Source organism: Centroberyx affinis, unplaced genomic scaffold (genome assembly GCF_046629955.1).
Source record: "Centroberyx affinis isolate AG114_WGS23_722 - 3 ecotype Tasmania unplaced genomic scaffold, CSIRO-AGI_Caff_v1 ptg003839l_1, whole genome shotgun sequence".
Taxonomy (NCBI): Eukaryota; Metazoa; Chordata; class Actinopteri; order Beryciformes; family Berycidae; genus Centroberyx; species Centroberyx affinis.
This window is the reverse complement of record NW_027281689.1, coordinates 95,001-218,747: the sequence shown is the minus strand read 5'-3', so window position 1 is coordinate 218,747 and position 123,747 is coordinate 95,001. Positions and strand designations below refer to the sequence as shown.

The 123,747-nt window shown below is 40.9% G+C and overlaps 5 protein-coding genes and 1 non-coding gene across 12 annotated transcripts; 4 read left to right on the top strand and 2 right to left on the bottom strand.

Moving 5' to 3' along the window:
• Positions 1–11,035: 11,035 nt before the first annotated feature.
• Positions 11,036–11,107, bottom strand: trnah-gug (transfer RNA histidin (anticodon GUG)). The gene has a single exon. It is a non-coding gene; the product is annotated as a tRNA-His (tRNA).
• A 2,393-nt stretch (positions 11,108–13,500) lies between these two features.
• cry5 (cryptochrome circadian regulator 5) lies at positions 13,501–17,520 on the top strand. The gene is made up of 10 exons (XM_071541240.1): positions 13,501–13,712; positions 13,925–14,119; positions 14,367–14,485; positions 14,762–14,916; positions 15,334–15,480; positions 15,834–15,998; positions 16,129–16,269; positions 16,401–16,552; positions 16,708–16,928; positions 17,067–17,520. The coding sequence occupies exons 1-10, from the start codon at positions 13,501–13,503 to the stop codon at positions 17,117–17,119; spliced, it is 1,560 nt and encodes a 519-aa protein (XP_071397341.1). The 3' UTR covers positions 17,120–17,520.
• A 5,896-nt stretch (positions 17,521–23,416) lies between these two features.
• LOC139662551 (alpha-protein kinase 3-like) lies at positions 23,417–36,431 on the top strand. Its single transcript, XM_071541232.1, has 14 exons — positions 23,417–23,550; positions 26,070–26,191; positions 26,967–27,084; positions 27,496–28,810; positions 30,795–31,769; positions 32,466–32,946; positions 33,409–33,556; positions 33,900–34,027; positions 34,129–34,164; positions 34,278–34,552; positions 35,019–35,107; positions 35,207–35,424; positions 35,935–35,983; positions 36,110–36,431. Exons 1-14 carry the CDS (start codon positions 23,417–23,419, stop codon positions 36,429–36,431), a joined length of 4,410 nt encoding a protein of 1,469 aa, XP_071397333.1.
• A 9,046-nt stretch (positions 36,432–45,477) lies between these two features.
• sec11a (SEC11 homolog A, signal peptidase complex subunit) lies at positions 45,478–50,732 on the top strand. Of its 3 annotated transcripts, XM_071541226.1 has the most exons (6): positions 45,478–45,635; positions 46,182–46,291; positions 48,507–48,656; positions 48,918–49,037; positions 50,111–50,168; positions 50,300–50,732. In XM_071541226.1, exons 1-6 carry the CDS (start codon positions 45,585–45,587, stop codon positions 50,348–50,350), a joined length of 540 nt encoding a protein of 179 aa, XP_071397327.1. In that variant the 5' UTR covers positions 45,478–45,584; the 3' UTR covers positions 50,351–50,732. The 3 variants fall into 3 exon arrangements, with proteins under 3 accessions (XP_071397327.1, XP_071397329.1, XP_071397328.1); XM_071541228.1 differs by lacking the exon at positions 48,507–48,656; XM_071541227.1 differs by lacking the exon at positions 48,918–49,037.
• A 9,807-nt stretch (positions 50,733–60,539) lies between these two features.
• On the top strand, positions 60,540–69,599 carry LOC139662554 (tetraspanin-3-like). 3 transcript variants are annotated; one of them, XM_071541234.1, is made up of 7 exons: positions 60,540–60,656; positions 61,823–62,014; positions 62,170–62,244; positions 65,396–65,497; positions 66,456–66,608; positions 66,855–66,938; positions 68,280–69,599. In XM_071541234.1, the coding sequence occupies exons 1-7, from the start codon at positions 60,594–60,596 to the stop codon at positions 68,370–68,372; spliced, it is 762 nt and encodes a 253-aa protein (XP_071397335.1). In that variant the 5' UTR covers positions 60,540–60,593; the 3' UTR covers positions 68,373–69,599. The 3 variants fall into 3 exon arrangements, with proteins under 3 accessions (XP_071397335.1, XP_071397336.1, XP_071397337.1); XM_071541235.1 differs by lacking the exon at positions 62,170–62,244; XM_071541236.1 differs by lacking the exon at positions 61,823–62,014 and having other exon boundaries at positions 60,594–60,656.
• A 66-nt stretch (positions 69,600–69,665) lies between these two features.
• Positions 69,666–82,354, bottom strand: LOC139662550 (proline-serine-threonine phosphatase-interacting protein 1-like). Of its 3 annotated transcripts, XM_071541229.1 has the most exons (15): positions 82,220–82,354; positions 81,408–81,508; positions 80,679–80,753; positions 79,392–79,426; positions 79,173–79,279; positions 78,753–78,815; positions 77,783–77,881; positions 76,456–76,501; positions 75,978–76,057; positions 75,313–75,411; positions 73,607–73,703; positions 72,975–73,068; positions 71,940–72,037; positions 71,095–71,210; positions 69,666–70,706 (listed from the first exon to the last, which is right to left on the bottom strand). In XM_071541229.1, the coding sequence occupies exons 1-15, from the start codon at positions 82,250–82,252 to the stop codon at positions 70,575–70,577; spliced, it is 1,275 nt and encodes a 424-aa protein (XP_071397330.1). In that variant the 5' UTR covers positions 82,253–82,354; the 3' UTR covers positions 69,666–70,574. The 3 variants fall into 3 exon arrangements, with proteins under 3 accessions (XP_071397330.1, XP_071397331.1, XP_071397332.1); XM_071541230.1 differs by lacking the exon at positions 77,783–77,881; XM_071541231.1 differs by lacking the exon at positions 69,666–70,706 and having other exon boundaries at positions 71,107–71,210; positions 71,936–72,037.
• Between the last annotated feature and the right edge of the window lie 41,393 nt (positions 82,355–123,747).

Below are 123,747 nucleotides of genomic sequence, written 5' to 3'. Positions count from 1 at the left end.
CCATGTAGTACAATGGAGAAGAGTACAGTGGGAAAGTATAATGGAGCACTGCAATGACCGACTGATTCGCAACCTTTGTGTTTGTTTGTCAAAATTCTCATTTTCCCCACAAATGGGGTATTCATTCTTTTACTCCTACATACAATGAGCCAGACAGCTCAGGTGTATCCCTGCAACTATTTGAAGTCGTTGTATTTTGTATTGTTTATGAATCATTTACCTTTATGGAACATTCATGAGGTTAAATGAAAGACTAAAGTTGCAAAGCTGACTATTAAAGCACATTATTTCAAACACATTGTTTATGTTAAATGTATATAATACAAAACTAAATATGTAAGTAAATCCACTGTGTAATAAGCTTTGGAATAGTCATTTTGTCATCAAAAAAATACAATGTAATCAGCTGCACTAATTAATCACTAATTGGTATTGTGTCAGATGAAAATAATCCCCCAAAATAACTGATTGCTCATTACCATGAAGCAGCCAATATAATGTCTTGGTTTATATGGGCCTATAGCATTAAGGGAAAAGCATTTGAATTCAGATGCAGCTTGAAAGAACAAAAGAAACCTGAAGTTACTACCGAATAATGAAAGCTACTTTAATCAGTTGGTTATAATCTCAGACCACTGAGTGTGTGTGTGCAGAATAAAATGACAATCAACGGGGTGAGTGGAGTTGAGGCACTGACATCACTGGAATCGTAGATATTACTGTCATGGCCAACAGCCGAGTGTCCTAATCTGAGAGCACACCAAAGCCTTGAGGGCTTATCTCACCATTTCTCCACATTATGGATTAACATGTTATTTAGCAGGGCGCCTTCAAATCAGGAAGACATGTCTCTCTCACAGATTTCAGCAGGGCGGCACATAGCTGGCAGCGAGGCTGATAAGCAGGAGCCCTGTCTAAAGCACATCCTACTTTTATTCTATATTAAGCCTTGAGCGGTTAGAAATAAATCTACTTAGGGGACCAGCATTCCCAGTCTATGGATTATTATGGGCAAAAAGCTCTGCCTGAATCCCATGCTTCTGATCCACAGGCTAAACGTTTGGACGTCAGGTGAAATTCATATTCATGTTCCTATCCAACGTTATTTACATATATATTTTTAAACCTTTATTTATTTGGCGAAGGTTGACTGAGCAGGCACGATCTTTGTTTTAGCACCACCCTGCTTCACATTCATACAGTTAAAAGTGCTATGTGTAGCATTTTAACATCAACAAATCATGACCACATTGATTTTGAGACATTCGTATAATTACAGTAAACAAAAAAGACAAAAAAGCTGAGTAGATTGGCAGCCTCTGTCGGCCTCCACACTGCATTTTACATTGTGTGCCATCGGATCGGATCTCACAGTAAAGGTCAAGTCTCAACATCCTCTTTGTGACAGGAAACAATGGGGTCTTCATTTGAGAAACACCAGCACTAACAATATCACTGGTGTGAGATACAGGATACCAATCGTCTCGACCATGGTCTCATTTATTTTCAGCAATTACACTAACGTATTGCACTGTTTCTGACAATAATATATACAGTAGATGTTTAAAAATGCTAAACATAGCACCTTTAAAAATATTTCCCATTTAGCTCCATTAGCCTACACCTGGGAGCTTCCCAATACAACCAGTCTTGGGTTACTGGCCACCGAGCAGATCCACTGGGATTAGGTGCCTTGATCGAAGGCGTTTTGACACCAGTTGTCTAGCAAAGGAGAGCATTCATTCATTTCCCAGCTGGCTCAGGTTTCGAACCAGCTCCCTTATGGTCACAGGGCCGGGTCTCAAACTTTTAGGCTATCACTTCCCCACATTTGTCATAAAACACTGGTTATTTTGACTGAAGGTGAGCCACAAAGGCATAAAAGATCTAAGCATCTGTGAAAAACCATTCTTTAATTTTGCCTGTAACTGACAGATGATATATTGAAAACCCTGGGACCAAGTCAAACAACTGAAATGCATTGTAATATATCAAGGATAAATCAAGGATAGCTGCAGTTAACTGCATCAGGACAATTACAATAGATGCCAATCACAGACAAGCATACTAAATTGACTTTCAAACACTTTCCTGTGATTATGTAAATGTTCTGGCACTCATTGTGTTGTCCAGTGTAGCAAACCCCACCCTTCTGGATCAAAACAAACCATAAAAGGCATTTGCAAATTACTATTTGGCCCAGGTCTGGTTTGGGCAAACGTTCAATGAATTTGTTTATTGTCTGATTTAGGGATAAACTATTGCTATCTTTAGCTATTATTATTTTAGTCTGAAACCAGTGAGGCGAAGACAACACCAGCAAGACCAGACTTGCATGTCTCTATGAAAACAAAATATGTTACAACCTCTATTCCAATTTTAGCAGTGCACACCCAAGCAGAAAACAATGAGTGCAGAGAGACCACTTAGGAGACAAGAGCAACCTATTTCAATAATGCATTCACAATGCAAAACAAGAGGAGCTCCTTCCAAGTTCTGCATTTGGCTTCAAAGGAACAGCCCTAATTTCATTAGTGGGCTATAGAGGATCTTGGGCTGTGCCAGGTGACTAAACCACTTACTCTTAGTGATGAGGTATGTCTCTCTGGATCAGTGCTATTCTATCATTCATCTTGTTTTCATTCTCTGATACACAATATATCTTTTGGCTCACAGTAGGAATATTAATTTAGATCAAATGGCCTATATGCCTCCAACAAAACTGAACTATAGGTTTTATTTGTAATGTAAGTTTTACTCAATCAGCCATATTACATTTATTATGTGGCCTACATTTTATATCTCATGCTATGAAGGCTGATTTGAGTCCAATAGCCTACAGTCCTTTAACGAACCCATTAGAGTTCATTGGATGGAGTTTATTCTACTATTCTCCAGTGCCTGGCATGAGACACTGCTGATTAACTGCAATTTCTAGTTCTTGATGTTAAACCACAATCACAATTCATGATTACACAATTCAAACCCATCCAAACAAACTCTGGATCTAAATAATCCCTGGATTTTCCCTTTGTTTTTTAATCACACTGTATTGATTTTGATAGTGAGAGGCATTCTGCTCCTGTATATCACTCAATATAGCCAGGATTCTATGGTAAATGGCCTATGGCTAAACCCAAACTGCAGACAAAAATACTGTAAATGAAAGCCTGATCTCCTGACATATACAGCACAACTAGAAAGCATCAATGCAAAGGACACACAAGGAGTAAAGCCCCAAGCTAAAAAAGGTTCAAATCTCTCCGTCTGATTGGGCCTCTCTCCCGCTCATTAAATCTATAGTATCTTCTCTTCCAACTTCTCCCTCTTGCTCTCTCTTAAGCCCCTCTGTATTTCACTCCCATTTGAGAGCACTGCTGCCCAGCTACAATGCCCTAAGAAATGCTTGTCAGGCCTGTGAATGTCCTCCATCCTCATATATTGTTAAGTGTAGCTCTAGGGTGAAGATGAGCAGTCATTTTGGTATGCTGCTAAAAGGGCTATAATGGAGGTCCATTCTTTTATTCCTTTTGTGATACTCTACCGATCCCTGAAATTTCATCTTTTCATCCATTTTGTGAAAGAGAAATGGACAGCTGCAGTGATGCTGCATTCACGTCCTATGGGCACACTGCAACCACCTGACGGTTCAAACGATGAGTGCAAAGACAGTGCTCACATGTTCAAATTTGTCTGAGGCCGTCCACGAGGATTGAAGTTTTCTGTAGACTTTTATTTCTCATGAGCAGCCTTTTCACATGCACTTAGTGAATGATACATTTGAGATTATATTTTACAGCGAAATGAAACACTATATAACACAAAATAAAAAATTCCAGCAAATAGTTGTGTCCTGTCATGGTATATAAAAGATATGATCAATCATAAAATTACTTATGTGGTGAAAATCATTCATTTGAAATGTCTACAGTATACAGTATATATTTTTTCATACTTAAATATATTCAGTTTCAAAAAGTATGGATTCCAGCATTAAGAGGTTGTGCAAAATAACAGCAATAGACCTTATCAAGACAAAGAAAAAAAAGAAAAAAATGAATGCAGTATGAAATAAATACAGATATATATCAATATATTTAAGACATAAATTAAATCAAAATGAGAATATGAAGTAAAACAAAGTGAAATTTCAGCCTATACAGGATGTGCAAAAGTATTCACATTAACAGGTCTACAGAAGGTGCAGATCTGGATATGTGCATTACACACTATTCACCTTATCAAAAACTCTATAGATGAAGGTGTCATATGTACTGAAAACTGACAATGTGCACTGTTGTTTGTTCCCAGTATCGGAACATATTTATAGATGAAGGCAGCATATGTACAGACAAAAAATGTCCAGAAGACATGTACAGATTAGAAACAGTGCAAGCAGATGTTGTACAGATTAGTCCACAGTATATGAATGCAAAAAGCAGTCCTGGATCATTTGTATGGACAATGCAGGCACCCAGCCTCAGCACCCTCCTAGTTGGCTGAGGCTGGGACCGTTTGAACAAGACACATTGTAGAGTCTGATGGCTGTTGGCACAAAAGAGCACCTGAAGACTGCTCAAATCTTGCCCAACGAGGGCAGTTCAGACTAAACGACTGGTCCGCTTGCCGCCCACTCGAAAAACTGTTCACACAACGTGTCGGGAAAAGATGGACCATCTTTTCCCGATTTCACACATGAAGACGAGGAATCACACACTATCCGATTCTGTCATTCAAAAGCTTTTTCCCATTAGTTCAGAGCAGTTAACTGTTACAAAAGAAGTACAATTAAAATAGGTATAATTACAAAATATAGATACAATTACAAAGACTTATTTAACTTAATTTGCAACTGCATATTTATGTGGACTGATCCAGGCACGTTGCCATTTTATACATGATTTATTCCTCCAAATAACATTGTTTTGCAGCTTATCAAAAGTGGAGCAAGTGGAGTTGGGAATCTTGCTGATGTAAACTCCCATTGGCTGTTGCCAGTGTCACTCTCAGATTTAAGCATTGGTGAGCCTGACCAGACTTTGGCCTGACAAAATCAAACATGTTTTAAAAAAGCATGAAAAACCAGCCTCCACTCCCCCCGATGGTCAGGATGGTCCAGGTGGACTTAGAATCAGCGTAAAACTCATCTAGTGTGACCTAGGCTTAAGATACTGTGTGTTGCACCTTGGGGGGACGAGGTGGTGGCTGAAGGTGCTCTGTCACTGCATCAGCTCACCATGGAGAGGATGAGAGGTGCTGCCTAGGATAGAGTTCAGTTTAGTCCTCATCCCCCTCTCTGCTACTGCCTCCTGGGTGTTAAGCCTCACCCCAACAACAGAGCCAGCCTTTTTCATCAGTTTGTTTATCTTGCCTGCCTCCCACTTCTCCCCTACTCTGCCTGTTCTTGTACAGTGCCTCCATGTTGTCAGACCAGTCCAGTTTATTTTTGATATGCACCCCCATGTACTTATAGGACTGCACCACCTCCATCACCTCATCCTGGACGGTGGTATCAGTGGCTTCTTGCTCAGTTGGAAATCCACTACTAGCTCCTTTGTCTTACTGACATTGAGCTGCAGATGGTTCTCCTTGCACCGCCCAACAAAGCTCCCCGCCAGACTCCTATGCTTGTCCTTGCTCTCACTGATACATCCCACAATAGAGGACTCATCAGAGAAGGTCTGGAGGGGGCCTGACCCAGAGTGGAATCTGAAGTCAGAGGTGTAGGCTGTGAACAAGAAAGCTGTCCTCCTGCCACTCTGCAGCATGTCCGACACACTGCTGCAGAGGTGGACAAAACGTGGCCTATCTGTTAGATAGTCCGTAATCCAGGAAACCATGGTGTCGTCCATGTGAGTCATCACAGTCCACCTGCATCAATCCAAGCTTCTCTCTGAGCACTGGAGAAATCAAATCATGTTTCTCATCATGCTTCCAGGGCCATGGTGTACTCAGCCACATTTTTGTCAGTAAGGGAGGAGAAGAAGTGGACAGAGGGGAAGAAGCGGACAGCATGAGTGTGAGGTGGATGGGTCGTGGTAAGTGGGGTCCTATTAGGCCGTCCTGCCATGCTGAAAGGTGGAGAGGTGTCCAACCTTTTGAAAAACATGTTTAACATGTTGTCTTTGATCCCCTTCTGGCTGCCTATAGCCAGTGACCCTTCTCATCCCACTCCACACCGCCTTCACACTGCACTTTTTTCCCCCAAGTAGGGCGGTCGTATCTATCTCCCTTCCCCTATGATGTGAATTCAGTACAACATGCAGCAGCGGTGGTTCCAGGTGTAGGCTAATCGAGCTAAATGGGAGGTGTGACCCTTGCCGAGCCCCATGAGGGCCCTTTATTCTGGGCCACATCTCCAAGGTGAGCCAGGAAATGAGAACAGCCATCCGCTCTCATCTGCTGTGAGCCAACAATGTTGTCACGCTCCAGTACCAGTCATTACCATGTCCTTTTGGCAGATGTGTAAGACATTCTTATTAACATCTCTCTCTAAAAGTTGTTACACATTTTAATGCCAGCAAATATGTGACTATTGTTGTTGCAAACAATAGCCCCGATGATCTGATTTCTGCTTCCATTGAGACCAGTTTTGGAGTTGTGCTTCATCAAAAGCCCGTGGGAGTGGAAATGATGAAAGATGCCAAAAGACAAAAAACAGCGGCTACTGAACATAGCGCCGATGTTCACAACCACAATTCATTTGACAGTGTAATCCTACACAAATTACGTTTAAAAGCATCATCATTACCTGTGTGATATCTGATGAACAATTATGGGCCTCCCACTTGTTGGGGTTTTTTTTTTTAGTTACTGACAGGATGAGGAGAAATAATGAAAGGCTGATGTAAAATCACCATTTCATCTGTCCCCAGAGCACTGCCACTTTAAGTTGTTAGTCAGACGTTGAAAGGCTTGCCTCGGCTTTGCCGTCAGATCCAAGAAACGAGCAGGTGGTGATGGTCTTTGTGTGTTGTCATCCCTAATTCAGCAGCGAAAGAATCCCTCAGAGTAACAAGCATCAAAAAGCAACTCCAGCAACTCAAACGACCAGGTTAGCTGATGCACACAACCAGACTTCTTACTGACGCACCCACACAAAAGACCGCACATGCACACACACACACTTGATCTACAAAGGAGGTAATACACACTAATCCCCATCGCTTGCTCTCACCCTCTTCTGCTCTCTCCCTCATAAACACACGGTCTGTTTATTGACTCTAGTCATGTCTCTCCCTCCCTCACTGTCAATATAACAATTGATTTTTGAGACAACTCAAAGAACAAGAAATAAAGACAAATACTTTTAAGAAGTCTGACCTGGGAGAAATTGGGAGTGAGTGAGCAAGTGAGTGAGTGAGTGACAAATTAATTGTTAGTACCAGGGTAATGAATGCATGGAACGCCTTTCAAGAAACACTGGTCTACATGAATATAGTAATGTAATACTCAAATATATCCATATACCTTTGTCCTTTGCTGTGTATTGTTCCCTGGCGAGGACCAGACTAGTTGCAATGTTTTAATCTATTCTTGCCAGACAGACAGAGTGCCTTGGAGGTTTTTCTACAGGAAACTACACGGTTTTTACTAGATCTTCATGTAGAATTTCACAGACTTCCTACACATTGGCTCAATCGACTAAGCTGTTAGCTATATCCAAAGAGCATCTGTCCAGTCTACAATAAAGACCCTATGCAGTGCTCCTTCCCATATCTTTACTTTTGACTTTGTTTTAAAGCCTACTATTTTCATTTCTCAGTTTTAATGAATGTATTCCGAAGGTTATCCTCAATTTGTTTCCTCTTACTTCGCTAATGACTTCAGTTATTTTTGGCAAGGCCATGCAAGAGTGGTGCTGTTATGTATTAAGTCATGTGCTTTATACTGCACAGCAGAAAAACAGTATTTTGCTTTTTTTAAGCTTTGCACACTGTGGTTCAGCACGATTGGTAAAACAAATTTTGGCTGGCTACTCATCAGTCAAGATGCCAAAGAGAAAGCAAGCTATATTAGGCAGAGGGACCCCTCCCACCCCCATGGAGCTTTTCAGGAATTGAGAAAAACAGCCTTATTTTAAGACTGACAACCACAAAACCTTATCAACAGTTGTAAATTAATTTAATAGGCCCTAGTATCACGGAAATTGATCTAAGGAACATGTAAACCTTTGGTTCAAATAAAAACATGAAAATCACAAAAATTGGAGTTACAAGGTTTTTCCACGACAGCACACTGACACTCCTTGGTCACACCCATGGTCAAACTGAAGGGCAAGGAGAGGACATCTACTGTACCTTGTTAACACAAACATGTTCCCCCTATTTAGCCTAACTGTAGACTCTGGGTAAACAACATTTTCCCCTGGTTAAATATGAACTAAATTAGCTCTGGTGCTTCTGCTGTGCCTCTGTCTCACCTAGCCAGAGGATCCGGAAATCCTAGCTGAGCCCTTGACTGGAATGCATCATTCAAGATCAGATTATCAAGATTAGTTTTCTAAGGCATTCGTATGCATGTAAAGCCTGTGAAGCTGCAGAATGGCAACAGTTTATACAGATTAAAAACTGTCAGTATAGAGTGTTTTTTTCCACACTGCACACCTTCCAATGGAATATGGAAAATTGCTTTTGGGTAACCACTGAATTTGATACGCAATGCAGGTGCGTGCCTCACACCAAATGCAGTCATGGGATGTCCACACAGGTAATGTCTGTGACGAAAGCAACATCAGGTCTGCAGCCTCATGATGACAGAGGCCTTATATCATAAACACACAGCAACAACATGCACATAGGTGGTAGACCATTAGAGGGGGGAGTTTAGGGAGATGACACCTCTCATATTAATTAGGACACTCTCTATGCGTTGGTAATAAATTGGGGGGGGGGGGGGGGTAAATGTGTAGGGAAGCGCAATTTTACCTGCTCGTCACCCGCTTGTTACATGGCAATAAAACATCCTGCGCAAATATAGGTTACCAGGTTAATTTCATAAATAGGAAATGTTTGTCCCCACTGACCTGAATCGTGCAGGTGTACTCCGAATCGTCCAGCAATCTCACAGTACAGTCGCATTCCCTGTCTAGACTCCTGATGCTGCCACTCATCAATCGGCTCAGCATCTTCTCGTTCGTCTGCGTACGGGACCAGGAAGAACGGCGCACAGCACATACAGACAAGTTTAGATGTTGTCACGTTAACGGCGTCCTTGGTCTTTGGTCCAACACCTGACTAGCAGCAACGACAGTGTGGAGAGGTGGTGGCGGTGGTGGTGCATCGTTTTACCAGTGTGGCTGTGCAAGTGTGTGTGCTCGCACAGACAGCTCGCTGGCTGGAATACCACGCTGCGTTTCTTCAGTCAGCGAGGAGTGAGAAGAGCGCTACTGCCGCTGCTCTGCTCTGCTCCAGCTACTCTGTTCCCCTCATCACCATACCTTTACCCCCCTCCTCGTCGTTGCCGCTCTCAATGCTGCTGGGCGGAGCAGGGGTTGAATGGCGGGGCTGTCAGCCAATGGCGAGCCATGAAGGAGATGCTGCCTTCAGAGACTTCGAAATAAGCTCCGACATTCAGTAAATAGCCATGAAGTAGAGAAAATGTACAATGGTCATGTAATTTATTTTTTCTTTTTGTTAGCTGTTAACCAATGATGTGTATTTTGGTGTACATTTTATTATTTGACAACAAGTTAAACAAGTCGTAAAATTAGAAATATACAGCCATTATATTATCACATTAACCTTACCATTGTTACTACTTTGTTGGGTCGTTCATGCGCTCGTCAGGTAATCGCGATATTTCCCACAGCCCCTGAAGGCAGCAAGAGATACCATCATTCCATCATCCACAGGTTGATCTCTCTCTCTCTCTCTCAGTCAGCACGACTACAGCAAATACTCCTTGTAGATTAATGGTATTGTGTAGGCTACGCAAAGCGGTAAAGAGAAACATTGTTTCCATCCTATATAGGCTACAGGATTCCCCTCACGCGCCTCACGTAAATTAATGCACCAAGGCAAGGCACATCCGCGAGTAGTAGGTGTGTATCTTTGCCAGATTTGTATGTTTTTAACCTTTATTTGTCAGAGCACCATGCTGTTTTCCAGCACTACATCCAAGTTGTTACATTCACACCTGACATCCTGCACAGTCTTCTACTGTTGGCCACTGAGCAGCTTCACTGGACCAGCTGAGAGATAAATGCCTTGCTCGTGGGTTCAGGGAGAGGAGAGCGGTACTCATGCACTTTCTCCACCCACATTTCCCAGCCGGCATTCATGTTGGCAACCTTCCAGCCACAAGCAAACGCCAGCTTGTGGCGCTGCCCATCTTAATCAAATTGCGCCTGTTCATCTTTTCTGAGAACATTTTGTCACGAATAGGTTTCAACTTCCGATGACGTCTGAGGACGATAGAGAAATAGAGAAAAACTCCCGCCATGCCCCGGTGAGTTTGAAGTATCATGTTTCTTTATAATATGTCTCCTTCTGGTGGCGCTTTACGGGAAGCGCATTGAAGTAGGGAAAATATCCGTATAAGAGTTCATTATTCTAGATATAGAATATTTAGCTTCATCTTGCCTTTGACACATTGAATCTCTCTGAAACTCCGGATCCCCCTTTCCCATCATCTACGAGTCTGCAGGTTTCCATTCCAACCAAACACTACACCAACTGATCCCGTCTCTGGTTGAGGGTGTGCTGATCATTAAACTCAGTTGGTGTAGTGTTTGGTTGGAATGAAAACCTGCATACACCTTTGCTTTCGATGGTATGATGATCGGAGACTACTGGCATGAGTCTGAATCTTTAAAAGCCTTTTCAAATGTTTATGCAGAAGATAAGCACCGCCTGGCCTGCAGGCAATAGAGATAATAGCCGATTCAACCATGCGGTAAGGGTGCTGCACGTTCGCCTAAAGTAAATCCCGAGTCGGGTTCTGTTACAAGATCAGGAACAGCCAAATAGTACCCCCTGTAGCTGTCTGTAGTTTATTCAAAACACAGCTCATCTGCCGTGACATTGTTCCACAATGCCGTGACTCGGATTCGAACCGAGGTTGCTGCGGCCACAACGCAGAGTACTAACCACTATACGATCACGGCGAGCTACGATGAGCTGTCGTGCCGCATGAGGCTCAGACATGCTGTTTTGAATGCTGTACAACGGGGAGGGACAGGTTTACTGGAGAGAATTCAGCCGGTTTGTGTCATTTCTTCTCCCTACTAGAACAAACCCTACATTTAATGGCTGAAATAAAAACCAGAACCTGTCTTGTTCGATCTTAAAAAAAATACTTTAAAATAGGCTACTATGAAATGTAACTCTCCATATCCAGATAGTCAATACGTTTTTGGCTTTGAGGGGGATATACCCATACCTGACAGTTTATCTCAAAGGCAGGGCTTCTCAAACCTTTTCATGTCACATTCCCCCAAATAGACACACTTTAAGTCCATAGCCCCCATCTGAGGGATTTATCCCAGCGACCCTCATAAGAGAAGATTTTTGTTACTGATTCATTTTTTAATTGTGTAAATGTCTACACACTAGTCCCACGTGTGGAGAAAACAACAGGGGATTTTACCAAACCTTCATGGAAAACATTCTCACCTTTGGATTCCTCGTCTGGTTCAGTTCCTTAACACTCGTCAATAAAAACAAGATAACACAAATCATTAATATCTCAAGCAAACTCTGCAGAATCAAATGCCGGGACATTACATCACTGTTCAAATCACGTGCGATACACAAGGCAACCCGGATCATAGAAGACACTACTCATCCACTCAACAGCCAATATGAACTACTCCCATCAGGACGTAGGTTTCGGACCCCACTCCACAGGACAACACGAACAAATAAAACATTCATCCCCACATCCATAGGTCTAATCAACAACGGACTCTGATCACTGTTCCCCACTGTTCCCCATTTCCCCCCCATTTCCAATCATGTATGTTTTGTGTCCTGTTATGACATTAATGTGATGTCCTGTTTGTCTTGTGATGATGTTTCTTTTCTTTTTGTTTGTCGTTTGCCACCGATGATTGTACAGAACAAATTTCCTAACGGACAAATACATATTCATTCATTCATTCATCTTTGCAATATCAGATCAAAAACATGTTACATTGCCACTGCAATTCCAAAATCTGACCCTAGATCTGAGTCCTCTGCACAATGACAAAAGACCTGACCCAGATTATGACAGTCCCCCCTTTTGTATATTCATCATCTTTGAAGAATCTGTCTTATTAGGATGGAGTGACCACAGTGGGAAAGGCACCAAATGATAAGTTACTGATCTCCCACAAGGGTCCAAACACTGGACTCAAACACACCTGCGCTCAAGAGACTAAATGGAAGGCATGCTGACCTCAGACCTCACGCTCAACTACTCCATTTGTTTGATCTATCTGTTACCAGATAAGCACAGCTTCAACCAGAGAGGAAGAACTAATCAGTGGAATCAGCTGCTGTAGTGTTTGGTTAGTATGAAAACCTACTTTCTCTGTTCATGGTTGAGAACTACTGCTGTAGGTCATGTACGGGTCAGTACTAGAGGTTGGCAGCGCTTTGACCGTCTACTCCAAATTTTGTTTGCAGTAGCGACACCTGGTGGACAAATGACAAACTGGTGGGACTGGAATGTCTCTCAGGGTTTCGCCGTCTTTCCTCTGGTTGGCTGGTCGCTGCTGCATACGTAACAGGGAACCTCCTACGTTTTGTAACGCACAACGTGGAGGTTATCAAACAAAATTCTCCAGTAAACACAACATCTTGAAACTCGAGGGGAATTTGGTTAACAAACTCGAAGGTAAGCTCTAAACTGAAATGTTACAATCGTGCATCGTCCTCATGTAACTGCAGGATGTGACTCCTCGTCGCTGCACTGCATGTATCTGGTAGAAAGTAACGTTATGTCGCTATCTAGTTGGTTAATTGTATGAAGGTCCAACTTCACAATTCACATTGTCTCCAAAAATGTTCCATCTTGTATGTCTAAGAAATATGACAGGAATTCGAGTCAATGCCATTGCTCATATCGTGCACACATGTCCATTTCAAGCAGTTTTATGAATGGACCTAACCAAACAACATGAACACCAGGAGGACGTATTAGCTTTGCAACAAAGGTACCGACAGATGTGACAACCATCTTATCAAGAGTTAAAGGAAATTGTTCACTGGAAAATAAGTATTTTTCTAAGTGACTTCAAACAGTTTGAATTGTTTAAGGTCCGAGAATGGCCTATTCATCATTTTGAATTTGTGGTTTAGCCAGCCTATTGTATATGCACAGTTCGATATGTTGTAAAAGAAAGACCATATCATCACCTTTGCCGCTGTCTTTGAACATGCAGATGATGTACTTTGTGTTTTACAGTGGGACGCACTGGCATTGGGCTATAGGACCTCACTGAAAGTGCACCTTCTTCCACTATGTCTATTAAATTTATAATGTTTGTGTTTGATGTGTTCCCACCACACAGGCATGGCCCATACATGTATCCACTGGTTCCGCAAGGGACTCAGGCTGCATGACAACCCAGCACTGATGGCTGCTCTAAGGGAGTGTAAGGAGATCTACCCTGTGTTCATCCTGGACCCTTACATCCATAACACCCATGTTGGTGTCAACCGCTGGAGGTTCCTCATCGGAGCCCTCAAAGACCTGGACTGCAGCCTCAGGGAGCTCAACTCCAGGTACAACAGGAAAGACTACCCTCAGAAATATTGAGTACTAAGGACCAAAGGCTCATAGATTATCAACAAAACATTATAACATGTGCCATTGCTTCTAGTGATTTCAGTAAGGCTAAGTCTCAATTTCATTATAATGTTTCTGTAACAGAACATATAGCCTGTTGCATCATGAACAGATGAAGCAATAGGCCCTTTGTGTTTGCCTCCTTCAGGCTGTTTGTGGTGAGAGGGAAACCGGAGGATGTGTTCCCCAAGCTGTTCACTAAGTGGAAAGTAACAAAGTTGACCTATGAGTACGACACGGAGCCCTACAGCCTGAGCAGGGATAAGAGGGTCACCCTGTTGGCCAAAGAACATGGAGTTGAAGTCATCTATAAAATCTCCCACACTCTCTATGACATTGACAGGTACGCAGCACTCATGCTAAACTTGTATACACAGTGGGGGATTCACAAAGTGGGACCCCCCGTACTCAAGTTGGGCTGAATGTAACGTTGTTCACGCCCTAAGCTTGAACTCTGAGCCTTGTTTTTTTTGTTCTCATTAACCTCAACCATTTACTCAACTGTTACTGGAGAAGTATTTGGTCAAGTTTATGTACCAGTGCTGCATCATACGATTTGAGAAGACTGATTATCAGTCTTGTCTTCACAGGATAATTGAAGAAAACAATGGGAAGGCTCCCCTGACTTACAACCGTCTGCAGGCGATAGTGAAGAGCCTTGGTCCCCCTAAAAGACCAATTCCTGCTCCAACCATAGAAGACATGCAAGGTAATAACAACAAAACAGGATAATGACAATAATTTCACTGGATAATGACTGTGAATTATCATATTGTCTTTATAATAATGGTATACTATTTGCGTTTCAAAACATAGCCATAATGTGCTTTACAAAAAAGTAAAGTAAAAAATGAAGTACACTAAAACCAATCAGTTCAAAGTAAGTTTATCAAATCAGACTTTTTTAAGCAGCGACTACCGGTCTCTGCATACTCTTTCAAGGTTTTTAGTCTAAATTGGTTTAAATGTATCTCTTGTACCACAGGTGTAAAGACGCCTTATTCAGAGAAGCATGAGAACAAATATGGGATCCCCACACTGGAGGAGCTGGGACAGGACACTGCATCTGTGGGAGAGGAGCTGTTCCCAGGCGGAGAACAGGAGGCACTGAGGAGACTGGATGAACATATGAAAAGAACGGTACTTTGGTTTCATGCACATATTTTTTCACGGCATGGTGGAAGGGTTTGTAACACCACCAAGGCCTTGTGACACTGAAACTCTCCATTGAGACCAGTACAAATGAAGTGAGTTCAGGTCAGGTGGCGGCTCCTCTTCACACAGTGCCTGTTCAGTTACAGGGGAGATACGGTTATACAATACAGTTTACTAAAAAATGAGACATGCAAAAACATTGAAATGGCATGGACCAGCTGTATAGACATTGATGTCTATTCAAGGGAGAATCTACTTTGAAGAAACCAAAATCCAGGAGTAGCACTGAAGCATGTTAGATTGAACCCTGTTGTTGTTAGAACAAAGGTAATATTTACGTTCTTTCTGATTTACTTGTTGTTGATGCTGTCCCACTATGTTGTATCTGTTTCCATCATCCAGGGATGGGTGTGCAATTTTGAGAAGCCCCAGACATCCCCAAACTCTTTGAGCCCCAGCACCACCGTCCTCAGTCCGTATGTCCGCTTTGGCTGCCTGTCTGCACGCACCTTCTGGTGGAGACTGACAGACGTCTACCATGGGGTGAGGGTTAAAGTTCGCCATTACAGTCCAACTGTTCCCATCTGCGAGTAGTATGCTATACTGTGAAAAGGGCTACACATGTAATGGTGTACAAATGTATATCACAGTTTTAATTTCCACAATTAATAATTGTTGAATATTGGCATATCAACAATATTGAAACATTTAATTTAATTTAGAAAGCAGTTTAAAATAGTCAATATGTCAATTTAAATGGCAGAAAGGAACAGCAAAATTACATCATCAAGCCTAATGGTGATTTAATAATTGTGATTGCAATATCTAGGACAATAATGAGTGTTATCATTGTAGCCATAATCATGCAGCCCTAACTGTGAAATCTGTGTTATTTGCAGAAGAAGCACTCGGATCCCCCAGTTTCCCTGCACGGCCAGTTACTGTGGAGAGAGTTCTTCTACACGGCTGGTGTGGGCATCCCCAACTTTAACAAGATGGAGGGCAATCCTGTGTGTACACAGGTGGACTGGGACACGAACCCAGACTATCTGGCTGCATGGAGAGAGGTACTGAGATTGAGACCAAGAAGGAGAAATTTTAATGGGAAAGGTGAAAGGAATCTCATTAAGAGAAACCAGTAATGCATATAATTTCGAGTATCATAAATAACTTCTGTCATCATATATTTCCTTCAAGGCTCGGACCGGTTTCCCCTTCATTGATGCCATCATGACTCAGTTGCGGCAGGAGGGCTGGATCCACCACCTGGCCAGACATGCTGTCGCCTGTTTCCTCACCAGAGGAGACCTGTGGATCAGCTGGGAAGAGGGGCAGAAGGTGTGTAGATCAGCTCTCTACTGCAATCTTAGTTAAGCATGAGATCCTCCTCACAGAGCAAATCATATGGTCTTATTGTCACCAAGGGGTTTGTAATGTCTGTTTCAACATGTTGTTTGCTGCTCCCACAGGTGTTTGAGGAGCTTTTATTGGATGGTGACTGGTCTCTGAATGCTGGGAACTGGCAGTGGCTCTCAGCCAGTGCCTTTTTCCACCAGTACTTTAGGGTCTACTCTCCTATCGCCTTCGGGAAGAAGACAGACAAAAATGGAGACTATATCAAGTAAGATCGTAATTCTCATAAGCTCAATTTATCATGAATGATACATGTATTACATGTTTTGCCTCTTTTTAAAGAGCTATAATGAAACAAAAAATGAAAGAAACTAAAAATTCACAACTTGTGACTCACAACCAAACTCTAAACTTTTGTTGTAGGAAGTACCTTCCTCTCCTGAAGAAGTTCCCAGCCCAGTATATCTATGAGCCTTGGAAGGCTCCCCACAGCATCCAGCAGGCAGCAGGATGTATTGTGGGTAAAGACTACCCGCATCCCATTGTACAGCATGAGGTGATCAGCAAAAAGAACATCCAGAGGATGAAGATAGCGTATGCCAAGAGATCGTCAGACGCCACTGAATCACCCAGCAAAAAGAAAGGTACTGCAAAAGGTGTTGAAAGAAATTGTTGTACCGATATCAAAAATGTATCTTCTTTGATGTTTGTGTTCTCTTTTGTTGTAAAATTTATGTTGAAAAACCATCCTTATTCTTAGCCTTTTTTTTTCTTTCTTCAAGGTGAAAAGCGCAAGGCTCCGTCTGTTGTGGACATGCTGAAGAAGAAAAAGTAATGTGATTTGAATGAGTAATATAGCAGTTATTTAAGGCATAACTTACTACAAATTTAGATGGGTGTTGGTATCCATCTAATAGTGTAGCTCTGTCTGGACTGGAGCCTAAAGTGGACGGCCAGAGACTTACTGTATGGGTGGGCAGGCGATCCACTATATCTACCTCTATACTGGTTACTGTAGGGACTATGGTAACTTTGAAATTGCTTTTATAATTCCATTTACATCTTATATTGTATTACTATTTCAGTGTTTACTAGTACTGTTTAGTGTTTAGTTTGTACTAAACATGTACAATGATTAGTAATGTATATTGCATGGGGATTAAAAATAGCCTACTGGAGAGGCTATTTGCCTCAGTGGGCCTCAGTGGGTTGTTTGCTGTGACTAAAATGGTAAATTGCATTATTGTAACACTCTGGATACAGTCATTGGTTGACTGTTACTTTTTATATTGTATGAGTACTTCAGTGTTAAGTTGCCAATTTAAATAAAATGTATCCAAAATATGTACCAAATATTTACATGTAGCATACACACAGAAATGGGATGATCCTTGTCATTTCTGCTAATTTTAGCAACAGAAATGACTGGACATGACTAGGCACCATGATCTTAAAATAATGACTAGTTTACAATGGTTGAGCAGTTCATTCTGCTACATAGCAAAAGGTCAGAAAATAATTGCATCAGTCAGTCTGCAAGTCAATCTTAAAAGCATTTAAAGGCTGTGGGCTACACACTCAAAGTGAGTGCTGTGAGATTTCCAAATTTCTCATCAGTACCACTAGAGGGCGATCTAGTTCTACTTGCAGAATGAGTTTTTCTGGATATTGTTTTAGTATTTAATTATACATGATTTAGTTATTTATTTAGTGAATTAATCAAATTAATAAACAAAGGATACACCTCACTGGAATAACCTTTAGGGGCTTTCACTTAATCAACTTAGCCTTTTTTTTTTGTCTTGGAAGAGTTATTTAAACGTATTGGTACTGTTGTCAGCAGAAGGCGGCCAGTAAATCATGTTGGGTCCTGCGAGGCTATAGCGAGGCTATACAAATTAGACCATAGGACTGGAGAGTTGAGTTGAAAGATTTAGCATTGCACACTTAGCAGTTGTGGTCGATGTTGAGAGCAGCAGACATTTTACAGACTGTTAACTCATGTACAACAAGGGAGTGCCAAATGGACATTGCCAGCCTGTAGAATTCAATGAAACCAGTCTTTAGCAATATTGTTAAATTACATATTCAATATTTTTATTCCAATATCCTATCATTAAAATTACAGTTTCATATTCCACCTCCAGTGAGTAGGAATCTCAACCAGTGTGCCATTACTCTACCTGCTCTTTGTTTAGAAATTAATTTAGTTATTGCAATTGTTCTATGTCTTTTAAATTTGTGAAAAATTAAGTTTTGAGGATTTCAGGACACTGGCAGAATAAAAGGCTAAATTTATCTAGTGACTGCCATCAAGTTCTGTCTAATTAGGATATTGATGCTTCTCATGCAATGCTTCTCTGGCCCATTAGTCATTACAGAACAACACATTTATGTTTACTACGCATGTGACTGGCTTAGGGCAGCATGGGTATGTAGTGCTGTGCGTGAGCAAGATGTGTGTGCGTGTGTGTGTGATGGGGGTGGCATACAGCTGTCCTTGGAGGTCAAGTCTTCTCCTGTTTCTGCTTCCTTGGAGCCGACACTGGTGTGAATATCCAGAAGATGATGTCACAGCCTCAACAGCGGGCCAGACGGACTTACAAAGCCAAGTTCAGTTTCCACAGAGACCTGTCAAACATCAAAACAACCTGCTGTCCGACTCTGCATGACAGTGTGTGTGTGTGGGGGTACACTTGGCATCAGGCTACCCCAGCCATAAATCCTCACAGCACATCTACGGCACTGACGGCTTGATTTCCACAACAGAGCCAAACAGGTCTAGCTAGAGCTCCCTCAGTGTTCATATCACTCAATTTCTCCCACAAATCCGATTCATTTGATTATTTTTTTCTATTTTGTGAGCAGAGAAGATGATCTGTCAGGTGGTATATATTTTATGTGCTTTTGATCTTGTCTTGTAAACACGTTGAGTTGGCCCTGGCCCTGGAAAGACCCACTATAGTCTGTGGTCGGAACCAGGATTATAACTGCCTGCTCCCCTGTCTGCTGCTGTGCCCCTTTATCTGTCAGTCCATGGCGCACAGGCCATGTCGACACGTCACCACTCAAACCATCTTGGATCTCGAGGCTGTACTATCCCAGCTGGATTAGTACAGCCTGTTCCAGTGCAGCCGGTGTTCCATGCCACTTTAATAGTAGTGATTTATCGCAGGAGTTCATTTGCGGCTCAGGCAGCAATATCAAACGGTTAATTCCCACTCAACATGACAATTTTACCAGTTGGAAAAACAAGAGTAGATCCAGCCAACAAGTTGTTGAGCAATGAGCCTTTAGTTTCTCAAATCTCTAGCCATAATGAAATAAGGGCTAGGCCACTTTGAGTCCATTAGATTAGACCCATTATTTGCAAGACATGTTTTATCGACTGATGTTACAAAATGATACGAACGCACCAGAACATTCTTTCACCCTTCTCATCAGATAAAAGGACTTTACAGTCGGCAGTACACACCCATGTAAGGTGGGAGCTGGTATGTTGGCCCATTTAGATCAACAGGTACAACATTTACTGAAGGAGACCCATGACACACCAGGACGTGTCCATTTTGCCCACTCTAATTCTCTGCCTCAGCCTCAGCAGTGGACAATAGAGCTTTCAGTGACTCTGTCTCATTCAGCACACAAGCACCTGTTGTGTAGTTACAGCGACCACCTGTTCAAAACAAAAATGGTGAAATTGTTTAATTGTACAGAAAAATGAACATTCACTAACATTTAATTTGGCTGACAATGTGCATGTAAATCTGTCTCAGATAAGGGCAACATGGTTTGCTGAAGGCTTTCAACACAGATGGCAAGCTGCTCTGTTGTCCCATGGCCAGTAACACTAAAACTCACAAAAACAGGAAGACTGGGAGGTTGTTTGCTGCAAAAAGCTGCACATCTAGTGTCGGTGCTGTTGACTGAACAGAGTTCTCTCTTCTGTACAAACAACCTTAGAAAAGAGAAGCTGAGAGCGAAACGCTCATGGCCTCGTGCTGAAAGGTCACGACTTCTTGGATGTCCATGGAGATGGTGAATATTTTCCACAGTGGAAGTGGAGATTACAGTTGTCCAACCTGTGTCATGCCCTGTGGCTGATCTCTGTCTCCACACACACACACACCTGGTGATGCATGATGGCATGTAAAGCCCTTTGAGACATGCTTGTGATAAAGGGCTATATAAATACACATGACTCGACTAGACTAGAGACTGAACACAGTCCCCTAGACCTGGGCTGGGCCATTACCACCCTGGTTCTAATGACAGGTTATATCAATTTAAATTTAGAAACCTCCTTTTATTTCTGATTGAGAGCGCACAATTATGTTGGTAAAAGTTACATAATTGTAAAATAATAAAATAATAAAAGTTATTATGTTGGTAAACACAAAGCTGGCAATGATGTCAGTGCCCCTCTATCAATCTGCCAGACTAAGCCACAACAGGACTTTGTCAAGTGCTATACATAGCAAAGCATGAGGCAATGGGGATGCAATGTGGGAATCATGTGTATACCCATCTGAACTGAGATTTGAAGTGAGATTGTTATCAGAAAAAGAAACAGCAACAGGACTTTGTTTTATGGAAGGCCGTAATATGATGTGGCGGAAATAGTTGAAAACAAAACCTCATGGAAGAGCTCCATCTAAAGAATCAGCTGTTATGTCCTCATAGGCACACCATTAGGAAATCCCTTTCAAACCATCAACAGTTTAGTCACATGCTGTACGGGAGGCACTGTCCAACAGAGTCACATGACATGTCTGCAGGCCACTGCAGTGTTTTCACACCCTGTTGTGCTTTGATCCCTCGGTACACGCCTACAAGAATATCAGACCGTGCCGAGGCCGCCATGCTTCAGCTGCTTCACACAAGGCTCTCCAGCACGTACATGTCTATCACCACGACCACAATGTGTGTGTGTGTGTGTGTGTGTGTGTGTATGTGTGTGTCCAAAATGGTATATATTATGTGACCATTTTGAAAGAGAAAGTTCCCCCATTGTTGCTACTGATGAATCAGCATTTAAAAAAACCAACTAATTATACCCTTTAAAATGTATTTTGTCATCAAAGGTCTTTAGTCAGTTAATAAGCTACTATATTCTATATAGTACTATATTCTGTAGTAATTTTCCATAGTCAAATTTACCATTATGCCTGCAAACATTTTGTAAGAATCTGTGTCAATTTTTTCTAATAGCGGACATAGTATTTTGAGATGAAACTCTTCAATTAATGTTGATAATAAGTTGAGTCACTGTATGAGTTCTCTGGCAGGAAAAATGGAAAGAGTGGGAGTTACTGAGAAACATGATGGATCGATGGAACTAATAAAAAAAAAACTTAATTTAAAATAGCTGCACAGCAGGCACATAGGCATGTGTAATTTGACGAGTCTATGTAGTAACGAGAGAAAACTCTGATTGACATCTTTGAACTTGATTTACGCAGGACACACTCAGGAGGCTGGAACTCATAGTAGTGTCAGTTACTATCAGTTCACGGAAAAGTTTGTAAGTTTGCAATGTGTTTGGCATGCGAGAGAGATTTAAGTTAAAGGTGATGACATGTCGTTCCCACGGGTTAATTTTTCCCCAAACATGATCTGTTTAAATGATAAGCAATAAAAATGTCAATATGGTGCCCATAGTAAAGTTGAGTCAAATTTATTTGTGAAGCACTTTTAACAAAAACACTTCATCACAAATTACTTTACCGAGCAGCAAATCCAACTGCTGATCATTGGTGTGTGTGTGTGTGTGTGTGTGTGTGTGTGTGTGTGTGTGTGTGTGTGTGTGTGTGTATGTGTGTGTGTGTGTGCATGCTTGTGTAAGGATATGAGAGCCCCTAGCTCTCTAGCAGTCAGTAGGATCAGCCTATATAAGGCTGTTCTATTCCTACCGCTTTTCCTCTGGGGGTCCAATGCAATTGTCAGCAACAGGACAATGCATGCCACAGAGCTTGGTGGGCTTCACCATCTTATGATGCGAACTGTTGACAAAATATGTATTTTTATTTTAACAAACAAAGAGAGAATTCTGGAGGACAACTGTGAAATAAATGTGCCAATTTATACCAATGTTTTTTAAATGTTTTGCATATATTTCGTATAAACAAGTCCCTTGGTAATGGAACGTTAATGTAACTTAACACTTGTTTGGAAAGGAACCGAGTGTGACTGGATGCCTGCATGACTGAATGAATTTACTGCTCATATTGATGTACTTTTAAGGGTGATGTGATCCTTCTGACTGACAGGCTCATGTGATTCTTTACTACAGTTCATATCCACAGCCAAGCGAGCAGTTAGGGGAAAAGAGGAGCCCACTACTGGCCAAACGAAAGATTGCTTTCTTCTCAGAGGGCCTGCAATCCACTGGTAACCAAATCAAAAAAAAAAACCTTCGCCCTGTCTTCTAAATCCTCTCCTCCCATTTGGAGGACTACCAAATGTGGGATGACCTTGTATTTGACATGGAGCTTAGTATGGATTCTTCAGAAGGATTTTGTTTTTGCTTCTGTGCAGACTCTTTACTGACTGGCTTTTCTTTTCTGGTGCTTTTTCTTTTTCTTTTTGATGAAATGGTCCAAAGGCAAGTTTTGGAAAGTGTGATGTGCTCTTGTGCCTATTTGTAGTGTAACTATAAATAGTCCAGCAGCCTACGCATGCTCATGTTTGATTGGAAATTGCAGTGCCTTAAGTCGGTGCTGTGGGATATCTGTCAAAGGAGAAAAAGAAACTTGTGAATGGTGAGTTAACTGCTTGGAAATAGTTTGTTTGCTGAATGTTTTTTGTGGGAATCATAGGTATATCAGCATGTAAAATAAATTATTTTACAGAGCATCTGTTGTGCTGCTATTTAATTCTGTCTTACATAGCATTTTGTTTCAATCTATGGAACGACACAAAGAAAGTTTGACTTCATGAGACACTTTCCTACACTTTCTGCTGTCTTGTGACATTTCTTTTTCAAATATCACAGGACATTAGAGCTCATGTCTTCACTCTCTTCTCTCTTTCAGCTCCTATCGGTCTTTCAGGACAAAAAACAGAAGTGACAAGGGAAACCTTTTTTTCTCCTGGAAAACTTTGATCTGTGCGTAACTTTATCTGGTGGAAAATGAGTTCCAGGAGGATGATGACACGCTCCTATTCTGCCGATGGCAGATCCAGCCAGTACAATGGGGATGATGTCAATGGGAGTAGCCGGGCTGGTGGCCGCAGCTACCTCTCCAACGTGAGGCCAGAGAACAGGTAGAGATTCCTGACAAATGCAAAGTGTCATTGACCGTCCTATACCACTGTAGGACCGTCCTGCCCAACATGCATGTATATGCATTAACATGACAGGATTTCCAAACAGTTCCTCTTGAGAGTGAGGCAAAAGTGCATGAGATGTTTTTTCTTTGTTTGTAGCTACCATGGTAACCCAAGCTTAAGTAAATTGCTGATTGAGAGAACCATCTCAGTTATGCACACCAGGCCTTGGTTCACAATAAGCAAAACACTAACAACAGCATCTGCATGGAAAGCATTTATATTTTGACAGTGAAAAACAAACATAAATATGGCATTCAGGTTTTGTTTTGACCCAATAATTCAGAATCTGTCAGTATTTTACACATGTAGATATTCTGAGGAATGAGGGGTGTTGGCCCCAGTATATATGCAGTCTTTTGAGATAATTAAATCTTATCGGTAGAAATACACAGGGCAACATATGGGGCAACTTTCCCCAAGGAGCTGCCTCAGCATTGTTGCCTTAATCTTATGGGAACATCTTGTTTCTAGGAACCTAGATTTGTTTACCCTGTGTGTGTCTCACTTTGTTGCATTTTCCTGAGAAAATGTTTGGGGGACCTACGTCACCCAAAATTTGTCTAGAGTGTTCCTACTGTAAAATGATACATCAACAACATTTTGAGGCAATGGAGATGGTAACATTGCTTTCAGCGGGATGAGAGCTGGTAAATGGGACAAAAACTATAAGGCTAAAATGATGGACTATAAGAAACAAATATATTATGAGTCATAATTTCCTGCAAAATTCCCTATCTATTTTGCCTCAAAAGTTGCCTTTGTAACATTACCATGGCTTAATTAGTACACTATTTTTTTGTGTTATTCACAAGTGAGCAAAATTGCATTCCAACAAGCTCAAGGAAATGCATGACTGTTTGCATTATTATTACAAGCCATATATCATTATATTGTTTAAAACAGTGACTGTCTTTAGTATTAGTGTCTTCTTTTGTTTGTTTAATCATGGGTAATATGCAGTGAAGTGTAACAGTATCCTTTAAATGTGAACTGACCCAAGACTGAAATGGATGTCCACACCAGACATAGATCAACCGCACGTAATACACAAGCACCCGGATAATGTTTCTGTGCTTATCATATGCATGCAAGCATTAATCAGTTAATATTATTTCATCTCTGCAATGTTTTGGCCGCATTTCCACATGCTACAACGATTCAATACATAGCCTACATTCTGTATTGAATACATTATGTTTATGGCCGTGTGTCTCATTTCTGTAAATGAATTTCATATGGACTAAAGAGGCTTCTATCAGCAAATGTTGGGTTTTATGTGGGTGTAGTATTTGACTCCAGTCATAAAAGTCTTGGTTTTATTTTTCTTTCTGAAACTAATTGTTTTGGTCCTGCTCTTGTCTCTGAGAATTGTGGGTTTCCTAGCCTGGCTTAATACCAATTCATATTGAATTGCAGTATTTAAAAATCACAAGATACACTCTCCTTTGAACCCTCTTTATTGTGTGCTCTGTGAAAAGCATTTATTATTATTTTTAAAACAAATGAAAGGTTTGCTTACTGTTTGGTAGACTCACCTGTCTCTGGTGTTGGTCTTAACTCGATCTCTTGATTATCCTAGTTAATATCATGAATTCAAACCTTAAAGAACAAATCAGTTTAGCTTTGAACGATTACTATGTAAGTAAGCACAATTTCAGAGAGACAAAATTGGACATGGCATGGTGGTAAATGTCCTCACAGTATAATGAGAGCTCATAGTCCATATGAATGTTTTCAGTCATGTTCAAACATGGCCAACATGCATTTTGCCTGATGAGCTGCTTCTATTTGCTTCCTTTCTGCATAGCTGCTCAAGTCACAGGTATTCTCAGTACAGGCCAGCAAGGTACTGTAATGCGTTTGTTGACAAATCCATATCAACTAATACCTTGACTGTAAGTGTGGGTGCAAAGTAAGTAAATGTGTCGCTGATATTTTGCTGAATGTGATCCACTTCAGCTGGTGTACTAATATTGAATAGCCCCTGTATTTACTTTGGAAATCATATTCAGCAAAGTGGTCTGAAATATATCACATAATGCATATTTTAGTGAGGACTATGGTAAGAATGGATATACGTCAGTGGTTGTCAGACTTTTGGTCTGTGGCCCAATTTTTCACAAGATTTTTTTACTTGTGATACAAACTGGATTTGTGTTGTCTAATACAATAGAATTTACTTATTATTTTTTCAGCCTACCTTACATTTAGGGGCATGTGAAGCCTATGGCTATATAGTATACTGGTGGCTAAGGGCTTCATTTAAAATTAGAATTGGCCTTTCACAAACTTAAGCCGCTGAAGGCAACAATTTCTAATTCAGACCCCCATTAAAATCTTTCCAATTGACCCAGACTTTGAAAACTACTGATCTATACTAAAGAATAATCCTATACATATAAAATGACCTAAAAAACTGCAGAGAAACAACTTTATACGCCCCTTTTTTACAGGAGCACACTCTGCAGTGTAATGGCACAATTAACTGAGGAAACACAGCCCTCCTTTGAGACAACGCTGAAGTCAAAAGCTGTGTCCGAGAATTGCAATGTGAAGTTCGCTTGTATGGTTACAGGTAAACTCTGCTCTAAGCATCTGTAGGACACATTTTGTGGTAACACTTGATTTACAGTGGCCTTATTCCAGTGTATTCACCTGTATATTAAGCTATAGAATAGTATTGTAAGGACATAATAATACCCCAGAAGTACTTGATGGGAACCTCTCTAATGCATAATGTGCTTACAAGTACGCAATAACATAATGGAAGTGAAAAATGTACAAACATAATGTACTAAAATAAGTACTTCCAAAACAAGACTTCCAACACCTGACATAAGTACTGGCAAGAAATGTTCCAATCTTTCCTGCTGTCTCCATACTAAAATTATTCAATATTGTGTCTCATTTAGTGCTGAGGTGATAGGTTATAATGTATATTCTGATCTGTTATATTGTCAGCAGAAAATAAATAGGACCAAGTGCTGGCACACCATTTTGTTTTGTTATTCTGATATGTTAAAGTTATGATTAAATTGTGGCCAGTAACCAACTGGTTGACCAAAAGTATTTATTATTCAAGAGTTCTGGAACTGTAAGTACTTATGTTCACTTTGGGCTTTCATTGTTCTGAACAAACTTTCATGTACATTATATTTCAGGTACATTTTCATGAAATACTGGACAAAATATTGTTCTTTATTTACAATTTGCATTTACATTTGCATATAGGAATACACTGCAATGAAGCCATTGTAAAGTAAATGGCTAGCCATTTTGTAGATGATCTACAAATTGTTATATCACTGCTATCACTTCCAGTTTTGTTAGTTTGCTTCTTTGTTTTTTAGGACACCCTACTCCTGAAGTTACTTGGTATAAAGATGACATGCAGTTAGACAGATACTGTGGACTGCCTAAATATGAAATATTCCGTAATGGACAAAACCATTCCCTGCACATTTACAAGTATGTATGCTTCAAAGCATTGATATGCCATTTGATTGTATTCCTAATGTATTTGTTGCTATGGAGAAATATAGATCCAAAGAATTCCACGTCACTCTTCTTCTTTGAAAATTAAAAAGCCTTTATTAGTTTGGCTAATGCATAGCAAAAAGCACTCCCTGATGAATGCAGACAATCCGCAACACATCGGTATGTTATTTTAATTTTTTCGAATTAGCCAAATTAATAGAGGCTTATTAATTTTCGAAAAAGGGTCAGTGCCTTGGAATTCTTTGGATCTACATGCACCTCTTGCTTCTACATAGTGTTCAAGCCAAAGCAGCATTCCTCATTGTCTACCTTTGTTTATGTCAAGATTCAACTGGCCTGAGATAATGTTAACAGTCATTTAAAAGTGTCTTTTCTTCTCAGTTGCACTGTGGAAGATGCAGCTATATACCAGGCATCGGCCAGCAACAACAAAGGCATTGTATCCTGCTCTGGGGTTCTGGAGGTGGGCGACATGAACGAGTTCAAGATCCACCAGCAGTACTTTGCCAAGCTCAAACAAAAGGCTGAGCATAAACGCAGGGAACTGGAGGGTAAGGAAAACCAGGGGCCTGAGCTTCAGGACCAACTAAGACCTATCAGTCCGGACCGCTCACAGAGGAAACGTCGGTCCCCAATGGAAGCCTTTCTCAGCACCCCTAGCTCCATGGAAGACGAGGGGACGGAGGAGAGCCAACAGGCCGCAGCTGCTGAGACTGAGGCCAGGCTACAGGAGACCACTATGGAGGAGGCGGAGGAGAAGCCAGTGCCCATCACTAATGGAGCAGTGTCTCCCATTACCAATGGAAACGGCGTCAATGAAAATGGCTCGACATACATATATGACTCTGCGCAGAAGATTTTCACTGCACACCAACCCAAAACACCCTTTATCAAAAAGAAGATTAAGATCTCCAATGGTGCAAAGGGTGTGAAGGTAGAGGCTCCTGCAGAGAGGGTGTCTGAGGAGAAAAGGGCAAATGAAGAGGCCTCTGTAGCTCTGGCTCCCACACAGCCATTACAGTCTCACAGGACTTTAGAAGAGGTGATGGAAGTAGAGAGCACTGTTACTTCATCAGCTTTGGATTCAGACTCCAGAAAAGTGACAGAACAGCGTCAGAAATCAGCAACAGAGAAAGCATTGCCTGTCAATAGGATGCCTTCAGAGGAGGTAAAGGTATGTCTAGAGGGAAATGTAGGTGTCCCTTTGCAGAAAGAACCGCCCACTGTCCCAATATCCGCTGCTACTCTCCCATCTACAAATCGTACTGTGTCAGGAACTAAAGGTAAACAAGCTGCAGAGCTTGACAAGGAAGTTGGCCCTAAAGATACATTTGGAAATTTGAAAAAGCTGAACCCAAATCCTCCTGTTACCTCAACACAGCTGCATTCAAGTCTTGCAGTAACACCCCAACAACCCTTAAGCACAGTAAAGGAGGACATTACTAAAACACAACAAGAGGATGTTACAGTCATGGAAGTTGACAAGAAGTCTTCCGTAGCAGTAGCAGTTTGTCCACATCCCTCCACTACTTCCACTTTAACACACAGGGACCTCGAGTCAGTGGACATGCTGAGGGAAAGCGAGGATGCTTTGCCTCTGCGTCCATGTGAACAGTCTACAGATCAGCTGTCTGAGAAGGAAACAAGCCCCAGCCTAAAGAATGCGTCTGTGTCTCGGCCGCTGCTGCGGAGTGAGGTGAGTGACCCTGTTCGCATGAGCTCATGAGTGCTTTGCGTTGCCAACACAGGCCCGATCAGTAACACAAGCATCCTGTGGCTATTTATAGCTTTTACAAGTATGCCCCGCTGTGTGACAAGAATTAAATGACGCACACACTGGCAGATGCAACAGGTATGTTCCTGCAGCGAATTTAATATTAAACGTAAGTGCAAAGATCTGAGAGAAGACCAACGCTGCATTTCTTATGATAGCAATTTGGCATTATAAGTCTTATATAAGGTCTTATATGACGTGCTCCCTGTACTGAGAATTTGGCGCTCTGTATTCTTGACAGTGTCAGTACATGGTCTCACAAACAAGCAATTGGCCTCTAAATTAAAAGTGAAATTGAATACATGGTGTTGTGATGAAGACCTAATAGATGGAAAACTCAGAGCGCACTAAATGCGCCTGCTGTATCTTTCCCATAATAACTATGTTTTGAAGGATGACTGTGATAAGCTTTCAGGTACAACACGTAGGCTGCATATAACTAACTTAAAATATATTCTATCCTAATGATGTGAATGTAATGAAAATCAGAGAAAACATCAGAAATTCTCACCCTTGTATGGAAAGAGGAAAAAAAATCTGGGCTCTAAAGTTTGTGACCAGACATCCCAGATTAATACTCAGATATTTAGATGCTTTATAATTAGGAATCTTTGTTGTTCACTGCTTATGCAATCATGACTCCAGCTGTCTGAATATTGCAGGAATCAAGAGCTGAGACAAAACACTGCATGGCTGAAGCACCTCTTAAAATTATTTACATTCCACTCTGGCCACACTATAACTTAAAATAGCCCTCTTCCTTGTGAATAGGCCTGCCCATGTCAGACTTAGCTATAAGCACTGTGATAGACGGAAATTAGCAGTAGAGTTTGTTTCAGTTAGGCTGTCAAACATCATACTCTCTTTCCTGTATTGTCATTGTAGATTGCATGTGATTTTAAAGCCTAAGTAGTATTCCAAACTGAAGCATGCACTTACTTTTTGAGAGAACATTAAGGCGGAATATAGGCAGAGAGAATGACCCTTGAGCTATATTATGGCTTATCTAATCCATCGAGTGACACATGACACAGGGAGTCCATTAGAGCCTCTGGTGCTAATTTAAACAGGGTTCTCAACCATGGCCTTTATGGAGATTTGACACTAAAGGAAAATGTTTGTAGAGCACTGACATATGGTACAGAGTAGTGCACCATGCTAACATTTTACTCTATAGTACACCAGAAGTATTACAATACTGTGTAGTATCTCAGTGCAGTACTACTAGAGTGCTACTTGTCATTTGATGATTGGAGCATAAAACTAGCTAACTAGGAGGGTGAATTGGTTGATGTCTGCCACTTATTTTTTGGCCTTTTTCTTTGCATACTTGCTTATTTAAAGAAAAACTTAATTACAAAAAATAAATCCTATGACTTGACAGCTAAGTCAAGATTTGTTAACCGGTTTCCCACAAAGCTACAAACAAGAATGCAAAAAAAGAATGTGGGAGGTAATCAAGTTACACTTTCTGGACCTGCTCCACTGGAAATAAACAGGAGAGTGACTTTGAAAACACTTGAGTGATGTCCAGGGTAATTTTCCAGGGATCCTACATCAGACATGTTTGCAAAACAATGAAATAGTACTCATTTTAAAGTAAAGTAGGTTCTGAAAGTGCCTCTTGATTCCATCACAGAATATATCTCTTCTCTGGAATCTATCTTGGAAATGAGCTGTTCAAGTCCACAAAAATTAACTGAACCATCCATGTTTGTTAATTAAATAATGCATGGATTTCTGAATGCATCTTCCTTCTAATGTGTTCCCATTCCATTCCTTGTTTGTTGTGCCGGTTACGCTGTTGCTGTTTTTAAAATTACATGTTTATCCGTGTCCAGCATAGCCAGGGATAAGGGAATAAGTATTTACAGCATGGATACCTCTGCTTGTATTGTGCCTCAAGGTTACACAGGCCCATACACAGATGAACAGGAATGATGCACCTGTCAACCTCGAACCACGACCCACCCAATGTAAGATGGATGCACATTCACCACAAAAGAGTCCATCGGGAAGAGAGACCACGACAGATGACAACCAGGCCCCTTCTTTGCACAGTCCTGTCCAAGCAGCCTTTGACAAAATGACGCAGGACACATGGGATCATTCCAGGGGATCAAATGAAAGCCATACAGTCCTTTTTACAGACCTACAAAAGTCACCCCTCGAAAGCCCTGGTGATGGTGAGAACACCCCGGGGTGTAATGTTTCGCCCACCGTCCAGCAAAGCCAAGTTGAGACGGCTATAAAAACTGTTGAGGGGACAGAAATACAAGTTGATGAGAAAGTAAAAGGTAATGAGCTAGGTAAGTTATTAGTACAGGCTGACAATTTGGCCCCAAATGAATGTATAGTTCAGATGGAAACTGAAATTGTTGAACTAAAGACGCTTGAACAAGCTAAAACAGAAGAGACAACTGAGCAAAACAGTGACATTATCATTGTGGACATATCTGATAAAGAAACTGAGAAGAATGAACCTGTGTTAAAAAGGCCAGAGGAGAAACATTCAGAATCACAAAATCTGAAGCCAACTAACCTTGAGACTGTTATTCCACATATAACAAAAACTCCAGAAAATACAAGCGTCCATAAGACAAACTTAACTGAGCAACCAATAAAAGGCTTCAAGGAAATCCCAACACCTGTGCCAAAAGTCATATCTATTGCTGAACTTTTGAGATCACAGATAAAGGCTCTTGAATCCGCAGTAGTAAATTCAGTGACTACCATACCAATCCCTGCTGACCAACGTCCCACTACATCTGCTACAGAGAAATGTCAAGAATTAAGAGTTGACAACACAGAATGTAAACTGGAAGTGAAGAAGTCAAAGCTTGACAGGGAAATGGAGACCAGCACTGATGCTTCTCCTCCTGCAAACATAAAGTCTGCACATTTGGAAGTTTGCCATAGACTAACTAATGATCACAAACAAATACAATCCCTAAATGCAACTTCCCCAACTGTTGTGATCCCTCCTATCTCTGTCATAGACACAGGCAGCGCTTTAGAGACCACAAAACCTAGCAGTACCGAAAAATATAATGACAGTGTCATGGACACTGGCCAGGAATCTGGAGCATCAACTGCTGCTCCTCTGAAACATGATCCTGTTGTTTCCCTCTCTGGGACTGAGAATGTCCAAATAGATTTTTTGCCTATGACTCCAAAACAGGAATTGACTAATATATTTACCCCAAGTTCAAACCCATCAGTGATTACCGCACCAGGACCTGGGAAACCACTGACCGCAGTAATAGAGAAGGATTCTGTGCTCTCGCCGTCTACAAATGCCAACAGTCAAGATTCAATAATGTCAATTTTGGAGCATGACAATGAGGAACATTTTCATGGCAAAGACATAGAATTAATACAAAATACTTTAACCCCAGAAATTCAACTCATCAGTAAAACTAATTTGAGGAGCAGTGAAATAGATCCCGCCACACTTTTAGATCAACATAAAGAGCACAAACCAACCGTGGGTGGTTTACAGAATATACAAACATTTGCAACAAAAAGTGTACTTGGCGCTGAAACACAAGCGATTAATCTTCAACTTCAACATCAGGAGGGCTCTTTATCTATGGTTGAGGAATTTTCAAAAACTGACCCTTTAACCCCTCCAAATCCTGAAGCTAGTCCATTGTTAAGGAAAAGAAATGGTGTTTCCCCCATCCCTTCTGCGACCCCACAAGAACTGGCCTCTGGAGCCCGCCGCAAAATCTTACTACCCAAGGCCCAAACAGAGGACAGCGAGGTCACATCACCGGCTGATAACCAACCTCAGAAAGAGGAAGTGTCTACACAGAGCAGCAAGCTTTCCCCAGGCCCTGCGGCCCTCTCTGTGTCTCCTAGCCTTTCACGACGATCGCCTCTACTTCAGCCCAGTGGTGGGCGAACCTCTCCGGCAGAGAGGAGTTCTCCTCTCTTGAGCAGGAGGAAGACGCTGCTTGAGACTCCAGCACCGAGCCAACAGCCCGCTCAGCAGACCCACACCCCCAAGACTGAGGGAAAACCTGCAGAGAAGGACAAGCATGACCCATTCAAAGGTAAAATACCCATCATGCCTCATTAGTATTTAAAAATGGGGGTTTAATGGGGAGAAAGTATTCATGTGGTGCTACTGTAACTAACTCATACACTGTAGGGTGAAAACTAATCTGTAATTTTAGAGGACTCTTTGCTGTACTCTTTGCTAGTAGTCATTGCTAGCAGTGATTTGCTAGTAGCACCTGTTATATTGCCATGCTTTGAGGAAGTTATCTCATTTCCTCAAAGGAGCCATTAAAGTGTAGTTTTCTTTGGCCTAGCTTCTATGGGAAGTGCCACCCAGACCCTCTATGTGCATGAGCAGTGGTTGTTTCCTTTGGCACTGCCACAAAAGGCACATGCTACTTGCCAGGAAGGATTGGTTTAACTGATGAAGTAGACATATTAAAGAGGCAGGTGTAACATAGGAAAGTGTATATCTTAACCTATTTGTCTCTGTCGGGGTCCGTCTCTCCTTCCAGCTCCTCAGGTTATCCGTAAGATTAGGGGGGAGTCCTTCTCAGATGCTTCGGGACACTTGAAACTGTGGTGCCAGTTCTTCAACGTTCTTAGTGACTCCACTATCAAATGGTACAGAGATGAAGTGGAGATTGCTCAGATTAAAAGAAAGTAAGTCCTCAATTCCTGAAGTAAAAATGTGTTCAGTTTTATAAGAAATTTAATATTTGGGAAAAAAGCTACCATTGCTACCTCCAAATTTTCTTAAAATATAAATGATTGCTTCTTTTAGAATGTTATTGCATTTTTTACAAAGGTCTTAGGAAGACTTAATAACTTTAAAGGTATTCCATGAACATAATAGTGTCTACACATAATAGTGAGTTTTTTGCCAGCAAGGCTTGAAAAGGGTATATGAAAAATTATATTTTGGAATGAAACCCTTTATTGATCAAATACTAAAAATATTTTCTGAGATATTTTATGTTATGCTAATTTTTTGTTTGTTTCTCAGTGCAGGAGATGAGACGCAGATAAATCTAGCCATCGTTCAGGCGTCGAGCGGAGACTGTGGTGTTTATGGATGTACAATCACAAATGAACATGGGACAGACACGACAGACTTCCTACTTAGTGTCAATAGTATGTCCCCAGTTATCTTATATTTGTTGTAAAATAACACATTTTTTGTGGCACTAAATAGCTACAGCATGTCTCATTCTTTATTATCTCTTGTTTTGCAGTCCTGGCTGGAATATCCCTGCGTGAGGATCTTGGTGGTAAGATGAGATTTTATATATTTAGATCACTTTTAGATTTAGAACACAAATTTTCCTGTAAAACCATGAAATGCTTATCTGATTGGCTTGGCACTCTCATCTTGTGTATGCAGTTGGAGAGGAAATCGAAATGACACCCCTAATGTTGAACAAGGGTGTGGCTGATTTTGGTGTTTGGGGCAATAAATTCTTTGGCCGCATAATGATGCAGGAATCTCATATTGGTGATGGCTGTTCTCACAAAGTCTGGAGAGCGAAGGTTATCTACGGCCTGGAGCCTGTGTTCGAGTCTGGGAACACATGTGTCATTAAAGTATGCAACCCTATCACCTATGGGGGCAAGGGGGAAAGTTGCCTCATAGAGAGGAACTTGGACACCGCCAAGAAGGTAAGTAAATACAAAAAAACATAGAGTCGGGGATTCAGGGGAAGAGTGGGAATTTTTCTTTTTCAAATCGGCATGGCAAGAATTAAAAGAATCATATGACAAAATAAAAAAAAATGAAGGCATCTCAAGTAAAGTATCTAAGAAGCAGACAACAGCAGAAAAGCTATCCTTCAGTATGATCGACTAAGGTTATTGCAAAGCATAGTATATCAGCCAAAAAATACACCAATATCACATCAAGACAAGATCTTTCTTCTTCTTGTCTTCCTCTGAAATGAAAGATTTGTTTTTGTAATTTATTCATCCCTTCTTAATTTTGAAATCCTGTATTAAGGTGAATCAGTCAAGTGCCATTGCCTCCACCCCCATAAGATTACTGTGCCACTGATCAAAAGCAAATTTAAAAAATGTACTGGTGTAGGTTGTGTTTATCTAAACTGGCTATTTTCCAATGTTCTGCAAACAGGAATGTAGAATACAGAACTTGGCTCGTGAATACTGCAAAATCTTTTCCGCAGAGGCTAGAGTGATTGAAAACTTCGGCCCATGTCTGGAGTGAGTGGGATCAGTTTACTCTTCATAAGAACGTAAGATCCTCTTGAGTATATGGTCTCCCTAAAAGTCATTCACATCACAACAACCTTTGTTACACAGGGTGATTCCAGTCTACTTGATGTACCGACCGGCAAACACTGTCCCCCATGCCACAGTGGAGGCTGATCTGAAGGGAGTCTACCTGAAATACTCTCTACTGGATCACACAGGCAGACTAGTCATGAGGACTGGGTCTGAGGTGGAGCAGAAGTGCTGTGCCCTGCAGCACTGGATCCATCAGTGGACCAATGGCAATCTGCTACTCACTCAGCTGGAAGGTAGGAAGAAACCTTAACTCTGCACAAGAAATGAGGCTGGATGCACACCACAGGATTTCTTACACTGTTGGAATACTTTGTGTTTTTACACTACTGAGATCTCCTGGCCCATCAGATTTACCTTAAAATCATGTTGGAGCATGTATCGGAGAGGCAGTGAGGCCGTAAAAAGGAGTTTGTCTGGTCACACACCTTACAAAGGCCAACTGGGTTGAAATGTTGTTTGTAATAAAAAAATTGCCATACTCATCCAGCACCAGTGAAACAGGGAGATGTGCGTATCACTTTAATTTACAAAGGCAATAAGGCCATCATCTTTATGTACCTTCTGGTCCATTAGGCACTGAGTTTGTTATCCTAGATAAATTTTAAGACTGATGTGTTCAGGAAAATAAGATGTATTATTTTTCTTTTTTTCTGCCTCCTATATTTGTGATGCATGTCCATGACATCTGTATATTTTGCCTGAACAACAGAAAATGAACATTGTTGTATGTGATTATTTTGCAGGTGTTGACACTAAGATCACCAATGTTGGAATTTCAGTCAAATCAACAGGGTTAGTATATTTGTATTTAGTTGTTGTTATAATTGATACTGTGAAAATAGCACCTCAATTTACAGGCAATTTACATTTTTAGTGAAACAACTGTATCATTTTGGGTCTTGTTGTGTATTGCTGCAGGTATCAGGGTCTGTCTGCCACAGGGAATCCCAAGGTCTTTGAGCAGTTTGTCTCCCAGCACCAGTGTAATTACTACTGTGGTCTACTGGGCCTGAGGTCTCTGAAGGCCATGGACTCTCTAATGACGCCATCCAAGCCCAAGGGCTCCAGGAGTCCCTTACTTCAACGCAAGATGGCCGCTGGCTCCTCCAGCCCTCAGACCGGCAGGAAATCTGCTGGCAGTCCCAGACTGCCCAGGAAGGCTGAATCGGAGCAGGATAGCAGCAAGACACCCACTAAACAAAAAGCTGCTGATGCTCCCAAAGATGTTAAGATGACATAGAATAGCTATATGTCAACGTCAAATGTCACTGATTTTCGCAATCGAACAGTATCCTGATCAAATGTCATTGATTTTCTCATTGATGAAATCCTGAACCAGAATCACTGTTGGTTATGTGTCAGTGACCCCAAAACAGCCCAGGAGGAGCAGGAAGCAAGTCTAAGACACAAGGCTGCTGGGAGTTCCGCTGAGCTACGAAAAACACAGAGCTATGAAACCATCAGAGACCAGGAGACAGAAAAATTAAAGAAAATATGGAAGCTGATTTAAGGCTGATTCTAAACCCGATTCTAACCCGATAAATCTGGGCTAGTCTGGGTTGGGAGGGCCTGACAGTCAGCGTAGATTATCCTGTAGTGTGGATGGGCTCAACACTGCCAACTTTGTCAATGTCTGGCAGCGTCGAGTCCTGGCACTGTTTGGCCGGATGCAATTTTTTCAAATATGTTTGATCTTATCGGGCCGAGTCTGGTTAGGCCCCTGTAGAGTGAAGCAGCACAAGACTCATATAAGACTGAAAATTAACTGCAAGAGAACATCAAGAACTCCCACTTATAGGTAGTTTATATATATCAGGAAGATTCCCAACTCCACTTGCTCAACTATTGATAAGTTGCTATACAATTTTTGTATGAAGAATAAATCTCATATAACATTATATAAAATAGCAATGTGCCAGAATCAATCCACATAATGCAATCACAAATTAAGTCAAAGCAATTCTTCAGCAATATTATCCCTGTAATAATGTCAACTGTAGCTTCTATACCAAGAAATGACAGAATACCTATTTTGTAGTTGTATTTGCAGTTCTGGACGATTGGGTAAACATTTTTGAATGACAGAATCAGGTAGATTGTGTGATGCCCACTTTTGTCCCGTCACATAGTGTGAACAGCTTCCCGACCGGATGGCAAACGTTTAGCCTGAACTGCCCTAGTTGGGCAAGACTTGCACTTTGTAGAACTTGAAGACTTGAGTCTTGTAGTCCGATCTAGGCTTTAACTATTTAGCCATTAACAGCCACCATTCCTTGGCATTATCACTTATTGTGGATTGACTCCCTTATATGTTGTGGTAACCATTGTAGAAATCTCCGCACCCTGCATCTACTGTATCCTGCATTCAACGAATCTTAGGGTTAAAATAACAGTGTAGTAGTGGAAGTGAGATTTCTACAACGGCTACATGTATATTAAGCATTGTTGTAGCTTGCCTGGGTTTGTAATCTATCACTTCACATATTGTAGATCACAGATTGTTAATCCCAATGTCATCTCAGGTCAGTGTAATTGTCTGTACTAGATGAATGTCTAGGATAAACGAATGTTGGACCGGAGTAGAAATATATTCAGTATGTCTAAGTGTACAACAATAAATATATCTTGTCTTTTTTAGTCACCCTTGTAAGTATACAGGTGAATGATTATGTCAATTCCAGTCAAACCATAACATGGATACACAACAAGCCTAATGTAGGTTGCAGATTTTACAGATGGGTACATTGATACATGAGTCTGTTGAATGTATCAAGCCAAATGTAGCTCATTCATATGGCACTGTTGTACAGTGGCTAACGGTGCTGTGCTTTTATAGTGTAACAGTGTTTACCTGTCATGTTACAGTGTTCTGCATTTTTAGAAACTGCACCTTTGAATGCAAATGACTGTAAAATAAAACATATTATTGCGCATTGTTCATTTGGAGAAGCTGTTAAAGTAGGTGGAATGTTAAACGAATTTTTAATGCCATTCTTAATAGAAGCTATCATGCAAGATGGCAGCCACAAATAATAGGGAGTGGGCTGAATCATTGTAGTGAAAGACACCCCACCTCGTCTATCTGTCATGTACATTCACTCACTGTGATATACATTGTGTTGGAAGAAAAATGACCCAGTGTTATCTCAGTCACTCCTGTTATCTGAGAGGGTTCAGCCACATTGCAGTCTATCATCATGCTGACATACTGTCATGACATAAAGCATCACAGTGGCTATGAATAGGGTTGCTATATTGGAGATAGCCACTGATAATAACCTATTCATTACCATTATACAATTTCAGACAAGAAACATTTTACTACAAGTTTTATTTGCAGCTACATCACAGGTTTACAACAGATTTAGCTGTGAGATGTAATGGTAACATCTAGGTGGAGCATACATGCACAATACAGCCATCTTGGCTGGAGTCTGTCATCCAAAGAATGACATTCCAAAAGTACATGGATACCTGAAATGTATAGATACCACATTACAAACACACAGATTTGTGGTCAAAAAGGAGATTAAAGGATAACAAAAATAACTAAAATATTGTATATTCACACACTCATCCTGAATTGTTTGTTTTCAAACAACTTCACAACACTGTTATTCTGATTTCAATTGAAGATAGAATAGCACTTATAAGTTTGGAATGAATACACTGTCCAGGATCCAATCACTTATGTCAGACACAAAGAGTTTCTGGATCTCTAACTTGAGAAAAGACTGTGTTTGTACACTAGATGTCAGTGTTAAATAAAGCCTGTTTCCTTGAGCCATTACTTGCTCAATAGTACAACCACTCAGCGGCAATTCAGGTTCCTGTTGCTTGCAACCAGTGTGTTTACAGGGAGAAAGGCTAACTTCATCATGGTAATCATTTGTGATTTCCAGTCATTTGTGAGTCATCGTTTATGTAAGTGGTGGCCTCACACACAGGTGTGAACAGCGCCTCAATGCTAAATGCACACTTATCAAAAAGCTCACTTAATGTCATTTCTGATGTCATCCAGCAGCATGAGAGGGTCAGGAGCTGTCGCCAGCAGAAAGAGATGACAGACTGGTGTCTGATAGCTGACGGCTCAATTAGGCAGACCGCATTTTTGACATATTCTTGACATATATTTTACTAAAATCTGTGACACATCTACGGTGGATAGTCTTCTTGGAAGTAGGGCAGAAATAAATGAGGAGGCTGCTTCATTGAAGGTTTGATCTGATAGCTGCCCAGTAAATCACTTGATACTAAAGACGGAAAGCTTAAGTGGAAAGCATCAACAATGTCAACCATCTAATTTTAGTGTTATCTTATAGCCTTCTGTACAGTGTTAGCCTCCAATACATAACTGTTTGTGACTCTTTTCCTCTTTTCTGCATCTGCACAGTATACAAATGATGTCCACTTCAAAAAATATGGCCATTTTACAGCATTTTGTAGAATGACAGATAATGACATTCCACACTGTTTTTCCGATCTGTTCAATTCTGTTTCGGTGTAAATTTCTCTTTAATGTGGGGAAGAGAGAAGCTAAACCTCTGAGAACTTAACAGAACAGAGCCGTACTGCTGTGAATGGATCAAAACCGACTGACATCTCACTCGTGTCTGATTCACCATCCCTATCGAGCAGATTCCCCACTAAGTCTGTGTTGTCGTGTGTCTAGGTGCTGCTTCACCTCGGCTATTCTTGCAGCTCATTAGACGTGTGTGTATGTTTGGAATACCCACAGGCGAGGTATCCCAAATGATGACTCAAGTCCAGGCCTGCATAGGATTGCTGAGGTAGGGGACTGGATGGGCCTTTCATGTCCGGTTAGTGTGACTGAGGTGATGACAACTTGGGGAAAATCGGGCCTATCATGAAACATGACACTCCTGCCACCTACTGTTACTTCACTCACCACACCATTGGTGAAAAGTGAGAAAAGCAAAACTCTGTCCACGCAGACTATCAAATGATGCCTTGTTTTTAATTGACCAAACTTAGGATAAAGCTGGAGGTGAACATTTTGGTTTACCTGGGAAGCAACTGGCTAAATTGCGTGTTTCCCTGCTTCTATTGTGCTTCTGTCACTCCCTGCTGCTTAATGCTACTTTAGAGTTTTCCAATTAAAAATTAGGTGCATGGAAAATTTGATTAACTTTAGTCTTTAAATAATCAACCATAAATTGGCACAATAATGTACAAGGAGGGAATATGGTATTTCTTTTGAAAATCCTATATCCACCCTTTGAAAAAAGTGGCACCTACTCTTACAAAATGATTGATACCACAAAATGAAAACAAATTATGATACTGTTTAAAAGATACAGGACATTGTCTTTGGGTGACAAAAGATAACACATTTGTACAATGGATCCTCCTGTTAGATAGATTTTTAGATATATTGACTTATGAACTTCAGGTAATCAGAATGGATGAAGAGTGTTTTGGAAATGAATTCAAATAATCTTGAAGCTCATTATCTCCATTTTGTAGGATCTCTTCCACATTGTCACCATCATTGTCTGTTCGTATAAGTGACAGTAAATCACATTCCCCTGAAAGGGCCCCGTCAGAAAATGAGACACTCCTTAATCTGATCAGAATCCTGCAAGACATTACAGAAAAAATAATGAGTGAAGCAGGGAAATTACAGAGAAAAGCGTGCATTGGCATAGCTCCTCATGCTGCACTGAGTAGATCTGATGGAATGAAATAAAGAGCACTGGATCAACGCAATTAGAGTAATCTCAGAATAAAGACCCACGACAAGACATGGCAAATGAGAGAATCGGAAATGCCTAACTAGAGAAATTTTGCAAGTACATTTAGGCCTAAATAATTGCCATCTCATTTAATAGGACATAAATTTGAGTTCGTGTGAAGACCTGGCACTCACACAGCCTTGGGTCCTGAGCACATTAAGCAGCACTCATACAGTCAGGCTTAGGTTGTGACATCATATCGAACATGATATTGTTGTCATGTGACGTGTAACTCCAGTTTTGGTGGTTTCCATGTTTTCCAACTGCAATTGAAGGATTGCATGTTACTCTATGGGTTGAGTAAATTGTATGACACATGGGGTCTATGAAACCCTTTAAAAACCCCACTGGATAAACTCAAAAATGCATTGTGTTCAATCTAAAAACAAGCCTGTGTTCTTAATTCCGCAAAAGTTGACATTTTGGAGGTATGAGGTTTTCAACCGACAGCAGAGATTTGTTCTAGCTGATGGAAGTTGATTGCTAACATTTCATTTTGATAGATAACTAGCAGTAGGACTACAAAAGGGCACAATTATTCACTGGTCTACACATACTAGGTTATGCCAGGCAACACAACTATATCCTTAAATTCAGCCAAGTCCTATATTTGTACAACATCAAAGGCACAATGGAGGTGTACTGTTGGTGAGACCTCATTAAATCAAATGAACAAAAAAAAAAAAAAAAAAAAAACAGGAACAGAGACTGGCGAGTGTGGTATCTAAGGACCAATCCCTCACCAGGCTGCCTGTGATTCTGACCTCACATTGTTGTGCATGATCTCAATTACAATTGGCGGGCCAGCGTAGTTCTGACCATTTAGACAGATTATATGAAAAGCATCACACGTTCCTAAATGCCACAGACTAGTTGGCATTTGAAAAAAGTTTTATCTCCAATCCACCAAAAGTCGCAGGCAGCCACTGGTCTCAGTGCCACTGCTAAGTTGGCTGTCAGTGCTGAGTTAATCTACCTCAGCACAGCCAGCTTTTGCTGACTAGGAAATAATGGCATTCTGATCCATATCTTGCACCATGGTTCCCTCTCATGGGAGAAATGAAAGGCTAAATCTGCTAGAATAAAATCAAAACTGTTAATGCACTTTGGGGATGTAAAAATGACCTTCACTTGTTAGAATCTCTGAAATTATTTAAACAATATTTAAACAATATTTCTATATATAATATTTTGGAGTTTGGAGCTGGTTGGGTTGTATCTTATCAATTTATGCATGACATTTGAAGCAAATGATTGAACAAAGTAACCTCATTAGCAGTCCATAACAGTCCTCTCAAGTGTGACATCATTTTTCAGCCCAAATAAGGGATTCCGGATCCCTTTCAGTCGTGAAAATGAATAGAAGAGAAAAATGATTGCCTTTAACTACGTCTAACTCTAATGTTGACTATTTTGCTTTTCGGGGATTATGCTTTTTTTTATTTGTTGAGGTGGATTCTGATTGGTGGTTTTGAAGCTACAATGAAAACAAAAATCGCTAGTCATATTAGCCTAGCATTTCAACATTTCATGGCTTTATGAAGCGAGGATAAAGCAACTTCCGCGCCAGGGGCTCTATGGATGGTATTGTCAGTCGGTCGGTCGCTCTGTTCACCACTGTAGGGGTCATGTGGCCCGCAGGGAGTTAGACTGCAGACTCTCAAGCAGGAGACCCGAGTTTGATTCCCAGCAGAGACGCTTCCACAAATCGCGGGGCTGTTAGACTCTTGTTTTTAAATTCAGTCATGGGTTAAAATATGCAATCACTTCATCATATGTCATTTCAATTATGACAACACTTGAGAGGAGTATGTATGTATGTTTGCATGTAAATAAAAATAAATAAATAAATATATAGATAGATAGATAGGTAGGTAGGTAGGTAGGTAGGTAGGTAGGTAGGTAGGTAGGTAGATAGATAGATAGATTATTGTCCTCAGAGCAGACTCAAGCTAGAACACAAAACCAACAACAATGAATCATACTCCATAAAACACACTGACATCACAGAGAACATTAAGCTGTATAACACAACTCTATCATTTGTCTTTGCACTATTACCTTCGTAAATGTGTCCTTCTAAAAGAAAATGCTCCCATTAGGAAAGAAATGCATCAATGGATAAAAACTATTATTCAAATGCTAAGACTCGTTTAAGGTGAGAATTTGCCCAGCCGTTAAAGAGATGACTGGACCTTCATGATGTCAGGAAGCCGCCCCACACCAGGGCAGAGTGAGAGAACTGTGTGGGAACTTGATAGCTCCCTTTATCCCATTACATGTGCTTCATTCATTCATTCATTAAGCACTGACTGCAAGTGTAAATGAAGACTTGTGTTTCAAAAGGAGACATCCACCATTTGAAAAGGTGATATTTACTCTTGTGAAATGATTGATGACACCAAATAAAAATAAATTATGGTAAAGGATACGAGGTAACTTAACTCCATGGTTAACAAAATGATTTTCACTTCAACAGATTGAATGAATGAATGAGATTCGGGTAATGTTTATGTATTTATTTTTAACCCAAAAATGAATATAATGTTTTGGTAATACTATTCAATTGGTCTTCAAATGCTTTCTGTGCACATTCAGGTTAAGCTGTAAATATTGCTACAGTCCTTTTGAGTTGCTTTAAGAGTGCTTAAAGTATACAATAGATATTTTACTTGTTCTACTGATACAGGGAATAACAGCCAAGGCCAAGCCTCATGCCCACTCACCTCACGTTGTCTTCAGCAGAGTGTGGAGTGAGTCTTTTGATGCTCTGTGCTAGTGGTGTTGTCCAGTGCACTGATACTCGCTGATAGCATTGGTTTTACCTCAGCAACCTAGACAATTAGTGGACAACAATTATTGAGATATAATCCATTTTTCTTCAATGGAGAAATCTAATTGCTGAAAAAGGCAAACATATTGGTCAGATTTTTTTTTTGGTATTAGATTTTACTGTTGGGGAAATTCTCCAAAACACCTACCCTATCTTATTATGGTATAGGCACTATAGTTGATACCAGTAGTGATATCGGTGCGTCCCTGTTGTCTCTCAGGAGAGCCAAACATACTGTATCAGGTGGAAAACAAAACACAATTCAGAAAACCACACAGCCAACACAGTCTCATAAAATTTTGTCAAATGAGCATGAACTCTGAAACATCAGACAAAAACCAATACAAACACAATTAAGTATGAGTCATATGAACTCGCAGAAATGATATCCTACGTTTTAATAATGGCTAAAACAGGTGTGACAGATTGTTGCTAATAATCCCCACAGGCTGAGTCAACAACAAATACTTCTGCTGGGTTTCAGGGTGTGTGGTCACTAATTATCTTATCACCTACTCAGTCGAATGCACTTCCTACAGGAAATTAGATGTGGCACATGATAAAAGAAAAAAAGAAAACTGTTTATAATCACTATGGGTGTAAGCTACTCACCTGCCAACCTAGATTTCTCCTTTTTGTGAAGCAGGCTATCACAATATTGATTATGAGACACAGTCCAGTGTTAATCATAAACACTGATGTAGTGGAGAGTAAACCCACCTAAACTCAGTTTACACACCTTTTTATTTGTGGAGTAAAGTTTACCCAGCTTTAAAGGCTGACATTAATATGACATAAATGATTAATTCATAGTGATTTGTTTTTATATTGGTTGTTTGCCTTACTACTGCCTGGAAGTCACAGTTTACTCACCTTTGTAATTTAACACAGTATGACTGATCATACCCACTGAACACTAGACGTCATTTCAATGTTGCGTCTTTAGCTCTAATATGGCCCAGGATTTTTTTGGCCATGTATAGTCCAGTTTTAGACCAAACGGTAAATACATTATTACATATTTAAACAATGCACAGTTGTAACAGTTGTAAATATAAAAGATATGCACGAGGAGTCCATATGTACATGGTAATGCAGTAGATATCTACTAAACTTTAACTTAAACCCTATAGCCTCATTTTAGCCTTGACATCTACCATAATCGCTCAGTGGGTTTAAGCCTTGATTGTCAAAGCGTGACAATTTTTTCGCAGATTTTCATATGAAGACTTGCTGAGGCCAAAAAAAAACAGACTCTGTCCGTTCTGATTGGCTAGTCACTTTAAATATTAACGGACTAAACAAATGTCGCACTCACACCGCTACTTGTGTGTCGCTTAAGATCCACGTTGTTTAGCTACTGTTTAAGACCTAGATTACTTGGCGGAAGAATAAATGACGAAATGACTATAATTATGGACTACTTATTACCGATTAAAAATAACGGATTTAATCAAACATTTGCGTTCTTTTTTTTAATACACTGGAGTATAGACGCCACTTCGTGCATAACGACGCCTCTTAGCTGTAAAACACTAAAGTCACTGTAAAACACCGATTAGGCCTGCTGCATACACAAACTCCCCAAAACAGTGCAAGCAACATATTGGAAACCCCCTCCTCCGCGCGCCCGTATCCAGAAGTGACACCTCAACAAAGCGTTTGAAAGTGGGCGGGACTTCCGATCGAGCGCACCCGGAAGATTCGGATGCAAGTTTCACTGCCTGACGTGCATCCATATGTTCGCTACTTTAAACGTTTTCATGTGATTTAGGTGTTTTTCTATATAGTAGTGTTTGCAACAATGTTATCTTTAGATTTTCTTGACGATGTTCGTCGCATGAATAAGCGGCAGGTATGTACCCAACCGTTAGTTTATTCTGATGGTGCGATTGCTTCCTTCTATGGTTAGGGACCTGAGCTAACTAACTAGCCGACGACCGCTAGCTAACTCCAATAACACGTTGCAGTTTATCTGTCACTTGTTAGCTCCCTGCAATCTTCTCTTTTGTGTACACGTACCTTTCACAAGCCTCGCTTTATACTGCAACCTAAAAGAAAGCTGGCTATCTCGTTTAAAGAATGATCTGACTTCAACATAGCTAGCTACCTTCCTCAATTCTACTACTCTCGTTTATGCACTATTTGTTCCAGCTGGTGTGCTTGCTAATGAATGAACAATGAATTGAATTTAATCTCAAACATATGATTGAGGAAGCCTAATGAGCTAGACGATCTGGTTAGGCCAGTTTATGATTAAGATTACCTTTTCAATTAAGAAATGTTTTGCAGATAGTCTGATGCAAACCATAATGGACACTTAGCCTAGGTTTTGAAGGGGTGCAGACTGTTGGTGATTGAGTAAATATGACTTTTAAAACCTGTGCATTTTTGTATGCAGCTCTATTACCAGGTGCTGAACTTTGGTATGATTGTGTCCTCTGCGCTGATGATCTGGAAAGGACTAATGGTTGTCACTGGCAGTGAGAGTCCTATCGTTGTGGTTCTCAGGTAGGCATTTGATTATTGTTCTGTCTGACCTTTACAGTTGCCAGCCATGTTGGTGCATGACCATTGGTAACAAATTCACCAACCTGGTAGCAGGGGGCTAATACCTTTCATTCTGGACTGGACTAGTCAGAATTTGAATGTGTAAATTTTCCCATGGTTGTTAAGGGCTGGTGGTTGTTAATGTTGCCAGGATGGTAAGGTCCGCATGGGAATTTCTCTCAGAGCACAAAACAACATACTTCAAAGACAGTTGAGTATTGCAATGCAGTGTAATGCCGATATGATACGAGATGTCACTGTTTGACTTAATGCAAAAGATACAAGACAGCAAGAGTAGATACAAGAGTGTTTTTACAGTTTTTAGGTTCACATTTTTCCTCAGATGGTCATAAAACATATTCAGGGTGGCACTTAACAGGTTATTCTGATGTAGTTTTGGTCGGAGAGCTTCAAGAATTGGAATTACAATCTTCCCCACCACACACCTGATAGGACAAGCTGCCAAGTCACTCAATCTCATGCATTTTCTTATCCTCCAATTGCATTCAATGTCCAACCACGTTTAAACTATCATATACCTGTCTTCTAGATGTCACCTGTTTTTGCGCTATCCCTCCATAATCCCTCTATGTATTTTTGTGATCTATAAAAATGGGCATGGGCTGGGTGCATCACCCATGCCCTCAGTCTGACAATGCGTTCCTACATACAGGGTAAAGTAGCCTACAACGTTAAAATAACATATTATTCATATCCTAATACTGTTATTCTGTTATTCATGTCTTTGCTGTTTTCATATGGTCAGATGATTATGAGAAGCCAAACGTACAAATTTGATGTGAAACGATAACAATGGTGTGATTTCCAAATCACACCAAATTACACAGCTAATACAGAAAGTCTTTGGTGTTTGAAGAGTGGAGTTGTACCTCTGCTCAGTATGGATTCCTAACACTTACCCGTGTGCAGTGGGGAAGTTGAGTGAGCAACTAAACCACAACAACAAAGGTGATGATAATTGGGCCGTAATCCAACACTTGCACATGTCATGAGTCACAAACATTTCATCACTTCTTACTCACTGGACTCCACATGGAGCAGAGGTCCGCTGCACAACTCCAGTCACTGGAGACCAAAGTGTTTGCTAGTTTTGTCCTACATTAGCTGGATAGTTTACTTACTTACTATTGGCAAAATATCAGCAATTGACTCATAAATTATTATTATTTGATAGTATGATTACCAGTAAATTATTATTAATTGTCATGCTCATCAAAAAACAAGCCATAATATAAAAGTTGCACATGAATTGAAAGTCACAAAACAGCGTAGATAATCACATTAAGAACGGGGGGTGCAGGTTTTTCTTAACAAACATGTGACCGCTCTTTAATGTTTTATGGAAAACTGGTGTTCCAATTATTTTGGCCAGTGAGTGTATGTGTGATTACTGGAAGAGAAAGATCAATTTACAACCACTGGTTTCAATATTTCAGACAATATATCCACAGAAAAGCCAATATCCAATATTCAGTGTAGGGCTGGATGATATTGACAAAATCAAATATCACAATACTTTGACCCAATGCCTTGATATTGATAATGTGATGATATTTTGGGGATGCCTATTGGTGTTTTCAGATATTTACACAATTTGAGAAATAAGCATTAGTAGGCTAATGTGGATATGATGGTGAAGCAGGTAGAGGCGTTCATTGTTCATTTCAATGTTAGAACAGTCAAACGAGTTAAGTAAATTGTATAACTGTAAAAGTAACTGTAACGCCGCCTTTAAGACCAGGGAAAGACAACATTTAAGCTATATCACAATATTACGATAACCAAAATCCCAGAGGATCTCTAGTCTGATATCACTATATCGATATTATATCCATATATTGCCCAGCTCTAATTCCGTGTCAAGCTGACTTTGTTCTGTTCATGTAACCCACAGCTGAATGCGTCACGTTCTCGCCTGTTCTCTGGGGCTTGTCAAAAGACATTGTGGGAAACGTAGGAAATCACTAACTGAAGTAGAAGTAGATGAGGCAGGTTGAAGGAAAGTGGATACAACAAAAAAAAGAGTATCCAAGGGTGGACATTTCTTTTTATATGTAATAAGTGATGACAATAGAAGATTTTCTAATTTTGAAAATATGTATCTACCATTCTGTAAAAATGATACCTACTCTTACAAAATGATTTGTCATTTCAGTGGGAGTATGGAGCCGGCTTTCCACAGAGGAGACCTGCTATTTCTGACCAACCGGGTAGAGGATCCCATCAGAGTCGGAGAGATTGTCGTCTTCAGGATAGAGGGCAGAGAGATCCCAATAGTACACAGAGTACTAAAGATCCATGAAAAGTATGAATGCACACTTTGTTATGAAGTGTTGCTTGCGGTGTTGTAGTGCATCCTGTATCACCGGGGTCCATGCCTGTCTATGAAACCTGAGAATGTTGTTTGTATGATTGGCTTGTTTTGAAAAGGCATCTGGAATAATGTTCAGATACGCCTGTGTGATATTTCACACGCCTAAAGATTCCTCATTCAGTCATAGATGCAATGAAAAAGTAGCCTTGGTCCACAGTGTGGTCTGAAACTATCCTGATACTTTGTCCACAGGGAGAACGGAGACATTAAGTTCTTGACCAAAGGGGACAACAATGCAGTGGATGACAGAGGGCTGTACAAGCAGGGGCAGCACTGGCTGGAGAAAAAAGATGTGGTGGGAAGAGCCAGGGGGTAAGACCTTTGTTGACAAATATCCATGATGGCACAGATAACTTTGCCTGTCCTTCTGTAACCGTAAGTTACGGGGTTTCCAGTAGAGCTGAACAATTAATTGAAAAAGAAATTGAAATCACAATATCAACTTCTGCAATTTCCAAATTGCAGAGGCTGCAATTAATTGCTTATTAGAGGGGGGTCCAAAATGGACTAATAAACAAGGTGTTTTAGTGCTGCAGGTAATCTTTGGTCCATGAATCAAGTACAATATTGGTGAAAACCTTTCATCATGCACAAACTCAGCAAATCCTGCACAATTGACATATTTTCTTTAAACAGTTTTTGAAGTTGTAAAAAATGTATGACAACAAAAACTTGTGATGATATGAATCACAGTTTAATTCACAATGGCAATATTCTGTGAAATAATTGTAATTCAATTTTCTGTCAATATCTCTCAGCCCTAGTTTCCAGGGATTTAGAGGTTTCCCACTCAAAAGTGGAGCAGAATGGCAACCTTTTAAAGTTTATAAAGTCCAGCAGAGAAGGCAGCTATGATCTGACTTCCATTTGATCTCTGCTTGTCCAGTTGTATGGGAGGGAAATGGAGGGCATCGAACCTTCAATTTCATGTTGTAGCCCCCTCAGTTGTCGCCCCCTCAGTTTTTCACCCCCCTTTAGTGTACTGTAATGTAAATGTATATGGCATAAGGATGCGAGTCCTCTTTTTTTTTTTTCCAGGATTTCAATGTTTTATGACACATTTCATCCTAATTTCTAACAGGGAATTCTTGTTGTCCTGTTTATGCCTCATTGTTTTCTGCTTTTTGTGATGTCCTGATCACATCTCTGATAATAGAGTAAATGCCACATTGACATTTTCAGATGCCCCTTAAATCTCATGCTGCAACCAGCAGTGACGGGCCAGTTGGTCACAGAGATTATTTTTGTGGCTAAAAGGTTGCATTCTTTAAACCTTTTCAATAAATGAGCTTTGTGTCTTCTTTCTGATTTGTATTCAGTTACAGGCCAACCTGTGTTATGCATCAATGAAACTTTTTGACAGTGAATATTCTTTTCGTCTGCAGGTTTGTGCCATACATTGGAATCGTTACCATTCTCATGAACGACTACCCCAAATTCAAGGTAAGTCTGACGCCACTGATCAAATCCCAATTCGCAGGTTTTCCTTAATTCTCATACTTAATTTCATTTAACCTAATTTCCATGGGGTGATTTCAGAAATGATTTAATTCTCACCTGTTTTCCTTCCCCAGTATGCTGTTCTCTTCTTGCTGGGTCTCTTTGTATTGGTCCATCGGGAGTGAGATGCCCAAACTTCAGGACACAGGAAGGATCAACCACGTCCAGGAAACCTCGGTCATGCCTTTGAAAACAGAATTAAGTTAGACTTTGTCAAACCCAACTGGCTCTTTTGTATCATTTGTTTGAGCATTTTTGTAGAACTGTGGATAGGGTGTTTACATTTGAAAAATCCAAGCTTTAAAAGTATTTTGTGAGGGAACTAGGCTAGATTCAAGTTGAAGTCAATCTTTTATTTGTAATTTTCCTCAGAATGTGATTACGACATTCTTAATGGTTCATTAAGTCTTGTTTCTTTCCTGTTAATTCATTGTCTTTTGAAAAAGATGTGAAGTATTTTATGACAAGTGAATATGAGTGATATTAAATATGAAATCTGTTACCCTCCATTATGGATTATTTTAACTCTTTCAAATACTAGGCTCTACAGTGATAGCCATTGCAGAAGCCAGCTACCCTACAGTGCTGGAATTAAAAACATTTCCCCTTGGTGGTGGAGCAACAGTGACATGGAAATACAGAAAGTTAATGATGGCTACATCTGTATATGTTGTTCAAAGTCATTATTTTACATAATTGTTGACATTGAGTAGGTACGTCTTCTGTCCAACATCTGTTTTATTAAGGTTTAGCCAGTGATAAGCAATATGCATCTTCTGGAAATCTTTTTGAAAGACCTTTGAGAGGATGATGAGTTTTTGTATTGCTAGTGCTCTTTACGAAACAATTATCGAATTAAATGATGAACATTTCAAACATTGTTAGTAATCCTCTACTATATCATGAAATTTATTGTTTTCTAAAGATGAGCAAAAAAAATATCTCAAAAAATGAAGAATGTACAGTTCATACAGCATGTTTTTAAATGTTAAAGCTTTTGGAATACTTTAAAGGCCTGTTGCAGCGGCGGCACCATCATCACCTCATTCATATTTTTAAGCTTCTCTGAAAACTGTCTATCAAAAACTGATGATATCTCCCAACACTGTCAGTCCCAGTCAAAATAAGGTTCAGCTCTTCAGCAGGGGAATCAGGGTCGGGTTGCATAGCTGTAACTGCTCCAATGGCCAAGAATCAGTTGTTACTCACACTTTTCCTTTTAAATTAAATGATTTGCTTGCAAGGCTTGTTTGAAAATTTTCATTTTTTTGGAAGGTCACTGGAGGGGACCTTCAAGGTTGGATGTGTGCGGGTTCCCAGCAGCGCCCTTTTCATGAGTGCACACATGCTTAAACTCAAAGGAGTAGTTTATGTTGGTTGTGAGGCACCTCTTCATTTACATAATGTGGGCATAAAGTGTTTTTCCCAGCATGGTCCTTCATGATGAAAATTAGACATTGCAGGGGGAATTGCGACTGGCATATAATCACAGATGTATCAAGCATGGATCAACTTTAATCAAAATTAAAACACAAAAAGGAACCTCACACCCTGTTCAGGTACTTGACCTTGGACTGAAATTGATTACATTCGGTAGCAGTCTTAGACCTCAGAGGGCTTGACCCTGTACCCTGTCAAGTGTTGCTTTTTACTTGCCTGGGTCCAGAGCTTTGAATCCGCCCACTCCACTGAGTTGACTGATTCTGAAGGTAGAAGAAGATGGAGATGGAGATGGAAATGGAGTGTAATGAGTTGACAATTCTGTCTGATATCAGGCAAGCTTTTTACATATTGCCTATTTTCAGTGGTGAATTACTGATGTACTGTACAAAATGTATTATGGTATGAAAAAAAGCCACAATGCACGTCACAGAGGTAAAAATGGGTCCATAATAGTCGATTAGACATGACTAAGCAGCTGGATAAAGAAATTCATAAATCAGTATCAGAATTTTATGATGGATGCAATCTCCTCTGTTTAAACCTTAATGGGTTTTCAGTTCCACTTCAGTCCTGATATTGTGACAGTGGTAGGATGAGTTTGTACACTGTTGGCTGATTGCCATTTTGCCATGCCCCTGATGGATAAAATCAACAACAAAACTAGTAGCCCTAGGCAGTAGTCCCTGGGGTCAATCTGTCAAATCTGATAAAGCCCTGGGGGTTTGTCTAAGGTGTGTAGGCCCTAACATGTAAATGTGACGTCCTGGGTTCGAATTCGGCCCAGGACGTTTGTCACATCTCATCTCCCTCTCTCTAAAGCTTTCCTGTTTTTTTATACTTTGAATTAAAACATGCAAAAAATTATTTATAAATAAACTGTCTTGCGCCTGGGACATGATCATGAGTATCCTCCACACCTTTGAAGGAAAATTCAGCGCTATAAAATCATGTTGCATTTAACGTGGCTGCTTGTCTCAGTTCATCAAATCTCTGAGGAGTGGCTGAGAGTAGAGAGAGTAGCTCAGACAACAGTATTCTGATTAGCCTGACATTCAGCTACACAGAACGGCGGAAATCAGAAGTGTGTGTGTGTGTGAATGCCAAAGGTTGTGAAAAGAGCAAGATATTAGCTGCAGCTCCTCCACTGAACTTCCAACTTTAGCACCCTGAAGTGACAAAAAAGGCGCTCTGTCTCATCAGCTCTAAATTAGCAGTGGAAATCAGCAGGTCCTGCTGTCCTCAGAAGGCTGATGGTGATCACAGCAGCGTGCCACAACTGGCCAAATGTCATGTTGCTCATAGTAAGGGCCTCAGGGGCGTCTTGGCAGGAAATGATGTGTTGCTCTCAACTTCCTCCAGACTAGAGGGATGCATTAGGTATCAACTGTGGCATGTGCAGATCTGATAATAGACCACACAATTCACACTGGGAACCCTTTGAGAATATACACTCTACAAACCCCAAGAGAAGACATTATGTCAATGTTTGTTTGCTTTTATTGATGATTTCAGTAGCCTCTGTTGTGGCATATGATGGTTCAGTATGGTGAGAGTATATATATAGACCTGTCAAATGCAGTAACTGAAATCATGAAAATTTGTCCTGACCAACTTCCCCCATAATATGCATCTGATTTTCTTTTGGGAAATGTAATTCGTGTAGGATACCCAACCCCATGGCAGATATCCAACCTGAGAACTCATTTACACAATGGGGAAATTAAAATAAAAAAAAAATAACCAACCCAAGCCACTGTACTGTTGATTCTGTTTTTATACGTAGTGATATGGACACTTGAGCATATTGCTGCTGATACGTTGGTTGGCGATTGTTTACACAGCAAACACGCAGATCTGCCACGAGTGACAAAAGAACCATATCGTGCGTAAAAGACGCACGACCAAAACAACTGAAAGCTTGAAAATGAATGAAAACCATGGTTGAGTAACTACCTCACATTTGAATTGCTCTGCAGGCTGCATATAAAAACAGCCCACCCCGGCCAGGACAGCCTATAAAAGCAGGGTGCGCCTGAGCAATCCCCAACCAACTAGAGACACTTGGAAATTTGCGCCCTGGAGGACAGTTCGACACTACGTGTTGCGATGCGAGGGTTTACACTGAATAATGTTTGCCAGTCAGGTTTATTTACTTACCTTGTCTTATTTTCTGTCATATCTCTTACCACTGCAGTGAGTTTCGATTTGACTGAGCTTAGGAATAAAGTTGCAAAAATTAAAGTGAATCCAAGAGGCAACCTTTGGGCTACAGGTAAGAATCATCTTCTCATATGCACTATAGACCAATTGGTCATATCTGTATTGGATGCCTATACATTTGTCACATTTAATTGATGTTGGATTTCCTTTTACAGGATTACATGTTCCTTACTTGTTGTGATGCTTGTGCCACATGCTTGTCACTAAAAAGATTTTCATCCCCTCTCACACTTAATTGAAGTCAGAATTAATAAGCGTTTTCTTTGATTTGGAAGGACATTTTATGGGCAAGAAGAGTGTGATGGACAGCCCCATGCTGCCTTCTGCTGACGGGCAGGGCGTTGATGCATTGGAAGTTGCCTTGGCTCCGGAGCAGAACGGGCTCGGGGACCTTTTCCAAGAGGTTTTGCGAGTGGCATTGCAAGCCCAGGTGGATACGCAAGAGAGCCGCTCGAAAAATCAGGTGAGAACCAAACGTTTTGTGGAGGGGAAAAAATGTCTTTGAAATTGATGGTGTATTTCATTTTGCATTCTCTGTTTTAGGAGGCGGGGTTGTTGATGAAGATTTTAGAAAACTACATCCAAAACAGCAGAAAGTGATGCACAAGAAGAAAAAGTCTCTTACCATGAAAGCCTGCACGCATGAGCGCCCAGAAGTCATCTGGCCTCATTGGTCAAAATAAGAAATAAATTCGTCATTGTCTACAGTCTCCTGCTTTATCATGATTGTAATTTACAGTAACTGTCATGTTTACAGATCATCTGCAATACTTGTCACTTGGGTGGGGAGTTTGTTTTCCTGTTATTTCAATGATGATGTGTTAAATTGTCTTGTCGATGAAAATTATTTATATTGAATAAAACAATTATTTGCAAAGGTTGTGACCTCGATCTGCTGTAGCTAAATATATTCTCTTTTGGTATTTGTTTTGAGATAAACTGATATGAACTCTTATCCTAATTAATATTCACATATATATAGGAGGAAGGGATCACATGATACTCAACACTTAACTAAGGCTACACCACTGGACTTTTTTCTAGTTCCTGAAATATTCATGCGTGAGAATTGAGAATATAGCAAAATGACCAGACATGCCTGTAGTGAAATGAGTATGACTCATTCTTCGCTTGCATGTCATTAAGGCCTGGAAAGATGGTAATTGTACTTGTCTCTTGAGGCTGCAATTAACACGAGAAAACTTTCCTTATTGCCTATATTGGACAAAGGGCTGTAATATATGTACTAGAGGAGTGTTAATGCAAATCTACTTTGAGTTTACAATGCCTCCTTGAGTTTTATTCCATAAAGGCCTAGCACATTGACCTTCACAGCCTTTTTACCATATATAACCATTCGTGTAACAGACATCAAGAGATTTTTCTCGCAGCATGAGTAAGAAAGATTTTCTTTGCATGTTCTAAAATCATGTTCAAAATAACACTTATATAAATACAAATGTAGGCAGCTTATATAAATAATATTTCCATGTTTCATGAATATTTCCTTTGACATAAAATCAATACTAACTTTACTTTCATATTTTCTCTGTTGGGATCTACTACTTTTTTCTCCCCTTAGCTTTTGCATGAAAGGATGATCTCTTGTTTCCCTCGATCAATAACCGTGATGTGAGATGGCTCAGCTTTATTGCCTTGGGCTGATCCATTGTATTATAAGCGGACGCAGCTATTTCAATATCTCTCACACAATGCCTCGTCTGTTGCTGTAGGCTAAGTCATTTTCAAGGTGTGTATTCTGTGTCAGAGTGGTCAACCCACTGGTGTAGTCACAGTTGAAGAGACAGACTGTTCATGTATGTTCAATTTAAACTGAGTAGTGAGTTGTATTCTGTATAAAGCTGGCTATAGTCTGTACAGCCTACCTGCATGTGTAACTCCACAACTCTGCTGCTTTAACCCTTGGCTCAGCCGATGACTCAGAAAAAACAGAACACATGCTCTCAATAAATTTGCAATTCAACAAAATGAAAAAGTCATATCTAACAAAGTCCTTTAGGCCAGAGGTTTTCAAAACCACAGGGACCCAAAGGTGGGTCACTGGAGGACTAAAATGGGTTCATTCTGGAGAAATTGGTACTCTAAGCTGTTGCTTATGTTATTTTGCCAAAGCCTCTCTAGGTCACTGAAATTTAAGTTGCAGAGCATTGTAGCCAAGTAGGTTAGTAGGCCAGAAAATTGGTTAAATTGTTCTGCACAATAGCATGCAACAAAAATATTTAGAAAATTTGGGTCCTTGAAAAAAAGCACTGAAAATCATTGTGTTGGATGCTTGATTGTGCTAGGCTAACTTGCATTCAGTGCCTTCTGTGCTGTGCTCTTGATGAGGAGAGTCTTGAGGGGATGAGTGGATGAGGAGAAGCTTAAAAAATACCTCCTTGAGTGTTGTTTTGGTTGAAAGTGCAAATGGTCCCTTCACTGCAGTAAAATGATTTTAAGAACCAAAAATAAGGACATTATGCTTCAGCCTTAACTGATTATTTATGCTGGTAGTACAGATATACAACATATATGTGCCTGTCTGTATTTGAATGATGAGGGACAATTCACTTTCACACATGAATTTTGTGTGTCCTTAACAAATTAAATTGAAAGGTCAGGCAACTGCACATATCAATCTAATGTACAGTGCAGCTTAATGTGTTTCTACAGTAATTATCTCCCTCTGTGTGTGACTGTGTGTGTGTGCATCTGAATGAGTTGATTGGATAGATATATAATTGTCCCTCCGTGACTTGAAATGTACATCCAAACATGTTGCTGAGTATTAGCTGTTGGGATGAGTGATAACTCTACACAATGTGAGCATGCACAGATCTGCCATGACATATGCTGCTTCACTCCTGGGGGAGTGAGAGATTGAATTTATCATCTCAGTGGTCCCAGCTTACTTCCCACTCATTCCATTACACAAATCCCAGCTTTCCTTCTCTTGTATGCTAGGAATCATCCAATAATACAACTTTCTGTTGACGTACACACACGCACAGCTCTGTGTCACTTCCTGCTGCAAAAGACAAATGTCTCTCCTCTGTGTATCTCTCTGTTCACTCTTGCCAAACAGCAAATCTGTTTTTATTTTTCAAATGCAGGAACACAAATCACTATTCATGCACAGATATGCTTTTATCCAAATTACCATAGACTACCATGAGTGCGTACATTTTACAGTGTGTGGCCCCAGTGGAAATCAAAACCTTAACCATACCACGCCCAACTGATTGGACTACACAGAACCACAATATACACTGAATGTACCAAACATTAGACACTTAACTCTTTTCATGGAGTACACTGATGAGGTGAATCCAGGTAAAAACCATTATCCCTTATTGATTTCCCTTATTAAATCTATCACAAAGGAGGGGATGTAGCTAAATAGAAGCAGATGAGTTACAGAAGGATTTTGAAGCTCTGAGACAATTGAGATGTGGATTATGCAAAAGGGGCTGCCGCTCAATGTCAGTAAGATGTCTCTAATATTCTGTACATTCAGTGTACATTGAATTGCATCCAACTATCATCCTATAGCTGTAGAATGGCTAGTGGTGGATGGTCATCTACCACTAGCCATTATCAGTGCTAAATACAGTGCTAAATACAGCTCAGTGAAATGATGGAAATGAAAAGCTAATGTGGCCTAACGCCTCACAGAGGAGTGCTAGTGGAAAATATACAGTGAGTTGTTTTATGTAGCTAGTAGAGGGAATATGGCTATTAAGGAATTCAAATCAACTCAAGACTGTAGCTAACTAAAGACTGTAGCAAATATTTAACTCGGGTAATCAATTACACCAAAGGCTGCGGCTAAATGAATTCCAAATTTATTATGGGTGAAATGCCCCAATGCACTATTTTCACCCTGATGATGGTGTAAACAGTCAAACAGCACAAATTATAGACATTGGCCAGCTCATGAATTTTCTAATCTTGTAGAGGTTACATGGGCTTTTAACTCTGATGATTGTAATTTTGATATTGGATAGACTATGATTAGCCATCTGGCACTTTTTCATTGCTGGAATTTCATCCACATTATGGTCTGTCTAAACTACTGCTGTGTGACAACCTGTTTTCCCCTTGGAGATCAGTAAACTATCTTTCTGTTAACGCTTTGATGAACAGCAACAGGATTCATATCATTCAATATTCAATATTTGTTTCCACGGAAGCTTAGAGCTAGTTCAATCAGGGAGAATGAGTGAACAAAATTATTTATTGAATGAGATTTGGTAGAACCCTCCCAGCTGGACCAAGATAGACTTCTTGGGATAGGGAAGGCCAATATGGCATACCCCCCCCCCCCCTCTTTTCAGCAGGTAAAACATTGGCAGTAAATGGATGTGACATGTAATGTAGGGAGATTTAAACTGAAACCTTCAGTGACGGTCGGCAATTACTCAAATTACCATTCAAATGAATTCAGCTTGTGATACCTTACTCAGGCAACCATATCTACATTTATGTAAGAATGACTGGTGATCTTTTTGTGGTTTTAGCTACACTAGTAAACCGTAACTATGTCCCAAATGACCTTGCCTATCCTACCTGTACCTGCTGTTTACCTGTCTGTCTTTCTATTTGTCTGTTTCTTTGCTTATTTTCTTGTCCTTTTTGACTAACATATGAAATTGTGGCCAACAGTTCTAGGTTTTGAATAAGTGTGCTAAATAAACCAGAGTGTGGATGGGTGTTCTTATCAACAGCATTAACTTTATGGTTGTAAGTGCCATTCTTGTTTGGTTGTAACACCAAAAGCTGACGGAGACAAATGTGGCAGATTTTAACTCAATAAAGTTAACGCTTAGAGCAAGAGTCCAAGTCATTACTGATCGAGGGCCCCACAGGTACTAATTTTGGGTTTAGTTATCCATCTTCCCCTTAAAGGAGATATATAGCTCTAATTGGTTTATTTGAAGTAAAGAAAGTGGTGATGTTACATTCACTCACATGGGGAGCATGCTATTGCATATGTGTCTCAAGACATTTTTGCCAAGGGACAGTGTTGGTGCAACGTAATTGTTATTATTTATTTACGCCTCTCAGTGAATGACTGAACAATCTATCTAGCCAATGCATAGAGTTACCATATAGCTGTGAACTATTATTACCAGCTGCGTATAGCTTTCACATCTGCCTTTTCTCTTTCACAGATTTCAAGGCCAGTGTGAAGATAGCAATGATACACTGCCACCCTCTGGCATAAACACATTTACCACATTTTGAGGCCATCTTTATCAATGCTGACACTTTTTGTGAGACTGTGCTTACACATCCTGTTCAGTGCCGGGGGTGGGCCCAGTCTGTACAAAACTGAAACAAATTGGCACCAGAGTATCTGGAAAAATAACAGGGGAGCCATTAAGCATCAACATATGAGCAGTGCACCGTCAGCCTAAGTCACAAAAATCACAGAGATCACAGCCGAACCATTGTACTGCCGATCTTCAGAGTACATGCTCCCTCCACTGAGACGTCAGTACCAAAATGCCCAGCACAGGGACAAAAAGAGGCATCATCTCACTTATTCCAAGCAACACAGAGTTACCTGACTGGAACCAACCAATGGCAACAGCACTGCATGCATTTAATGACACACAGCCAAGGATGGTGGAATTTGGTTACAGTATGGCATTCAGCTTAGTTCTAGCATCAACACAAAAAGCCTACTGGACACAGCACACAATACACATCACATTATACACACAATGAGTAGGTTAACCCACACAGAACACATTAACAGACAAGGTGCGGTGAGTGCAGGACATAACTAGCTAGTATTACAGCGGGGAAAAAGCTGTTTTTGAGGTGGAATGTGTGAGTGGGCAGTGATCTGCAGCATCTTCCAGAGGACAGTAGCTGGAAAAGGTGGTGAGCAGGGTGAGTGGGAGGCATGGTGGACTTTGGTACAGAGATGATGGTGACGTCTTTAAAGCACAGTGGGACTGTACATTGGTGGAGGGAGGTGTTGGTGAACACAGGGGTCAATTCAGCAGCACAGTGATGACGCACAGCGAGGCCGATCCTGTCTGGGCTTACTGCTTTCCTTTAATTCAGTTACCTCCTTACTTCTTCCTCCTGCCCTTAAATTGCAGTTTTAAGTACATTCTGTGTTGTATTTAATATTCTCCCTCTTACAATGTATCGCATTCTTCTTATAACTTCTTACACGTACCATTCCACTGAATTCAATGCAATGTATTTTGCCATTCTCAACTAAAACTAAATGACATCTTACAGCCTGAAAAGCAACAATATTCATTTGTAATTTTATAGAAAATTGTGTAATCAGCTGTGTAATAAAATGTGTGATGTGGTTGCAATTATCATTGTGCATTAGCATATAATAATAGTGAATCACCAGGAACGTCAAGCATGTCCACACTGTAATCTAAACGTAGCCTATAATCTACACGTTTACAATGTTACAGAATGTAACAAATAATGTATAAATTACATTGTTACAGGTCCCAATGTTTCATTATCCATCATCAGACTGTTTTGAATGATGATATCATCGGAGCACGTGACTTTTGCCTTGTCTTTGCGGTGATATGATTGGTCGAACCCAAGAAGAATGGGGCAGTGGGGCAGGACCAACGAAGCCATTTTATTATCATAACAGGGAAGGTGCAGGTGCATCAATATTTTTTATACAGTTTTTATTTCAGTCCTTACGCGACCATGGGGCAGTGTGGGATTACTTCATCCAAAACCGTCTTGGTTTTTCTTAATCTCATATTCTGGGTAAGCAAATGAAGGTTGTTTGAACAATGCAGCCTATTGCATCCCAATGAGGCCATGGATGGATGACATTAGCAAGCTAGCAACTGCGCCACAGAGATGCTCTGCACTCTGCAGTTTAATGACAGACGAGCTGCTTTACAAACCATATCCGTGATGGCAATAGCGTCGCATTTGCAGTTAGAAAGATTGCTGTGCACAACTAAACGAATAGACCAGCGGAGAATAATGTGAACGGTAGCTAGCTAAGATGGGTCGGTAGCAGCCACCCACAAGTTGTATGACGTTATGCCAGCTTGTCCCACAGACGGCTGGTATTGTTGTCCAGTCAGCAGCAGCCAGGCGCTGTAACCAGCTAGTTTATCAATGGAAAAAGGGTACAAAGGGCAAACTGAGTTCAGACCACAGAGTGGTCCACTTTCAGCAAGACCTTGTGCAGAGGCGAGGTGACGGTAAAGTCCTTGTCGTCATCCCTATCATCTCCCAGAATTTCTGAACAAAGCAGTGATAACTGGCCCAGTTTACACTGGTTTAGTCTTTTCTCACTGTCAAGGTAGCTCCAAGTGCAGAGAAGGCTCTACTGTAAACTGACAGAATCTGACTTTGAATCTATTGAATCTGTGTTTGAGTCTATACATTTTTCCTGCAACCAGAGCTTTAGATATTTTTAAATATGATATGATAATCAATTATATATATATAGATATGAAGATATGATCGGCCATAGATTTTTTTATTTTAGTTTATGTGGCCATCACCATGTTTTCTCTAGCTCTTGCATTTTCATCATTCTCTCTGTCTTTCTCTGTATCGCTTCTCTGTCTCTGCCCCTGTCTGCCTCTCTCTCTCTCTCTCTCTCCCTCTCTCTCTCTCGCTCTCTCTCTTTCCCTGACTTCTGTCTCTCCCTCAAATTCCAATTCAAATGCTTGACAGGAAAGAGACCTATGTTGCCAGCAAGCAACACAGTGCTTCACTTGCAGTAGTACTATTGCAAACATTAGCCTAACAAATAGTTTTCAGTACATGAACAATAATATATGAATATCAACAGTTATAGCAACAACAGTATAATCATTTAGCCATTTAACAACTATTCAATTCAGTAATTAAACTGGTGGCAATTTAGGACAAGACAGTTGTCTGTGATATATCTCTCTCTGCCTCTGTAGGCTGCAGCAGGAATTTTATGCTACATCGGAGCCTATGTGTTTATCACATATGACGACTATGACCACTTCTTCGAAGATGTGTACACCTTGATCCCTGCTGTTATAATAATAGCTGTCGGGACGCTTCTCTTCATCATCGGCTTGATTGGCTGCTGTGCCACCATACGTGAAAGCTCCTGTGGTCTAGCAACTGTGAGTATGAGTTGCTTTCACTTGCACCCTTTAAATAACCTGAATGCTTAGGAGGGATGCAAGATGTCTGTTACAAAGAGACATTTCAATGAATCCTTTTTGCTTCTCACTAGCCTCACTAATGGGTTTCTGAACAATGTGTCTTATCATTTCAGTTTGCTGCCATTCTCCTGCTGGTATTTGTAACAGAGTGTGTGGTGGTGGTGCTTGGCTACATATACAGGGCAAAGGTAAATATTTTCTCAATGGCCTACAGTAGTGTTTCTTAAACTTTCAGATGGTCAGACCCCGGTGTGTCCTTGCCTAACAAGAATAGAGTGGGTCCAAGACTGCATTTCTAAAATTTCAGTAACGATATTTTCCGAGTGCGCAATTTACTAGTAATTTTCTAGAAAGGAACTGTTAATTTCTTAGGAAGTTTCCTAAACATGACATTATGTACTAATTATAGAGAAAATGGAGGAAGAGTTGGAGTGGTTATTTCTTTAGAAGTTTCCAAGAAAGAACCATGAAATTATGTTAGTTACATAGAAAATGGAAGTGGCCAGTTTGGTGACGTTGATAAGACACTATACATTTCTAAAAGAGTTTCCTGGAGAGAACTGAAAACCTATAATCTATTTATTGGAAAAACAAGAGGCAGAGGTTGATTTGGTAAGTCAAGTCATTATTCATAATTATATGGAGGCAAATAGAGGAAGAAGTTTTTTTTGGTATTCTGTGGTATATATGGTTCTTTTTTTGAAACTCCAAAAAAGAGTTTCAAGCACAATTGAGGAAGATCAAACATGCAGTCTAACACCGGCTTTTGTGCAAAATGACTCTCTCTGTAATGACTCATCAATGTTAAAAACATTTTATAAATCAAACAGTATGAAACTCATTGTAATGACATTTAATAGGCCTATAGTTGCTTACTATATGAGTAGTCTATTCATGAATTGATGATATGGATGGATGGACAGGTTGATCGATGTTAAGTAATTGGCCAAAATGTAAAATTATTTGTTAAAATTATTTGAATAGCAGTGATATAAAGGGTACTGTACTTCCTACATCACACAGTACTGACCTTCTGGCTTTTTCAGTGCCTTGGTTGTCCCTGGCTTCAAAGTTAGAGCTGAAGCCAGTGAGGGAATGACACTACTTTTGCGTTTCTCACAGTATGATTTTAAGAGAGCACGGTTTGAAAAGCCGATGCATTTTATAGATCTTTTTTTTGTCTAATATCCATTCTTGGATATTGCCACTGAATCTGCTTGAACAGAGGAAGCAATGAAAAAGGTTTACAATTAAATTGAACTCAATTTGTCAAAATGGTAACCTGCAATACTATTCTCTGCTAACTGATTTATAATTATCTACTGCAAACATAGGGCGAACTTACAAACAAGGAAAACTTTCCAAATCACAAGTTCGCTGCTGAAGAAACCATTAACCATTCATCTTCCCAGATGCCTTCAAAACAGCTGTTGTAAAACCCTGACTTCAGAAACCCAACCTAGATGGTAATGCACTGACCAACTATAGGCCAATATCCAACCTTCCATTCATTAGTAAGATACTTGAAAAGGTAGTTTCAGTGCAAATAAGTCTTTAGAACATACCACAGCACTGAAACTGCTCTTACTAAAATAATCAGCGACCTCAGACTAAATTCTGATGAAAATAAGGTCTCAATTCTTGTCCTCTTAGACCTAAGTGCAGCGTTTGATACGATTGACCATGATATCTTAATCAATCATCTTGAAAAGTTGGTTGGTCTTTCTGACTGTGTGTTAAACTGGTTCAAAACATACATCAAAGGGAGAAAGTTTTACGTCAGTCTTGGAGATCATGTGTCTGAGAAACATGACATCTGTTTTGGGGTTGCACAAGGGAGCTGCCTTGGTCCATTATTATTCTCACTATACATGCTGCCACTTGGTGACATCATTAGAGAGCACAATGTATGTTTCCATAGTTATGCGGATGACACGCAACTGTACATCTCTGCTGAACCAAATGATGCTGTAGCTATAAACTCCATTACTACCTGTCTTTTGGCAATAAATAAATGGATGAGCAAAAATTATTTAAAGTTAAACAAGGGCAAAACTGAAATCCTACTAGTTGGCCCTAAAACAAAAAGGGAAATGCTGTTTAATAATCTGGGAACATTGACTCCCTGGATTAAATCTGAGGTTACAAGTCTTGGTGTTATCCTAGATTCAGATCTAAGCTTCAAATCCCACATTAACAAGGTGACGAAAACATAATTTTTCCACTTTAGAAACATAGCTTAAGTACGACCATTTATAAATCAAAATGTTGCTGAAAAACTGATTCATGCCTTTATTTCAAGCCGACTCGATTACTGTAACGCACTTTTTACTGGTCTCCCGAAAAAAAACACTGAGAGACTTCAGCTTATTCAAAACTCCGCAGCTCGGCTGTTAACCAGAACCAAGAGGAGAGAGCACATTAGTCCAGTTTTAGCTGCTCTACACTGGCTTCCTGTAACATTTAGAATTGATTTTAAGGTCCCCCTCCTTATATACAAAGCCCTTAATGGGCTAGGACCAAGCTACATTGCTAACTCCCTTGTTCACTACTTGCCTTCAAGAACACTGCGATCATCTGCTGCTGGTTTATTGGAGGTTCCCAGCAACAGCCGAAAGAAAATCGGGGATGCAGCCTTTGTCAATTACACCCCAAAGCTATGGAACACACTACCTATAGATATCAGGGAAGCCAGCTCGCTAAATATTTTTAAAAGAAAGTTAAAAACTTATCTCTTCACTTTAGCCTTTAACTAGCTATGACTTTCTTGATACAGGCCTGAAACTCTTTTTTGCACTCTTAGTGGATTAAAAGGCTCCATGTAAACGCAGCTCCTGTCATGGTTCTTTCCAGGAAACGTCCTCAGAAAAAAGAGGAAAACAGTTCCTTTCTAGGAAAGCGTTACCAAAATTTCAGTCCCGGACTCAAAAAGTTGACATGGTAGCCAACATATCAATTTTGCAACTATTGTATGTTGATATTGTTTTGTGTACTGTTGTATTTTGTGTGTCTATATAATTGTTTCAGGTAGAGGATGAAGTCATCGCGAAGTCAAAAAATATGTTAGCAATGCGTTGTTTATTGTTGCATGCTATTATTGTTAGGCGACTTCCATCACTATGATTAATGAATGTTGATTTATTCAGCTGTTTGTGCTTATTGAAAGTCCCTCAGGATAAGAGTGTTGGCTAAGTGCCTACATTGTACATTATAATTGTAGCTATTTTATAAGGATGATAATACCTTTCTTCCTAAAATGAAAATGGGATAACCAAAGACATAACTGAAAATTGGAGTTATTGTACAGAGACAGTAAAGCCAACTGCATATTTCCTTCAGGTAGAAGATGAGGTGAATCACTCCATCCAGAAGGTTTACAATGAATACAGTGGAACCAACACCGATGCTCCTAGCCGTGCTATTGACTATGTGCAGAGGCAGGTGAGAACAAAACAAGTGCTTTGTGTCAGACCTTTTCCTTTTGTCAGCTGAAACTTAAATATAAATTATGATACATGCGTCACGTTCTATAGCACCCATGCAAGCATTTTTGAATCAGCCATTTTCATTATTTCTCCTCATTGCTACTTTTGATGCTTAACTTGTCCACTGGAAAATAAGTCAGGTATTTTTGTGTCAAATTTTGTCTGAAAACTTCCAAATGATCCCTAAAGCAGATTATAGGAGTTTGAAATAGAGAGATGCATCATCACCTCTGATTTGATCGCACTACAATAATGAGAAAGGCCTACAAATTCTACTTTTGATTCCAAAACCATAATAGCAATATGGCACCTCATGTTTAGGCACCATCCTGCCTCTTCAGGTTTTGTTTAAACACAATGTACTGGATTGAAGACATTTTATTTCCACTCTGGAATTTATTGTCTGAGCTTTTGATAGAAAGACTCACCATATTTGCCAGCCAATCTTGAGTTTTGCAATATATATATATGATTCCATATAATTCCATGTAATTATAATTTTTTTTTTAAATTATAGTTTTTTCTTTTTCTTTTTCTTTTTTTAATCAAAATTGAGTTATCCACATATTCATGATCTTTGAACGTTACTTCATCCTTGTGTGGTGTTATTTTAAAGAACATTTTGGGGTTAAATATTTTAAAAAGATGTAGAAGTAAGTAAGAAGTATAAAAAATCCAACAGATGAAACCTTATAATTCCAAGGTCACGATTTGTAAAATTTGTTAAAGGACTGGAATAAAACAGACTTATAGAGTTATATTGGATTATGAAAGTGTCTGAAAGTCAATCTTCGTAGGAACATGTGTGATTACAACCAAATTTTAGATGATCAAATACATTTCAGATTGCATTCTTAAACCCGGATTCTATTCTAAGGATTTTCAGTCACCATCTCTATCTGTTCTCATCTCAGCTTCACTGCTGCGGCATTCACAACTACTCTGACTGGAGGAACACCCGCTGGTTTAAAGAATCCAAGAACAACAGTGTCCCAGTCAGCTGTTGTCAGCCCAGCATCAGCAACTGTACCGGCACTCTCATCCGACCAGCAGATCTCTACCAAGAGGTACAGACACACCACACTTAAGTGTATGGAGATACCACCTACCAAACACCTAAATCATAGCAGTGAGTTTTATAGTGCACTTTGTAGTCAAGGATGAATGAATTAAATTCCTCTCTCTCGTCAAATCATTGAACTTTTGAAAGGATCTTTGATTGTTGTTGATGTTAGTGTATTTTTTTTACATATATAATTCCTTCATGCCAGTGAACGTCTTTAATGCTCTTAATTTTCTTTCTTCCACCATAGGGCTGTGAGGCTCTAGTTGTGAAGAAGCTGAAGGAGATCATGATGTATGTCATTTGGGCTGCACTAACCTTTGCATCCATACAGGTAATCTTAAATCACTAAATCTGAATACCTGCAAGATAATGTTACCTGAAAATGCAAAAGGCATATTATCTGGGGGGAGAATATGAAGAGTTCTATTCCAAAATGCTATATACCCCTTGAAAAAACAAAACAAAAACATGACAAAGAAACATAATTTCAGTAACTCAATATTCAGAAGATTCAGCCAGTAGTGTAACCATTTTGTCAACCAAGGATACAAGTTATCTTTTAAGATGAGATAAGATAGCACTTTATTAATCCCCTTGGGGAAATTCAGGATTTACAATGTATGCTTCAATTTTGTGCTATCAATCATTTTGTAAGCGTAGGTATTAGTTGTTCAAATGATGGATATCTTATTTTGGAACAAAACTCTACATATACAGTATGTGTGTGTGCTTGGTTCAGCTAAAGAGAAAAGTTGAAAGTGATAAATAACCATCGATTGGGAAAGCTAAAACCAGCATGAGTAGCCAAAACTGCAATGAATTAATTCACAACAAACAGATAGTGAATTGAAAGAGGAAGATAACCATGTGAAGCTCTTTGGAGTGTGGAACATTCTTGGTGTTTTCCTGCTGCCTCCTTATTGTAAGACTAGAAGTTTTAATCAAGTCCAAAGCATGTGGACTGTGAGCATGATAATTAGAGCTGCAGTAATCTCTGTCAGCAGAGAGACTGTCTCTGTTAGGCTTTGAGCTGAGAGCAGCACTGACCTGATTGTGTCAAAGGATTTCTGCTGTTTTAACAGCACAGCATGGTAGCTGCTGACCAGGAAATCCCCTGCTCTGAAAGTAGTGACAATCACAGCATGCCACATCATTATATATTTTAAAAAAAAAAGCTGCCCTGAAGCAGTTCTTCTACAATTCAATATTCAAACACTCACTACAGAATACTGTACATAGGCGTGAAAAGATGATGGCTTTGTGGAATTACATCATCTCCATCCAAACTAGTGGATGTTAGCATTCTTTACACTGTGGGACAGGTTTGACAAAAAAGTAATATCAAACCAGGAGACCAATATGAACCCCGTCCATTGCAGTATTCAATACAAATTTAAAATATGGAATATGTTATTTAATTCATTGAAACATTCCCGCTATTTATATGATCTCGAGATCTCGTTTTTACGCAGTATTATCGTTCACACAGTTCGCCTGTGCACCACGTGTGATCTATGAACTTGAATTAGAAAAGTGAGCCATGCGATGTGCTGTTTAGGATATTCTGATGATGTTCCATGTGTTCCTCACCCTTGTGTCATCAACCAAGATGGCTGTGGGGTAATGACACAAATAACAGCTTTGCTTTCATCCCTGTCCCGTCTACCTACAGATGTTGGGCATGCTCTGTGCCTGTGTGGTCCTGTGCAGGAGGAGTCATGACCCGGCTTACGAGCTGCTGGTCACAACCAACAGCTATGCATGAAGGATGCAGCCAGCCAACGAAGGACTCAGCCAATCAAAGGAGCCTCACCGGACTTGTCCACAGTAGATTTCAGCTGTAGTTATATAAGCTCAAGCACACCTTGCACAATTCATGATAAAAGTAGCGAACACTGATGATGGGGTTTGGGTGGGTGGAGGGGGGCTTCAAGGGGAAACCAGTAAGTTATTTATTGACATGCTTTGTAAGTTATTGTTATTTTAAATGTTTTTACAAACACTGAAATGCTTCTAAAGGCCAAAGTTGTACATGGCTAATTGACATTATTGATGTTGATGCGCAAGTATTTTTTTATTGTGGCTTCGTAAAAAAAACAGTCTGTTTTCTTCGTCCCTTTGAGGATCACAAGGAGTAATTTGGAGCTCATGTATGAAATTATTCAGCGCGTTGTACGGAATGTATTTCCTCGTGTGCCAGTTTGCACTATGGCTGGATCTCTGGAGATATTTCATGGTTATTTAGACGGAAAATCTATGCTCAACAGAACGTATACACTATTCCGAACTCAGTTTGACCATTCTTTGTGAACATGAAAAACTTTTACTCATACACAGAAAGAACAGAAGCTACACTCTAACCTTAGATGCAAAATAGAAAAACAAAACCTGGAGTTCCTCATTTGATTGTGAATTGAAGATTGACTGTGATACCCTGTGTTAGCATTATAATGAAGTAAAGCTTATTGGGATGTAAAAACTAACAAATTTTCTATTAGTCCACAAAGCCAGACTTTAATTTCTCTATTTCTCTATGTTTGTCCCTTGAAGCCATCACTGATAAGAGTTATTCATGTTCACAAATATTCAGATCATGTGAATAACATGTACATTCTGTGGATGTTCTCTTAATGAGGCTTCACTAGCGAGGCTTTGCCAATACATACTACAACTAAATTGTGAATCAGTCAACCTGTTGTTAGTCTCCATTCCTACATATAAGTGCTATTGGTAGGAGTATTATCAGTATTACCTAATGACCCTTGTGTGTAGATGCAGACATGTTTCCACTCAAAGAACCTTCTACTGTATGGTGAGTGGTTCAACCACTTGATTGTTAGTTGTAAACCTGCTATGAAGGATTATGACTCACTCTTATTTTGTACCTTTTTTGTGGCATTGTGTACTGTTTTAATATTTTTTAGATGTTAAGTTGACCCTTAGATATTCAGCTAGCGCAGCAAAAAGTGGGAAACAAAATTGTGTATATAGATTGGGGAACATACAAGAGACTGAAATAAACTTCTACATTTGAACTTGAGTGTTCAGCATTCAGCATTTAATCCCATGGTTTTATATTAAAGTAAGCACATTGTTTGCCCACGATAGGTTACTACTAACTGATACATATATTTTATTAATCACATAAAAAACTGCATGTGTTGTCTTGTTTTTTATTGCAGGGGTTTTGACTGTAACGAAAGTAACAGTTCCGCTATCAGTTGATACTTTGACATAGTTGTGAAAGCAGTTTCTTCCATTGTATCAGCTTGATATAGCCACTATATGAAGCACAGAGTAAATAGAAAGTACAGAAAGGGAACACCTATTCAGGCAACATTCTTGAGTTTTTGTGGTATATACATGATAATCACCATGGTAAAACCATTCTAATGTCTTTGAAGGCTGCGAGAATCTCACCCCTGCAGAAAGAGGTAGCAGGGTTACACTGTGATGCCATGCTCTGACTAATTTCCCATGGAAGATACCGTACAATCCCACAGATACAGAAATCTATTACTGGAAAGCCTTAAAATAAAATCTAGATACTCCTAAAAAGATGTGAAGTGAAGATGTTTTGCAACTTTAGCAAACTGTTCAAATGACCTAAACAATGTTCAACTCAATATGGCAGTAGTTAGGAAAACGTGTGGGTTCTGCCGTCCTGCTCACAATGAAGCAAAATTTCTTGCTGGTGCAGATCATTTCAAGTTTTAGACATCAACTGGGGTTGCAAAGAACATTTAATGAGGAAGCTTGACAAGCCTGTTTGTAAGTGTGAATCTGTAGGGGTGGTGATGTGTGTTTATGTACAGTACATGTCAGAGTCTTTGCAAAATTGAATGTATGCCTGCTTACATGTGTGGATGCATGCTTGCCTGCATCTGTGCATCCTTGAGGCATGTGCCTGTTTTTGTGTGTGAATATGCTGTATGTGTGTGTTGTCAGTGTGTGTGTGTGTGTGTGTTCAGACTCTAGCTAGGTAGGTTCCTGGCACCAGTCCAGCCTGCCCGTTCCTCTCTACGGTCCACCAGCCATCCTGTCCTTGTTCCAGCACCTGCACCACGTCCCCTCTGGTCACAGATAGCTCGTCCAGCTCCTGACCAGCCAGGGAACAAAGACGACAAACATCAGTCACAGAGCAATTCCACCACACCACCTTTTTAACTCATGAACTCTGCATATGCAGTCTTAAGATCTTCTGTTATAAAATTTTCTAGGACTGCATTATCATTGAACTTCCATGCAAAATTTACAAAATTACTTAACAAAAATCTTGGAAATTTTTTATTAAAATGTCTTGGGAAAATGCCATCGGGAGTGTAGAGTGGACTGGATTCACACAGGAATTAAATAATAAATATATCTGATTTTGGCCTTGTGTGACCAATATCTGATCTTCATCTTGTCCAGGTGAATGTAATGGTCAAATCTTAGTAACATGTGGTTAAATAGCTGTGACTGAATGAAGTACTTATAGTATTCACCTGTGCAAGGTAGTCGTAAAGCGCCATGTAGTTATCTTGATCAGCTGAAACAGCAGCCACTGAGACTGCTGGCTGGACACCAGGTATCGACGCATACACTCCATCTGCGTTCTCAGCTAGAGCCAGTGATCACAGTAAGACATTTAGAGTGTAATATGTACGCCTTATTGGATATCATAGAACTATAATCTGTAACTTTGTCAGGGATAAGAGGTAAGGCATTAGAGATAAAACATTACAGTGCACAACAGTATGTAGACACAATATTGAATATGGTTATAGTATGATATATTTAGATACTATGCAATGATACCAATATGATATTATGAATGCGATTACTTCATTCGTACAGTTACTGTATAGTGATTCCCAACCTGTGCCACACAAAATCTAAGGCACACAGAATCATGCAGAAAACATGCAGAAAAGGTTTTTTGCAAGCATGAGCATATTAGGTTGAATATGATCAAGGAAAAAATAATGTTTCACTTTATTTTTCTCTACATTTGAGCAAAATTTCAACCTGAACTCACTCCACACACCAATATGCCCATGCGTTCCTATACTCCATATGATTCATCTTGATATATGACTCATACAGCCTATATGAATCATAATATAATGATTAACTGATATGATAAAAAAAAATAGCAGTATAATATGTTCTGATTACTTCAACACATACGGAGCACTTGATTCATCTTGTATGGCGCATGTCTACTTTTGTGGCTGTTTACAATTCCAGTAAAATTAATCAAGCACATGTCAAGAAGTTCAAATATATGAAACCATATTCAAATATAGTGTGAGATGACGATAAAATAAATATAAAGGTAGGTACCTACATTGGCCACTAGATGTCACTGCTGATTGTGAGTGTGGAGGACTGTCATTGATGTTGACCTTTGAACCCCCATTGCTTCCTTGTAGGAGGGTGGAGAACCTGTGTGATCCATGGTCAGGTGAGATATTTAGGTTAGGTATTACAATAAAATGTCCTACTAGGAGTTTCTGATCAATAGACAGGCATACAGAACAGTTTTGCAGTTGGCTGACTTAACTGTTTTTTGAAAGCAGAGCAAGGAAAAAACACTCCTATCCAATTTGATTCTCGTGAATTTGGTTAATACATGTGATACAAGTGATGACACATTCGTGTTGGCCTGTCCTTAAGTTGTTATGTTACACTGTATGAACTGGTATGGATGGATGCTGAATGCTAGCTTCTGTTTTGTTGAGGTCTAGAGGGAAGAAAGGAGGACTGGTCAGTATAGTTACAGGGAGCAGGAAATTAAGGTACAATATTTGCCCAATATTTTGCCCACTTAGAATGAAAACGATGAACCAGATTGTTGAAAATTCACACTTGAGCAAGGAAAATTTACTAGCCCAAGCCAATGGCTGGTACTTATCAGCACAGGCTAAATGCCTTAAATGAGTGTTTAGAGTGTATTTAGAGTGTTGACTGATGATTATTTATGTAAGGAAATTTGTCACAATCATGGGTGTATTATAAAGATATAGAGGTGATGTCTGTGCAGGAATCTTTCACTCTAAACTGTGGGGTTAGACACTTTGCACCACAAAAGAGAACAGAGAAGTGTGTTGTCCTGACTCCTGAATTTAAATGGGTTCTAATAGAAGTGATGTGAAGACGGCAGCTAATAAACACGCTTGATGACCACTCAAAATCAAGTTCCACCCATCTGTGTTGTCCCTCACGCCCCCTGTGAGGATACTTTCCACTCCTCCATGTTGTGTTAGAAAAAGATGATGCAGGAGGAGACTGTATGTCCCTAACCCTGACAGGTTGTAGCAATGTTGTCTCCTCCTGATTCCTCCTTCCCAGGTGGTGGAGTGTGCAGTCTGTGGTCTCATACCTCTTCATGATGCCTCCTCCCCCTGAGAAGCGAGCGCTGCCATTGCTGTCCCCGGACGGCTCCGTCTGATAGAAGCTCTCAAACACCACGGCCTCTGTGAGAACGAGAGAGAAGTTGCTAATTTGAGAAGCGAGGAGAAGTTTCGCTTTCTGTGGGTCCACTGAAAGAGAAAGGTTTGATGATGTGCAAAATTCTAACCCAAGTCACCAAATATGCAGGACTGCGGAAGATGATTAGGGCCACGTGAAAAATGTATTTGAGTTCTGAGGTTAATCTCAGAATTCTGAGAAGTTTGAGTTCTCAAATTAAAGTCGGAATTCTGACTTCATTCTCAGAATTAATCTCAGAACTCAAATAAATTTTTCACATATGGCCCTAATCCTCTTCCATACAACACAATTTTTGTTGTTGATGTTGATATTTTTTCTGATGTTCAGATGAGTCCTTATTAGTCATTAGTAACAGCCTAATGAAGCAGGAAAGCAAAATATAGTTCTCTAATGCAGTTCTCTGATGTCAGTTTCTGCAGTTCGTAGGTTACTCTGAGGTCAAAGACCCATTTGAATATTAAGTAGGCAGGAATGTTATCACTATGAAAAATGGCTAGCCTTCCCCATAGAGTGATGGCTTACCTGGTGGACTCGAACCTGTGGTTTTCATCTCTATGAAACTGTTGTTGTCTGCGGTGATGTCACACTTTTCCAGAATCTTTCTCACCTCCTCAAACAGCTGATAAAAAATAGCAGGCAATCCATTTAAAACCAAAACTGGACAGTATTCCTGCGTAGCTCAATAGGTTGAGAAGGGTGCTAACATTGAATGAGCAAAAAATACTAAAACATGGATTCAGTTAACTACCAAATGGACGATTGTGTTGTACTGTCTGCTCTTTTTAACCCAGGCTGACCTCAGACCTGAAACCTAAACGATTCAGCCCAGGCTGAAACCAACCCAAACCGAGCCCAAGGCGCAGCTTTCGGTAAGTCCAAACCTAACCAAATCCCAAAGTTGCTAATACATTTTTGATGACAAATTGCTACTAACAGCACAGCAACAGCATTCTTGAACCCGAGCCTGTCGTATACCAGAGCATTCAAGTGAGAAATTCAGCCCAAGTCAAGTCCAATGGGTCCGTAAATCAGTTAGGTCTGTAGTACTGAATACCATGTAGTATTGATATGATGGCATGATAAATTGTTATTGTGGCTCAATAATTCAATTGTTAGTTGCTAGTTTTTTCGTGTGCTCAGTACAGATACAGTGACTTTCTTTAAGGGTCAGCAGTGGGAAGGTGGCTGCTGAGAGGAGTCATACTACTCAGATAATGGGGATGTGGTGTGTAGCTGTGTGGTTACAGGTTCTTGTTCTCGGTGGAGGCTACGTCAAAGAGAGAAGTGCTACGTGACATCAAGTTTAGGTTCACTGTACCTCGCACGTGCTTTGTGGGTGTCTCCCCAGTCCTGTATTATATTGGTGGGAACCTGAGCTCAGAGAAGAATGCCAAGCTTCCAACTAGGAATTACGAGTTGGAGGGCTGTTCAAATGGATTTTTTCTATTCGGGAATAGGAGTTTCCTATTTCCCACTTGTCTTGAACGTACCCTGAAAGAAGTCTGGTCGAGAATGAGCAAGTTGATAGGAAGTTGATATATTCCCGTTTCTTTATTACTAGTTGAATTAACAACTTTGTAAGTATGTAAATTATAATGTATAGCTTTGTTAGACCAGCCTTTCATCTTTGGAGAAGCTAAAAAGTGTATTTTCCTACTTTTGAGAGGAGCTGCTACTTGGTTCTGTACGTCCAGCAAATGAGCTCAGCTAACCATTCTCATTCTGTCAAACTGCACCCTGAGACATAAAAAATGAATCCAGAGTTTGTCTGACTCTGGGAAAGTAGGAAAAATAGCCAAATTCCCCCAAAACCGTACTGTAACAATTAAAGGCCTACATGTACAACACGACCATATGACCGGATAGGATGATGTAACATATTGGTGAGCACACGGTGCCTGGGAGGGACAACATCACTAGTTATTGCTAGTCTCTAGTGGCTCCACCACATATTGTGAGCTTTGCTTACATTAACTGGTGCAAAAAGGACTGCTAAATGTAAAATGTGTAAAAGGATAATCAAGGAAAAGACTGTTGGATTCGGACTCAAGTACAGAGCACTAGAGACTCAACTCAGACTTGACCTTGGTGACTCGGACTTAGACTCGGATTCAGACACTGAGGACTTGGGACTTGAGCTGGACTTTGGGTTTTGGTGACTCGACTACAACACTGGTCTATGCGTTAATGCTGAGGAATCCATTTATATCCAGGCAAGGTGAGCTCACCTCGTCGTCTCTGACACACTGCATGGAGAAGTGATTGCAGTGGTCCCACAGAGCGCACCTCAGGATGCTGATGCGGTCTCCCTCCATTTGTTGGAACACCTGAAAAACATGCGCACACACACACACACACACACACACACACACACACACACAAACACACACACCAGCGGTTGCTATTACACCATTTCCAAGTGGATGTCAGCCTCAGTAACTTGATGTTTGAAGAGAAAGGATTATTTTCTCTCTCTCTTTCTCTTTCTTCACCCTGCCACTTGTCATGCTGCAGTAGTACGCACTGACAGAATCAGCCGACATGTACTGGACATGGTTGACGTGCTCAATGTAACGTACTTCGATAGCTTATTGTAAACGTATGCTGCTGTTATTGCTTGCTCATTCTTTCGTATGAGTGCACTGTGCAGTATTGAATGTATATAGGCATGAGAAATTTTTCTATTTTTAGTTGCTAGTTTTTTCGTGTGCTCAGTACAGGATACGCAACGTTCTTTAAGGGTCAGCAGCGGGAAGATGGCTGCTGAAAGGAGTCATACTACTCAGATAAAGGGGATGTGGTGTGTAGCTGTGTGGTTACAGGTTCTTGTTCTGGGTGGAGGCTGCGTCAGAGAGAGAAGTGCTATGTGACATCAAGTTAAGGTCGACTTTACCTCACATGTGCTTTTGTGGGTGTCTTCCCAGTCCTGGCGAACACTTTCTAGCTGAACAGTGTTGGCAAAGTACAGTTTCTCTGTAAAAGAATATAATATGATTTTAGATAGTAGAGCTATACTTACAAATGCATTGCAGAATGGGACCTCATATACAGTATGTCTAATATTCTTAATGGGGTAAAGATAAGTACTTGTAATGAGATAAGCTCTGTGCCACCTCTTATGTTACGACATAAACTATCATAAAATAAACAAAATAATAATGTTTGTAACATAAAAACATAGAAATGTACATTGCAGCATACACTTTATGTATGTAAGTATTTAAGTATTTTCTTAACTCAGATCACAAATATCTGTTGACTAGTAGTTGTAATGAGAAATGCTCACAATACTGGAATACTGGAAATGACTCATTTATGAAGCTTAAATACAGAATTTTTATATATGTGTGTGTGGTGACACGTGCTCAGACCTGCTTCCTTGGCAGCCTGTCTGCATTGCTTGGCCCTGTGATGTACCTGGGAAATAAGAAGTAGTGGGGAAGTGACACACATGACCAATGAGACAGGCTCTGTTCAGGAAGAAGAGCAGTTCAGTTCTCAGGCCCTAAGCCACTAGCCAGACTCTTCTCTTCTGTGGTTCCCCGGTGGTGGAATGAGTTACCAAACTCCATTCGAGCTGCAGAGTCCCTCTCAATCTTTAAGAAAAGACTAAAGACCCAGCTCTTTAGCGAACACCTTCTCACCTAATGGACCATGTAACCGAACCAACCCAAAAAAATATATATATATTTATTTGCCTCTATGCACTCTATGCACTCTATGCATTGCCTCATAGCACTGCCTTGTAGCACCTATGTCCTGTTGGACCAGAACTTAGCTTTATGGCACTTACTCTCGTTGTTCTCTCCTGACTAGAACCTTGCTTGTGTTGTATGAAAATCTCATGTGTATGCGCTTTGGATAAAAGCGTCTGCCAAATGGGAAATTGTAATTGTAAATTGAGAGGCTTTGACCATGGACATTAAACACTAACAAATCTTGTTTCCTGTGCAACAGATCACACCCTAAACTAAACTGAAACTGGCAGTCCAAACTATTTTATCAAAATATCAATAAAAAAAAAAAGAATGTGACAATTGTCTGAACAAAACAATTGGTACTTAAAAAAAATTAAGGTGTCTCTGGCTGGGAAAAACATGGGTATATTCAAGAAAGTTACCCATGATGACTCTCCGTAATGAGGGCGTGTTAGCGGAAACAGGTTGGAGTGGAATAAAGGCTTTTTAATATCTCAAGTTGCTTTTGTACCTTTCTTGAATATACAAAGTTTCAAATATAATCATCTCCATTCTGGGAATTGCTGGGTTTGAATGTGCACTGAAAGTGATAATAACACATGAACAAAGTTCAGTTCTTCTTTGCTAGCTGTTAAAGCACAGAAGTGGAAAGTCCCACTACTAATGTTTCCATGCTATGCACTGGAATCTTGTATTTCATCAACAGACTGCACAGTTGCGGTATATTATAGACTAGTGTAGGCTACATCCCCGCCAAGTCTGAAGTCTTTACGCATAGAGAAATCTGTAGATGTCAGCTCCCAGTGTTGTGATTGTAAAATTTATGACAAACTAAAAAGTCTGCGTTTGAAACCATATAAAATGCCTCTGAGCTTGGTGGCAGTTACTCTAGTTCAGGTGACTGACTCCCAGTTAAATGGCAGGGGAAACCCTGGTCTGACACCCCTATTACAGTGTGGTAGTGCCCCTATTTATTATTTAATATTTATTTATTATGTACCTTGTCTGAGTGTTTGGGTGCAGGTGTAGTTGTGGTCTTCTCAGCCACCTGCTCTGCCTCGTCTGCCTCTCTGCATCTCTGTACATAGGTCTTCTTAGACTGGGTGAAAGACCAACGGAAAGTGAGAGCTACACAGCTTCACAAAAGGCAAGGAGAATTTACATTGGCACACCTTTGCAAAATCAGTTTTCTTTCTGTTGCACACATACAAATATATGTTACCATGTTAGATAATATAATAATATGTTAATGTTACTTCTGCAGAGAATACATCCCACAGAAAAAAAGAAATCATACAGTATGTTTTTTTGTGTGTTTTTAAATAAATTGTAGTGTTTTTGATGCGTTTATGTTTTCATCTAAATACCGCGTCACTTCACCACTCACATAATTCGTAAACCACATTCCTCTACACCAGTAATAATCATGGTGAACACATGCATGCATTCACATGTGAGTGTGTGTGTGTGTGTGTGTGTGCTTGCGGCTGCATGTTTGTCCACTGTTAAAAAAAGCAATGTTAAAATAACACAGGATGCATTGTCACTGTCAGTGAAGAAGAGACAGAGAGCCTCGGTGAGAGATAGCTAGATATAAAGCCAAAGAGGTTGAGAGGCATGTGAGTCCGATAGTGTGAGACAAATGTGTGACATGTCTTTGTGAGTATGCATATTTTCTGTCAAGTACTGTTTCCTCTTCTCTTCCTGTCTGCTACAGCATGTCTCTATTATGTGTGTGTGTGTGTGTGTGTGTGTGTGTGTTTGTGTGTGTGAGGGTGAGGTGAGGTGGTGTTTAGCACCTTTATCTATGTTAGGTTAAGGAGGAATAAAAGTCAGTTTCAATTGAAAAGAGAAAAAGGTAATCTCTCAAAACATTCTCCTCATTAGGAGACAATAGGTAGTATATTTTTTCTGGGATGAATGCAAAACACTGGTAATTTAAATTACAGCACATGTAGCTGTTTTCCTACCTCCATGGTCTTCTTGAACAAAGACACCTTTCCCCTCTGAACCTTCTCCATGATCCCCTCAAACTGTAGGAGAAACAGCATAGTTGAAATCGATAGAATCTAAGCTTGTTTATAATATCTAAATGTACAATATATTCTATTGATATCCATGGTGGGCTAATATGTCAGCAGCAACTTTTCCTAAGTGTTCCTAAGATATCGTAGAAACCTTTGAAAAAGAATGAGAATTAATTTTCCATTCTGATGAAATAAGTTCAATCTACTATTTTTTTTCACTGCGTCCTTTGTTCAAGCTGATTCCACAGTAACGGTGGCAAAATATTTTCTTGGACATGAACACCACCAGGGAGCCTCAAAATGTGGGTAGAATAAGTTATTGCTTAGTTAGTTATCAGTACAAATGTTTTCATTCACCAGTACCTTTTTCCTCTGCTCCTTCTGCCGTTCTCGGAACATCTCAATCTTTTTCACCTCGTCTTTCAACATACCAGACAGTTGAATGTGAAAGTTTCCAATGCTCTCGATTTCTGTGGCCAAAAACATACAGCAACGTTATTGATGTTGCACTTTAGACAGATAAGACCAACAGGTAGAGTCCAAAGCAAATTAGTCCAGCTCACAATTGACTATTGAACTTACGTGTTTTTAATTGATTGAAGGATGTTCTCAAGGTGCTGAGAAGATATTGCACAGTTAAGATCAGAGATAATTCAGAGTCCATCTCTATAGTTTGTGTGCGGGGCACAAACAATCCAAATTACTTTGCACACTAAAAACAAAACACACAGTATCAAAAAGCAGATATACAATTTTTTAACTTTTTGCTTAGCATGCATGCTCTTTTTCAGCACAGCCTTTCTTCATATTTCATACAAGAACACGTATTCACACCTGGCAGCAGCCCAGTACAACTGCAGTCTTCTACTGCTGCCCACTAAGCAGCTACACTATAGAGCAATTTATGGTTGACATAGTGCCGTACTCAAGGGCACCTCAGTGGAAGTTGTTGAGAGATGGGAGACTGATAGTCAAGTCAGACTTTGTTTATATAGCACATGCTATTTCATGCACAAGCAGCTTAATGTGCTTCACAGAAAAAGTAGCAATAAAAAACACACAACACAAGATAAATAAATAAAAAAATAATAAAACAATAAAACTCATTCCCTTTCCCCACTCAGATTTTCACAGACAGCACAGAGATTCAAACTCGCTTCCATCCAGGTGATGTTCCTGGGTCTCAATGAATCTATTGTTAACGCTATATAGGTAGAATCATGGGGGATTTTTTATTGCTGTCATATAGAACCTTTATAGTAATTTATTGATACTGCACCTTATCACCCTTAACAAAACCTCACTCAAAAGATCAAAAAAGCTTTAATATGGCATCACAAAGGGATTCCCCAATGGCAAAGAGCCTCTGTAGAACCATACTGTATGCTAGAGTGTAGTGAGCTTTCTAAATACACACAACTGGCATGGCGCAAAGACTGTGCGTGCCAACAGGAAACTGCATCAGATAATGACCTATCTTGAGGGGGTCATTGAAGTAGGTAGTGGACAGACACACACACACACACACACACATAGAAATGCGTGTTTCCTCTAAAAACTAATGTGACTCACTGGCACATTGGTACCAGTGACTCATTGCCTTAATATTACACATGGTCAGGTTCAAACAGTATCCAGAACATATCTTCACATATTCTTTTGACATTATGGATACATGTCTGTCCCGCAGCTGTTTTCACATGCCCTTTTTTCCCAAACTAGAATATAATTCTTGCGTTGTCGACCAATATTTCATTATATGTACTGTATGTATGACATTCAAATGAGGCACAAACATAATGCCATCATAGCCAGTGGACTAAACAACAGTCATTTTTCTTTGTATATGAAGCAAGTATATGTGTTTACCTGATCTCTGTGTGTCCCCCGGCTTTACGAGCGATGGTCACCAGTTCCTTCCCATACCTCTCCTCTGCCAGAGCCCTGTGCATCATGATGGACAGACAGATGACTCTTAAGCTCAGAATTTAGCATTTCAGTTATTTCCTCAAACTGTAGGACATTATGAATGATGGAGTCTGAATTTAAAAAGTGACAACATGTAAATTCCCTTCACATTTATTTCCTCAAATGTACATTTACTCAAGGATACATTATGCATTATAGGATTTTGTCGACAAGAGAGATGCCATCCTCAACATGCAGAGGACATTTATGCCAGTCCTGGTGGCCTTGCTCTGTTAAATGTAGAAAACCTACCTTGGTTTTTAAGCATAAACAGCATCATTTAACAAGAGAAAGCCACTTTGCAGCTGTCTTTTTCTGTAATCACAGTGTAACTAGGTGGTAATAAAATGTAACTAGTTTTGTTGCTGCTAAAACATCTGTCTTTGGCCTGGTCAACATTTTGTTGTATTTGGTTACATCTTGAGATTTACCTTGAAAGTAATTTGCTATATGTTTTGTTAGATTTATATTCACTATAATGCACTTTGTTACTATTAATTACACAATAATCACAGAAATTAGGTGTCTGTGATTTAAAGAGTCGCCAAAATCTCCTTTAGCTCAATGGTCAGTGTTGGTTTCACTTGTGGGAAATACAGATTCAAAACCAGTTTCACATCTGGCCACTACCTCATCTTTAAAAGCTCCTCCACATCTTTGCACATCCGCCTGCCATCACATAGCCTTTGTATCAGAGTATTGTACCCAGCATGACAAGTGAACTCGGTCCCCTGTAATGAGAGGACAAACATTGAGCATGGAGCATGGAGAAATATTGTAACCAACAACATTGCACAACAATTATTACAACATGGTGAAAATGCAGAACTTGCACTTCGCAAAACTGTTGGGAAGTGACATGGCAACATACCCAAATCCTTTTTAATCTGTTCTCTCTTATGTGTGCAGCTGACAGATTATCAGTTGGTGCCTTAAATGTAAATAACTGCCAGTCCAACATTAAAATGGCTTAGCATTGAGGGAGGGTGCGTATAGACTAAAGACAACTTGTATGGATTATGGCAACAGTACAACTCACCGATACTTTCCCAGTTAAATTATTTAAAATCACCCACACTAATGAAGAGAACATAGAGATATCTCATCTCTAAACATTTCAAATTGGATCTCTTCAGTGTAACCTATTCTAAAATGCTTTTTTTGAATCATGCTGGCACTATACTCTTTTGTGTCGTGTCATTATGTATCAGTCACAGACAATGACAGTCTAGAAACATGCAATTTGTATTTGTTTTGCAAGTACTTCAGATAATCTAGTATGATTAATAAAATACATTCTACTGTATATTTATTTTGCATACGATAATGTAAATCTAACATCAAAACTTCAGATAAATAATTAAATACTTGTGATATATCGACCTTTCAGTTTTTGACAAGGACAAATCGAACACAGCATGAGACCACAAAAACAGACTTACCCAAAAAGCATCTTTGAAAAACAAGGGTGTCATCTCATTTGTTACTTCCTCGAACTTAACACAGTTGGTTTCCTCGCACTGCCCACGCGACTTTGCCCAAAAATTATCACTTACTAACAACCCAAGTAAAGTTAGAGAAGGTCACAGGACCACTTGTCAAGTGAGCTGTGTTTAAAACAGTGAGTGGACCAAATGTTAACGTGACTCATTTTCAATGAGGAAGAACTTCTAACCCATGATGTCACCAGCCACAATCAGTGCAGCCCACGTGCGAGATAGCATACCTCTTTGATTATTATTTGAATGGTGGATAAGACTGAAAATCTTGTCTAAAAGTGGCCTGAAAGGATTCATTTGCTACATGAGGAGAAGATTTGTTTCCGTATGCTAAGGTAATGTACACAGTATGCCTGTGTGTCTGATATGATCTATGTACTGTAGGTCAATGCTGTATGTTACAGAGAGTGTATACATGATCAAGACACCTGTATACACTTGTCCAGAGCTATTAAATGTTTATATTTTAGTAACTTACAATGATGAACAGAACAACTTTTCCTACTGATATACTTGTCAGTCATAGCTGGCACGTTACTGAAAGGAAAACCACTGCAGCAAGTCTACCATCTTGTGGCAAAGGCTGTAAGAACAAGTACAGCCTCTGTAAAGTCCCATGCTGCAACTGTGTATGTAGACCTAATTAATTATCATTTATATGAATGTGACTCAGCTCCCTAGTTGATCAGCTGTCTTAATGTCATTCATGTAGAATGTAGAATGCATTTGGTTACTTGGCTCTTGGTAGCAACTGAACCACTAGCAAACATATCTGTAAATATATTACATACATAGACAATTCTCTGACTCTTGTGGTGTAGGCAATACATTCAGGGTCAATGTCTTCATTTCATTAGGAAAATATCAGTTGACAAATTGGATCAGCAGATTGGAGGTGGTGATTATTACAGACAGAATCAGTAGTGGGTTTTGCCCCCAATTTTTAAAATTGATGAGTGCAAAAATGGCTTAATTTTTTAAACGTAAAAATATTGATACAGGATATAATGATACTACTTTGATCTACCATGTGTTATAATCATGATTTTAGGTTGGGTTTTCAAAACATAAAATAAGTCAATATGGTGACTATGGGTCCCCAGAGCTGCCATTGTGAGTGACCTTTCATCAGCTTTATAGAGGTTGGCTAATATCTTCTACTAATGTGAAATATAACTTTAAACAGCCCCCAAAAGTGCAAGATCAGATAAATAGAGTTCCCCATTTTCAAAATGTATTCTACTGCATTGACCTGCAAGGTAGAGTTGGCCTACTAGCGCAGAATATCCGGGTCAATCAGGTCAGAAAACAAAAACAAAAAAAATGTAACGCAAGTTATCGTATTTACTCTTCTTTCTTTCTTTCTTTCTTTCTTTCTTTCATTATCTAGTTATTTATCCATTAATTAATCAATTCATTAATTCATCAATTTTTACTTGAAAGTTTTGTGCTGAGTAAGTTGCATAACTTGTATTTTTTTGCCCTAAATTCCTCCAAAAGCTTTACTCTTTTTTTTTTTTTTAAGATACAGAGGTTCTCATCTCTGTATTCAGACCAGAAGGGGGAGACACAGACCTTTCCAAAACATCCAGCATCAAACCCATCTCCCATGAAGTCAGTAGTTTTAAATCTCCATGGTGCGTCTGAAATGAAATCCAAATATCTCTCAATCCAATCAGGATTGTCTCCAAAATTGTGCCTTAGGCAACTCTCAGGGACGACATGGAGACACATGAATGAGCACACAGAAGCTTATTATTGATTTTCAGAGTGAGGAAGAGGAAAGACTGGGGTGTCTCTCACCAGTCGGTCAATAGGATGTGTGAAAATCTGTAGGCTCTCTCTCACAGAGCTGGGGGATCATTCTATCACACACCTAAAGACACGTTAAAGGGGCCGCACAGATCAATACGGCCTATGGAGAATGATGGGGCTTTGTCTGGAGAGAAAGGAAAAATCTTATTTGGGGGGAGAGATTTAAGGGTACCCCTCTTTAGGTTGAGGTTCATTAAGAAATATTCCAATAAATAAAGCATTTAAAATGTCAGCTTTGATTGTATAGCAGCTTTGATTGTAATTTCTACAAATGATCAAATCATATTTTAAAAACCTCCTAAATATTTATAGAAACGTTCTTTCATATAGCCCAACTGGAACAATTATTCGGCTTTTAACGTATACCTGTGTTGTTTTTAGATTAGCTGCTATACAGTGTGTCCTCTCTGCTCTCTATGTGAGGTCCTGTTATGTTTTGTCCTGCACCTAATCTGTCAATCCTATAATGTGTAACTATCTAGCACCATGTAACCAGCTCAAATTCCTTGTGCACACTTTGTACTGGGTAAATTAAAGTATCTAATTCTCATTCTGCTAACTCTCTCCTTGGTGGCATGGCTTGATCAAAAGCCATGGATTAGAAGTAACTGTCAGTGTGGAGTGGCTGTCCTTGTGTAAAAATTCAATTATCCCTCTTGGAAAACCGAACATCTACCAGTTAGCCAAAAGACAATCCTCCCAGGCCAAGGGAGAAGAAGGCGGTTGGCCTTTGCTGTGACCCTGTTTGAGGGCTCTAATGGAGGGACAAGCTCTGGGAATCAGCTGTGCTGCCAGGGCCTGAGCAGGCTCGCCACCAACCACGCACACACACACACACACACACACACACACACACACTTCAGTTCTCTGCCCCTCTCTCTCTCTCTCTCCCTCTCTCTCTCTCTCCCTCTTTCTTTGTCTCTCTCTCTCTTTCTCTCTCTCTCTCTCTCTCTCTCTCTCACACACACACACACACACACACACACACACACACACACACATACACTTCAGTTCTCTGCCCCTCTCTCTCTCTCTCTCCCTCTTTCTTTGTCTCTCTCTCTCTTTCTCTCTCTCCCTCTCTCTCTCACACACACACACACACACACACACACACACACACACTTCAGTTCTCTGCCCCTCTCTCTCTCTCTCTCTCTCTCTCTCTCTCCCCCTCTCTCTCTCTCTCTCTCTCTCTCTCTCTCTCTCTCTCTCTCTCTCTGTCTGTCTCACGCACACACACACACACACACACACACACACTCCCCGGAGTGGCAGTTATTGAACTGTGACAAACGAGCCGTGTCAGACCAGCCCCCCTACCTGGGGGATTGGCTAAATGACCTTTCCATTACCCAACCACTGCTGTATTCCCCCTCCACAGATAGAGTTACACACACAGCCACACAGCCCATTTGCCAGGACCAGTGTCACCATCGCTACCATAAGCCACTACATCTTTCTTTGCATTTTAATACAGATTTCTTTGTGAGAGAAGTTTTGTTTTATTTTATTTTATTTTATTTTATTTTATTTTATTTTATTTTATTTTATTTTATTTTATTTTATTTTATTTTATTTTATTTTATTTTATTTTATTTTATTTTATTTTATTTTATTTTAGCCAAGCAGGTCAATTAAGCTCCAACTCCAATTCAATTAAACTCCACAATCTTCCACTCACTAGTTGGTTTCTGGACTGTGTGTGTGTGTGTGTGTGTGTGTGTGTGTGTGTGTGTGTGTGTGTGTGTGTGTGTGTGTGTGTGTGTGTGTGTGTGTGTGTGTGTGTGTGTGTGTGTGTGTGTGTGTGTGTGTGTGTGTGTGTGTGTGTGTGTGTGGTATGAGAGAGGGATGTCTGCTGAGGTACAAATGTGTCATTCCAAAGACAGCTTTTGCCTGTTTCCATGGATTTGTGTGTGTGTGTGTGTGGCTCTGGCCTTCAGAGTGTGTGACTTAACTGGTTTTCACACATTCTCCATCCTTCATCCTCGCTAATCCCCTGTTGACCATTGGCACCAGCTCTGAGTCTCACTGGATACTTCAGGGAACCAGTCTGAGGAGAGGAGAGGAGAAGAGAGGAGAGGAGAGGAGAGGGGTGAAGTGGAGTGGGTAGGAATGAAGGGGAGAGGCGAGAGGAGTAAAAGAGAAGAGCAGAAGAAAAGAGAAGAAAAGAGAGGCACTGGATTGAGCAGAACAGAGTGCAGCCCTTAGTTGACTGCTGCTGCCTGTTGGATAGGAATGCAATGAAGTGAGTCCTTGGCCACATTAGTGGGAACCTGTTAGGAAGCTGACAGATGGAGAGCTAATGATGTGTAGCCAGAAGGGCAGGACCTGTAGTTGCTAGTGAGATGATCCGTAGTGGCTGTCATAATACAGTTGAAAACCAACAGCTGAGAGAGGCGGAGAAAAAGAAGGAGGAGGAGGAGAGGAAAGACCAGAATCACGCTAACCCCAGAGAGCAAGCCGGGGGCCTTTCTCACGTTTGATCTGAAGCTGGCTTCAAATGAAACATTTATTAGCTGTCTTAATCCACCGTATCACTGCTAAGAGCACCAGCCTTAATCAATTTGATCCTCTTGTGTCCATTATTCCCTGATGAGACTCTGGACACTGGGTTGCAGGCAGTATTTGTGCACACACACACACACACACACACACACACACACACACACACACTTGTATATATGTATGTTGATATGGATTTTCTGTTGTATAAATATTTGATCAGCACTGATGTCACATAATGCGAACATGGCCATGAAATATGGCTGGGACCTTTTGTAGCCGTTTATTTGATGATTTTAAAAAGGGCAGATATGGTTTTGTTGACAGAGGCTACAATGTTATGTGTGTGTGTGTGTATGTGTGTGTGTGTCAATGTGTGTGTGCTGCGCAAGCGTGTGCACTTACATGCATGTGTGTGCCTGCATTTTAGCGTGTATGTGGGTATAAATACATTCCTGTTTGTTGAAAGGGGAAAAGTGAATTGTGTGTGAGGGTGAGTGTGCGTGTGTGTGTGTGTGTGTGTGTGTGTCTGTCTGCATGTACATATGGGTTAGTGGGTACCAGGAGGTGACCCCTGTAAGAGGGGTGCGTGCCACAGGCTATTCCCTCTCCCTCCTCCTTCCCCCTCTCTGTCCCTTCAACAGACTGGATTTTGGTGTTAGACTAATTTGCCCAGCGGCCGTTCTCTCCTCAGGGACCCAGGCTGTCCTCTGCTCCTGCCCCCATGCCCTCCTCTCCTCTCCTCTCCTCTCCTCTCCTCTCCTCTCCTCCTTGTCACTCCATGCTGACAGACCAGACAGGCCTCTGTTTTTTCACCTCCACATTTCCCCTCTCCTCATGTCATTCGTCCCTCTCCTCTCACCTCCCTCTCCTCATGCTCTCCTCCACTTCCCCTCTCTTCCCTCTCTCTCTCTCTCTTTCTCTCTCTCTCTCTTTCTCCAGCCTCTGCATGTTTCAAGCCCTCCTGGCGAGTCTCACATGACCTGGCCTTTTACCACCCCTTGCTGCTTGTGTGTGTGTGTGTGTGTGTGTGTGTGTGTGTGTGTGTGTGTGCACATACCTGTATGCGTGTGTACTAGTGTGTTTGCATGCCTGCGTGTCCACATGCGTGTGTGTGTGTGTGTGTTGTAAACAGAGAGAGGAAAGACTGCTAATTTGCTAAGTGGTTTCATCCATTTGAGGGAGGACAGAGATTCTGCTTGGCTACACTCCTCTGATGCGGGCCACAGGAGAGCGCAGGCTGCCCAGATGTAGGCCAACACACTCGGCCACTCTGTTTGGAATGCCTCCTTTCTTTGCTTTGTTGCCTCTGTACAAATGGATTTTTTTAGTGTGTGTAAGTGTGCATGCATATATAGGTGAGGTGCAGGTTTAGTGTATGTGTGTGTTTTTGCTGAATGGGGGTAAATGGATTGTCTGGGTGAGTATGTGTTTTGTGGCTTAACATTCTGATAAAAGGTATCAGGTTTGTTTTCTCCTAATTTTCAGGTGTCAGGTATCAGGTGTTGTCTCACACCTTACACAGTTCCATCAATTTTTAGAACTTGCCCCACAACATAAGATAATGATTTGGGGTACTTCAAAGAAAACTACTTTCTCACTTTAATTAAAGTTTTACATTTGGCAGAATTGCCCATACCATTTTCTACAACTAAATCAAACCATGAATTAGATACTCCTTTCTTTCAACTGAAGAATGTTTCCAGAATTAAGCAGTATTTATCCCTTAGTAATCTGGAAGAAGTCATTTATGCTTTATCCATACTTACTTAAACGACTATAACTCTCTGTATTCAGAAGTGGGCAAAAGCCATACTGTTAAATTGACTCTGAACACAAATCAACTTGAAACCTGAGGATGCAGCACAGCAGCATGAAACAGCAGGTGGGGCTGTTGAGTTTCTAAATGTGTTGTATGAGATCCAAGCATCATGCGTCTCTCTGTCCACATTCCTTTTGTTTTCTGTTCAGTCTCACAGCAAACGGTGAGGCCTTCTGCTGAGAGAATTATCACCGGCCACTCCCCTGCTCATCCACCACACACAGGCAAGATAAATGACCGAGAGTAAACACTAGACAGAGAGAGAGAGAGAGAGAGAGAGAGAGAGAGAGAGAGAGAGAGAAAGAGAGAGTTAGTGTATGTCAAAGTCAAAGTTGTCAAATCACACAAAGGATACATGCACTCAAATTATTAAATTTCAATTCATGCAACCTTTTTTTAACCTTTATTTTAGTGAGCATGCATGCTGTTTTTCAGCTACGCCCTGTTTCACACATTCACACCTGGGAGCTGCCCATTCAACCACAGTCTGCTCTACTGGAGCAGCCTTGCTCAAGGGCACCTCAGCAATTTGTATTGAGTGAGGTTAAAAATATTTCTCATTCACTTTACCCACCCAGATTTACTAAGGTAGTTTAAGATTTAAACTGTCAAGCTTCTGTCAAGCTTCTCTAGGCTACCTCCAGCTCTTGAAACAGTATGGAGCGTTGCCATGAAACTTGCACTAGAATCAAATCAACAAAGCACACTAGATTCCCATCCAAAACAAACATTTTTATACTGTTGTAAAAAATATCTAAACTTGTCTTGTGTAGTTTTGTGACCTTAATAATTTTATCCATGTGGACTTTTACAAATTTGACTGCCTCCGGTATCAGTGTCAGTACTATGAAATGGTATGGGCATTAAGAAATACTGACAACACACACACACACACACACACAAATATATGTGTGTTAGTGTGTTTGCCTCAGTCTGTGTGAATTTGAAGGTCAGCCTCAGAATGTGGATTGATTATTATTTTGTAATGATCGTACTAATACAATGTAATACTTCAGGTAGAGGCTGTAGTACTTGAGGATGGTAAATAAAGTGGACTAGAAGAAATGTATTTTGTGTCATGATTGTAGCCTTTTGCTGACATTGTCACCTGAAAGTGATGGCATGCCTTTGCTTTTGCAGATATTGTGCATATGAGCCACTGTTTTTGTTTCAGCAACTGTTCTATTAGATGATTAGAAAGTAACTACATTGTGCAGTGATCACAAGTAGCTATTGTTTTTGGTCATATTTCTATCAAGCAAACAGTGAAGTACTTTCCCAACTGAAAGGGCCTTTTTTACAACCATACATCCCAAACCATCACTGATGAAACTATGGATTGCATCTTTCCAGCACCTATCCTTAGTGGTGACTGCAGTTCATACCCTTTCTCACTTGTTTTAAAGTAAAATTTAATGGACATATTGTAGGCTCAAAACTCAAGCAAACAACTGGTTGCCAGATTATTTTTTGCATCATCTGATGGCTGAAAAAGAGAAGTAAGTTAAAGGTTAGGTCAAAAGCTTCCTGCTGTGGATGGAGTAATAGTGCAATATTAATCCACTGTTACATGCAGAAGAGAGTAGGACTTATGTGAGGGCTGCATCAGTAACTTTATACGACAGTTTGCGTTTGATGTTGCGTTGCTGTGAGCAGTGCAGGGTTCCTCATGTCGTGGTTGATGGTGATCCATCAGAACTTTTACTGCCATGCTAAAACTTAGTAAGACGATTCATGTCTTTGGCACAGGTCATCTGTGTTTGACTGAGAGCATCTATCTAAGTACAGCAGAGAAGCATGGAGGCAGACGCTTCACTGTTATTTAGCTTTGCTCTTCTTCACCTCGACTGTGGGGTTTGCCTTGTCACTACAGTGTTTTCATATGGGAGACTCATCTCAGGTGTATTGCTGTCATTTTTCCATTTTGTTTTAAATGGTAGAATATATGTCTTAACATGGCTTCTGAATACTGAACGCTGTGTGTATCAGTGTAGTGATATAGTCTACTGTCTATCCTATGTCTTGAACTGTTATTAGGAATTAAAACAATTGAGTCTCAATCAATTTCTACATGCAGAAAGTCACTCTATTAGTAGTAATAATAATAATAATGATAATAATAACCTTTATTTATATAGCACCTTTCATACACAACATGCAGCTCAAAGTGCTTTACATCAATAGAAGGCAGATAAAAGACAGATAAAAAGATAAAATTCATACAAAAGAACAAGCAAAATGCACTGCATTAAAAGAATTAAATCAAGTAAAATAGAAAGATAAAAGAACACAACAAATACTCCCACTTTTAGATGCTAGTAGTACAGATAAATCTATAAATCTATCTATCTACTATTTAACAGTAATACAAAAGTTTTATTTTCTCCTATTTTTATATCAAAATCCCATTACTCTTACTTCCCAGAAGTAAGTCTATTTTTAGTGTTTATTTCATGACGTACCAGAAGGCGTACATACAAATTCCAACCAATAATACTATTAAGAATATGGAATGTGTGACAGCTCAAGATTATGTGCAAAGCAATGAGTCGTTTTTCATGTTTCTTGTGGTCCAACCTGCACACTTTTGAACAGTCCCTCCCCCGCCCTAGCATCCTGTTCCAACCAGAAATATGTTAAATTATGGAAGCAACACACCATCGAAATGCCATTTCCTTGTGACCTTAAGGGCAGATGAGGAGCGGGGGGCAGATCCTGGGTTAGCACAAATTTCTATATGAATCTCCTGGTACTGTAGAATCTGCCTGGTCACCATCACCTTGTTCAGTTAAATCTGAACAAATCAGTCACTGCTCACAGATAGCACTTCTGCTTTTAACTCTGCAGAGTTGCCCATACATGGGAAATTAACAGACTGGTTTGGGCCTCTGTCTTTCTTTTTTTCCCCACAAACATGTATTTTATTGGCACAGTGAGGGTCAAACTACCTTGATCTCACATGTTAAAAAAATAGCAGTCATATAGATGCTCTTAGAACAAGTAAGAAGAAACCAAATATCCAACATGTTTTTAAAAAAATCTTTATTCTACCACCAGATGAATTACTGTTAGTGTGAGTGCGGCTCCATCCAGGCGTGTTTGTTTATGAAGGCAGGCAGGCAGGCAGGCAGGCCCAGGTATCGCAGTTACAGTGGTGTTGTGCTATGCGGTGGTGTGCATGATTATCGACCAGCGTGTCATGCAGGATAAGGCCCAGTGTGCCTCTGTTGACTGCTTTGCGGTCAGCACTGCAGGGAGCAGGCTTGTGGTTAGCCTACAGACAGCCAAGGCTGTGTAAGAAGATCAGCTGTGTGTGTGTGCATGTGTGTGTGTGTGTGTGTGTGTGTGCGCGTGCTTATGCTACCCCTGTGCCCTTTCTCTGTTTCCTTCACCCTTTGTATTTGTCCATGCTCAACCCCCTTTGTCCCCATATTCCTTCCCCTTTTTCTCATCGCTTCTCTATATCCTTTCTTTATTTCTCTCTCTTTTTTCTGCTGTTATTCTCTTCCTTTTTCTCTTTTTTGTGTAATCTACAGTAAAACTCTCTGTTACCCCTATAATGCCCCCTCTGAACCCGAACACACACACACACACACACACACACACACACACACACACACGCATGCACACACACACTTTTTCCCTCTAGCATTTGGGCAGTGCCTGAGGCTTCAAACAAGCCACCCGTACTAATGGCCCCTACTGCGTGAGAGTCTATACCCCTGCCACACAATATTATTTCTTCACACTCACCTTCTCTCTCTCCTCACACACACACACACACACACACATATACAAATATCATAGTGACCACAAATGCGTGCAAGACCGAGCCCGGTGGCTGGAGCTAATGGACGGCTCTCGTAAATGGTGGAGTTTTACACGGGGGAGGCAGAGGCGCAGCTCCGCCATGCTCTGATTCTCCTCTGTTCTGATGATAGCACTGTACCAGGGAGCTTCATCAATTCTTCATGGGGCCCGACGCTAAACACAAACAATATCTGACGGAGGTTTGCCACAGGCGTGCTCCGAGCACCCTATACCTCCTCTCTCTCTGTCCCCTCTCAGTATGTTTTGCAAGGTTGAGCGGTTTTGATACGATCGTGGTGGATTCGGGACATCTCTTTCAACATAAAATCGATTGTTTGATGTGATGTATTTAACCTTGACCGTGTTTGATTCTTGTCGTGACACACTGTAACTATTGATTGTGGCTCAGGTAGTGTTGTTATACTTTTGCAGGGCTTTTTTCGAAAAAATCCTTTGCACTAGGATGCACAACGAAAGCACATCCTGAACTTGTACAATATACAGAGAAAAGCATAAGAATTTATAAGATCATTTTGTCCGTTGACACATCCAAATTCTAATATGGATTTATAGTCATTAAATAGATGATGCAAAATAACAGACTATGAACCTTTCATGCTGGCTTTATTGGCCTCTAAGTTGTAATGACATTAGCAAAAAATAGCATCTTAAGCTCAGTGTCCCAATGCTAATGCCTCTGGCTGTATATCTTCCACTGAGATTGAAGCAGATGATTCATGAGTTTATTTGAATAACACCAAGACCTCTTTAACCCGCAGCTTAAATGGCTAATTAGTTTTTATCAAGCATTGTCTCCTACCTCACCTTGATTTATGTCACTTCATGCATTACAGGACAGAAGGCACCCCTCGCTGTCTGCAGATGCATGCCATTTACGTAATTTGTGGCAAAACACAACAGGGACTGAATGGAACAAAATTCATCAATATTCTGCTTTAGGTGAGGATGCCTCTTGCCTACTGTCTGATGAGGGTGAATTAGTTTGTGTAGGGCACAGTTTTGACCTATACTATTAACAAACAGCATTGTGCCAGCAGTTGTCTCAATGTGAAACATAGTAACCATATTGATTTTAATTCTCCTGCGGTGATTTCACTCATCTGTCTCTGTGGTTGATGGCTGATGAGAAGTGCAGTGAGATCAGAAGTGTTGCTCATTCATATCCTCAGATGAAGTGGCCATTTCTTTGCTCGGTTGTCTTGAGAGCTCTTAGTCACACAGACAGCTCTCTGTTTTATAGCAAATTCTCTTACCGTCACTACAGCAAATATTTTTATGGCTCAGCTATAGAATTCTATTAACAGTGTTATTGAAATGTGTGTTGTTTTCCCTGTGGACAATGTAAGAACTTAACTGGAATATTAAGGGAAATCATGTGAACACATTAATTGTTTTATGTTCCGTTCCAATGCTCTTTTATCAGACAACATTATCCGACAATCTTTGGTAGCTTTCTTGAATAAGCCAAATGACCATTCAGGGATGTTTCCTGAATAGCAATGCACATGCTGTCCTGTCTAATTCTGTTTTGTGGCTGCCACGGCCCCCATCCTTTCAGAGCATGGCTGTTCATTCATTACCTGATGAGTGCTCACCGGCACGGGCCTCTTCCCACCGTTAACCAGCAGCATGCATAATAAGGAGCAGCGGTGCTGGAGACATCTTTCACTAGTTGACTTGTCATTAACTAAAAGCACCGTGGAGCTTTACTCCCAATTACCACTCCTCTCTCCACTCACATAAATCACACATTGTCGTCTTTCATGAGCCCCACTCTTGTCTGAGACCTGATTTTCTCTCCCTCTCCTCTCTCTCTCGCTCCTTGTCTCTCTCTCTCTCTCTCTCTCTCTCTCTCTCTCTCTCTCTGTCTATTTCCCCCAGCCCCCCCACCCCATCCCAACCAGCCCACCACCACCTATTCCCCCATCGCAATCTCTCTCTGCCCTCCGGGAGACTTTTGACGCTCCTGCTCTGTGGATGTCGGTGTAGCGCCATTATGAGAAGGGGTAACTTTACCTCCCAACATGTCCCCCTTTATATCGAGTGCAAACGGTGGTTTGATTGCAAGAGGTTTAGGCCGGAGCAACAATGGAGACCTCATCGTTTAAGCTGTTATGATCTTTTAATGGTCTTCCATTACTGTATCGTTATCCTAAAAGCCAGCAGTCATTGCTGCGGGCTCTCGCTTTGATATCACTTTCATTAAAAGGAGGCCAGGATCATTTGTAGTGGCATTTAAGTCATTTGTTGTGGGTGTGTGAATATGTTTGTGCATGTGTGTGTCTGTGTGTGTGTGTGTTTATAAAGGAGACCAGCTGAGGTGCAGTGTATTTTTATCTGCATCATCGATCTGTTTCAACCTCTCCTTCCCTGCTCCTGTGTGTGGCAGCCTTGACCTTCAGTGTGGGAGGTATCAGTGAGCCATGTGACCTCCGCTCTGGGCCACTGTTGCCACACCACTCTCTCACACTCACATAGACACACACACACACACACGCATACAAACATGCACACACACTCACTTATACAAACATCAATGCCCATTCATACACACACCTGTTTGTGCCTGCAAAAATCCACTCATACAGTATTGGAAACTGTACATCAAGAGATGCTGTATATACACACATAGATATATAGTCACACCTATGACATGTATAGGTATGTAACACGTAACATTCATGCACTTCCAAATATATATATATCTACAGTATATATATATATATATGTATAGGCTACATATACAGTATATACACACACACACACACACACACTCACACTCACACAGGAGCCAGGAGGGGGGTCAGGGTCTCGAGAAACACAAGATTCCTGTTGTCTTTGTTTGTCGTCAGCACCTTCTCAGGCGGTTGAGGTTTCGCCTTCTCCGGAATCAGCCGAGCGCTGCAAGGGGGTCCGTCTGTGTGTGTTTGTGTATGAGAGTGTGAGTGTGTGTAAGGTATTGTGTGTCTTAGTGTGTGAGGGAGCAGGGTGTGTGTGGGTATGTGTGTGTGTGTGGGAGGGTGAATTCTGTGTGCGTGCATGTGAGTGTGAGCAAGCTGTTTCTGTGTGTTGTGTGTATCTGTGTGAGAGACTGAGTTATGTCTGTGTGTTTTGTGTGTGTGAGAGCTGTGTGTGTGTGTGTGTGTGTGTGTGTGTGTGTGTTGAGGAGGAGGTGGAGGGCTCAGTAGCTGCAGGGGCCTGTATTGATGTCCGCTGCCTCCCCCCCGAGGCCCGGCTCTGTGGGATAGTGTGTCAGTAGGACAAAGGCATGGCGCCATCCGTCCTGCTCTACGGGCCAGTAACTAGAATTAATTACAAACCAATCGAATCCGTTGCAGCCAATTGGTAAACTAATTGGTAATTTCAGCTGGACATCTAGTCATGGATGGGCATCTAGCTGTGGCCGCTGGTCCTGGGGTTCTAGGTGGGGGCCTCTCAGAAGGACTTTTGTTCTCTTTGGCTGCGCCCGAACTAAATCCCAAACAAAGTAGGCCTTTTAGCTTTAGGTTATCAGGGTGAGCCTGGCCTGGAGCGGTGGAGGTGCAGAGCTGCTGCTGGAATAACCGAGGACCCCGGTGGCTCCTGGTGCTTCATGATCAAGGGTTTAATTTACTGATGTTGGCTGGCAACAAAACAAATTCAACCAGTAATGGCTTAATATTTTTGCAGAATATTTGGTTTAAATTTATGGCCAGGAAGTAAGAGTTAACTCACTGGGGCCTAAAAAAGACCGCTCGGTGTCACAACTTGTTTAGGCAGAAGGCTCTGGGCAGGACATGCCCCTGTGCCCCCGGTCCGCCCCAGCTGCTTGTCCTGCTTGTGTTGTGGAAGTAGTGGACGCGGGGTTCGGGTTACGCCCTGCTCCGGCGCAGCCTGGTGATGGGGGACACGATAGAGCCGCTGCCCCCACCGGTCCCCTTCCAGACATTCCCCACAAATAGACCCATTAGCCGGGAGCGAAGCCCCTATTCTTCCAGCCCATTCAAGGATACTCTCTTCCATTCAGCTTTTCTATAGCCTTGGTAATAGCTAAGACCGGTGGGGTGGTTGGAGGGGAATCACGGGAGATAAGGAAGGTTAACACTGGATAACAAGCACCAATCATTTCTTGAGAACCCTACTGACTGCTTGTGATTCGCCCCCTCCCAATAAAGTTGTTTATCACTACAGTCTCACTCATGTGCCTTTTTGACTGGCTGAGAAAAGTCCTTAAAAAGGACAGCTGTCTGTGTTTCAGTGAGCCGTCAACATGTCTGGCTCCCTCGCCGTTTGGGAGGAAGTGGATGAGAAAGGATGAAAGGCATGTCAAGGTGCCAGGTTTCTGAGAAGCATCAATCTCCCAATTAGGCCTGAAATAACCTGGCCTGACCTGACTCTTCCTGCCTGCCTGAGGATGTGAGAGAGAGTGGGTGGGAGGAAGAGAGGACAGGAGGGCAAAGGGAAAGTGTGAGAGAAGGAAAGAGAAGAAAAAGAAGAAGAGAGAGAGAGAGAGAGAGAGAGAGAGAGACCTGTCAGTGGAATGGGAGAAGCCGAGTGTGTGTATGAGTGTGCATGTGTGTGCATGTGCATGTTGTGTATGAAAAAGAGAGAGGTAGAGAGAGACAGTGAGAGAGGGAGTGTATACACGTGTATATGTGCGTGCTCAGTACGTAATCGTGCATGCCTGTGTGTGAAGAAGTGAACTGAGTTGTGTCTCTCTCTCTCTCTCTCTCTGACAGTTCAATCTCTGAGTGAGACTGCAGCCATTAGTGTCAAATGTACAGCCGGTTCCCATGCAGAATGTCTCAGGTTTGGCAAATTCCTGTCCTTTGTTGCTTACACAGTGAAATTGTTGCCCCTAGTTCTGAGATCTGACTGTCATTTCAGTAGTTCAGTTTTTCCCCTACTGTCTTGTTATTAAAGATTTAATGTACGCTGCACTGGGATTTTCTCATTAATGTGTTGATGTGAAATTAGCTGGGATGACAAATAGTCATGCTAGCTAAAAAATGTGAGTGACACCATTTTCAACGCCAAGATCTGTTTATTTCCTTCATACGGTTCAATCCCGATTCCATGCAAAATGTAAGAAAACTATTTCACAATAGAAAATAATTATACTAATGAATTACACTTCTTTATGATTTGCTTGTGAACTGCATATACTAGCCTCCTCCTCAACAAGGGCCTCAGTTATTTCACCAAAGTACAAATCTACCTTCAAATTTTCAACTGCATACTTTCCACGGCTCTTGTGATACATCAGTGTATCTGGTCCAGAGGTCAGGGGGGTTTTCAAGACTCTTGGCGTGTTTCAGTGTAACTCTCTGGCTATTATGGGTACCAGTCACCATGTTAAGCTTGATAAAACGGAGGGGGGGAAAAAAACAAGTGGTGCTCCCTCGTCATCACCACACACACACACACACATACACACAAGCGTGCACACACCGTCCCACCTCTGAAACTTGCATCATAAACATAGCTGGTCAATGGGCTAAGCAGTATTTCAAGGTAATCCACCAGTTTATTGGCTTAAACAGAATGACCAGTACACCCATAAATTGATTAAGGCATAAAAGCGCAGGCTTTTAAGTAGGCACCCCCCCAATTTGTGCTTTTAGCACAGACTGTACATTGATTGGCTTACTAGTGCTTTGCATGGACACTGGCCTTTTTGTTTCCCATAAGGGTAATAACTCAGTTTACTGGATGTAGAAATGTATTTTACATGAGCTGGTTTGTAGTATTACAAAGATTCCCAGTGGGGCGAGGTAGTAACGGGGAACTCCAATCACCACCAGCATGACCAGTGTCGTCTCTAATGCTAACTTTTACCTTTTGAGTTTACTTTTCCTTCTACTGTACAGCTGAAACCTAATCCTAAACTGCCCTTCAAAGGGAAAATCCACCCTTAAACAAAATTTATGTGTATTGTTTCTTTGATCTTGGGATGTTCAGTCTGGAGCAGTGGAGAATAGCAAGTCTTTCCCAAAGTTAGAAACAAGACAGCCAAACTTTCTTGGTTATGCCAAGTTTGTTTTGGGTTTTTGGTTCAAGACAAATCTTGAACCGAAAACAAATTTGTTCTCGATGTACAGTGATGAGGAGACCAAGGTGACCTGACCCAGGTTCCACAAAATGAGTCTCCATGGCATTATCAGAAGGTGAGCTGAGTTTTGACTTTTTGAGATCACAGGCTAAAGCCTTCGTTTCTGGTTTCTAGCTTTTACAGAAAGTTGTGTTCACACATCAAGATTGAGCCATCCATTCTTGGAATAACGTGTGGATTCTGTTTTAGGGTGGATTTTCTCAAGTTTAGAGTAGCAGTGAGAGCAAGAGTTTCCACCTATTAAGTTAACACTGCTGATCTGTGCAGGATAAACAGGAATCGCAAACTAGATTAGAGGCACATTGCCTTCTCAGATGCCCAGTCTGCACTGTTAGGATCTCCCAGTTAGCCCAGTGGAGCAAGATGGACGATCAATGAGTTGCCTGAAAATCATTTGTTTAATCTGATTTGTAGGGATTTTCTCTCCTTCGGCAACGGAAACGGTGGGCGGCTGGGAGAGAAAAACTGTGGCGGGAGTCTGCTGAAACATTGGTTCAATATGGACATTATTCTGCAACCTGACACCACAGGAAATAGATATTGATCATGATGACCATTTACTCACTCTGTGGCTGTATGGGGGGGCAAAGCAAGGCCTACCGAGAAGACTCTTGGTCCAGTAGAAATGGCATTAGGACCTTTAAGGTTTGTCCCAGACTGTGTTTTTCTTTGAAATACTTTATATGCCATTTATGATTTATGAGAGTAGTATACAGTAGAGAATGACAAGAGAGAGTGGAGAGAAAGTGGGAACGACGTGCAACAAATACCATGAGCCAGTTTCAACCTCATAATGGGTTTGTGCCATAGTCCATCTGGCAGGACAACACATATGCTATATTTTTCTGCTATATGCCATCGCAGTGGTGTGTGTATGAATCCAGAATGCTGCTGGAGATGTAGCCATGTTCTGCCTCTCTGAGCTATTTACGTATCCCCTCTCTTCTGGTTTTTGCATTATTCAGATCCCAGAAATCTCTTTGCCCAGACACTAAGGCCGGGGCTTTCAGCTTCCGTTAGTGTCTGCATTTTTTTTTTTTTTTATCAGGCTGCTGAACTTACCTGCAATGTTGAAAAATTCATTGGGGGAGGCCAAATGCACCGACTAGTCATGCATGTGAAAGGACAGGCTAATGCCCTTTCAGAATAGCCCAGTTAGCCAGGATAACAGCCAAACAGGCTTCTTGGCTAATGTTTCATGGGGGCTCTCCCCTTCGACTGCCATCATACTTCCGCCTCCATGAATCTCAACGCATTCCCGCTCCATATCGCTAGCCGCTTCCTCCTCTCTGTGTGATTTGCCAACAATAACTGCGGTTTCTGTAGGTGGATAATCATTTTTTGGAGTGATTTTGAAATACTCCCTTTTCTGAGTATCCCTATCCACTGAGTTCAAGATATCCACATAATAGTGCTTTAAAAATCAACAAAAATTCTGATTGCCAAAGAACGGAAACACAACACAAACACATAATCTAATCAGACTATAATATTGATGTAGTATTATAATATTGATGTAGTATTAATGATATTACAATATGACACAATTTTCTTACAGCAGTGTTGAATCATAGCCATCGCCAAAGCAGGGCAAAACAATGAGGGTTCGGTTCATCCCCCTACCACAACTCACACAGACATACACACACAGTCATCCACGCTGATGTCATTCTGCAGTCACTAGTCAATGTATTATTCATGGGAAAACGTATATTTTTTTTTCCACCCATCTCATCCAGGGAATTCCATCAACATTGATCTGGCCAGCAGACGAACAGGATGTACAGGATGAGGATGAGAGGAAGAAGGCAGGGAATTCAAGAGGATTTGTCTCGGCTAATACTGTTTAACTTTGTCATTTAGATACAGTAGATGGGGGTGATGTGCGAGGTGTGTGTGTGTGTGTGTGTGTGTGTGTGGAGGGTGGGGAGGGCAGAGAAGATAAGAAGATAAGAGAGAGTGTATGTGTGTGTGTGTGTGTGTGTGAGGGAGAGAGGGGGGGAGTATGATATCAATGGAATAAATCAATATGAGAGAGGGAAAGGAGAAAAATGTGTTTGTTCTGTTTGGGCTGTTCATTAGGCTCATGTCTCCTCATGAAAACTGAGTGTGTCACACAGTGTGTATTGTCCAGAATGTGTGGTCTATAAAGAAGGCCTTGGATTGAAGACAAAATCTGGATGGGGTTTTCCCAGAGCAATTTAACGTAGAAATCATGTGTAGTTCCATTATAATCTATTGGGGAAAAAAAAAGAAACGGGTTGGTAAGTCTTGAAAATTGAAAATTATGAAACATTAGTTCTAGAATGATTTGCTACGGCATTGGATATGAAAGCTTTTCATAGCAGAAGTGTTTCTATATTTGAATTATGAAGTACATTCCATGCAAACTGAATTTATTGAATTGATTGAACTGTCCCTAATTCTGATAGACACAGCAGGTCTCATTTATCAAGCAAGATACCAACAAATTTGTTTTCACAAAAACAGATTCACCTGTATAATACAATACATACATGTCACATTTTAATACATTTTAACACAAAATGCTATGTTTTAATGTTTTTTTGCACCTCTTACATTGATTTTGCTGTTGTAAATTTATTTTCTCTTGCAACTTGACTTGAGCTTTCGTGGGTAAACTGCTCCACCCACACTCTCCACCCTGCCTTTGTTTTCATCGCAACAGTAATGGTTGCAGAACAGCTTATTCAGAATTAACTTATTTATTAGAATATAGAACTACTGCAATTGGACAACTTGAAGAACTATTGTACCTGACAACCTTCAACAATGGCTCATGTGCTGAAAAGGTTGGATGCAACATTTCCTAACCTGAACCATAAAACCAGTGCCAAAGCAGTCCCTGATGCCAGACTAATTGGTGAAACTTAAGAGTCTTCGTAAGTCCTTAAGTGTTTTGCTGTGGCTAATTACCAACAGTAAATGATAACATCTCCTAACCTGTATGGCAAATGGAGTCTGTAGGTTACAGTGGCATGGAACATATATAAGCAAACACCCTAGCTAAGACACAACAGACCCCTTAACACTGGGCTGCTGAGATATTTTAGACTGAGGGGGAGGGAGATGAGGGTCAGTGTAGGCAGCTTGGGGGGTTAAGGGGATCGGGCTGAGTTGACTCCCACAGGAGACTGTGACGCCTAAACAAATTCGATAACCTAACCTTGTTACCCCCCAGTCGCATGGCACTGGCCCCGATAAAACAGCCCCCCCACCCCCCTCATTCAAAACAATAGCTTGAGCAGACAGGCAAGACAGGCTGTGCATATACACACGTACGTGCACGCACACTCACACACTCATGCACATGCAGGGCCTATAATGAATGAGTGGTTGTGAATGGATGGCTGTGTGCACTTAGCACCGGGTGCGGCCAGCCCCAGCCATAGATGATGAATTGACAGCAGCTTGGTGTAGTGGCTGACAGGCTCTGGATCACGGCAGCCGCCTGGAGAGAGTGCTGCTCACATTCTGGTGGGGCCGCATGCATGGTGAGGAGAGAGGAGAGGAATGAGGAGACAGTAAAGTCTGGAAGAAGAAAATAGCGGAGAGGGGAGTACTGTGTGGCACAGGAATGGAGAGCTAAGGAGAGAAGACGCTGGTGGGGAACAATTTAGAGGAGAGGAGAGAGGGAGGATTCCGTGGGGAAGGTGATGAAGCATGCAGCTCAGGTTTCCTGTCTCTGATGTAAGGCCAGCCTGGATCGATGGCTCCGCTGGGGCCAGGCCAGCACACTCCAGCCTGCCTGCTCTCTACAACTCTCTCTCTCACCCTCCCTTTGTCTCCCGATCTCTTCTCTTCTCTTCTCTTTCTCTCTGTGTCTCTCGCTGTTGCTGCCTGTCGTTCTCTCCCCTTTACTCTCCATCTTTCTGTCTCTCACTTGTCCGTGTCTCAGTCACAACAAAATCCCACACACAGCCCACTGGCTCCCACTTTGTCACATGAGCAGCCCACCTACCAGCTCCCCTCGTCTTATTCAATCAGCTAAAGTAAAAGATCACGCTGCAACGTGTGGTCACTCATGCAATTCTGTCTTTAAATGGAATATCTGTGACAAAATAGGTCTCTTCATTAACATCAGTTGAAATTCTTTCCATGTTGCATGTCTCTGTTTAGTGTTTCAGTGCTTCCCTATGACCGCTTTTTTATTCATGTTGTGGAAAGGCCTCTGTACCAGCATTTTAATTGTCTTTGAAAAAATGCAAAATTCAGTATTTTTGGGTGGCTAGTAGTTCCTCTAGGATAAGTGATTTGAGATTGAGCCCACAGACAAGCAGCATTATGGCAGCCAGCAGAGAATCTACAGGGTTAAAATAAGACAAGCAACACTTGGGCTGCGTATGAAGGCCTGCCGTTTGTATTGAGACAAATGGCTTTTTAATGGCCTTCAGGGATTGCCACTATCTCCAGCTCAATCTAAAGGGGCTGGTCTGGCTGTTTGTCTCAGAGTGGGCTAAGACGCCACTTTGGGTGGCAACTGGGAAAGGCAGCCCAAAACTGTTTAAACTCACCAGTAGGTCCCATGGTAAAGCAAAAAGCCACCCTAAAACACAATTCACTTATCATGGCTGTAGGGGAAAATATGATGTACCTGCACAAAGGAGTAGGGAAAAGAATATGTATTTTCTAATTGACATCCATGCATTTTGGAAATCATACAATGGAGTTTTAAAATGCCCAAGGTTAATGAAACTCACCAACACACAAAAATGGTCATGTAAAAGAACAAATGTAAAATTTGTACTCAACAACAGTGACTGTTCCTATGATTGTAGACAGCATATTGTAGATTTTGGGAAAATGCGCAAGTCTTCCCCAGAGCCTCAAACCAATTTAAGTCCCTTATCTGTGAAACCTGAACTGACATTTTATCCACAAATTTCATTTCCCACTCACTCACAATCGAGCAGCTCCAACATTTGTTTCTTGATGACATCATCAAGAGAGTGTTGGCTCTGTTTTTCCCAGTTTTGTGAGACTGGGGACTATCGAAGATCACAGGACTAGCATTTAAATTCCGTTTTAGGGTAGATTTCCTCTTTATGGTGACAACAGTCTTGGTGTTGAAGGAGTCCTCTCTCTCCTTTTCCTGATTAAGCCTCATTGGAGCTTGTTAGTGGACCTGAGACTGGGAGAGCTATTGTTAGGCAGCCTACCTCCAGCCGTGGGTTTGGTGTTGTCATGGCAAAACTCCGGTCTCGTCTGTCAGCAGGAGGATAAGTGTTTCATACACCAAACACACCCCATTCAGGCAGCTAACCTCTGAAATCCCCTGTCTAAAAGTGTTTTATGTGCTTGTCTAAAATATTGCGTGATAATAGTTTTTAGTTTGAAATTTGAAGTTTGAACTTTGAAATCTAAAAATATTTTCTATCTTTTCTATTTCTGGCATTCATTAATAGTGTGCAGGTATTGCTTTCTCGTGCTTATTTTGATTTCATTTTGATTTGTGTTGGAAAATGGGTAACATATCAATTTACAGCCCTGCCTTCTGACAAAGTATCCGTTCATTATCGTCTCATTTAAGTTTCCTTACAAGTAAACAAATGAGCAACGTCTGGTAAACAATCAAGTTGTTTACTATAATATCTGTTTCCTTAGCTTTATTTATTGCACATTCCTGTGTCCTTACTGTGAGGTTAGTGATAAATTTCAGGTTAATGAGCTGTAACGATGGTAAATTAGCGGCCTGTAAATTGATACGATACTGGAAAATGCATTGCCAAGGAGACGGACTGGGGCTGCAGAGTAAACACAGTAGTTTTGTCTGTGAGCAAGATCTAAAAACGTGATATTATCATACAGATATGGGCAGATATGAACATTATAGTTTCCAATAATTGAGGTGTGCTTGATTAATTTTACTAAGCACTTATACAGCGCCGATGTGGACACATCACTTGCAAAATAAGACAAATCAATTAGCCATGTTCAATCACCATGTTTTTTTTTTCAAGTAGTCTATAGGCCTGAAAGATGAATACTTGAATAAATTAATTTTCTTCCAACAGATACGGACCCATGTGTACTTTTGAGAGAACACAAAACGTAACATTGACCTACCAAACTTCAGGAGCACAAGTTCAGTTGTCCTGTGGCACATGCCATGTGCCTGGGTGGGTGGGGGTTGGAATCCAGCCTTTGTCGAGGTGTCAGAAGTATTAGTGTCATCAATATAATATTGCAAAAAGTTCAAAATTGATTTAGAATCATATTATAGAAAGGATATGAGTACAATTTGAAATATGATTACATCAAATGTGTTCACAGTAGGCTATTGTAAAACCATTGGCATCACAAAGGAGCATTTAGTAGTGTGGTTAGGTAAGGAAGGTTCCTTTCAGCCAAATAAATGTGTCATACGAAGCAGATGATTCTGATGCTCTTTGATGTGTGGTTTATATGCGGCGGTACCTTCTGAAACTCTAGCCTTGTGGGCCCTCACACAACATTAATGTTAGCATCTGATATTTGTGATAGTCTGACAAGACTGATGCATCATCCCTGGACACCACTGTCTGATGCAGATGGTATATAATGCTGTGGCATTTCATTCTCCAATTTCATTCCAAAATAATTTTTTTCATGGATTGAAAATATACAGGGTCCCCTACATCTTGAGTATTTTAGGGCTCATGCAATAATTCAAAACACTTTCTTCAGTTTCAAAACTACATAGGAGTTTTGAAATTCTTTTCCTTTCTTTGAAACCTTACTTTTCGGAGATACGAGTTTTCATCCGGCAGCAGAGACGATATGAGCCATGGCAGTCTTCTGCACAATGAGACGGCCTATCTCTTACCATTTGTGTGCGTGCAGGGCTTCTTGTTGCGGCCTGATCTAAGTCCATCTGACATCTAACATAACCGTAGCAGACACGCCAGAGCTGATAGCACATGAGAGAGCAGTCAGGGCTGATCTGGTGGAGAGATCCGCTCCCTTGTGTTTGTGGTCTGCCTCCATTTCCACACAGATACACAACAACATAGCGAGGCGCCCTTCTGCACTGGCTGGCACCAGCCGCATAAATATTTCACCTCCAAAACCAAGATGTCAGGAAGCCTTGGATGAGACTCCGGCAAATAATTCATACCATCTGCTGTCAAACATGTCCTGGATCCCAGAGTATGCAGTGGTTTGGTATCTGCAAGGAGAGGTATTGGAAGGGAAGAAATAGAGGGTTATACTGTGTAGTGTGTGTGTGTGTGTGTGTGTGTGTCTCTGTGTGCTGCCTGATGCTCTTACATGCGGTTACGTTGTAGATACAAACCCAAGGCTGGAGGCGATTTACCACAGCCAAGGTGCTGTGTAAAGGGACTTAGAGAGACAAAAAGACAAGTGTGTGGACTTTTTCACCTTTCGTGACGGTTTCTCTTGCAATCTGTTGACAGAACCGTGGCAGTGCAAGCCTTAGAGGGAGAGCTTGCCACAAATTGAACAGAATAAGGGCCTATAGGCTGAATGAAGTTGTTGGGAGGGGAGGATAGAGTGACGCCTATATTGGCGTCAGCGGCAGGCCACGGTAAGAGGCGTGAAAACGGTTCAGGTGAGGGCCGTCCAGGAGCTGCTGACTGCCGTAAAATTGGCTGGAGAAGCGAACACAGCGCTCATTCACAGCCAGTTGGCTGAGGCGGCCACTGCGCCAGATAAAGACAGATAAAGACCCAGTCCTTACCTCTCTGTCACCTCTCCTTCCTCCCTCCCTGCCTCTGCCTTTCGCTCCCTCCCTCTCCTCTTCTCTCCCTCTGACTCTCTTTTTTTCTCTCTCCTCTCCCTCTATCTCTCACTCTCGCTTTGACTCTCTCTTTGCTCGCTTGCCCTCCTTTCTGGCTTTTCCTCTGGCTCTGGCTCCCTCCCTCTCTCTGTTTTCATGCCTGAGGAGCTGGAAGACAGAGCACGACCTGTGATAAGCTGCTGTATTAGCTGTGTCAATAAATACCTGACTAGCACAAAGTCAACATCGAGAATCTTCTGTCTTTTCCAGCAAAGCAAATGGAGAAGTGTGCACAAAAGGCAATACATCAGTGTCAGGAGTTGGATGGATGGTTGGATTCATTGATTGATTAGCTTTAGGACTAATGTCAGAGATGCACTGCAAAAAAATCCAATAGGATAACACTTGAAAGCATCACTGATTCACGTATTTGTTGCTGAAACAATTACTATACACATACTATAAGTGGGTATTTGTATTATGCCACACCACTGTGCCAATTTGGCCTGGTATTTTATTGCTGCTTTTTCAGATTTATTGCCTCTTTTTTTATTTCCCTCACATAACCCCTTCAGTGTCAGCTACAGTTTGGCAAGGAGACTATGACAGATAGAATATGACAAATATTTGAATATTTGGAAAAAAAACAAAACACGATGAATGCTTAATTTATGATATCTCAGAGGTAACATTTTTAAAAATGTGACCCATGAGCAAATGGCATGAAAATGCTGTTCCCTTTTGTACTTTATTGTACATTATATTAAGCACTGAACATTGACTGAGTGAGCATTGAGGATTCCCCCCCCAGAATAGATATGTAACATTTTGGAATGAAAACCTTGGGGGAAATCTCTTGATGTTCCCATTGCTTCCCATGCAGTGTTTGCATTGCAATGCACTGTCAAATCATTATATCAATTGCTTGGCTTGTCTCCAAGGTGATGAAACATCTGTAATGGCAGCTGTAACTTACAGAAAAAAAGGGGCAAGATCAGAGATACTGCCAAGAAAGACACATGGTGTGACACTGGTCCTTGCATCATGAATCAAACAAAATCATCCTCCACCTCCTCCAGACTCTTAAGGCCAGCCTTCATCATATTTTCAGTAGGGCATTCATGTTTAAGTAGCTTGGATCGAGCTATTCACACTTGTGGTGGCTTCTGTGAAGCATGCAGGTGTGTAAAAGGCTGTTTGTACAGGGCTGCAGTGTCTGGGAGGGAGCCTCTGGTGGGCGGGCGAGGAGCTCCTGCAGGTCTCGGCCCATTACGTCTGACTGATCACCCTCTCGTCTCACTGCGCCGCTGAGTGTGAGGATACTGGCAGCATTGCTCTGTCCACAGGAGGCCTTCTCACAGGCACGGCATGCATGCACGCACATAAACACACACACACACACACACACGCTTGCATTACTATACTTGTGAGGACCTTCCATTGACTACATTCTTTGACTACATGCCTAACCTTAACCCATAGCCTAAACTAAACCTAATACTCATTCTAACTTTAACTCTATAAACCCAAGTCCTAAACCTAAACTAAAATGACCTCACTCCGCAAAAATGTCCTCGCTTCAAAGGTCTAAAACTAAAACTGGTTCTCACAAGGATAGAAGTGCAAGAACACACACGCACACGCACACGCACACACACACAAATACTGTAGCCAGTGGCCCTCCAGTGTGCGGCTTGTCATCCCTCCACACAGCAGATTGAAGTGGTGTGCAGGCTTGGCCCTGCCAGGCAGAAATATCCTGGTTGCTAATGTGTTCCAGCCAGCCAGTGGAACCATTTACACACACACACGCACGTGCGCACGCACACACACACACACACACACGCACGTGCGCACACACACACACACACACACACACACACACACACACACACACACACACACAGGTCTCAGTGAATCTTGGAGTGGCGGGCTCTGCCAGGCAGAAACATCCAGGTTGCTAATGTGTTCCAGCCAGCCAACCAGCCGGTAGCCAGTGGCCAGTGGAGCAGATAATCGCATCATCTGACTGAGACCTGCACCGCCCTTCGATGCCTCTAATGCTGCTGCTGCTGATGATGAAGATAATAATGACGGAGCTTTCCCCTTCTAACCTACAAAAGGCTCTGTATGTGTATAGGAGGGATTGTGTGTGTGTGTGTGTGTACGTTATATATTTGGATGTGGATGAGTTATTTATTTGTGAGGCAAAGAGCTTTTATAACAGTGAATATTATTGTGTGTGGGTATGTGTGTGCATATAGGTGTGTGTGTGTGTGTGTATATGCCTGTCACTCAGCTTTACAGACATTATCCATGTTCATTTGTCTATCTGCCTCTCTGCCAGCAACACAGTTTACTGGCTTGTGTATATAATGCATTGTGTGTAAAAGCAAGTGCACATGCAGTACATGTGAGGGTGTATGTGAATGTGTGTGTCTGTGTTTTCCACATGTGTATGCCTGCCAGTCTGACAGATCATAGGTTTATTGGGAAATGCTTTAATTCAGGGTATGTTTCATCTAATTATAAAAATGTCTTTATTGAGCTGAGTAATCATTTTTACTGAGCATGAGTGATGATCTAAGCCATCACTCACCAGGGATGGATGTATGGTTGTTTGTATCATGATGTGTGATAAAAATCAATGGCTTTCATGATGGTGGACCGGTGAGTATAGCTACTGGAGCTCGTCGAAACACTCCAGCTCTCCCTGGAAAGTTTTATAGTCTCTTTTAGTCTCATATTCAGTCTTAAAATCTTATTTTTCTTTAGTGGAAAAATCTGCCAATGGGATCAGATAGTTCACCTAGTTTCCAATGCAATTTCACTTGTTTGAGGAATTTTCTCAGAGCAAGTATAAATAATAAGGCAGATCACTCCACTAGTATCGAGAAAATGACACTCGATTCAAGAAAATTATCTAAACAAGTTGATTAGCATCAGAATCAAGTGAAATTATCTTATCTCACTGGCAGATTTTTTCACTTATTTTAAGAAAATAAACTAAATGAAATGACTTGTTATGGTGGATATTTTATTGAGGTAAAAGAGGCCAACTTCAGATAATTTAGCCTGAAATTAACTTAAACCTGAACTAGCTGATAATTGCTTATAATTACATTGATGTTAAGAGTACTAAACAATACCCAACTTTGTCCTAAACACAAGCAATTAGCCCAGAGAAACTTCTCCCACTGAGTCAATCCCTGGACATAAATGTCAATTTATAATGGGTCAGTGGGCAGACTGTGAGACTGAAAGGTGTTTGCCACAGTTTTTAAAGGGTGTGAAATAGAAAGAAGTGGTTAGAAAAAGGGGAGATTTTTAGGCGTGTTATGTTTAAAATTGCAAAAAAAAAGTAACTTGCTGTCAAATTTTGTTTTGTTACAGCGATTGCCTGTGTGATGATTAGGATAGACTATGTTAAAAGGAGAAGTGGTCATACACTGTAGGAAATAAGGCACATTTAGAATTATATATTTCACATTTGCTAATAATGTAAACTGCTACCACATTTGTTTTGTTACACCAATTGCTTGTAAGATTTGCCGGCATGTAATCTGCTATCACAGCTGAGGGAGGGGACGTTATTTTTACATTGTTGATTGGCACATGAACTGACGTAAGGCTGGGTCCCAGTGCTCTTGTTATAGCAGAGAACATATTTAAATTAGTATTTAATTGCATTAATTGAACATGAACTGGGCCGGGTGATATATGAACTTTTATGTTCATACTTATTGAAGAGAGACAACGGGCTACAAATCAAAACACAGGGAACATTTATCTGCGATGGAACAAAATGGAGTGGGTGAGACAACGAATGTCACCGGGCATCTTGTTGATTAAAAACATCCTAGAGACAGAGGAGGGAGAGTAAGAGCGATAGAGAGAGATAGAGAGGGAGGAGGAGAGGGAGTGCATAGTAAAAACCAAGAGCAACAAAAAGTTGACAGTGAAATATCGCTGGGAGAGGCAGGACACACAGAGAGGATAAACAGAGAAAAGCGAGGAAAGGGCAACAGAGAGCTCAGAGGATCAAATCTTGTTAAGATGGTGGCATGACCTTGGCCAGCAGCTGACACCCGCGATCATCTTTAGGTCACAGTCACTAAGCCACTCTGTTTAATTGACATTAGCCATGGCAGCACAGCCGGGCCTCTGGAGACGAGTCACACTGCTCATGCTATTCTCATGACGATGCAGTTCTTTTCGACCAATATAGGGCATCTAAAAAAAAACGTTGCTGGATTGCCCAAATTACACACAGGCTGGTGAACAGTCTTTTCCCCTTACTTTGTTCTTAAAATCTATGAGTAATCATGGGAATGTGTTTCATCATTTGCGCAAACGAGAACAAATCATCCTGTGCTACAAACACTGATCATTGGCTGTGTCTGTGTCTTTGATTTTTGTTTGATTCTCTTTACTTTGGTTGCAATAGCCCATTTGACCTACAGACATGGCCAACTGGTGTGTAGTAGGATAGTGTTACTTGGTCAATGACATCTTGTTTCTTTGCAAAATTATTTTACCCCAATTCATTATTGTTTGTTTGGTAAAACCTGTGGTGTTAAGCAAAGCCTGCTGGAGACATGTCATATGTTTATTGTTTCTGTTTCTGTTCAGAGAAGCCACCCTAAAACAGGATGCACATGCCCTTCTTACAACCTCAGATGATTCAGGCTAAAACAATACACACAACATGAAAAACTTGCAATCTTTAATGTCAACAAGGAAACCAAAGCAGCTCCAGTGAATGGAGACTTATTCTGTGTGTTTGGAGAATGTTTGAGCTTTCATTGTAAGATACTATAAATACTCCTGTGTGCTGTATATCATTTCAGTAGATTTGTTGCGATGTCTTTGGAAAAGACAAGGGGAGGTTGAACAGCCATTCCACAGTAGTGACGATAGACACCCAGGTGTAAAAAAAAATGCATATTTGATCTCACAGTCATGGGACTCCATATAAAACATGCTAAATAACAGATAGGATAAAGACATATCAAATGATTAACAGTAAACACATATCGTCAATTATCGTCACGGCAGCAGGAAATTACGTCACAGTAAGCCCCTCTGACCTCTGAGGTTTACTCAGATTCCCACGTCTGCGGCCCGGTCGTCTTTTACGACTCCGTCAGAGGTCTTTACTCTGTGTAATGTTTCACTGTAGGAATAACAAAACAGTGTGTCAGAAGAACCCGATGCAAGGTGCTGGACGGCTGCGGACGAAGTTAGTTATTGACTGCCTCTGTGTGACTCAGGATGCTCTGTGCTCCTGACCCTCTGTCTCTCAGCTAGCACTAAGATCAGAGTCTGTGGTTATGGCGCCTGGAAGCAGAACTTCTTTGATGACTACAGATTTATAGGGCTGCTTTACTTACCGCACCTATGGGGCAGGCAGGCAGGCAGGGAGGGAGAATGAGGTCTTTCTCACGGGGTATTGCACAATTTATACCTCGTCAGGATCCTAGGAGGGTTTTTTTTTTTAAAGGAGGAAGATCAGATCTACAAAGCAATGTATCTTGCATTTAAATTGGAGACGACTTGAGGAAGCTACAGCTTTTTTTCAGACTCAGTATTGTGAGACAACTGTGAGAACGTTGATGTGTAAGGTCTAATGTAAGGTCTAGAAAAGTCAAAGTCAAAAGATTTTAGTAAAAGAAAAATGAGAATCAGACTTAATGTGTATAAGAAAATCGTCAGTCATTGATAGTGCTATACTGCAGTTACTCCATGTTCAATCTTTGGTTAATCCTGTTGTAAAATGTTAATACTTGCTTTTCTCTATTTTTAACTTTAAATTAAAATTAATTTTAAATTAATAAAATCCACACTAGGCAGGGACTATGGAAGTGAAGTTAGTGCCAACCTGCATCTCCTTACCAATCTTATTGCATATCTGGGCCTGTATAAAACTTTAAAGAATACAGAGTAAAGATCACTGGTAGTCACATAACCTTTATAAACTTTATGATTTGAAAAGCAAAAGAACTTGTATTCCTATCTGTTTTGGCATATGGGGGCTTCTATCTCAGCTCTGATTTCAGGAGGCACTGGTTAATGTGTTGTCCTCAAAAACTCAATTTATAAGACCAAGTACTATTTTTTTGTTCTTCTATTTTAAATATGTATTAGTCATTTTTCCTCACACTGGCCAACTGGAACTTGACAAAGCCTGGACCAACTCATCACACACAACATAAAAACAGTATTTATTTATTTGTAGTCCATCCTGTCTGGCACCAATCCACCAAAACAAATTCCCAGAACTTGCAAAGATGCTTGCTGAAATAAAACAATTCTGTCTCTGATTCTGAAAGGAATTGCATGGATTTTTTGAGGAAAAACAAAATGTCATCAATAACTGGAAAGCCCAGGCTAGCCTTTTTTTTGTCTTTGCAGTAGAAACCAGGCTATCCCATCCCACAATAAGCAGATCGCTGTCTAATAAACATGCTGTGCTTGTCTGACAACTGTTGGTGGTATATGCCTAACCCTTGACCTCGCGGACTCTCCTCAGTGGAGCCCTCTCTGCTGGCTAATCTCTAATGCCTCCGCGGCTCCACTCTAATTCATTACTTCCCCCTCTACTCCCCTTCCAGGGTCACGTAAACGACATGCACCACACTGGACCCTATATGACCGTGGCCCGCATTTGATCTTCAGTGCATCCCTCGGGTGGCTGGTTGCCTGTGGATGTTTGTGTGCTGAATGAGCTGAAGTTGGTCAGCTGGCTGGCGTCAGTGTTTTCACCTTATTTCAACATGGAGGCCAATTAAGACCCATAATCAAAAAAGTATTTATCTTGACTTATGTGTATCTTTTGCTGTGAAATCCATGACGCATTGTTTGACTCTTTGCCATTGCAACAGGATGCGGAGAGTCTTGGTGCAGAGAAAAAAGAATAAGAACAATGGCTTCAGCAGGAGGAGAAGTGTGTGTGAGTTATGGTGTCATTGAGAGGACCCCAGTCTATTAAGGAGCAGCAGGGAGTGTGATTGAGGTCTTGGGTGAACTTGAATAAAGATGACAGACTGCAACAGTTTGGTTGGGGGGAGTGAAATTTGTGTTGCATAATGCAAAGCCCAGTAATGACCCACTGTAAAAAAAAAAAAAAAAAAAAGAAAACTGACCCTTTCTATCTTATGAATGATAAAAAAAGCCTTCTCTTCCCATGCAGAACAGACTGATTTGGAGATATATATCTTAGTCTATTACCTTGGGTTCAGTCAAAGGGAGTGATGTTATCTGAGGTAAGGTAAGGGTGTAATTGTTAGCAGACTTATAGCAGGGTCAGTCAGTTATGTCTCATTCATTGGTATTTAAAATGATTTGCAAATATGGCCCCCACATACATAGTCATTAAACACAGGTGTCCAGGATTACTGCTACGGCCCGTATATTGTAGATATAGCGTATTGTCTTTTTTATATTCATTGGCACACACAGACATGACATAATAAGCTGTGAGATCAGGACTAATTTGACAATTAATTTTGTGATGAACAATCCCACGCTAGGTGCCTCTTCTATTTGTAGCGTTGACTCTATTCACTTAATTAAACTTGTAACCAGAGCTTGTTCTTATATTGCGGTATTTGCTATTTGAAATATAGTTGTGATCACACTGTAACTAGCATTCAGCCTCATTGCTGAAGATCACAGAAAAACTTTAAATGTATGTATTGTTGTATATAGCTTACAATTATTAGAGGCTATACCTGTTGCTCTACATAAGATACACAGAAAATTGCAAAAACTTTTTTGTTTATCAACTAATTTTTGAACTAGAATTTCAGGCCTTTAAGGCTGTATATGACTTTTGGAAGTCAAAAACTTTATTTTAGAAGCTATGCGTTTATTTGGTGCTCTACAATAGAATAAATGTATGGATGCAGGTCATTAAAACAAATGAAATGAAATGAATACTGCTAGTTTCAAGCTCGCCACTGGTTTTGTCTGTGAAGCTGACCAATATAACCAATTAAAGTATCGAAGCCAAGTATATCAATTGTACATTCAAATTGTCCCCGTCCCATCTCCCCTTGAATGTCTCTCCAGTTATTTCAAGACTACCCACAGAACAGCCAAAAAAACATGGGCCATATCACAAAGGACATACCCTGACAGTTAGATGGCTCTTATGTCAAAATACTAAGAAAGAAAGAAAGGAAGAATAAATAAATAAATACTACTGACCAGATATAAGCAAATTAGAGTGAACATCCAAAATGAATGGAGGTCAATGACATTGTCCACAAAATATGTCCTCCTTATGGATAGATCAACATAGAAGCTTGTCATCTAGTGGTGAGTTTAAAAATTACAGGAACAAACTGCTCCTGTATGCACTTTTGTTCCTTATGTCCTTTTATTTTTTGTATTGCTTTCTATGTGTTTACTATGTGTCCCTGGTACAATTTCCTACAAATTGGAGGAGTGACTTACAGCACAAAGCAGTCCTCAACCAAAACTGGAAGAGGACTGCCTCTCTGTACTTGTTTGTAGGCAACAAATAGGTTACGCAGACGGTCCAGATGCTATCTAGTTCCACGGCACCTAGCTAGGTGTCAACTGTTGCTATAGTTAAAGGTAGGCCTACTACAGTCCTGAAATGATCAGCCTAGTCAGGGAGTCAAGATAAGTTATTGTCAAGAAGAATAGATCCACTCCACTATACTGCTTGGCTCCGGTAGGTTAGCAAATTCGGTTGCCTGTTAGCCAAAATGTTTTGTTAGCTTTGGGCAACCTTAATAAATTCCACACCTTTTACACAAAACTGCCATGCTAGCTCAATCTAGGTGTAAATGAAATATTTCCCAGCAAAATCGATATTTTTATAGAAGCATAGATTAGCCTCTACAGTTGCATGTCTTTGCGAGACTATAACACCGAGCAAGCAAAAGTCAATAAAACGTGAGAGAGAGCGCCATTTTGACCGACTGAATTTAGCTCCTGATGAACACGTCTTGTGCCATGGGAAAACGAACTTGCATCTTTACACAAGTTAATTGCAGTTCTATCCTTCAGTTTGCATTATGAGAGTTGAGAGATCACCACTATGGGATTCAAGGGGTCGCCAAAGTCATCAAGTTTCAAATTCTACTGGTGGCAGAGGAAATACTTAGATAGCAGAAGCATGGAAACACACATCAATGGCATATGCTGTATACATTACTTTTCACAACATCTTCACACCGCTACCCACAGCACCAATGTTATGTTTGCATTGACAAAAAACATAAAACCCATATTTTCATATTTCTATTTGATGTCTGACATCATATTATAAGTTGGGTAAAAGTTACGATGTTAACAAACACACTAACGAATGCTACTACTGTAAAGTGCATTTTGACAGTATTTCCAAAGTCAAACATCTCCGCTGTAAAGTTAATGGCGACGCAATGAGCTCAGGTTAATGACAGTCGCATAATTTCATACATAGTTTCATAGTTTCAATAAAGTTGTCCAGCATTACTGTACATTGGCTGCCTTGGTATGCCCCCTTTTTGGGAAATCGCATCCTCCATCACATCATCCGATTGATGTAGCTGTTGCTTACTCTATTCACACACACAATTTGTTATGTGGTATTTCATTCAGGCTGCTGCCAGAAGCCCTCACAGAACCTTCCATAACTCTTACGCCAGTGAAAGATTTTTAATTAAAATGAAGACAGCTGGCTGAACTGTGGAGATGTCACAAATAGTTTTCCCTCCCAAAGAAGCCCATCAAGGTCTCCAGGCCTCAGATTGCGGGCAATTCCAGCTTTTTTGAAGAACTTGTTAATCACGTCTCCTTCTTAATTTAATTATCAACAGCCGCAGATTGATGCATCCAGAGATAGCAAGATAGGGAGAAACAGGGAATTCAATCGCTTCCCATCGGCTTATGGCTTGTCATCTGTCCCCTTTCTGTATTATATATTGATATGCTGGTGACCCCGCACATTTACCGTATTGGATTTTTTTATTACTCACCTTTGAGCCTGTGCTAAAGAATTACCACTGACCCCTCAATGTGAACACAGGAGACCTGATCTGGTGTGTGGGGGTGTGTGTGTGTGACTTGCGCCTGTATGTGTGCATATTCACATATGCTTTTGTGTATGTGACATTAGGTTTGTCTTGTCAAGATGGGGTATGTGTTGTGGGTCAGAGGGTCGGAGGGGTACAGGGGGCTGGCTTGATGTAGTGGGGGGGCGGGAGAGGTTGGCCCCCAGGGCTGAGTACGGGAGCTGGAGAGTTGGAAGGTCAGGTTCATAAATTGTTACCAGTGGGCTGGGGCTTAATTGAAAAGGCTGGACCTGGAGCGGGACCCCTGATCTGCGGCCCCAGGCTCCTCCCTTGTGACCCCTGGGTCTTCACTCATTGAACTGTCTTTCTGTCCGTCTGCCTGTCAGAGTTAGGAAAATGTTTCAAATATAATAACGTTTCAAATATTTGAGTGACTCTTAAGTACTTGGCAGTTTGTTCCCCTCCTCTGCCACTGTATTAAGAAATATTATTTTTGCTGTCATTCTCCCAGAGCAAAGACATCATGAATTGGCAATAGTGGCTCTTATATTATGGCTATGTTAGTCTGTGACCAGTTTGCAATAGCCAGGAAAGTAGTTTGGGCAACAGCCACAAGGGAGAGAGCCAGTTCATTTCCATAAACTGAGTAGGACCAGTATGATTTCTGGGGATTTAGCTCCAGAAATACCCCTGTTATGAGTTAGAAGCCTAATTTAGACCCTCATCATTCATTCATTCATTCATTCATTCATTCATTCATATGTACAGTATCACTATCACCCCATCACCACGTGCCGCTATTTATGTTGGTCTCGCTATCACTGATAATCATCTCAGTCTATCAATCTTTCAGCTGCTGTTTGAGATGACCCCACTACTGTGTTGACAAAGCAGCAGCTCATTTATAAAGCAGAGGTCCCACCTTCCCATCCCCTATGGACACTGAAATCTCTCTGGCAAACAAAGCAATCATAAGCATGAATAGAGGTCTGCTGTGAAACCCGATCTGACGTGTCTCCACATTCTACACAGGTGACACATAGCAGCGGTCTTTTGAAGGGGAGCGGTGAGCCGAGTGGGCACTCGGCAAGAAAGGAGTAGAATCTGTCATTTCACACTGGGAGGAAATCCATCCAGGGCGTCTATTGTTCTAGATAATAGGCAGGAGATGGTTAAACATATCATTTTGACACGCTCGGCCTTATGACACGGACAGTTTTACTGCTACCATAGGTGGAGTGTAGGAAGGAAACTCCCTCTCATGTTACCGAGCAGGGGGAGATAAAGATGTTGCCGTCCCTTTCTATCTCTCCTCTCTATATCTATATCTTTGCCTTTCTCTGTCTTTGTTTCTCTCTCTCTCCCTCTCTCTCTGTCCCAGGCCTGGTGTCTTGGGTTATTGTGGTGATAGGGAGACAGCTGTCAATAGCATAATAATGTAGTCTACAAACACCTGCACACACACACAGACTCAAAGAGCAGAGTTGTGTTTCACATACTGTTCTGGTTGGCATGAATGTCCCCAGTGTCATTATTTCTTAAATCACAATATAATGCTAACCATGTTTTAGTTATAGTGACTATAATATTTATTGATAATCACACATTGTGGTCTTGTATGTATCAGGACATCAGGGGCCACAGTATTGTTGGTAGGTAGCCTACTTATGAGAAACATTTCATTTGGGTTATAGGCTGAAAAAGTTTTAAGAACACCTGTTTGACTGTACAGCAAAATCATTCTTTACGAACCATCCCGGCTATGATAATTAGGCTCCTATATATTAAAGGGTTTTGACTCTTTTCAACCACATCATCCCTCTGCACCCTCAATATGTCAACCTTCTGTTTTAAGACAATAGGGGAGCTCTGAGCTATTTTATGATTCTGAGGTGTGAACTCCTCCCTCCCCCCAACACACACACACACACACACACACACACACACCCTTGCGCCTCTCCATCCACTGTGTCCACCTGGGGTCCCAGGACAGCAGTTGTGGAGGATGACTGCTCAGCTCTGGTCTGCTGGCTGCCTCTTCTTTAAGGTGTAACAGAAACAATCCCATTAAGTGGTGGATCGCCTTTCACACAGATTACTGAGCATCTGTCACTCCTGCTGGAGGGGGCAGGGACAAGGTCGCTACTGCTGGCACACGCACACACACACACACACACACACACACACACATGCAGACGCTAATTTACAGGCCAGCAGGCAATCATGCAGACACACACACACATGCGTTGTACACACTCGCTCAGGTATCATGGCAATCTCATAATGTCATAAAGTTTATCTCGTCCCACCAAGAGTCAGGGAAGTTACTTTGATGTACAGAAGCTGACAACTTCTGTTGGTTTTACTCTGATTGTAGCATCCTGTGTTTGAGCTGAGCAATCACAGGTCAGGTGTGTTGATAAAGTTTGGATTTATCACTCCCCCAAAGGACTGGACACCAATGGCCCTTTCAAAAAAGGGGGGATAAACTATCAACTCCTGTCAGTGATCATCACAAGGCACAACAATAGCAGACAACAATGAACATTATAAAAAAAAACTCTTTTTCAAAATAGGATTGATTCATGATTTATATATTTGAGGAGACTCTTGTAGTAGTCAGTCTCATATCTGTGACTACAATGTATATCAAAGTGGATATCCTTTCTTTCTCAAATCAAAAGCTAGGTAAACTGAGTTTAGTTGGATTTACTCTCCAAATTGACCATGATTCTATTGGAGGAATAGATTGCTAGTCGATTATAACGTATCCAAACATTTCGAGGAAAGAAGGAAGAGCATTGACCCTTTAGGCTTTAATCCTGATCAAAGTGTGATCAAAGTGTGTCACACACACACACACACACACACACACACACACACACACACAAAATTTAGATACTATGTCGTTATTGACAGTCTGTCCCCACACCTCACCCGAGAGGGATCTGCGCATCACACAAAGGCTTTGACACCTGCTGCCTGAATAAGGGGCCTAACCCTACAACCCTACACTCAAACAGCGAACCAGCTTTTAGTGTCTCCATGTCATCTCCGTGTCACTTGTGCGCTCTCTTGTATCAGTCACTTGTTTGTACTACCTGGTGTCTCTCTACAAGCCGGTGTTTTTCACCGTGTCACTGACTTCCCATGCGGCCCGGCCCGTCGGGCGGGTGTTGAGTTCTGGTCTCCACGGGGCTCGGGGGCCCGTGTGATGCCGCCTCACGTTCGCCCCGGGTGAAAGGTGAGAACTCTGAGAACCCGGCGTTCTGGTCTGCTAGAGAAGACCTGCCTGCTCTGTTCTGCATGCTTGAGCTTGGGTGAAGGGGAGACACGGGGGTGGTGGTGCAGAGGAATTGATAGGAGGAGGGGAGAAAGAGAATAAGAGAGACAGAAAGAGAAAAGGTCAGTGGGTAGCAATCGAGGTCAAATGAGAGGCCATGGGATGTGAGAGAGAGGGAGAGAGAGAGAGAGAGAGAGAGAGAGAGATGCAGAACAGAGACAACCTGACATGACCAACAGACTGACACAACCAATTGACTTTCAGAGAAACTGAGAGGCACACAGACAAAATGAGACTAATTGACTGTCTGGGAAGCAGAGAGACCGCCATGAAGTACTGCGAAGTAAAGGCGATTGAGACAAGCAGCATCCGTTGCCCAGGACAGCAGCTGTATGGCAGTGAGACCAGTGTCTCTGTTAGTATCTGTGTCAAAGGAGCAAACTGCTGTCATGTCACAAGATCCAGGATGAAGAGGGGGAACAGTAATGAGATGATGAGACGAGATCCTCACACAAGGATATCTCCTAGTGCAGACCTGGGTCAAATACTATTTGCAAATGATTCTTAGCATTTGTTTTTTCCGGCTTGAAGAACTGATGGTTTGGATTTGTTATGGAAGACAATACAAACTTTTTGACTATTTAAATTGTTTTTCATTACTTTTTGATGATCAACTTTAGGACTATTTAAGTTGGTTTTTCAATATTTTTTGATGGACATTAACTGAATTGTCCTGATGCAGTAAATCCTACTCATGGAAGTTAAAATACATTTTAAGAATTATTTGCAAATACCATTTGACCCAGATTTGCTCTTGTCTATATTGCCACTTGTCACAAGTCCACATCAGGGCTCTGGGGACTCTCAGTGCACTTTTAGTTAAATTACCAATTAAATTCAAATCAATTTAAGATGTTTTTTTTCTCTTTTGGAAAGTCAAATATATATCATATGAAGAGGCTGTCATATCTGATCTCAAGGAAATAACTGAATAATTTAAATGTAGAAATAATGGAATAATTCTTGCCCCCAGGTCCACCTCTAAGCATAGGTCAAGTAGGCAGCAACCATTGGACCCCCAGCAACCATTGGTTTGGGGAAAATTCTCCATTTACTCATCTACAGTACTGTATATTGTATTTATATTTCCAAAATTCAGGGGCACCCTGGTAAAGTCAGAATTCAAGTGCACCTCAACTACATTAAATACATGAATGCACCTCAGGTTTGTTGCATGCCATTCCCTCTCTGTCTCTCTTTCATCTTTCTTAACACTCTTTACATTGTAACAAAGCTGAAATGCCACATATTACTAATACTAATACTAATGCTAATAATTCTAAACTACACTAAATCTTTTTAAATACTGAAGGACATTTTGCCTCTCTCCTTTTGGGGAATAAACAGAGAAACCCCAGACATCATAACTCTGAAGTAATAAAGGTAGAGTGGCTTATCTGAAGAACAGAATAACGTGACTTACTGTAAATTACTTTACAGTTACACACTTCCATTGCAAATATAAATGTAGTGAGACAGGTGAAAGTCCACTCATACATCATGCTGCATGCCTGCTGTTTGCTTGTTATTTGAACTCCATTGACACATTTGTCCTTTCTGTCTGCCATGTAATGATGGAGGATGGAGCAGTTATTCCAAAAGTGAGGGCTGTATAAAGAGTGAAGGATACCTAGAAATAAAAAAAAAAATAAAAAAAATTGTGGCCATGCTTCATGGCTGTCTTCAAAACAAAACAGATGCGCTTTAATTTATGGCCACTTTCTGTGATTGGAGAAGAAAGCTGAGAATCGATCTGGGGCCTCTCTCTTTCACCTGTTAAGAGCTTTCCTCGTAATTGGCTGCTGCCATCGTGGCCACTGCCAAAACTGCGGCCTTCTCTGTTGCACAATAGTATGTTAAAGTATGTGTAAACCGTGCCTATTTTTCTTCCGCTCCGGCTATTGATTTTTAAATGAAGTATCAAAGAAAATCAATAGTAATCAACAAATAGAAGGCAACACGCTGTAGTGTCAGATCCTGGGGCACAGCTTAATCAATTTAGATGCCTGTCACAACATGGGGACGAAGGGGAGACATAAAAAAAAAGTTGGGAACCTGGTTTGAATGGAAAGTGAGGTGTGGGATGAGCCATTTGTCATTGGGAAGAAGAGAGAGAAGGAGAGAGGGATGTCAAGCTTGTCCTACACACACCTATCCACGCTCACCCGCCCTTTGTTTCTGGTGTGTCTTCCCCTTCCCTCTCTCCCCCCTTCCCTCGCTCTCCTGGCCTCTGACAAAGCTCTCACGGTTTGGGGGCGATTCATGTAAAAACATTACAGTATCCCTCAGGCCGCGGATCAGATTACCCCACAGCAAGGCCTTTCCAAAAGAGCCTGTCCAAAATGCTTAATGAATCTCCAAGTGAACTGTGAAGCAGGTAGTCTACCTGCCACTCACTGTCAACACCCAGCCATCTGTCAACGTCACATGTCTAGTTTCTCGCTGCATACCTGAACGTTTAGCCAATGTCGATCCCAGGTTGGTCGGTCGCGCACACCTCCAATGAAAGATCTCAGTAACCAGACCCTGAATGAGTGATTAATATATTTTTTTTTCAATGAATGAATGCAGTCACACATGGAGGCCACACAATGGACCAGTATCTATTTGAGATATTTCCCCAGACTTTCTTTTCCATTGATCATGACGATTTATCTTTGCCAACATATTTTTTTTCCTGTGTTTATATTTTTATTCTTTGATGTGCAGTGACTGAGAGCACCTACTGGATGTGGCCTTTGGCAAATAAATGTCATGTGTTTTCTAATGTGCTGTTGAGAAGTATCATACGTTACTGAATGACTGCTGTGCATTTAAAGCAACTGCATGCAAGGCTCTGTGCCCCCGTGAACTTAAAGTGATGGAAGTGTGAAGTCAACTTCCATTCAGATCAATTGCACACCAGTTAGTCAAAGACTTGTCCAGCTGTGTCCAGCTGTGAAAGTTGTCTACTGTATCTAGGAGTTGATATAAAGACTTTTGGACACTATTCTGGAGGCGCTATTTGTCTGTCAGTTCCATGACATTTCCATCGAGGGTCATCATAATTCTCATCAAATGTCAACCAGCTTTGGCAGGTCTTGAAAAGGCAAGTTAGTAGGTGAATTCATTTTGAATACCTGATAAAACATGAGGAGCACCTGATCATCTTGCAAATTATGTGTTTTTTACATGTAGTGAAAAATGAATAACACTGAGTCAAAGCTTTTATCCAAAGCGCCTTACAGTAGTACATACAATTCTAGTATGGTAATATTATTTACTGCCATGTGTGTATGTGGCCCGTTATTTCTAGAACACGTCAGCAAATTCAAGCATTTATTTTCAATCACATTCACGGCCGAATCCAGGTTCAACCATATTCATGTTTATGTTAGCCCAGGTCTTCAGTGAGTTACCCCCCCTCCCACCACCCCCACCACCACCCCTCACCTCCCGAAGAGAGCAGCCTGCTGTGCCATGCCTCCCTTCAGGCAGCACTTTCCAAGTACGTGAAAAGACGACTCAAGTGCACTTCAACTTCAATGAAAATTTGAAACTGTATTCAAGTACATATATATATTTGCCCATGCATGTCTGTGGTGGACTGCCCAACCCCCCGCCCCCCTCCTTCCACAGTGACCCCCCCGAGGAGCAGGCTGCTGTGCCAGGCCTCCCTCCAGGCCACAGCACCGCGAAAGTGACAACATAAGGGCCATTCTGTTCCCTGTCACTCACAGCCCCAGGCCCACTGTTAAAAGGAAAAGGCTTTTAGAGGCTGTAAATGGGGAATGGCGGGAGGAAGGGGAGGGAGGGAGAGAGGTGGGTGGTGGTGGACATTTGTGTGCGTGCGTGCGTGTGTGTGTGTGTGAGTGACAAACTCTGCATTTGTGTGCGGTTTTATATGTGCATCTGAAAAGCTCTGTGGATGTGTGTCTGTGTGTGTGTGAGAGAGAGAGAGAGAGAGAGAGAGAGAGAGAGGGAGTACGGCAGGGAGTCAGGGAGACCAAGCTGTGGCATAGGTGAGGCTGGATTAGCCTTTTTAATGGAGCGTGCCATGTAAGCTGTGAAACACTCTGACCGTGTCCACAGGTCCATTGTTACCAGTTACCTCAGTGGCACCTGAAATATTGCTGTGCTTTTGTCTGCCTTCTTTTTATTACTGACTCCAGCACTTGCTTTGTTTGCAGCAAGCAAGAGTTTCCACTCTTTCTGTATCTACATCTCTGTTGCTAAAACAAATTACATAAGGCACAGGATGTTTTATCATCCATGCAGATAAATATCCTATTTTGTCATCTTGAGGTCGCTGTTTGGTG

Excerpts from the sequence above, each read along its gene's own strand:
- cry5 (XM_071541240.1), top strand. The coding sequence starts at position 13,501 with ATGGCCCATACATGTATCCACTGGTTCCGCAAGGGACTCAGGCTGCAT. Across the intron at positions 14,120-14,366 it reads ACTCTCTATGACATTGACAG|GATAATTGAAGAAAACAATG; the intron begins GTACGCAGCACT and ends TTGTCTTCACAG. Across the intron at positions 15,999-16,128 it reads ATCTGGCTGCATGGAGAGAG|GCTCGGACCGGTTTCCCCTT; the intron begins GTACTGAGATTG and ends ATTTCCTTCAAG.
- LOC139662550 (XM_071541229.1), bottom strand. The coding sequence starts at position 82,252 with ATGACACCCTTGTTTTTCAAAGATGCTTTTTGG. Across the intron at positions 76,502-77,782 it reads CACCCAAACACTCAGACAAG|GTACATCACAGGGCCAAGCA; the intron begins GTACATAATAAA and ends CTTATTTCCCAG. Across the intron at positions 71,211-71,939 it reads AGTGACATCTAGTGGCCAAT|CTGAGAACGCAGATGGAGTG; the intron begins GTAGGTACCTAC and ends CACTGGCTCTAG.
- sec11a (XM_071541226.1), top strand. The coding sequence starts at position 45,585 with ATGTTATCTTTAGATTTTCTTGACGATGTTCGTCGCATGAATAAGCGG. Across the intron at positions 46,292-48,506 it reads CCTATCGTTGTGGTTCTCAG|TGGGAGTATGGAGCCGGCTT; the intron begins GTAGGCATTTGA and ends TTGTCATTTCAG. Across the intron at positions 50,169-50,299 it reads ACGACTACCCCAAATTCAAG|TATGCTGTTCTCTTCTTGCT; the intron begins GTAAGTCTGACG and ends TTCCTTCCCCAG.
- LOC139662554 (XM_071541234.1), top strand. The coding sequence starts at position 60,594 with ATGGGGCAGTGTGGGATTACTTCATCCAAAACCGTCTTGGTTTTTCTT. Across the intron at positions 60,657-61,822 it reads TTCTTAATCTCATATTCTGG|GCTGCAGCAGGAATTTTATG; the intron begins GTAAGCAAATGA and ends CTGCCTCTGTAG. Across the intron at positions 65,498-66,455 it reads TTGACTATGTGCAGAGGCAG|CTTCACTGCTGCGGCATTCA; the intron begins GTGAGAACAAAA and ends TTCTCATCTCAG.
- LOC139662551 (XM_071541232.1), top strand. The coding sequence starts at position 23,417 with ATGAGTTCCAGGAGGATGATGACACGCTCCTATTCTGCCGATGGCAGA. Across the intron at positions 34,165-34,277 it reads CCTGCGTGAGGATCTTGGTG|TTGGAGAGGAAATCGAAATG; the intron begins GTAAGATGAGAT and ends TTGTGTATGCAG. Across the intron at positions 35,425-35,934 it reads GCTACTCACTCAGCTGGAAG|GTGTTGACACTAAGATCACC; the intron begins GTAGGAAGAAAC and ends ATTATTTTGCAG.